General features: G+C 45.8%; 2 protein-coding genes and 1 non-coding gene across 3 annotated transcripts; 1 reads left to right on the plus strand and 2 right to left on the minus strand.

Moving 5' to 3' along the window:
• Nucleotides 1–3,141: 3,141 nt before the first annotated feature.
• LOC119406802 (protein piccolo) lies at nt 3,142–65,548 on the minus strand. The gene is made up of 9 exons (XM_037673536.1): nt 65,334–65,548; nt 64,405–64,483; nt 64,204–64,316; nt 44,653–47,303; nt 40,128–40,208; nt 18,315–19,523; nt 13,245–13,394; nt 10,918–11,021; nt 3,142–4,736 (listed from the first exon to the last, which is right to left on the minus strand). Exons 2-9 carry the CDS (start codon nt 64,471–64,473, stop codon nt 4,671–4,673), a joined length of 4,443 nt encoding a protein of 1,480 aa, XP_037529464.1. The 5' UTR covers nt 64,474–64,483; nt 65,334–65,548; the 3' UTR covers nt 3,142–4,670.
• Trnat-ugu (transfer RNA threonine (anticodon UGU)) lies at nt 54,261–54,332 on the minus strand. Its single transcript has one exon. It is a non-coding gene; the product is annotated as a tRNA-Thr (tRNA).
• A 445-nt stretch (nt 65,549–65,993) lies between the features above and the next one.
• On the plus strand, nt 65,994–121,004 carry LOC119372551 (protein NEDD1). Its single transcript, XM_037643033.2, has 14 exons — nt 65,994–66,227; nt 72,576–72,670; nt 73,856–73,969; nt 79,307–79,444; nt 80,560–80,789; nt 81,315–81,522; nt 83,575–83,677; nt 94,159–94,203; nt 96,557–96,627; nt 97,752–97,833; nt 103,478–103,588; nt 107,658–107,812; nt 117,439–117,624; nt 120,789–121,004. The coding sequence occupies exons 1-14, from the start codon at nt 66,104–66,106 to the stop codon at nt 120,873–120,875; spliced, it is 1,749 nt and encodes a 582-aa protein (XP_037498961.1). The 5' UTR covers nt 65,994–66,103; the 3' UTR covers nt 120,876–121,004.
• The last annotated feature ends 892 nt before the right edge of the window (nt 121,005–121,896 follow it).

Here is a 121,896-nt window from a genome sequence, read left to right on the forward strand (position 1 = left end):
ACTCCAAATGGTCTACTGGGAATTGAAATACACTCAAACCTCGATATAACGGAGACGGATATAACGAATTATCGGCTATAACGAAGTAAATGAAAAACTGTCCCGTCATAGATACAGTGTTATGAATGCATGTTTATAACGAATTTTTGGATATAACAAAGTTATTTTTGTATCAGATGTGACTTTGTTACTATAATGAGGTTATAGCAGAGCAGAGAATGTCGTCCTTTGTCTTTTTTGTCCTTAATGCAACAAATTCAACTACAAAAATCCCTCATGGCCCAATGCATAGATTCAGGATGTTAAAACCGGTAACAATTATCTCTTAGTCCCACCTAGTTTGAGATGTGCTTTTGCATTTTGCAGGTTCTATTCTGTTAATGTTTCAAAAGCAATACCATCTGCCTAAAGTATTTAGAACACTTTTATTTTAAGGTGGCATTCAATGCCACACATATTTGTTCAGTGCAAATACCAAAGTTCCTTCATGTTAACCTCACAGTGTATTCTGTATGCACCACCATTTCTGAAAATGATGATTTTCGTTGATGTTTTTCAAACTATAAGAAGCATGTAATGTGTTTCTAGACAATTGTTCAAATCAAAGAAGAACAATCTGTGAGGAGATTTTTTTTTCCTGCATGCCATGCTCACTAATGATGTGTTGCTTTGTACCGAACATTTCTGACAAACAATATCCCGAAATTGGGTCAATTGAACAGATGTTGGTAAAAATGAACAGAGAAACAAAAAACAAGACAAACAGACATACAGATACTGTGTAAGTTTCTGGAACACTTAAAGGGGTACTGACACAATATTTCGCGGCCGAGATAGCCTGCGGGATCAATTCCAGTGAACATGCGTATATCATCTGCAAAATATCTACAGCGAATATAGCTTGGAAGTTATTTTAAATGAATTTTGAAGTTTGTGTGAGCGATCGACATCCTCGCGCTACTGGCACCCTCAAAGGGGACCCTTAGGGATCCCCTGCTTCGCTCACGTGACCACGCTGCAACAAGTTATGATAACGTCATAGCCGCCATGTTTTATTGCCGCGCTCGCTCCAGCAGCCTACTTCTTGGCGGCTGCTCACAAACCGCGCGGAAGTGCGTCACAGTTCTGTGTACTGATGTGATCGAGTGTTGCACCCGCTAGGTGGTGATAGTCACACCCGCAGGCTTGTCGTTTTTGAAACCGAAACTGACACTGGTCGGTAATGAGGAGCCTGTAATTAATTATCTGTCGCGTGCTGCCGCAAACGACGTGCCGTCTTATGACTAACAGGCCCCCAGCAACACATTGCAGCAAAAAAACGTGAGGGCAAAATTTTTGTGTCAGTACCCCATTAATATGCAGCTACGCTTGACATACACTACAGGAAACTTGTTTGACTTAAGCATTGTAGGTGCATTCCTATAGGCTAAAAAAAAGGGGGGGTGAGCAAACGGCGCACTAGGTAAGAACACGTCACAATAAAGGCCTGCATTAACAAGCCAACCTTATCCTCATCTCTTGTTGTCCTTATTGTTTTTTGCGCCTTTAACATGCTTCTAAAACAAATATAAAGCCAGCATCCACAAACCAACCTCGGTTATCTTTTGCCCCGCTTACTGTTTTTATGCACAACATACGCTAAACGCACGAAAACAATAAGGGAAATGAGAGATAAGGTCAAGGTTGGTTTGTGACAATGGGCCTAAGTCTTCAATAATGCTCGCCGTAATCTTTTTCCAGTTTCTTAGAATGACAAAGTAGTTAGTGGTGAGGTATTACAGCTGTCGTGCTACCAGAACACCTTTACACAGCAAAGACCTGCCGAGACGTGCGCAATAAAAAGTCGAGATAGAAGAGATAGATGATTTATTTTGCAGCAGTAAAACATGTAATGAAATATAGGTGAAAACAGCACTTAATGCTAACACTATATGAGACATAAATCACTATGAAAATGAATAAGCACGCAGTGAAACATTCTAAAAAAATACAATGTTCCGTCTTAAAAATCGGCAAAAAGAAGTTTAAATAGAGTAAAACCCGTTTTGTTTCACATGACAAGGTGACGGCACAAAATTCATTGTTGACTTTAAAGGACTGTTCAGTCGTCACGAGTCTTTAAACCACGTACACCTTTCCAAGTTTTCAAGCCTCACATGAGAGCCAAATGATGTGACAGGTAGTATCCATCATATCGCTAGATGCATGCTCCAGTGAGGCTATCGGAACAGCTGTAGACAACGACCAACGTAATGCGGTATTTACACAATGTTCTTGTTTGTGATGATGTTATTGTGATGATATTGTTTGGTAAGCAGCACAAATTGCAACTACTTTCAATGCGATGCCCAAATGACCAAGAGTTGCCCAATGCACCAACAGGGAAGTGCTTGTTATCAATGAAAGCTACGTACAGAGACTGCAAAGAGTCCTTGCAGCAGCTTAAAGGACCCCTGACAGCGAAATTTTCGTTGGTGACTTTTTTGCTGTAATTTGTAGCTTTGTGTCTGGTAATCTCTAAATTAAATCGTAAATGCTCTAGTGTATCGTACAACTAATTCTAGCGTAGTTAATTGTGACCATTTTAGCATCACTTCAAAACGCCCGCCTAAAAACCACAAGAAACTGGCGCCCCATGCGGGGGAGCGTCAAAGACCACGTGCACTCAAGCTGTGGTGACGTTGACAGCGCCCGGTTTTCAAATCGGGGCCCCGCGCGCGCGCTGTAGAGATTGAAAGTATGTGGGTGCCTTGGTATGGGTTAAACCTGTTAAGCGCGTGTCCCCTCACGAAAACTACCTCGAGAGCAGCCCGACAACAGAGCCAAAGGGGTGCGGAACAATAGGCCTCGCCCGGTGCCAGTCGTCGTATTGTGCACGTGCGCCCCGCAAACCTTCTGTGACGTCCACAATACTTGCTTTACTCGTGGAACGTCACACGGGGCCTCTATCTACGTCATACCAGCATGTCGCAAGGTGCAGCCAACTCAAGTGAGCACTCACGCTTACTTTAAAACCAAATTAAGATATCTTAAAGGCAACGTTCGTCACTAATAATTGGTCAGATGTGCCCCTGTATACAGGAAAGTCAAACAACACAAAGATCTCGAGGTTTCAATTTTGGTGTCAGGGGTCCTTTAAGGCAATGAAATTGTGAGTACAATGAATGGGGACACACATATACACAAGCAATAAAAGAATGAAGTTCATTAAACAGCCACCTCTGGCTTCCTCGTACTACACAGTCGTAGTTAACGCATACGGCAAGTAGTGTACATTATGTAACATGTGATAGTTAATGAATGAGATGCAAGTGATACTGTTTTTAATATCTTACAAAGGGTTGCAAAAGCAAAGCCAACTTTCTTCCTTGTTTTTTTGCATAATAAACAACTAGGCAAAGGCTTGAAGAACGAGGTGAATGAATCGAAGGAAACATTTTTCTCAGACAGAACATGTCAAAGAGCATACAGGACATTATTTGTAGTTGTTGGCTGAAGCATGGCAATTGTGAGTTAAAGGAAAATGAAAGCGGAAGCAACTTGCCGCCAGTGGGGACTGAACCAACAACCTTTACGTTGCGCACGTTGTTGATTACCACTTTCCCATCTCCCTGTCCCCTTTGGTGCCTATCTCTGCATGAGTAATGTTGGCAGTTACAACTACGAGCCGTCACCGCTCGTATGCGTTTCAATGCCGCGTGTAGCTGCTAAAGATGCCTGCTTGTTCACATACACGCAAACTGCGTTTGCAAGAGTAGACGGCTCTACGTGATTGGCTACTGTTAGATCTCCACGGAGCCTGCTTCGAGGTGAAGACTGCAAACTTGCCATATTTTCTCGCGTATAACCCGCACGAAATATGCAGAAAATTTGGAACTGAAGTCGAAGTGAGAATTCTGCGCGAATTTTGGCGCACAAGTTGGCTTCGCGGTACGGTAGTAAACCAGACACTCGCTTGTCGATAACTGAAAAAATAATTAGATTCCACACTGGCAACAATAGGCGTAAAGCAATTGAAAGACAGGACAGACAAAAATAATTAAAACAGCTTCCGGCTTGTGATGAGCTCACGAAAGTACAACAGGAGTTAAATGCATACTAGGACTTGAACAGTGGGCTAGCGCCTTTTTACATGATAGTGTGGAATTTAAATAATTTGCCATGCAGCTGGTTTATTGTTATACCAAAAGCAAAATACACAAGGGCAAATGAAAAAAACTAAGCTCAGCAGCTTCAAAGCTCTTCTGGAGTAGTTAGAAGTTACTTTGCTAGAGTAAGTTAGTTTAAGATGTAACACGGAAGCTAGGAAAGGTCTAAAAAAAAGGAAACGAAAAAAACTGGTCATCTCTTTGCATAAATGCTGTTTTAGTTTGGCACAAGAGACAACATAATGGTGCCAACCAATGCAACAGGCTTTGCGAATAAGGGCACAAAGCACACAAAACGACTTTGACAACGCTGTTACTTTCTAAAAGCACTTCACAACTTGCCAGCTTCTTTCAGTAAAACAGAGCATAGTAAAACAAACCTGTGATGAACGTTAAAACACTGGTGATATATGAACAAAATATGCCAGTGCAGAACTCTTCTCAACTTCTATCGCACTGCTGTCGTCCTGTCTTTCTCTGGTGTGCCGACTCCTTCTGGGATATTCAGGGCCAACCAGGTATTCAGTCCAGGTTTTGCGTTTTCAACCAGGCGTGGTACTTGTTGAGCATATGGTCATTGGGCTTGACCTGGGAGAAGATTAACGGGACAGGCAAGCACAACAGGGCGAGTGATTAGAAGCAGTAAAATTACTGCAATTAAAATATAGTGCTGAACATTGTCCAATGAGGAATACTGTGTGATATTTAGAAAACATACACACAGAAAACATACATATATACAGTTGAAACTAGATTTGATGACTGCACTCGAATCATTTCCTTAAATCAAGAAATTCGTAAAGCCGAGAAATATTTTTCGTCCTACGAAATCTCAAATTGTAACGTAGCAACAACCGAGAGCTACTGCGGCATTTTATCTGCCACTAACACACGCCTGCGCGCGCTAAAAGTTCGCGAGGGTAGCCCCGACATGGAACCTCCAGTGTCCAGGCGATACAGGCGAGCTAGACTGTCACGTGAAGCTATGACAAGCTGCTGATATGCAAAGACGGGGAGAACGAATGCAGTGGTTGTGTGAGCAGCCAGAGCGAGAAAGTAGCAAGGAGACGATCAGTGCCACCATTCGCATAAACCATTAATAACGTAAGCAGCCCCCATGTTCCTGCGTGAGCATTTACAGGGACAACAAACCACCACTGCCGCTAGCATCATTTGGTACGTAAAAGTGTAACCAACTGTTAAGTCCATTGTTCCGTGAATGAGCACAGTGTGCAGCCTCGTTAAAATAAAACTAGGGCCATGACTAAGGCTGCTAGATGTATTAACACAATAGCGTTACAGCGCACGCCGAAAGAAAGGCCCATCTGTGTAAAAATTAGGAAGAAATCACTGCATCTTTACTTATTTATTTCCGGAAAGGTTTTGTCAAATCAAGTTCAGTGCAATGATAGCTTTGTTAATTCTAACTGAAAACAACATTGAACCATATGGGTGCCTGCTGGGGCACGGAAATCTTTGTTAAATCTGGAAATTCGTAAAATCGGTTTTCATTAGATCGAGTTCTAACTGTATACAACATCGAGAGAGCACTTCACTGTGAAAAAAAGCCGAGATCAGCTTTGCCTGTGGCCTGTGACAGTGTGCAGTCAGCTTTGTAAAGTGCTCGAAGAATGAAATGTATCGATTGAGGGCTAACATACTTTAGTTTCCATCACCTGCAGGTTGTCTCACAGTGGTGTGTGTAATATTACATTCTCATCAGAGCAATCATTACTAGGGGTGTGCGAATATTCGAAATTTCGAATATTTTTCGAATAGTGTTTGCTATTCGATTCAATTCGCACTGAAATTTTACTATTCGAACTATTCGAACTTCCCAAAGACAAATGCAGTCAACGTCCGGTTGAAAGTGACCCCTTCAGATTTTCAATATGCTTCACCTCATTACACTTTCGTATTGCGGCAAAGCTGCCTTTCAAGCTCCGTTACGGTCGAACTTGGCCAAAAGACGAAGTCTGGTTGAAAGTGGTCCCTAGATTTTCAATACTCTTCACCTCATCACACCCCCGTATTGCGGCAAAGCTGCCTTTCAAGCTCCGTTATGGTCGCACACTTAGGCAAGAGACAGTCAACGTCCGATTGGAAGTGGTCCCTAGATTTTTAATATGCTTCACCTCCTCACACCCTCGTATTGCGGCAAAGCTGCCTTTCAAGGTCCGTTACGGTCGAACTTAGCCAAGAGACAGTCAACGTCCGTTTGGAAGTGGTCCCTAGATTTTCAATATGCTTCACCTCATCACACCCGCGTATTGCGGCAAAGCTGCCTTTCAAGCTCCGCTACGGTCGCAAATGTAATAACTCAAGAAAACGCTAGTTCCAACATGGAGATGAAAGATGTGGCAGAGTTGGGGGCTCAATTAATGCTGTTTTGGATCTGAAATTTGGGCAGGAAGTCCGAAAAATCGGACGCCGAAGCTTTTTAGCATCCAAAATTTCAGATGTTCTTATATATCGACGTCTACAAGGCAGATTTGGAACTCCGGGCTTGAAGGGAGTACACCCTTGACCGCCACATCAGTTGGGCTTCCACAGAAGTTGAAAGATGAGGAGAGGCTGAGGAAATGGCATCTCTGCCTATCACGTGTAAAGTGTTGTCGGCAACACTTTGGTTGCACCAAATCATGTACATAAATACAATTCGGCCTCTACATTGCCTCACTCTTGATAAGAAAGACAACTATGAAATATGACCCCACCAGCGCTTCATCAACCTAGCGAAAAGAAACACTTTCATGTTGCGATCTCACAAGAACACTTAGGGATTCTCTGCAACTTTTTCTGTAATTTCACTTCGAATTATTCGAAAAATGTTTGAGAAATATTCGAAAATTATTCGAAATTATTCGATTCGATTCGCACTCAATCTTTTTTTATTCGAATTCGCTTCGCACCCAAAATTTTGCTATTCGCACAGCTCTAATCATTACCTTTAATGGCTGGATTTGAACTGACGCGATGTGGTATATTCTCAAGCAAAAGTGCGTACCAGTTGTTACAGTACCCGAAATCTAGATGTTGTGTTTGGTGCTGTGAACACTATATGTGCGATATACATACAGTACTCATGGATTGAAACAGGACAGTTCAGGGCTAAGTAATGCACATACTTTCGCTTCCACCGTCTTCAGTTCGGGCCATATCAGCATAATTTCTACTCAAACGCGTAGATCAGAGCAAACATTATCTTTAGAGACCAGATTCGGCGTGACATGACGTGGTTACCTCGAGCAAATGCGCACATACCAGTCGTTATACTGAAAAATTTGATGTCGTGTTTGAATCCGTGAGTAATGTACACATTCCATGCAATCACCTAACATATGTTACAATATGGAGCATTAGTTCCAATTAGACGTAACCAATAGAGAGCACAACAAGAAAAAGAGGTAGACTAACAACTGTAATCAAGAGTGGTGCAGTGCTTGCCGACAATACAGGAAGGAGGGCACACATACATAAAGATAATAGAGGTGGGGAAGGAAATATTAAAGAAAGAGGAGCGATTTGTGTCGCGGGAATCTAAGTCAAGACACGGCAAATAAAGTATGGCAGTAGCAATGAAGAAAGAAATACGAAAGCCGTGCCAATGAAGTACTAAAATAATATCAAAAAATGAAAAAAGAAAAACTTGATGTGGTAAGCAAAGATGATTTCTACTAGATGTGTAAGAAAAACGTAATGAGCCTCACTGCAACAAGATTCACACATCCATTGAAGTCTGTATGCTACAGGTCAAGACATGCATATCACCTGCTGGTACACCACAGGCTGTCAAACAAGAAGTACTGCACAAAAAGATGGTTGATCCCTCCTTCATAGGAATCGGAATAACACGAAAGTAAAGCGCGCCCTTACAGAAGTAACTGAATGTTTACAGAAGTAACTGAATTGATATAACAGAGCTTGCACAATGTATATTGATGTCTGGCAGTTATAGCACCGTTTACCGTGTACTTAGCTTTAGTTGCACGTTAAGGAACCCCAGGTGGTCGAAATTTCCGGAGCCCTCCACTACGGCATCCCTCATAATCACATTGTGGTTTTGGGACGTTAAACCCCTGATATTATTAAAGGGGTCATGAATCACTTTTCCAAATAATGATCTAATGACCTCAGTATCGGAGTTTACTGCCTCCCGAATCGATTGCCGCAAAAATTTCTCGAATCCGTCAAGAATGAGCAGAGTTACGGGGGTTTGGCGCACGCTCTCAGCGCTTTCTCTCTTTTCTCGTGCCAATGAGCGCACTGGAAGCTACACAGGGAGGGATGGCACGGGGGAAAGAAGTTACGTCAGTGCGCATCATGAAATGCGATCGCTCTCCCGCTGTGATTCGCGTGCGCGAGTGCGGCTACCGTGTACTGAGGAGTGCGGCGCCGGCAAGTGGCGGCAACCCGTAGCAAGAAGCGCATCTGATCCGAACGCCACTCTCGATTTACGTCGGCTATCGGCCAATAAGCATGCTATGTCTCTTGCGATGTAAACCGGCAGATCCGTGACATCAACGGGCAAACGCCCCGCCCACCGACGAGAGTGAGAACCGGCCTCTGTTTGAAAAGAGGGCGCCTGAGAAAACGGCAACTTTGCGCTCCGCTTGTGGCCTTTACGCGGCGCGCACGACTGTAATATTTGGCACAGCAGTTCATAGCCCTGTCAGCTTTCCGCAGGATTTGTTTTTTCAACAAGCCCAAGGGTTGCTTCGTGACCCCTTTAATATTATAGCACCGTTTAACGTGAATACACCCACTTTGATGATTGGTGGTACATCTCCATCCCGACAACTAACGTCCATGTTAAATGATTAAACAAACCCTTGTGGTAGCTGTAGTACTTAACGGTGAAAGCGTAATCAGAGAACGAGGTGTGATAGCCAGAAGAGCGTCGCATATTGGATGCAGAACTTGGTCGCCAACCCACGGCACATTAAAATGTGATTGAACACAATGGCCGGACTAGAGGGAAACGCAAAGAGCGTCGTGCTGCCCCGATAGCCCGGCCGCGATTTTTCTCGGGGCAAGCGCGTCAGCGGTAAACTCAGTGTTACAGTCAGGTGAGGAGGGTGCGTCGCAGAGCTATTTTTGGTTTAGATTAGCGTGGTGCTATGAGCGAGGCCGACACTTTTACGACGCTTGGGGGTAATGTCGCCACCTCGCGGTGTGTTAAGGCATTGACAAAATTGAACTTATATTGAAAACGCGCTGAATGGGACGGACGTGTAACGTGTTGCAGGTGCTAATCGTGGAGGCCTCGGTAATGACGAATTACTTTACTTTACCGCTCCCAGAGGGCAACACCACCCCACCGACCGGGAGAGTGGTAGATATAAAAGGTGTGTTTGTAAAGCCTCTAGAGTCTGTGACTGTGGCGCAATGGATAGCGTGCCCGGCATCTGTTGTTGCGGACCGAGCGGTCGTGGGTTCGATGCCCGTTGACGGAACTTTTTTTCTTTGCCATCTGATCGTGTAAATTTTTTCAACGTCATTTCCATGACGGTAATACGTCACTGAAGTCTTGGTGGACCCCAGCATAAAACACTTTCATGTAAAAAAATAGAAACTGCCGTCAACCACAATAGTGCCGCTTTAAGCTGAACAAGAAATAACTAAGGAGGGAACAGTCTGCAGAAGACGAAGAAGCTTCACATTTACAGGAGAATAATAACTGCAGCAGACCCAAAGCACCCTGTTGGAATCTACATAGAGCAAAGCTCCTTTCCTCCTTAGTCTTGCACCTAACGCTCAGATGCGCACGACATAGGGTGTCTTGTTCTTGTTCAAGTACTGCTGGCCCACATCCATCCCCTTTCTGTAACAGGGCATGATGTCCACAATCGTTTATGACTGAACTCGTCTCAGAGGCCTTCCTTATCTGGGCTTTAATCAGAAGTGAAATGTAAACTGGAATGAAGTTGACTGTAGACGGAAAGTGGGTTTCAATGCAGAAAAGAACATTTGGGCAACAACAATGCAACGGCAGTTGGAATGGAGGGAAGTGAGTGTGATTTCCTGCATGGAAACAGAATGGACATTTCTGTCCACTGAACTGTTGTGCTAATTCTGACGATATAACTTTGTCCATTGTACATGTACAGAAAAGGTTGCTGTGCAAAAACATACTAACATTGCGCAAGGGTGTAAAAGTGAGACAAGGACAGTTAGTGATAGTGCTGTTGTCATGTACTGTTGAGTCACTGGCAACTGCTGGTGCCATCAGTATATGACTGCCATTGAGGCCTTTTTATTGTAAGTTCTTTGAGCTCCTCCAAGCACTTCTCTGCGGCCTAACCCAGCCTAACCTAACCTAACCATCTTGTGAGTGACCGGCCTCATTACGTTTTACCTTTCACTCTGGCCAACGCAAATTACTGATAGTATCTGAGAATGATGGTATTTATTGTTTTTTCCCTTTTTCAAAAGTTGAGAGAGTTGGTTTATGATAGATGGTTGGTTCATGGTACCTAATATCCCAAGGCAACTAAGTCTATGAGAGACACAGTAGTACAGGGCTCCGGATAATTTCGACCACCTCGAGCTCTTTGATGTGTGCAACATCGCACAGTACACAGGCCTCGGGCATTTCGCGGTAGTTGTAATACAGCCGCCGTGGCCAAGATCAGAAGTCGAGCACTGTAAGCACCGCGGCTCTGTTACTTTTATAGTACAACAGACGTATAATGTTTTAAATAAAGGCCACAAGTGCATGCAAGGTGTTTTACTACACTAGGCCACAAAAGCTAGGCTACCGTTTTACCTTTCTCCATTCATCGATGCAGAAGATGCGGTATGAGTCGTTTCCATACTTGCCGATGCCATGAAGCTCATTCGGGTAGCGCCATTCCTTGGTGAGGTACTCCTCTGCAGGGAAACCGTGTCCTCGGGTTACAGTAACAGCCAGTTGCAAAATGTTTCAGGCATAAGGTGCGTGAGTGCCGACTTCCTAAAGAACCCGTGCTTTTCAACAAAGAATGTTCGTGAAAGGGCAAAAAACTGTTACCGCCCATTCTCAGAGCAAATGTACAGGAAAATCTGGATGAATTTCTCAAAATAAGCGCTTCCAAGTTAATGAAGAATCACTCCTGCTTTGGAATTTGAACCCAGGACTAACGCTTCTCTGAGTCTGTCTTTCTATCATCTGAGCTAACTAAAAGGCTAGCAGATTGCAAGGTGAGGGCGAATTGATAGTCAGCTCAAAGCGCACCGAAATTGAGGAGGTCATGCGAAACTTCCTCCATCTTGTGAGCTTCCTTGCAACAAAGAATGTTGCTTTTTTATGGAGAAATGCAAGCAGAGAGAGACATGATGTGCTTTATGGGAGCACAGCTTTATGGGAGCACAACTCTGATGGAGAGTTGCTCTCCGTGCAGATGGAGGTTTGAGGACACAGCCCAGATGGTATACCTCGGCTGCCCTTTCAAGACTTACAAAATGACAGTTAGAGACACAAATCCACTCCATAGATAGTTTAAACCTTTCAGGTTTGTCATCGACAGGTGCCTTCCTGCACCTGTAGCTCCAGTATCAAAGCAATTATGCTGTGCCTAAACCATGATATGATGATGAGGCATGACAGAGTGGGAGACTCCAGATCAATTTTAACCACCTGGTCTTGCTTAAAGTGCACCTACATTTAAGCACACGGGCATTCTTGCATTCTACCCCCATCAAAATGCAGCTACTGTAGCCAGGAATCGAAACAGCATCCTTGAGCAGAACCCCTTAGCTGCAACACTATCTTGACAGGTACTGAGAAAGTTTAATTATGCAAGTATGACATGTACACAAATACAATGACTATAAAACTAACAGGCCAATTTTATTAAATAATGTGCTTGTGGAATGGTAATTGCACCTTTTCTTGAAACCTCAGCAGCGAGCTAGAATGAGTGCAACACCATTCAACGAATATATTGTGATCTTGAAAGAAAAATTTGGAAGGACTTATTGAGATGTGAATTTAATACTTGGAAATCCAGCGCAAACATGACAGAGACACAAGATGAAAAGGACACTGGACGAGCGCTGTCTAACAACTGAAGTTTGTTAAAACAAGCCCGAACACATGAAAAACCAATATGATTGCATATCTGATCGTTCCGTTCGTTTGCTAGGTTGCGAGGTACACATGTTTAGCATAATTTCTTTCACGTGACCTAAAATTCTTGCGCACGCATGGTGTTGGTTTTTTGTGTGCTCTTTCTTGTTTCAATAAACTTCAGTCGTCGGACAGCGCTCGTCTTGTGCCCTTCTTGTCTTGTGTCTCCGTCACGTTCGCGCTGGTTTTCCAAGTATGCATCGTTTGCAACTTGCCCACCTCTCTACCTTAAAGAGTTTAATGTAAATTTCCCCTCCCCATTCCTTCTCAACTACTAATCAGTTAAAGTAATAATTGTTGGGTTTTAACGTCCCAAAACCAACTAATCAGTTAACCTCACGGGTCACTGATAACAACAGCACCTTGTCTACCACTCTTCTAAGGCAAAATGCTCAAGTGTCTAGTTGAACGGCCCCTTGAGCAAAACACGGCAGGAATATGAAGTGGCACAAAAACCCACGGGACCTAGGTCACTGATGTCGTCGTGTTATGATGTCACCAAAATGACGTTCCAGGTGGCAGAAATTTGTGACATCATTGTGACGGCACGTGATGATGTAATCACATGGCACTGTTGCTTGGTCAAAGGTAGCTGATCCTGGAGGACGTGCAGAGAGCTTCAGAGGTAGGGGGAGCAATGCAATCTACTGAAAACGTCAAGGTAACTTAATGCGTGCCTCTCAAACTGCTGCTCATTATGTCTCGCAAGAACTCTGGTCCATGCTTGCATAAATTAATGCATTACCAAGTGTGCTGCATGCTTTCGCCTTCAAGTGTTCAGAGTGTAACATGCTGCCAAACATGTTTTTTTTCTTTCCGCAGCAGGCTGATGGTAATTCTTCAAGGCTGGCAGTGTCCATAGACAGAGGTACCCATGGATGACTAGACAGTGATGACGAATGGGTGCAACGCAGTAACAGCCATAGTGAAAACTGATAAGGCTACGCGTGCATGGTATAACAAACGAATAGAGTGGGTGAACTAACCGGAGAACCTCTGTATGATATCTGCGCGCTTTCTGTGCAAACCAAGTGGCTGTAGCAGCTTGGCGATGTCCTCGCTGTCTGCGTCGACGACGGCGTGCGCGGTTGGGTAGAGATCAAGGAACTGCCACAGCACAGGAATGGCTGCCTTGCCTGCAATGTCAATGCGAGAATGTGTTGAGTGTACAAAAACAACGTTGTACAGAGAGCTACACCAACACAAAAAGCTCTGACGGTCAGCTCAGAACGTGTCACGTGGTATAATCGAAGCAATCAAAGGGTTACATGCACAGCGATAAACATGCGACACCAAAATGCACATTTCATGAAACAAACAGGTAAGCAAGCTCTTCAGTTATCAATAGCACTAATGGCCAGGGGCGTAGCCAGAATTTTTTTCGGGGGGGAGGTTCAACCATACTTGATGTATGTTCGTGCATCTGTTTGTATGTGTGCGTGTATATATATATACGCAAGCGAAATTGAAAATTTTCGTGTGGGGGGGGGGGGAGGGGTTGAACCTCCCACCCCTGGCTACGCCCCTGCTACTAACGTTCGGTATTCGAACCAGATCCGATTTAACGAAGTTTTTCCGTGAAGAAATGAATAAATATGCGGTGATTTCTTTCTATAATAATCACACAGGTGAGTTTATCTTCGGATGCGCACTCTAACACTCTCACGTTAAAATACCTTGCTGCTTTAGTCGCGATGGTAGTTTTATTTTGATGAGGCTGCACGTCGCACCCATGTCTGGATCAACTGACTCAACAGTCGGTAATGCTCTCACGTATCTGGCGGCGTGAAGGACGGCGGTGGTTGCTTTCGTTACTCAATGGTTTACGTCATAGATGGCACTGATCATCTCCTTGCAACTTTCTTGCTCAACCTGGCCTGCATCGCCTGGACATGGGAGGCTCCGAGTCCAGGCCGCCCTCAGGAGCTTTGCACATGTGCAGGCATGGGTTATCGCCAAATTCATTACCAGGGAGCATTAGGGTATAGTTACGTTACAATTTTAGATTTTGAAGGACCAAACACTATTTTTCTCAGTTTTGCAAACTTCCCTATTTAACAAATTATTTCAAGTGCATTCATCACTTCGTTTGATCGAGTTTCAACTGTACTAACATTTATTAGATCAATTACCCTTACTAAACAGTGGTGCATCTCAGCAAGCAGCAGATTTGTGAAATTCGTCTGACTAGGCCTTAGTCGTGCCAGTACATTATGTGGATCCCTTACTAACCATTGGCTACGTAGCTACGAGTTAAAACATATTTTACATATTTTCCAAGACATTAAAAAAACTGATTTTATTTCTGTTTGGCCACTGCTGATCATATTAGGTCTCAGCTTTCTTGGAAACCTCTGTTCCTTTGTTCCTTGTATGGCAGGATGTGATGCGTTTTTTACCTTTAAGAGCACAGCACCGGAAATTCTGGTAGCTGTCACACATATGAGAGGGTCACGTGACCTCAGCAGGAATGTCACGTAGGACCTTGTAGTGCTGCGCCACTCGTGGCCAGTCGGCCAGGGAAAAAAAAAGAGCGCCGTATGGCTCATTGTGGCAAAGCTAGTTAAAACATTCGGGTGCTTTTGGCTGGCTGGACGCCACAGCCACCACTCCGCTTCGGCCACTCGCCTCCTTCCTTGGCTGTCCGCCTTCGTCTCCTTAATAAACTAGCGACGACGGCATGTCCACGTCCCACGCCGTCACGTCGCAACATTTGGTGACCACGAACACAAGGACAAGCTAGCAGTGCTGCACTCCTGCCACCGAGCTCCGCAGCAATGTTCCAACCAGCTCATGCCTGGCAGCCGGAATTTGGGCTGCCACTGGCACCATTCTGGACCTCGTGCATCGAATTATGGTTCGAGGACTTCGAGGCTGTCTTGGAGCTCAACAACATCTGGCTCCAAGAATTAATGTCTGAGGTCCTTGAGTGCCACCAACCGCGTGACCTCAAGCGGCGGCTCACCTACTTCTCATGGAGTACCTGCTCTTACGACAAACTCAGAGATGCTGTGCTGAATTTTTAAGGCTTAGATTGGCACCCTCGACGACAGACCAATTGCATGGCACGTGACCATTCCCTATCTGCCTTGATGCTTTCAGCACCACGGCAGACCGTTTCCCTGAAGACAGCCACAGGCTACACAGGTGATGGAGACCATCCTCCCGCGTCAATCAACCCATCGACCGAGAGGCCCACAACCCCGGAGCCCACAGCTCATGCCTCCGATGTGCCAGTTCTGTCACCAGAGCCACTGACACCCCTATTCGTCACGGATTCGACGCCGCCTACTGCACCACACACCGTCGGATTTGCTGCAGAATCCTGTTTTGCTGCACTGGCTGTCCTGGGCGTTTCAGCAATCACAGACGAGCCAGCTGATCCGCTTGGTCAGTATTCGCCTTTTCCAACATCAGTGGAAGCTTGCGACATCGTCGACACCACGGAGCCAACACCTGCTCTCGCGTCGCATGCCACTGGATTTGTCAACACATTCGCATCTGCCACTGACACACTAGCTAACTGCCAACCTGATCACAACCTCTTCTCGAACGTCTCAAGTGACAGTCAAAGTTTGAAAGATGATCTGCCTGCAAGGATTTCATGTGATCTTTTCGAGGAACCAGGAAAAAGAGCCTCTTCCAACCCTGTTACCAGCTGACAACCCAGACACCACCCAGGATCGTGGACAGCCATTTGCCATTCCCATCCCAATCGTCTCTTCATTACCTCATGAGAGGCAGTACCAGGTCCGCACAGAGCGCATGACTCGTGGACGGTACAGCACTTCCTTCGTGCCACTGACAGACGCACTGTTGTCGGCGCTCCAGAAGACTCAACGTGCGACAGTTGGCATTGCGTCGCATACAGTGTTCGCATCACCAGCACCGTCAACGCACCTCTCTGTTTCACTCGATGCCATTAGCAACGTGCAGTCATCGTGGTCCTCGCCCACTGCACGGTTCACGATGCCGCCCGCCGGAACTGTCAGACTCCTTACGCCTTTCACCCTGACGACCAGGATTTCCCAATGGACATTCTATGAACGGCCACAAATGTACATCACGGTCCACTGTTAAAGGGAACACTCGAATGAGCAACTTTCATTTTGTTGGCCCCTTAACGGCTAGTGGATGTGGAAAGATTGTTCGTGCATGTTACTAGTCTATCCATAAGGGTTCCGAACTATCATTCACCAGTAGTGTTATGCAAATCTAAGCCACTATGCTTTCGTAGGAGAGCGAAATCCAGACATACCCGAAACGCAAGTGTTCCCTTTAATAGTGGACCCGTCTGTACATAGTTTTTACTTGTTCTTCCTTCCTCTTTGTATACATAAATTTTTTTAAATTGCATAACATGCTAGGGAGGGAGCTTATGTAGCACTGTGCCATTAGTGGGCAGTTGGCCATGGAAAAAGAAGAGCGTCACATGGCTGATGATGGCGCGAGCTAATTGGAACGTTCGGGTGATTTTGGTTAGCTGGACGCCACGGCCGCCGCTCAGCTTCGGCCACTCGCCTCTTTCCTCGGCCGTCTGCCTTTGTCTCCTCAATAAACTAGCAGCGACAGCACGACCACGTCGGATGCCTTCAACCTCACTGGTAGAGTGGCATGTCACTGTCACAAGGTTACTGGTCCTGGCAGTAGTGATGCTAGCAAAACAGGGTGAATTACAAAGTGGCACGTCGTAGGTAACTGACCTCCCAGTGGCATGGGCCAACTACTGACACTGGCAAAATAGTGACACTTATGCAACGGTGGTGTGATGTCATACCTGTAAGCACTACCAACTCAGTAGGCGGAATTTTCCGCCGCCACATCCAAGGCTCATGAGGCCGCAGTCCATCACGCTCAGAATGCTGCAAACGGAATCATGCCCATCTCCGCTGATATTTAGCAAATTCATGGACCAAATTAAGTCAGACTGCCCTAACTGCATGGAACAACATGCTCAGGCAAATGTTCAGCACTGCATGATGCCTCACTCAACTCGGAAGAGGCCTGGACTACACGACGTACAACTTCAGGCTGTCCAGAGGGCCCAAAACTCGGCAGCGGGGCTCACCTTGCCCATCCCCAACTGGGTGTAGCCCTCAGCCGACCCTCCCCCTTGAAGGGAATCGGCCCCTCAGGACATTAATAAAGTTCTTTCACTGACTTACTGACTGACTGATGACATACGTGACATTTCTGCTTAGGCTATGTGACTCTCGCATGTGACAGCGACTGGTAGTTCCACTGCTGTACTCTCTAGGGTATGGAAACATGCCAAGATATAACACTGTGCTGTCACTACAGTCTCCAGAAAATTTACATGACAGTGGGCTATCAATATTTTTCTGGAAGAAAGAGACATTCGTGGTGGTGGAACAAATAAATGGTGAAAATAACATCAGTGGCATTAACATACACCAGATAATGCAGTGTTTTGCAGGCTGTCTCAAGCAATCAGGAGCTGCACGCACAAATGCTAATCCTATGCAAATATCTCCTTAAACTGGCCAGAGACCTTCCTATAAAATTGTCAGCTAGCTGATTGGCCAGTTTATGAGTATCCTGCACTCACAAACCACTTTCATGTGCAAACACCATAGTGAGTTGTCAAACATATGATTGCCAGATTCGTGTTACAGCTTCTACAGAACTACAGCCTTAGCTGAGCACAGCAGTGGCATAGCCAGGGGGTGGCCCACCGAGCCTGTGCCTCCCCCCTCCCTCCTGTGGCGCTGCGCTCCTGTGGCGCTGTGTGCTGTGCTCCTGTGGCGTAGGCAGAAAAAAAAAATTCTGCCTACGCCACAGGAGCACAGCGTAGATTTTTGTTAGAAACACTACTCTAAAAGCTGAGAATCCAAATTCCAGCTGTGCAGTGGTACTCTCTGAAAGAACTATTTTGAGATGTTCCCACCCCGACTCGGGCGTCGCCTACGGTAGTGGCTGCTAAGGTGTCCCCCCAGGATCCCCCGGCGGTTTAAACTCCTCAGGACCTATGAATAAAGTTCTCGACTGACTGACTGAGCAGTTACAAGACGTACTCAATAACGTTTGCACCTTACCTGTAGTGCGATTGAGAAATATAGTTGCTATCAGGACTTTCCAGGGATCCTGGTAGAGCTCCTCTTGCACAAGGTTGTACGGTGAGCGTGGTGGCACCCAGGGCTTAGATCCAATCTTGATGCCCAGCGAATGGCCTGCTGCCTTGAAGTAGGGGCTCTTACTCAACTTTGCTTTTTTTCTCTCAAGGCATTCCTCGCTGGCTACAGCACCTTCACCCTGGGGTCCTTTGTCTTTGGGCTCTTCGCTTGAATGCCTTTTGACAGCTTCTTTTTTTCTTTTGTGTGTTGGCAATTTGGTGGATTTTACACACTTCCCAGAGCTGTGCAAATGCTCGTTGTTATTGGCTGAAAGGAGCGCGTTGCCGTGTGCACCACTTGTCACCGTATCTCCCAGGCTTGCCTGGTGGCCTACAGACAGGTTGCCTGCTTCTGCACGTGGCTCATCAATGTATCGTTCACACACAACAATGGCCCTCCTTGGATCTTGACATCCTGCCATGTCCGCTGTAAACCTGTTTATCACATCTTTATCATTACGAGATGTTGTTGTCGTGGTGGCCTCGGAATGTCCATACTCCTGCTTCACATTGCATGCTAGCCCTCCGCCTAATGACAGAGCACTGGCAGTTTTCACAGAGCCAAGATGTTCTTGTGTGTTGCCATCTAATGCACGCTCTTGGCGTTCGGCCTGCAGTGCTTCATAATCACTCCCAAAGGTCAAATGATTTTCAAGGACAACCTGATTCTGTTCATGAGCTGCATCGTTGAGGATGCCGTAAGATTTGAACCTCTCGCACAATTTTGAGAATACCGTCGACACCTGCAGTTTATCGCTTGATGAAGGCTTCGGGTCATCTGTTGTGGATTCTGCGTCCTCGTGTGACTCTTTTCCGTCACCTGCTTGCGGTGACTCATCGAAGTAATCGTGAGTTGTTTCTCTGAGAACGCCATAGGTCCTCAACCTCGTGCAGAGCTTCGAAAAAGCAGATGAATCTTGCACTCTGTCGGGCAACAATGGCTTCGAGCCATCTGCCAGTGATGACTTGCGTTTCATGCAAGACTTGACGGACTTCAGGGACTTTGTTCTTTCGCCGTTTGGACTTGCACGATCGGACTCTGCCGGTCTTTGGGCAACTTGCTGTGATGGCTTGTCGCGATGCCTTGCCTTTTGATGGACTGTGTGATCGTCGAACTCCGCCAAGAGCAAACCTTAACATAAGAGAAAATAAAAGTATCACTGCAAAACTTGTATGCTTCATATGCTGATCACAAAACACTCTGAGACCCGACATGTTATGAAAGACTTGATTAAAAGTACCACTCACATAATCTCACAGGCCTAAAACCTAGTCTCACCCACATGAAAAAACAAAAATACACTTCGATATTGCAGTAATATAACTGAAATTCCCTGTTAGTGCTACCCAAGCGTTAGCAAGCCAGGATGTTTCAAGTTTGAGAGGTGACTTCACTGATGCAGTAAGGTTTTAATGCTGACAATCCAAGAATCTTTCGACACTGGGAAGTAGATGAGTTGGTTGGCTTTCATTTCTTGCTTTAAAGCATTTTTTTATACACTTATGTCAAGTAAGATCGCAACATTAAACATTGCACCATCATTCAGTTGTAACCGACAGAAGAAATAAATCTTTCCTAAAAGATCACTGTACATATTGGACTCATCTGAGTTTACAAATTTTGATCTGGAGTGCAGACATTCTGCGTAAGAATGGTCTCTGAGTTCATTTATCAATATCTGCTTCTGTATTCTATTTGACATTTGGAAAAAGTTGTGGAACAACCTTCATGACACGTAGACAAAAATATTGTTTCCTTGCAAAAATGAGCTCAAGCAATAACTCGGCAATATTACGACATGGGGAAGCCGGTGACTCTAACAGGTAAAAAGATGTGTCAAAGTAAAAAATGAGAATAGAAGAGGAAATTGTAAGCCCGTTTCAAACAATCAATGGTCACACACAAAAAAAAAACATATGTTAGATTTCTACAGCACTTAGTTCCAGCAATTCATCTTTAATAGCACAACTGCACACAGGTAGCTTCTTCAAGACAAAACCTGCTCAAGCTAGTAACACTGCATTAAGTAATCCTAAAACACGAATGTGTCGGTCACTTTTAAAGTATTTCCCTTTGCTGAGGTAAAAACAGCAGCTACAGCAGTTCATAACTTGGTGAAACAATCAAGATGTAGCAAGAGGACTATGTGGATATCTGTTCTGTGTAGTGAAACCCAATTGCTTCTACAACCCGGTCCTATGACAGACCTGTACTGGACAAGCATAGTGATGGGCACAGTGCTGAAAGCAATGTAAAGGCTTTGAGATAGGAATCGGCATGTGACCTAAACTCTTCATGAAATGATTTGGGAACACAATATTGTACCAAAGATGCACAGCTGACTAGCAGCCAACAATCAGACCTGTGACAAAGATGTGAATGAATGCATTATGACAACATGGTTTCAGCAGATTGTCACTGGGCTCTGTCACATACACCTCAGGCGTCAGGGAATCCCACTTAAAGGTGCCCAGTACTCCTGCCAATCTGCCTAAGCTGTAAGCCCAGAGAAAACGTTTCCCTGGCGACTACACAGGGAATGCTATACAGTGAAAAGTGCACCACGTAGGGAATGTTGTGCTATGCTCCAACACACGGCTTATACATCACAAATATATTTCCCATGACTGCCTTAATGAATGGAATCTTATGCAGAATCTGCATTCTGTTTGGCAGCAAATGTTAGAGAACACCCAATTGGCAAGCATACTATATTGAGGTAAGAGGAATTAATACGAAGACGTAAGGCGAAGTTTCAGAGATGAAAGGAGACAACATTGCACTGTGGTGGCTGGTAGAGCCACTGTTTCAGCGTACTGCCATGCAGATCTGACCGTGAAGAATAAAGTACCTAAACTGTTAAAGATTATATTTATTGGGTGAAGTTGAGCCCAACAATGTGAGACGCCCACAGTGCAAAGATAGTGACGACCACGGTCATCAGCCATATAGAAACTGCCCCTCAGGTAAAATGCTTTCATATATGCATTACTGAACATTTCAGCGCTATTACTGGTTTTGCACAAGTTTTAGAATGCACTCAACTATTCACACTGGGCATGCAATCTGATTAGAACAACCAAACCGCTTGAGTTGATGCTGATACATTCAGGCAAGGCTTACATGCAGCGATAACAAGTGAGTTTTCGCCCGTCAAACTCAGTCACAATGGAAATCAAAAAGAGGATGCATGTAAATGCCACTTTTAGTAAAAGCAATATTTCAATGCTGCAAACAGAACGTGAAGGTGAAAATATGTGTGTAATAAATGTAATTATTGAAACAAGGCAGAAATGAAGTTCCACAGTCGATTACCGCAAATAGAAAGGTCTAGAATAGAATTGTCTATGCACTACATAGACAATATTGTGCTGTTTACGGCACTGCTGCAATTGTGTAATGCCATCGGGTACAACCACATAGTCAAGTGCAGCAAGATGGCAGAGCGTCTTGCACTGCCCAAAGTATCGCCGCAGAAGTTTCCCACTAAAACACACTGGCATACTGGTGGCCAGACCCAAACACAGTCACCAGGTTGGTATTCCACAGACTACTGTCGAAAGTCGTTAAGATGGATGTCGATCCTATGCTGCTTGATATGCAGGCAGGTGAGCTGTAAGGTTTCTTCAATGTGTTGCAGGTATGTGGCGACGTCAAGGTTTTCTTTTTCGGTGACGTTTGGTAGCATGGCACCAAGTCATTGCTACGTGCTTTGCGTGAACCAGCCTGAATCACGTAATCTGCATTGTTTTTTTGCACAGCTGAGTTGTAAGCAAAGGTTACGCATGGGAGGACAGTGTCCCACGTCTTGTGCTCAATGTCGTTGCACCTGGCTAACATGTTGGTCAAAGTCCTGTTTAGCGGTTTAGTAAGACGATTTGTCTGTTGGTACTGGTGGTTGTTCTCAGGTTACTTGCCTGGCTGCAGTGCAGTAAGCTCAGCTGTAAATATTGCCCCTCTGTCAATATTGAAAAGGGCCTTAAAAGGTCTATTCTGATCAGTTGAAATGGTCAGCAAAGTGGTACGACTACCTGCAAAAGCCCCACAGCCCTTCTCAACGGTTTCGTGCATCTCTGAGAGTCCCAAAATATCATGCGTGTAATGGGCGGCGTTGGCGTTCAGGCACGGCTAGTAGCACTTCTCTTGAATCCTTGCGAGCACATGGGAAAACCAGAAGAGCTCGGCTGTTGCGTTGTCATGTACGGCATGCAGAACCTCTGATGGCTGTGCTGATCGTAGAATGAGAAGATCCCGTATTTTCTCGCATATAACCTGCACCCCCCAACTACAACTAGGGGAATAGCCAAAGAAAGCTCCTCACGCATTACTGACGCATTTCAACCATGCAGGTAAATTTTACACTTCAACAGAAATGATGCTACTACGGTGAAATATTGCAAAAACAATATTTTCAGTAGGTTTCAGTCACCAGGGTCACTCCCCTGTCCTCATCTACTTTTACTTTCAGCCTTTCAGCCTGCCACCTTGCTTGCATTGCCTTGAAGCCACCTTGCACACCGAAATTCATGTATAACCAGCAGCCCCACTTTTGCACTGCATTTTCTATATTCTTTGTGGTTGCTGAGTGCTTTATCTGGCAGTAATGCACATTTTGTGGATAGCATTACAAATCGGATCTTAGGTCGATGACTGGACTGTGTTGGCTCAGGAAGTCCATACCGAGAGTGACTTCTTGCGAGCCTACCTGTAAGATCACGAAGGCTGCTGGGTAAGTAGGGTCATGAATAGTTGCTCTTGCCTTACAGGTACCAGTCGGCATTATTAAATGCCCTCCAGCTGAACGGATTTGTGGGCCTTCCCATGCAGTCTTCAGTTTCCTCATCTTGGCTGTGAAGGATCTGCTATTGATGGAATTTTTGGTGCCTGTGTCCACTAAAGGTGACTGCCTGGCCATCGAGAAATGTGTTGTAGTTAGTGGTTCATCTTACATTGTGGTTAGGTCATGGTGTTGGGTGACGCCTGCATTGTGCTGTCCAGCTGTTGTTACATCGTGCCATAAGGCCTTCTTCCAGCGGTCAAGTCTTATCGTTGAGGCTAAATCTGGCGGGAGGCATGTTCTTGGTGCTTTGTAGTGATTAATGTTTAAGTGTTGTCATCAGTGGTGGAGAGTCTTCGGTATTTTGATGAACAGCAACCACGCTCCCATTTGTTGCTGCTCAGTTTTTCTTGTGTGGGCTGACAGACCAGCCCCGAATTAGGACAACGTACAGCTGAAACTGCAGTGAGATATAGTGTCCTGGTGACATTGAGTGCAATGGATGTTGAGGTCTCCTTGTAGTCACTGCCAGGAAACTGGCGATGTCATGTGGTCTTTCAACATGCTGTGGAAGTGGGATGTTGACAGCGAAACCTGTCTCACAGTACTGGTAATGGCGACGTGTGTGGCCGGCTTCTCAAAAGTGGTAGCAGAGTGCGTGGTAGTCGAGCGCACACCATACATCTGTCTTCCTCGAGGCATCGTGTTGAATGATAGGTGAGCAGGACTGTGGTGGTGGTGGGTGGCAACAGAATTGTGGTAGTGAGGAATTGTGATGGGGGCATGGAGAGGGAAGTAGTGATGGAGAACTATCTATGGTACTATCGATAGTATCGACAGCTGAGTCACTATCGAACTATCGATGGTGTGAAAGAACTATCGATAGTGCTATCGACAGTAAATTCGATAGCACTATCGATATGCAGTCAACCGCGCGAACTCATTCAAGCATAAACTCGTATCCCCGAGTTCGTGGTATATAGTTGAGCAGGAGGAGCAGGTTGAAGGGCTAGAACATTGACAAGTTTGTGTTGTCTTACCTGAATGCTTGGCTGCATATGATAATTAGCTTAAAACTGTTCAGCTGCAGCGGAAGGGACGCCGTTACATGTGGCAGAACTGCGCGGCTTTAACTTTATATTGCTTTTTATGTTTTAGAATAAATTAAAAAATAACAAGAGCTAAGTTTGTTATTTGTAAGGTGTAACTGGTCGCTATTGAATATGAATTTATTGATCGACATATTCTGCCATTTTCACTCCGGAAATAATTTATTACTCTCGCCAAAAATTGCTCAACAATTGAGCGAACAGAGTATTGCTGATAGTACTGATAGTAAGCTATCGTAAATGTTTTGGCAATATCGCTGGCCAGCAATAGAATCGTTATGCACACCACTATCGATGGTACACTCTTAGAAAAAGGACATGGCTGATCCCTCCGTCATAGGAATCGGTATAACACGAAAGTGAAACATGTCTACACAGAAGTAGTACTTATCGTGTAGTGATATATGAGAGCTTGTACAATGTCTATTCGTGTTTTGCAGCTATAGTACCGATTGACATGGATGCACCCATGTTGACGCCTAGTTCGTAGAGGTTTTTAGCTTGAGCCGCAAACGCATGCGTCCCACTGGCCTCTGTCTCGCTCCACCAAGGCACGACGTTCGCCCGTCGAAATCGTGTCCTTTCTGGAACGTGTATTGGAGCAGTTTTGTTGGTCGGTGCTCTCGCAATCGAAGTAGTTGGCAGCGGAGAAATCCCGTTGGTGCATGTAAAAGCTGCACTACTCCAATGAGCCGGCGCACGCTGACACGAAGCGAAAGGCAAAGAACGTAACTGCGTCTAGGTAGCCTCGGCGACACCAGCGCGGCCAGTGTCCCTCGCTGTTATGGAGACGCTTTAACCATGACCTCCGATATCGCGCGCAATCTCGGAGTAAGCGCTAGTAAGCGTTGATCGTGACGCGTTACTTCTTTTCACCGCTCACAGACGGCGACACCACCCCGCTCCGCTCCGCCTGCCTACACCGCCAACAGAGAGCACCGTGCGAGAGAGAATGTGTGAAAGATATAAGGCGCGTTCGTGAAGTGTCCAGCATCTGCCAGGTAGCTTAGTTGGTTTAGTGTCGGGCGCTTACTGTTACGGCCGCAACGTCATGGGTTCGATTCCCAGCGGCGGATCTTTTAGGGGCGAAGCTCCTTATAGCGGCACCCGTTCGTCCCAGTCGTAGTAGTGTGTAACCAGTCTTAAAAACGGAGGGGGTGTGCACACATGAAGGCTCCCTAAAGACAATGCGCTGCGACAGTACGTGATGTGTATCGCCCTCTCCTCTCCTACGCTTCCCCCTCTTTCTCCTCTCCTACGGTCCCCCCCCCCCCTATCTTGCCTCACGGCGAAGCGGCGCCGACGCAGGCAGCGTCTTGATTGAAAAAACCGACCGCTCGCGCTGCACAACCGTTCACTGGCCATCCCGTATATATAGGCACTGGATTTTGACCTCCAAGGTAGTGCGTGTGTGCGATTTCTCCTGTGCGTGATTAAACAATGAAAATTCACAGCGTACATGTAAAATTAAAGTGAGCTGCAAGTCGTCATAACTCTCATCGAACCTTTAGTATAAACGCGCCCGATCTCACGTCGGTGATGATGTACTGGGCAGAATTCACGGAAGATTCACGGTTTACCGATGAACCTCCGCAGCTTCGCCCACTCATCATCATTCACTCCGTGGATATGCTGTGATTTTTTTCTTGGTTTTTTTCTTTCTCACGCGTTGGCGTCCATTTGGCGTCCATTTGGCGTCCACTTTCGTGTTAAAAAAAGGCAGGCATATTCATTAACAAAATACTAATAGTAAGATGCAGGTTAGTGAAGTTCACTACCTTGTCAGTAAATGAATTTTAGTAACTCGAATGGTTAGTCTGTTACTAGATTGTTAGTAACCGCACCAGCAACTTAGTTCCCGTACTAACTCTAGCGGACTGCAATTAGCCAAGTAGAGGTTTACGCCTATTTCATTTATATGTGCGTTTGCAATGCCATATCCCGTTGATTGTACCGCGAAAGCATGTATAAGGTGAAATTTTAAAAATGGCACGGCTTGTTGCACCAATTAACAACCGCTAATGTATTTAATTAATTACCATGGTAAGTATGCAAGATAACTGCGTAGATTGAGGCATGAACAGATTGTAAGCGAGAACACACACAAGCACACACAGAATATCAAGGCTTCTACGCATGCGCCATCTACTCTAATGGCAGCTTGACGGCTATTTATATACCTACTTCAGAATGCCACACACTGTACCGGTTAGCAGTTATAGAACTTAGAGAGATAAACGATTAGTTTTAACCAGTGTATTGTATCCTAGTGCTAGTACATATGTATGCCATAACATATCACGATACGATCATTCCAATCTTGAAAATTGAAGTTTTGCCTAAATTTTCCATAAAACTGTCACAATTACGGCATAATAAACTACGGCATCTACGAAGCATCTGGCAACGTAGGCATTTTAGTGGTATACTTAAAGACACTAAGAGAGGCTTCCCGGTTAGTAACGGCAAAATTTACCAGCTTTACTAGCTGCTGGGTAGTAAAGGGTTGTCGCGAAGGTTGCAAAATACGCTCGGCACTAGTAAATGCATGCATGTACTAAATGTTTTCTAACTTGTTTCTAAGAGTGCATTATCGCTAGTAATATTACTGATGGTACTATTGATTGCACTATCGATAGTTTATAAATATACTACTATTGATAATTTGTTTACACTATCGATAGTTTCAAATAAACTATCGATGCTATCGATAGTCAGTTTACCGATAGTTCTGCATCACTAGAGGGAAGGCAACGGCGAAGTGCAGCGGCATATCTCATGGTTCCAGCAGATGCTGCGGTGGCTCAGGAATTTCCAGCAACTACTGAATTTCCTTGCGGATGACTTCAGCTGCTGATGACACTTGAGGATGTGACGAGATAAACCCCTGCTGATGACGCTTGAGGATGTAACGAGATAAATCCCTCTTTTTTATACCGCCACACAGTTGCTATAAATTGTCTTCTGCAGATTGCTGGAACAGACTGTTTGAACTTCGGTGCTTTCTGAAATGAAGCGGTGACTGAATTGTTGGGTGTGCATTTGCAGTGTCTTCTCAACTATCATTACCCTAGTTAAAAATTTTCCTATAGTCATGGGTGGATTCGTTATCAGTCTGGTGAACAGGTCTTGCGTCACATCATGCATGAGAAAACAAACATTCATCTCCAGTGACATATGGGGGTTGGTGTGGAAAAGACGGGACACCTCTTCAGTAAAGATAGCAACATTTGGAACTTGATCTGCATTTGGAACTTGATCAGAACAATGGCCTACTCTCTTTGGACAACAGTAGCGAGCATCGATAAAGAGTTGCTCTGAATGGAAGATGTCCCACATTGTTAAAACTGACTCCCGATTCTCAAACCATGCCCTCACGGTATCCTTCAAAATGTATAGTTGACACAACTTGCCTGTTCTTGTCTGGTTGAGGTCCTCTAGAGGTTGAGGTCTTCTGGGAGCAACTCTAGAATCTCGAGGCTGGTTCTATGGTCCAGGGTGACAATGGCATTTTCGGCATGGCTCGTGCTTGGGTCATGGCTCTATAGTTGGGCATCTGCTAGACGAGTATGGAAGCACCTCTACCAGCTGTCACGCAGTTTACGTTGACGGAAACAATGTCTCGCAGATGCCACAGACGATCACACACAGACAAGTGAGCCCCTGTTGCTGTAACACGACACCATCATGCAGATGCAGGGTCAGTCAGCTCTGCTACCATCGGCAAGGAAGAGGGGCAAAGGTCCGGGCAGGCGGAGTTACTCAATTGACCTCTTCTGGCAGTTTTGACGGCACCAACTCGCTTGCGCGTCGCCTGATTTCATGGAGTGAAATGCCACTGTAATTTTTGCTGGGGCTGACACGCTACCCCTTGACCTCAGCATTTCGAAAGGAAATGTTCAAGGTGATCGAGTGAGATGTGTTCATGTTTGCCTGGGCGACCAGACACCATGTTAGCTAACTCAATTACTACGTGAATGTTTGCTCCGCCAACCTGTGTTGTTCTTCTTGACTCCCAAGCGCCTCCTTCCCAATGCCTCATCTTCTTTCTCCTTCTATCATTTGCCTCTAGATGTAGCTTTCCACAATGCTGATTTGACAGATGGGGCATGTACACTTGCATGCATGCCCTATCTAGCATACATGTATGTTTGCGTGACAGGAAGGGCACATACACTTTGTTAATGTCTAGATGGTGTAGCTTTGCGTGGACACACTCTGCAATGCCAATTTGACAGATGGGGCATGTACACTTGCACGTAAACGTGGCAGTCCCTTTAGGTATTGCTAAGAAGAGCACAGGCCAAAGCCTACAAGTGCCTCCTCCACAACACTTTGTCTCCTTTCTGCTTCTCGACCTTGTGCATTGCTTTGCACGGACACATTCCATGACACTGTTTTGACGGCTAGGGCAGGTATGCTTGTGCATATGAAGTGCCCGACACTATGGGCAACGGAAGTGCAATGCAGGTCTTCTGTTCCTCGTGGCCACAAACAGTCATGTGTCTCAACATCACCCACTCTTCTGTACAGTACAGTCCACTGTTAAAAGAAAGACTCGAATGAGCACCTTTCATATTGCTGGCCCCCAAACTGCAAGTCGACGTAGCAACATTGTTCGTGCACTAAATGAGTCTGTCGAAAGGAGTCAGAACTACCAACCACCAGTAGTCTTGTGCAAATCTATGCCACTATGCTTTTGCAAGAGAGTGAAATACGGTTGTGGCCCGACGCAAGTGTTTTCTTTAACAGTGGTTCGGTCTGTACATTCCACACCAGTGACATGAAAGCGAGATGCGCCTGAGAAACCCAGCAATGCTGCGTAACCATCCTACTTGTCCACTGCGACATGCTCAGCCTCAACAACCCAAGAATTTTTGCCTTGTTCACCCCGACACAGACACAACATGGACTTCCCTATGAACGCTACACATAATTGCGCTCATATGCCCAATATTTTTTTCCTCTTCACGTCATTCATTGTATATTATATGATTTCAAACACACTATGTGTAAGGGGGGAAGCCTCTATAGCGATATGACAATCTTGTGCAGTGAACCTCAGCTCGAGAGCACTAGAGACCAGTGGACCTGTGTGGTGGGCCTTTTGCTGGCTAATCAAAGATGTCAAACAGCCTCCCATATATTGCTCCATCCTTTTTTAACGGCCATCAAGGCACCCCGTAAAGTAGGAAGAATTGTGTGCTATTCAGCAAGATGCATGGCTAAAATTGTCTGCACATGCTTTTGCTCTGCAAGTTGTCCACTTCCGGCCCAAGCCTGCTGACTGTGGCTGTTTGTGCATGTGGTGGGATAATGAGGCATGTTCACTGCTACTAAGCTACTGGCACATTTCATGTTCCCTAGTAGTGCACAGTGATAGTTTAACATTCTACTGTTACACACTAGACAACAACAGCGCGATTCTCAAGCTCAACATATGTACATGTGAAGTATATGTCATTTTTTAGAGTTAATATTACATTTTGTAAAATAAGTATATACATTTATGCAACTTAAAGAGGCCTTGCAACACTTTTTGAACATGGTGAATGCTGCCGATTGGTAGTCGAGCCTCTTGCGAAAGCACGAGCCAAATGTTATAGCACCGCAAGCGGCAAGGAATTCACAATTATTTTTCAAAGAACACTCGAAATCGTGCACTCTTTCTCTCGGCAAATTCCGTGATAAATTAGTCCAACTACGTCATAGGCTGAGGGACACAGCCATTGGCTGATATAAGCATTCGTGTGCTGCATAGTTATGGTGGCATACCCACACGGTGCGCTATGATGCTAGGATTACACTCTATAGAATCACGCTATCGCGCGCATGATCACGCCGAAAGTGAAAAGAAAGAAATTAGCCAAGCTTGCACGAAGCCACGCAAGGCTTGAAACAGTGAAACTGGATGATTCTGAAGACTAATACAGCTGCTTTTAGGTTGTTTCTAGGCCTTAGCTAGGTGATGCAGGTTGTTTCTAGGCTGCTTCTAGGTCATTGCTAGGCTGTAGCTAGGGGACGTTATGTTGTTTCTACGTTTATTCTCAGCGCAGAGAGGTTCAAGTTAAACCACAGACCGTCACAGACATGACACGGATGTCCAAACTCCAGAGACAGAAACTCGCGCTGAAACCGAGCGTTCACACCTCTCATAGATCTAAGGGCACGCCGTTGTTGGCGTAGGCCTTCCATCACTTCGGCGTCTTCTCGCAGCCGCCGTTGCCTTTCCCGTTCCCCAGTATTCTCTCGTTGTACGTACTCGGGGTCTTTGGCTCGCCGCCGTCGCTCCGCAGCCATCTGTTGTAGGGCTAACTGTTGCCTTCTTCATTTTTAGTGGACCAGTGGTGAATAGTGGGATTCACTCAATTTCTGTGGCACATACCCATTTATGATGATGATTGTTTTTTGGTTCATCGGACATGATGCGCACCGATGCAGCTTTTTGCCCCTTTGTCATCACCCCCTGCCTCCATGTAGCTTTCAGTGTGTTAGTTGAGATGAAAGAAGATAAAAGAGAATGTGCGTAAAGCATGCAACCAATCCCAGTAACTCCGCTCATACTTTGCAGATTCGAAAAATTTTTGCGGCAATCGATTCGTGAGGAGATCAACTCTAATAGTACGGCCATGCGATGATCATTTGAAGGAGTGTGGTAGGGCCCTTTTAAAGACAAGACTTCATGTGAATACTGGAGGTATACGTCAGAGGAACTGTTATTCGATGTTCTATTGGGAAAGTACATTTTGGTCCTTGCGTCTCGTGGTCCTTGCAGAAGTAAATTTTTTTTCAAGAAAATTTCGCATGTTGTGCGACCACCTTATAACTTGAGCATAACTAAAATATTGTTAGTAGCCTCAATATTTGAAAAAAAAAAGAAAAACTTGCATCATGCGCAAATTGTGCAACTTATCCGAGGCTTTTCCATGTGGCTATATGAATATATTTGAGAGTAATATCTTGAATCTGGTTTGTGTTTTTGCACTCTACAGGGTTGCTACTTACCAGCAATGCGTAGAGATGGAGGGCCATTGTGGGGTCATTCAGTGAGATTGAGAAGCCTTTTGTGTTCTTAGCCTAACACTCAAACACAACTAAGTGATCAGACTAAATTTTTCAAAAACCTGTGCAATAGGCTGTTGGGGATAACAAAACATAGGGCTTCAAATCAATTCACCATCGCAGCTTTCTTGATGAGCTTCAGAAACATGGTATGTATGTGCTTGTGCATTCTGCCTTTGTCGATATGCATTGTGGTGATCGAGAACGCCTTCCCCCATATGGCATCTCTTCTCCCAGCTAGAGCGTTGTGACGGCCCTGCGTGGCTTGATTGTTGGGAACCACTGTTAAATGGCAGCATGGAGTCTATAGCCTAGATGCTGGGCCTTCTTGTCCGGTGCAAGCCATACTTCTTCGTCCCTGGCGTCAAAACATCCTGGGGACGCATGTCGTGCTAGCATTCGTCACTGTGTCACGCCCGTACTCATTGGCCGCCATTGACAACTCCCAGTCCCCCTCTCCACTTTGAGCTCGCTGCTCTCTAGTGTTTGGTCGCCGCGGGCAGATGCTTTCAGGCCTGCAACGAAAGGTTCACGCACTGCCTTGGCAGGCGACTTCGTTCGAGCGCTCAGTGGTCCCGTTTGTGTAATAGCCGTAGCGCTGCAAGCACGCGTGCTCTACCGGTCTTGCGGAGTTAGCCAGTGCGGTGCACAATCCCATGATTGTCGCACTGTGCTGCATCTTGGGTTAACAAACCCGTGTTTCTTGGCAACCTGCCTCGAGTAACTTTTCTGTGTTGTGTCGGAGAGTCGACGAACCCGGCCGTAGCGTCTTTGTGTGCTGTGGTAGTGGAGCGCCGTCGCGTCCCTTCCCGGTCATGCTAGAAGGGTAAGCTTTGTGCAAACCTATCTCCACAGCATCTACCGCAGCTAAAGGATAACTTTGTGCTCGGCGACAAAATGCGACAGCCAGCTGTAGTTAACTGTTCGTTTAGGCAGTGCAACCATGGCCCTTTCAGCACGTCGTCATAAACTTCAAAAAATGAACAAAGAAAATCCAGGCCCAATTTCTTAACCCTGCAGTACTAGGATTATCATTGACAAACCGGAATATTTCTCTGGTGTCATGGCGGAGGATACTACAATATATCCAGTCTGGTGAGTGGTACACCGACTGAAATTGTTGTTGGTCGGCATGGACCGGACCCATGCCTACAAGAGAAGCCAGGATCTGTGCGTAGCCCTTGAACTTGTTTGAACGGGGTAAAGGGTGCTTGAATTTAAACTTAAAGTACTTTATCATTGCATCTTTACAACGTTAATGCATCTAGTTTTTCTGTTTCACCAACCCATGTGTCAGCATTGCAACTAGACCATTACACTGCTCATTTCTGCTGCCACTGTGTATTACTTTCATTATGGCACTGCAGCCACCTTATCATGCAAACTATCTAAGAATGGAAGGGGGCTAATATGATAGCTTTGTTTGAAAAATAAAGTGTTCCACAATAAAAGAAACACCTTATATACCTGTTTGCTTAGAGGAAGCTTTGTCAAGAACCACGACAAATAACGTTAAACTAATTGCTCACAGGGAATCCTGACGATGAGAAGGAACCTTACAAAAGAATGCAAATACAGTGGAGAGCATACAGCAAGCATTCCCAAATTATGATCTGCACCTTACTGTTATCCTTAAGGAAAAAAAAAAAAAAAAAGAGTACAAGCACTGCTTTTTGGCAGTTATCACGTACGAAGCAGGAATTTGGACACTAATGAAATGTGAGCATAAAATAAGGACTGTGTAGTGAGTGATGAATGGACAAGGTTATGTGTAACATTAACAGAAAGGAGACAGAGGTGTGATATAGAAATGAGTGGTTGATATCCTAGTTGACATTAAGAGACTAATAACCGATATTTCGTTAGAGTGATGGAATAGGGCTTAAGGGAATGAGAGTGTAGCGAGGAGCATACAAAATTCGGTTGTGTAACGAAGTTAGAAAATTTGCAGGCACAACTTGGAATCGGCTTGCCCTAGACAGGCGTAAATGGAAATTGCTGGGAAAAGCTGTTGTTCTGGAGTGGACGAAAAAATAGGCTGACGATGAATCCACTGTTAGGTAACCTGGTCTTTACTTGGGGTACGTTTGGCTGGTCTCTATACCACACTACGATGGGACTGCAACGATGGAGAGCCTGCTTTTGGATTAAAGGTAGAGGAAGTGCAACCAACCCGAATGCACGGCCAACTGCCAGAGGAACTAATCGAAGTGGTCCCTGTCTTTTTTTTTTGCCCTTGTTTTCTTCCGCGCAGTTTACCCAGACCTAGGCCAGATTACCAGGCAGCCACAGCAAGATATATGTTGGCATTCCTTTTTGTAAATAAACAAGGCCGACAAAGGCATTGTTGCTGTAGACAACACGCTGCCAACGAAAGCTGCAGATGCCATGCGACCATAACTCTGCCAGATGTCAGTCACACTCCCAGGTCAAGCACTAAAGTGCCTCCGAGCATTTCGCGCTGGAGCGTAGTGTTCATGACAGAACCAGTAAAGTGTGTCCAAGCTACTCAATTTTGTCATGAAAAATGTACCGTTAGTATCCCTTCTAATGATGGTATTTCTGTTCTCTACACATAAAACAACAAATGCAATTTTTTCTCATGCAAGAAAAATGAATGGGAAATCTTTCATAAGGATCTTGATTCTTTGCATGCTAAACTCGATGTCATATCAAGTTGCAGATGCTTGTTTATTTGTGTGTGTTTGCAGAAACCTATCGAAAGAACAAACAATACAAAAAAAAGCATGAGTTTAAAATGAGCAGAACTTTAAACGATAGACTCGTTTAATTAATATCTGGGGTTTAATGTCCCAAAACCACGATATGATTATGACAGACGCCGTAGTGGAGGGCTCCGGAAATTTCGACCACCTGGGGTTCTTTAACGTGCACCTAAATCTAAGTACACGGGCCTCAACATTTTCGCCTACGATAGACTCGTGTACAAATACCAGTAATGTCAAGCACATTCCCCATGCAAGAATTTAAAATGTGGAAGCTTCCTTTGTAAAATGAGCCCCGCACAATGCTTTAAACTGTTTGCTTGGCATGGCTACCAAGTCTTCTGGCACGCTTGGCTCGTTGAAATCAAGTGCCCTAACCTTCAACCTTGGAGTGTGATTAAAGACCTGGCAGAGTTCTGGTCACGTCCTCTTGCTGCGGTTTCCGTTGGTGGCATGGCACAACGCGTGGCAGTGCCTCAGTGCCCGTGCGCTTCCTTTTTGGGCCTGCACTTGCTCTGATGAGTGGCAGCAGAATCGGCTTGCACGTGCCTTTTCTGGCTCTCATTAACAGTGGGCTCTGCATAATTGCAATCAAAATCAGAGCAATTTAGAAAGTGTAGGGGACACAATATCAGTGGCACTCTGGCTTTTGGTGTGCGAAACGTACCGTACTCGGCAATTAAAACTGAATATTTGGAGCGCATGACTGCAGGTAGCGAGGGTGAAGGTGAGGGCGAGGGGAACTGTGACGCACAGTGACTGCATCCGGTTAACAGTTGTTGACCGGATGCAGTTGGTGCCTGTGGAGCGTTGAAATCTTTTGTCACGCCCGCTTGCCGGCTTCAGCCGCTTCGCGAGGCGCGGCCTGCAAGCGCTATGTTTTGAAGCCATGGCAAACAGAACTTCGCCAGTGCCATCAAGAACCACGGACACAATGGCTATCGGATGCAGTCACCATGTGTCACGAATGCTCTCGCCCTCGCCATCCCCCTCGCCACCAGCACGCTCCGAGCATCCCGTTTCAATCGCCGAGCACTGTACAAGCCTTAAGCTCACTGAATCGCAAGATCCACTTTTCTTACAGCCTCAAAATGAGCCTTAGGGGTGGAAAACAGTATTGTGGCAAAGTGCTGACCTGATATAGAATGCCACTTAGATTGTAAAATGGGGATTAGCCAATGCAGCTTCAGCCAGAGTGTAGAACTGAGCCCAAACCGAAAAGAGTATCACATATCATATCTGTTTGGAACAAAGTGGTTAAAAATTTAACCCAACCTCAATGTGTTTGATTACTTCAAAATGATGTACGCTGCTGTAGCCTTGACTCAACAAGCACTGCACTCTACCCTAGATGCACCCATAAGATACCGTTCTATCATTAATTTCAACATTTGCACACTGGATGTAATCCTGCCATGTCACATCTGGTAAACATATACCAAATTACGTAAAAAGTTTTGTTGCCAAACGAACTCTACGAAATTTTCCATTTCATTTCAGTCTATATTAGATGGTCGTTTTTCCCTAACATTCCTAATTGAGCCGGATCGAAAATTTCGCTGTTCAAATATCCAGATTATTGGACTGTTTTAGCATAGCACGTTTAACTCAATCGGTGCGCGCAATGTGTCGAAGACTAAGTTTAGTGAGCCACACCAGTTCTGTTTTATTTTTCCGAACAGGAACAAAATTAAGTGCGTAGAACCTAAACTCTTTTCGGTCCGACACCCTGGTTTCAGCCATGTTTGAGCGTTACGTAAGTGCATTGCCAGTCGGAATGCTCGAAAATACATCCTCGCTAACTTCTACGTCAAGAATGTGGCTGTGAATGATCCTCGAAAAGAAAACGTGTGCATAGTTACCTCGTCTGATTTTTCCTCCCCTTCATCTTTTCCACGTTCTATCCGTGTAGCCGTTTCCCACTCGCGCAGATGCTATGCCAGGATACGAACCACCTCACTGTTAAATGAAAAGGCAGTGGTCTGTTCTTGACCTCTAAGCTCTACTGACAGTTATAAAGCAAAATACTTGCCTGCTGCACAGCTCGCTGTTTGCGCTCTGTGGAGGATGGCGAGGACGTTCATCAGATGTGTAATGCCTCTCCGCTTCCTTTCCCAAGCCCTCCCCAATAGTGTGCATGCGCTTCTGTACCATCTTTTCCTATTTGCACTTGCAAAAAAAGTTACAGCGACGTTTCACTCCATGAATGCGGAGGATGCGCAAACGAATGGGTGACATCCCCTTGCACATTGCCCGTAGAATGTCTCTTTATGCTAAGCACGATAGCTTTGTTGTCCTCAATGTTTCAAGGGAGTGCATGGAGCATAGTATCAGTTTTTACAGACATGTTCAACACCAACCCCGAAATGCCGTATTGACCACAATTGTAGATAAGCTGCCTAATTTGCATAAATGGTATCCGGGGGGGGGATATCAGCCACTCCACAACTAAGTTGAGCTTGGGCAAGTGAGGTGACTTGGAGCAGAAATACGTTTCCATTGGAAGTTGAGAAAGACTGGACCTGACCTTTCTGAAGAGAGCCCTGGCAGGTGCAGCAAATGCTGATGGTTGGTACGTCAGCCATGGGAAACTCTTGCTCCATCACGAGAACCCAGATCTTGTAGAGGGAAACGATGTCTTGCAGATGCCACAGACAAACACAGGGCAACGAGCCTCTGTCAATGTAATGCAACACCGCTGTGCAGATGCATGGTCAATCAGCCTCGCTACCACCATAGAGAAAGAAGGCGAAAGGTCTGGGTAGGCAGACATGCTCAGTTGACCTCCTCTGGCACCCGTTGCCTGTGTGTCGCCCCCGAGATCACGAAGTGTAATGTCCCTATGATTTTTGCTGGCAGTGGAGGCGAGATGAGGGCTGAATCGCTACCCCTCGACCCCAGCATTGTGAAAGAAAATGCTCGGGGCATTTGTGTAAGATGTATTAGTGTTGGCCTGTGCAACCAGACACCAGGCTAGTCAATATTAATTAGTGCGTGAATGTTTTCTCCACCTACACACATAGTTCTTGGCTCCAGCAGTACCCACTTTTTGGCTGGTTGGTGCATGTTTAGTGTCAATAGCAAACTTGGCACCAGTCCTGTCTCTGTGTTCCTTTGTGTTCCTGCATGGTCACGTTTTTGGTGTCAAGTTTACTATTGATACTAGTTCTTGGTTCACGGGCATTTCCTCCGCAACGCTTCGTCTTTCATCTCCACTTTGCCTCTACATGGCACTGCTTTGCATAAATGCACTTCACGACACCGATATCACAGATGGAGCACGTACACTTGTGCGTGATAACTTTTTGAAGTGTGGAGAGACAGCCAGATGTAGCAACGGCATTTCCTGTATCCTTGACCCTTCCCTGACAACTGCTTTCAGAAATGGCTGCCTTCTAACGCTCTTCTTGAGGTTTACTATACGTACACAAAAGCTTCAGCAGAACAGTAGCGAAGAGCTTGAAAACCAGTTTTGTGGTACCAGTCCATCCCATTCTTTCCATAAACTTTCCTCGAGCAACACCTGCCGTCTCATATTCACTGAAAAGACTTCTTGCTTCTTCTTCTCTCTCTGATAACAATCCTCCAAGATTGACATTCGATCAAAGGTGCTAGACGGCAAAAGAGGTTGCGACTACAGGATGGGTAGGACAGGCTAACGTATAATTTCTTGTTAGCTAGAATAACTAATGACTGTGTATGTGTGTGTGACCGTTCACTCCGGAATACCCTTTCTCTGTGTAAACGATCACCCAAATGGCTAGCATCTCACAGGCCGTCGTGTGACTCCGCAATGTCAAACGTGAGGCATAACAGAAGAAACTTTGAAAGCCACAGGTGAGAGCGAGAAATGCTTTTTGCGTTTTTTTGCAGTGAAACATATCTGACCTGCATGTTCAAGGCAGCACCGTCGATAGATCAGAATTGTGTTCTCAACATTTTTAAAAAGTGATTCATGAACGACGACAAAGCTTTATAAGCAAGACCTTGCATTCTTTGGCAGTACTTAGGTATTACTTTCGAGCTCTTAGTGGCGATTCACCATTTAGGCTGCGTTGCCTGCCGCTATTCACCATTGTTGCTGTGCACACTCATAGCTGAACTTTAGCGTGAATGCTGTAAAACGTGATGTGTGAAATCAATATTACACTTTAGTTGCTAAAAACGCTGCACAAATTGTTGTCTACGTGTGTGACGTTTACGAAAAGTAACATTTATTTTTTAGCCATCGATAGTTATTTGTCAGAGCAAGAAAACTGGAGATTTTATCCAGGTTGTGTTGCCGATTCATGCTAACCCTGTTTCCAGGCCACACTCCTTGAGCATGTTCTCAGTAGTCTGTAGTACCAGTGCCTTACCAACATTTGGTTGGCCCGATTGGGATAGCCCATATTGCAAACGTTTCCAAATGACTACATAGTTCTTATACACGGTGCAAGTAGACATTACTACGTTATTTTTCTTAGCGGCACATTATTTATGCCCTATGGTAATTTATTTGTCATTAGGTAGCACACAGTGTGACAACAAAAAAAAAGAAAGCAATTGCACTAAAATTTTAATGCGAGAGCATTGCTTGGCACATTGTGTAAGCCTGCTGTTACCAGAAAGCTGTAGCAGAAATACAGCGCAGAAATTGTCATATTTAGTTGGAAGAATACAGTCCATGGTGAGAATTCGAGCCTCTACTCAGACGCTACTGATACTGCTCTGTAGCTGAGCGGTGACGATGCCATTGTGGTTTGGCTCTGCGTGGTGGCTGATTCACTGGATGGCGCTGCGGCCACTCACTCTGCCTCATGTGTTGCTGGAATGCAACACGCTTCACTTACCACACTCAGCAACAATTACTGCTCTTACATTTACACATCATAACAATCATAGGTGCCTCCAGTTTTTACTCTGAAGAAACAGACTACATCGAAATGGGTAGCTGTGAGGACTGCCCATATAATGAGTGTCACATATATTAACAATAACAGCAAACACCATGATCAGTGTGCTCACAAAACTGAAGAAGCTAACATCTAGAAAAAGCACGTTTATTGGGCAGTTTAACTGCCCAATAAAGAGATTGCTTTTGTTTGTTTGCGAATGTGCAACATTCATTATGTGTGCAACACACACCTAACAGTCTTTCAAGTATCACCTGCTTTTTCTGCATAAAAATGTCGCACGAGAGATTGTCGCTAATTTAGTCCTCTTTCTTTTGTTATCACTCTGTGTGCTGACGAACAATAGTTTTCAACTTTCCATTCTTCAACAGTGATTGAATACTTTACACTGTGAGCTCCTCAGTCAAAACGCACTGTGGTCAAGGCATGTGCACATAGTTGGAATTCCAAGACAATGAGCAGTTCGGATGATGAGTCAGAAGAAATGCCACGAGATGCACTGATGCTTTTGTTTGATCTTGCAGAGCATAAGTAAGGGTTTCTGGAAAAATAAAACTGCTAGTCAAACAGAAATGCACGTCAAAGAGTGTGCAGATGGATATTTCAGAATGGCAAATTAACTTGGAGCAGCCGATAATCAGACATACGCCTATAGCACTGAAGAATCATGAAGACACTTACTTTTATTTATTGATCCTTTTAGAGTTTGTCGTTTATTTAAAATCTCTTACCAAGACTGCTGCTGATACAACGAAGAGCTCTTTCTTTGGTGAAATGCCTTTAGGGAATTGCCCAAGTGAAGTGTTGCCAAATAACAATGGAAGAGTATAATTATAATCTAATGAACTTGCATCTTGTCTCAGATGTTATGTACATGCAACTACAAACGTCTGCGCACTAGCGAAAACATTCGGGCACTGCTGCAGAAGTACTACTCCTGGCGAGACTCATTCCACCCAAAGCTTAATGGACAGCCCTTGCTAAAGGAATAACAAAGGCAAGTACTGAATCTATCTAGATTGTCAAACTGCCCTTCTAAGAATTCTGCATGACATTCTTTAATGTCCAAATCATCCTTCGCTATAAAATGGCAACTCAACAGCTTGCACAATTCCTCTGCAGTTTCAAGTCACCTGAAAATAATGAAGTCTGTTACTATGCCGCACCTTTGATCTCAGAGGCCATGCTCTGCCGGTTGCTACCGCTCGCTTTCAATTGGCGGCTCACAGACAGAGGGTGCCGCAACCCTACGAAAAGTTCCAACAGACCAATGTGAAAAGGTTGCACAGGCGACTTGTACGGCAAAAACTTGCATTAAATAATTTAGAAGAGTTTGGATTCGAGCTCGTTGGTACAGATCCATCATAAAAACACAGCGCTAATTTAAACATGGACGAGGCAGCGCCCGTCCTCGTATGCTGTTCCTTTGTCCATGTTTAAATTAGCGCTGCGTTTTTTATGTCGAATTAAATAGTCCTTTCTATTGTAATGCGCAATCCAACAGACCTTTCAGTTGTTGATGGAAGAAATTTCGATTACAGCAACATGTTACATCACTGAAGTATGTGCCATATTTTCAGTGCCGACACCAACACCGGTCTACATTTGCACCATTTTCTTTTATGAAACCTTGGAACTCTGTACAAGCGAAAATTTCGATATGTTGGGCCAGAGTGCTGCTTTATCTCCTTAATGTTTGCCTTCACAATCCCTTTAATGTTCACAAGAGACCAAAATTTATATTCTTAAAGGACTACTGACACAAAATTTTGAAGACGAGCTAACTTGTGAGAGAGATCTGTGTGAACACAAACGTACAAACTGTACAAAATTATGCACAAAATATTCACAGCAAATACACCTCGGAACATATTTAAAGCCAATTTTAAAGTGCCTGCCGCACCACTTAGTGCAAAGTGGAGCACCTTATGATATCGATCATTTTGGTTCTAAGGTAAACAATCAACAATCACCTAAGACATGAGCTTGCAATAGCCTTCATGCTGCTTGCATGTTCTCTATGCCGCAGTTGTCCATGCGGTGCTCACGTGCCCGTGTTTCTGCCCGTAACATTTTCGTGTGTCAAAAAACTGTATTTACAAAACTACCAACCTGGTCCCGCCTCTCAGCACTCACTAAAAATAAAACTGCAAATGAGCACTATAAAAATGTCTCCAAACAATTAACTGCCGAATGCTCGAGAAAAAGAGGTAATCGGGCGTGATACATAGGTCATAAGATACCTACTGCAACAGAAAAACAAGATGCAATACTTTTGTGTCAGCACTCCTTTAAAAGTAACTTTACCGGTACGTATGCATCCATCATGCATACCCAAGGCACACAGTGACATAGTGAAGGAGCACAGAACAGTTTTTTATGTTCTTGTTTGCCAGTGAAATGCTCACTTTGAGTCTAGAAGATCTGCTCCTCCAATGTCATTGCAAATTTCTTATGCCCAGCCCCATATTCAAGCGTTAAGCTTCCCAAAAATGACAACAACTGTTTGTGGACAGCATGATAATGAGTTCTTTATTGTACTGAACAATGATTTGTCATGAAATACTACAGTGGAATTATACGGAGAGGGATAAGCAGGGGGAAGCCAGTTGTAGCAATTTACAGTGGGGGTTTGCACGATTAGGGAAACACAAGAACTAAACGCAGAGCACTCATCCAGTTTGGGTATTTTTAATCAAACTCAGTCATCCACACACCCCCAGAAAGTTATTAATCATTTGACGATGAAACCTCCTAGAGAATAGCTGGTTGAGAATAACTTTCTCGTTTTCTGTTTTTTTTTTTTTTACAGTAGTAGCACCACCTTTCGCTCGATGCAAAATGTGGCACGATGCAAACTGAAACTATGCAGAAATGATACAGGCATTCTCAAAAAGCGTTGCACACATGCACGCACCCTGCAATGACCCATATCCCAAAACTGCGAGGACTGCAGTGTATGCCTGACGAGCTATTTTGTACGCGTTCTGTGACAGAACGGAACGAAACGCCACGAGAGGACGAGAGAGAGCTGCATGGAAGTGGTTGAGGCTCGTCTGGCGGTCAGACGTGAGAATAGCAACCGGAAAAGGCAGTGCCGTCATTCATTTTGGCAAAGGACAGGCGAGGACACCGTTCTGTCCGACAGAACGCATGCAGAACGGTCTCCAGACGACTTGGATTGGATCGAAACAGAAGCGCTGGGGCCGGAGAATCAAACTTGCCTGCTTTGTGTATGGCTTACTCCTATCCCGCACCGATAGTTTGCAAAAATAGCAACATAGCCCCCCCCCCCCACCTCCAACCGAATGATTCGTCTAATTGCGACACCACCTAGCATCGACTCAAGGCACGAGCGCAAATACATTGTTGAAGTCATCGCACTCTTCTAATTCAAGCTTTGAAAAACAATGCCTGCCAATACTGATGTTCAGCTATAATAATTCTATGTCTTCATGCATTGAAAACATTTCAATTCCCTCAGCTCACCTGTTCACTGTGTGCTCCCTCTCGTCCTCTCGTGACATTTCGTTCCGTTCTGTCACAGAACGCATACAAAATAGCTCCCCTATCGCACAAACTGCTATATCACAAGCTTTTTCATAGCATTTGCTACTGTGAGCATCGCACTTCTCACATTGGGTTTGTTTTCAAAGGAAAGCATGAACACGAAAGAAAATCATCACAGCGAAGTTGTTCTCCCAGAGATTTTTTTGTGTCCACCCTGTGTGTGTATAGTATGATCAAAAAGCCATTGGCAAAGGGGTTTCGCTTTTGACGGTGGCTAGTTGGGACAACTCGCACAGTGCTCACGTTTCGACAATGCGAGGCAATCCTGTGCAAATGCAGAAAACACTGCCAAACAAATGCGACGATGACACCTTTCCTCAAAAGCGAGAAGCATTTCGGTCGGCGTATATTTCTTTTTATTGGTGTACGTGTGCTCGTCTTGTAAACAGTGTTCAGCAGAAATGTCACAGTGCGTTTCACAGTGGTACTCCTGAGCAAGCGACTTTGCTGACACAATGAAAGCTGATGAGAGAAAGAGAGAGTAGCCAAGGCCGTCCAACATAAATGCCATAAATGTACAAAGTAAATTGTGAACTTGAATGGGGACATTTCTATAGGGGGAAATGCCGTGATATTTTCAAGGAAGAAAAAAAAGAAAAATATGAGACAATAAGCACTGACTTGATGAAAAAACAGCCATGCTATTATGTACAACTTTGTACAATGATCTCCTTTTTCCCCATGTTGCCTCGGGCCTTCTTCTCTCTCTCGTTTTGGTATTGTACGTGCGGAGATATATAAAAAAATTTATTGGGCTGAAATAGCGCGCAAGAGCACAATACTGCTTTCCGAAGTGTTGCACCAATTATACTAGCCAATAAGACACCGACTGTGGCGATAACTATTCCTCGGTGCCTAGGGTAAGTCAACAACGCAATACTAAAACTGCACTACATAAAGCCCTGTAGCCAGTTGCAGCGCAATCTTTTTAGCTTGCAAACACATGCTCACGGAAGGCATTCAAATGACAGCCAGAAACATATTGTCGTTGGAACTCCGTACAACCCCACTTCACTGAGGTGGAACAAAAAAATCGTGCACCTTTTCACAGAGTCGGTGCACAAGACAAGAATAAAACACGTATGTAGTCACTTAACTACTATTCGTAAAGTCAGTACGAGTGAGGAGCTACGATTAATAGAAAGTTTCACGACTTTCATGCCCCACCATTTTTCTGTAAGCGTCCAGAAGAGGTGAACACATTCCTGCAGCGTAACTGAAAAATCTAAAAAGACGGGCTGTTCAATTTGCCAGCATTCCATTGAAAACATTTTGTGCTCCACACAAGCAAATTAAACTTTTTTTTTTTTTAGCCAGGACCCACGAAAGTTGAAAGTTCCATTTCACGGTCGACATCAACTTCATCACAAAAGATGCAGTCTTGTTTGCATCAAACACATCATGGAACTGTAATAGTGGCTGTCAGGTCTCACTACATTTACACATCTTATGAAATAAAACCTTTTTAGCAGCAGATCATTCCCATTCCCCAAACTGCATGTGGCCCGTGAGTGAACACTGACAGCATAGTGAACACTGGTCATGAATTCACAATGTCTCATTAGCATACACGGAAGTCCATGGTTGGACCGCGTACAAAACTGCTATGGACAAATTAATGCAGCACCCGATGCTTTACACACCATGCATGATACAACCTCACAATGACAATTCAAAAATGCGTGTTACAGAAAAAAAAAAAACCCAGATTTTAAACAGAAAACAAACAACAGTCCCATCTCTCGCCAACCAAATCAACGTTTGTAAGCCTCAGTGCCGGTTGTTAGCCACCATTAAAACCTTGGCAAACAGTTCAGAAAAAAGAAAAAGAAACAAGAAATGAGCAATGGTCCCCCTCCCCCATTTATATCTGCTCACCATTTTGAGATTGGCACCTGACAAAGGTCACCAAATAGGCCCCCAGAAAACATGTATGCCTAGGGCCATCATTTCCTGTGCGTTCTAAGGGCAGAGTCACAGCAGAAGGAGGGAGTGGAGCTTTTTTTTTTTTTTGCTGCAACGTCTGTCTTCGATAAATACATGTTGAAGATCTCGGAGCGAAAGAGCCAAGGCAACACCGAAAAAAGTGCGAGGCATGTGCAGCCTTTCACACTGCTCAGCTTTGGCCCACAATAAGGGCTGCCGATTTATCCTCCTTCACTTCGTGCTGCACGGCGTTCTCGCCGACTCCCTTCTTGCGCCGCTGCCGGCGTCGCGGCGAGGGCAACTTGCCCGCCTCGTCAAGCTCGGCTTCGTTCTCAGACGTTAACGATCGACCCCTCTTGCGGGAAGGCGACGGTGTCTGCGGTTTCTCCATGCCATCCGCATCTTCGTCGTCGGGGATCTTGGTGTAACTGTGTTCGATCAGGTGTGGGCTCATCTCATACAGCCTCAGCTCTCGCTGCGTCATCTCCAACGTCGCAGCCTCGTCGACGGCCACGTCGTCCTCCTCATCCTCGTCCGGTACAGACGGAATGTCGATGGGCGGGGGCAGCGGAATTTCGTATGGATCCACCGGTTTCTCAGTCTTGCTCGCTAGTTTTGCGCGTGCGGCCTCTCTGATCTGCTTTTCACTAGGGAACTGTGACTCTGGTTCTGTGCCGGACAGTCTGTCGTCGCTTTTGCTGCTCTTTTCATCGTGCTTTGCATCCGGAGACTGCACCTTGGCGCCCCGCCTGGATTGTCGTTCAGAGTCGTGCTTTGCACCAGGAGACAGCGCCTTCTCAGTCTTGTTGCTCTTTCTTGGTTGTCGTTCGCCGTCACGCTTCGTGTCTGGCGACAGCGGCTTGTCTGCCTTGGCAGCTCTTCGGGACTGCCTCTCAGTGTCGTGCCTGGTGTCTGGAGAGAGTGCCTTCTCGGTGTCGACGTGCTTCCTCGACTGCCGCTCCGCTTGTCGCTTGCTTTTTTCCCGCACTGGCTTTGCTTCGGCTTCACCCTTTTCTGCAACCTTATCTTTTTCACGCTCTTTTTTACTTTTCTTAGGTGATGCTGGTATCTCAGGAGTATCGGCTGATTTGGGAACAGCCTCTTCTGATTCTAATGCCGTGTCCTGCTTATCCTTCTCCGCATCATTTTCAAGTGTTGCTTTGGGACTTCCTTCAGCATCCTTCTTTTGTTCACTGTCCTTTCTGGATCGCTTTGCTATTCGGTTAACAACATCTTCTTCTTTCAGCCTCTTCGTTCTTTGTTTCTCCTTAGGCTTCGCCTCTGACTTGCCCTCCGACTGAGACTTCGACTCGGCCTTGGGGCGGGTCGTGGCTTTAGATTGGACATGTGCTTCACCAAGAGGCTCGGACTTCGACAGGCCATCGGGTTCTGGCTGGGCTTTGCACTCGGCCTCAGGCTCTAGCTCGCCTTCGACCTTGGATGGAGCTTCAGACTCTGGCTGAACGTCAGGCTCAGGTTGATCTTCGAATTCGGGCTGCGCTTCTGGCTCAGCTTTGGAATCAGACTGGCTGCCAGACTGAGCCTGGGCTTCTGAGTCAGCCCCACCTTCAGAGTGCGCTTCAGGCTTATCTGCGGCTTCCAACTCCGGCTGCGGTACGGACACAGCCTTCACTTTGGACTTAGACTTGGGCTCAGCATCATTCTGACCTTCAGGCTTGGAAGGCATCTTGTCCTTCGTCTGAGCTTTGCCCTTCTGGTGACCTTTGACCTTGGGAGTCTGCACTTTTGCTTTTGGTTGGGATTCAGACTCGTGTTTGGTCTCAACCTTCGATTCCAGCTCTGCCTTGGTCTTAGAAGATTTGCCCTCCGCTTTCTTGATCTTCTTTCCCTCATGCTTTTCTTTTGCCTGCTCTTTCTTGGGCTCATCTGGTGGTGGAGGAACTTTGGTATCGGCTGCTTTGATGGCAGCCACATCATCTTCTAAACTGTCTTTCAACTCGGCCTTTTTCTTCTCCTCGGGTATTGCTTTTGGCTTCACTACCGGCTTTCGTTCCAGCCGGTCAAACTCCTTGAAGAGCATGTCCTCTACTTCCACTACTTTTCGCTTCCGTATCCGGCTTTCAGGCTTCTGTGGAGCTTCTTTTTTCACAGGCACCGCTTTATCGGGCTTCTTTGCCGGGGTCTCTTCCTTTTCCTTCTTCTTTTTCTTTTTTGTTGAGGCCTTGTCCACGGCATTTTCCTTGTTCTTCTTCGGGACAGGCTCGCTCTTGGGTGTGCTGTCTCCTCCTGAAACAGCGCCGGAATCCACTTCCGGCGTGCTGAGTCCCGTCTCTACCTGCTTCTTCTCGTCCGCTGCTTCCTGTGGCGCTTGATCATCGCCTTTGACCGGAATCGGGCTTTCCGAACCATCGTCAGTCCCGCCCCCCACATCCCCGCTATCAACCTTATTCTCAGAGTAGTTTTTCAATATTCGCTTTTTTGGGGAAGTGAAATTGAGTCTGACCATTAACTTACGACCAGTTCGAGGTGCTGGTGAAGACACTGGCTTGGCCCCGGAAGAAGACACCTTCTTTTCGGGGGCAGCCTTCTTCACCGACTGCGTCTTCTTTTCCACTGGCGTCTTTTTCTCGGCAGGCGGCTTAGTCTCAGACTTCGGCTTCTTGTTGGATTTCGGCTTCTTCTCGGGTGACACTTTCTTCTCCCGCTTGGCCGGAGTCGGTGTCACCGGCTTCCGTGCCGACGGTGGCGGAGGCAGCCCGGCCGACTTGGCCTTGGACTGCTCCCCCTTGACAGTGAAGTCAAAGTCCGACACGGTAAGCGTGCTGTTCACCTCCTCCAAATAGGCCGCCAACTCGTTCCGTGAGCGGAACTTCTTGCCCTGCGGGCTAATATGAAAAGGAAGCAACAAGCAGACAAACATTAGACAGTGCAGAAAAAGTGGCTCTCTACAGAACAGCTTTCACAGGTCCCACGAAAAACACATTGGTTACTCCCATTCGTTCCTGTGTGTCATTACAAAAAAGTAGGGACAAAAGCATATGAAGGGGCTCTACATCTTTGTTAGAACTGTTTGATGAACACAATGACGCCTTGAAAGCACTCAGAAAGTAATACAAAAAAATACAGCAACAACGACAACACACTGATAATTATGTCATGTAGTCGTGACGATAAAAGAGTTGGCCAGCTGGGATGTCAAAGGCGAAACCCTTTATCAGGCAAACTTGCGCCCAGAAAATGAAAAGTCAAACAACAAGCAATACACGCTGTACACCGATCCATGACGGAATGTGTTGTCTTTTATACATCAGTTATCCAATAAACTTGACAAGTTGCGTCCTGCGCATAATCTTAACCGAACAGTCTGAAACAATTATGAAGCTTCCCAAACATTGTTGCGCGGCCTGCGCTGAGCAGTGCTAACAGTTTCATTTGTGGGTGAAGCCCGATCAGATCAAAATAAAGAAATAGGGGTGCGTGGCAATTACAATACTCCATAATGTGACATTTGAGTGCAGCTGCTTAGGTGTATTGAGACTGCAATCTATAAGGCAAAGAATTGGACAGAGATGCAGAAACATTCAGGTTGCGACAATGATTTTCTGGCTCGCTGGCGTGAATTTTTACATATTCGTGTTGGCATCATTGAGCCTCTACTTGGGCAGCTTGCTTCGCAACAGCGGCAGACGAAGAACTTTCACCAATTGCATTGCACATTCTAAAAAGAATGCTGTGAGCAGCGTGGTTGGCATAGAAAATGTAGTCTGCAAACGGCCCCTGCCACTTAAGGGGCCCTGCAACACTTTTCAAACATAGTGAGAAAATGCTGCTGGTAGGAAGTTGAGGCTCCTGTGAACCTGTGAGCGAAATATGATAGCCCTATATATCGCAAAGAATTTACATTATACTGCAAGAACAGTTAGAAATCGTTCAGTCTTCTCAATGCGAATTTCGTGATAGACTGGCCTGTCTATGTCATTGGCGGAAAGACATGGCCATTTGCTGATTTGAGCATTCTTGTGCTGCATGGTTATTGTGGCTTTCACGGGGTACTGCCACACACCCGTGCCGCACACTAGAGTGTGTAGCCCTTTAGAATTACACTAGCTGAAAATGTGCTACCACATTCAAAGAAAAAGAAAAAGAGAGTGGTCAAGATCATGACGAGTGCTGATGTAGCTTCTTGCCCCTTTGTCATCTACCGCCCCTTTCCATAGCTTTCAGGGCGTTGATTGGGATGAAAGGAGAGAAAACGCTTAAGCATGAAACAAATTTCCATAACTTCGTGAGCACCTTACGGATTCGAAAACTTTTTTGCGGCAATCGATTCCGGAGGCAATTTTCAGAAAACGAGAAAGGTGTTTTGTACACCTCAAAGCCGCAAAGGCAAGAGAGGTTACGCTGTTGGTTCCTGCTTTTGTCTGAGGAGGTTAGCACCTTTGAATCTTATCCCTTGATGTATCCCTTCACTACCACCCAGAGGTCGAAATTTAGTTGTGGCGTTGCAGTTATGCACGAATCTACAGCAAATGCTAGCGGAGTTACATGTGTCTGCTCGTTTCGTGCTTTTCTTCACTACGCTGCATTCGTCGCCTCGTCTGTCCACCTCTCTGAGTGCCCTTCCTCAGCGTCCGAGGTGGCGTTGGGCAAAAACGCAAGGAGCAGGCGCATCTGCTAGCAGAAAACAGCTTCTTGTTCACCCACTGACAGCGTCTGCTGCTCGCGACGTCATCTAATCGGACAGGTGACGTCATGACGGCTGTCACAGATAGTGGAAAGGCATGGAGAGGAGCATGCGAGCGTCTGTTGGCAGTTTAGGGGCCCTTCAGAGTGAAACGCGACTGCGTAATCGGACCCCGTTTTCATCACCTTCTCATTTGCTTGCCATGCTTCGCTCCTCGGCGGACACGTCAACCGTGCTGTGAGGGTAGGAACATCTGTGTGCGCGACATTGGGCGTTCTAAATTCTCCTAGGGATCCTACTGCCAGTACAGCAGCAAAGTACCAACATGCGCCTGTAAGGTAATACATGCACCTACGTAGCTCCATTCTTCATTGATGCTGTAGCTGATGCTGATGATGAATTATGGCTAAGCCCTATGTAATTGGCTCGCACCTTTCAACCACCTATTCGTGATGCAATTCCCATGGTGCAATGCCTGGTGCAGTTCTACACTTCTGCCATGCAATACTATGTTTGTTATTGTGACTCCTCGTCTGACATTACAACCGTATAGGGTTCTTTTACAGCGGAGCTGTTAGAACCTAGCTATTACCGTATTTACTCGAATCTAAGCTAATGTTTTTTTTTTTAAAAAATGATGTGCGAAAGTGGGGGGGGGGGGGGTCTGCTTAGATTCTAGTAACATGATTTGACCGCAGCCGCCACCTACCTAAAGGCCTGGCCGCGCTAGCGGCATGGCGGCTCACCATGCGCCGATCTCAGGCTACGGTATTTAAATGGCTCTGCATGCGCGTCCGCGGCTCATTTTCGCGACATCCTACAGTAGCTGCATGGTGACGAGGTCGCTCAGGCTCGGCGGCAGAGTGGTGGTCCCCATGGCTACCCAGGCCAACCGCGTCGTCTGCTTCATACTGTCCATTGCATTGTTCCGAAATCTCGCACTCCCACATTCATGCAGCAAGGGTCGTTGAACCGGCGAGATTTCACGCCGGCAAAGGCAGGCAAAGGTGGATCGACTCACGTGATTATGGCGCCTGCGAATGCCACGCACTTTGACACCCTCCTGTCGTGCGATGTGGAGGTGGAAGAGGCGCGAGCGTGGAGTCGGTCAGTTTTCTGCCGATAAAATGGTGTTTTCTTTTTTTAATTCGGCCTGCATTCGAGGTAAGTTTTTTTTTTTTTTCTGGCTTTGCAAATTTTGGGGGTCGGCCTGCATTCGAGGGCGGCCTAGATTCGAGTAAATACGGGAGCTCCACTGCGTTGTGCTCAGCTTCGCCGAGCTGGGGGAGTGTGGATGCGAGGTGGAGAGGAGTGAGGCAGGTGGTACTAGTACAGCGGTGCTTACAGGGAAAGAAGGAGCGGCACGGCAGGCACACGTGGTGTGATGGGATTGCTCTCCAATAAAACCTGTGCGCTCGTTTCTGCGGACCTCTTTATCGCAATGGAAAAAGAAGAGACGGGGCACCTGCTTAGCCCTCTTTCTCGCAGTGGAAAAATAAGTGATGTGACGGTTGCTTAGCAATGGCTAAGACTACTGTCAGGACTCCCGAGGAAGAAGCCGCTCGACTGCAGAGCCGTCGAGAAGCTAATTGTGAGCGGATGCGGTGAAAGCAATCCGATCCTGAAGCATGAGCTAGGGATGCTGAAACCAAGCCCCGCAAAAGAGAAGATCCCAAGTTTAGATTGAGGGAAGCTGAGAGTTCGTGTAGGTGAAGAAATGAGGATCCGGAGGTTCGTGAACGTGGCCACTTGACCAGTGGAGCTGTGGGAAGCCCAGAAACAGTTAGAATAAGTGTGGTTTGGTACTACTTTACTGGGCTTCCCCCAGTCTTTGGTGTTTGCAATAGCAGAGCCACGCATAATCTTTTTTTCGACAAAGTTTCAAACACTAGCATTCCTATATGGTGGACCACTTAACTGCCACATTGAATTCCTGGGTTCAATTCCAGCTGTATGCTCTGTCACTACACCACTTTGTGTAAGCGTATAGACAATTTCAGTTTAAAGCAGCAGCACTATGTGCTTTGTCATGTTGCTTAATGAAAACAACTTATTTACAGCCTCCTTCTCTTTCATCCTGAAAGTGGTTTACTTTTTTAGTAGGATTTGCCTTCTGCGATGCATTGTGGCATCGCTGCACGGTGGCCGCGAGAAACAATCTGACAGGTGCCACTGCGGGCCTCGACTGCATTGCTCGATGGAGGCCAGACGCCCATCTTGCCAGAGGCCCTTGTGCTTAGAATTAGGTGGACGTGAAAGAACACCAGGTGGTCGAAATATCCGGAGCCCTCCACTGTGGCGTCTCTCATAATGATATCATGGTTTTGGGACGTTAATCCCCACAATTATTATATGTCTTATTGTAATTTTTGTTATGGTGTTCTAATGTTGGAGGGTTTCCCTTTGACAGCCGAAAAGTGAGCCTCTGTGCATTCATTGCTGAAACATATATAAATACGGTACATAATGGAAATGCAAGACGGAGGTAGACTGCCAGAAGAAAAGTGTCGACCCTTACTCTGAACCATGATGAAGATTCGTCATTGAACATGTATACTGCAGTAACTTTAGAAGGTGAAAACAGATGGGTGGAAGTTGATGAGGAAGTAAGAACCTGGGTGCACAAGTCGAAGGCAACACAAAATCAACAGAAGAGAGAAGGGTTTCACAGTGTACAACAGTTTGTGTGTGTGCTTAAAGGCTCCTCCATAGCTTGAACAGCAGCCCGCCTCGTAACGTTCCCATGAGTGCAAGTAGCACCTGTATATGTTTTAAGTATACCCCTGTTGCCTCAGACCCACTGCTTTTCTACAATTTCCTGTCTACGCTTCTTTTTCTGAGGGAGTAAATGATTGCAGACAGCCCACTGCTATTAATCAAAGGGATGTGCACATTTTTCACGGCAACCAGCAACCATGCACAAAAGCATTCGAAAACAGTGGACACCAATAATAAGTAGCCCCTGTGGACTAAATGATGAGACTTGTGTGCATGGCCTGCACACCTAAATAACGTGCAGGCTTGTGTGCATGGCCGTGTGTAATTGTCCTCAACCACTAATGGCTGTACATGCACAGTTTGGTGTCAAAAAAGGCTTATTAACTCTTTAGGGTGACTCAGTGAGATACAACCCAAGATTCTGAAAGAGCTGTTCACCTGTTTGGTTGCACACACTAAGTTTCTGTCTGGCCAGTGATTCACTGAGATAATTTTTCGAACTGGCTCATTGTTGGAGGAGTCGGAAGGAACTGAACTGTCCTGTAACCATGTCAATAGGCAGGGAGAGTCACTGACAGCGTCTCTGCCCGCCTTCCGACATGGTCACAGGACAGTTCTCCCGAGCAGAGGGACAGCCATGCGCAGGTGAGTATATTGCAGCAATGCCTAGAGCGATAAGTCATGGGCGTAAAAATGCTGATTATAAAGTGCACAAGTATGTTCCTGTAGTAGCATGCCAGTAAAATAAGACGAAGAGAGGTCACTGCAAAACTTTGCAGATGCAGCCAAGTTACTGAAACAAGAAATTAGTTGCACTCAAGTGTCTGGGGTGAGGGGAGAACTACACGAACTCTTTCCAGAATCATGGAAAGTAACCACACCGTAGGATCATGCGAAACCAGGATACCCCTCTACTTTTTGCAAAGATGAGGACATTGCTAAAGGAGATCTACACCTGCACAAACTCCGTGACAATGAATGGCAAGGGCTAGAAAATCATGTATTTCAACTTCAGCACCACGTTTATGGTACGCGAGAGCACCAATATGTATGCATGCAAGCGCAGCTGTTGCAGCAATCCTATTTTCAGCGTGATATTTTCGCTCAGCAGCCAATCGCACTGGTTGGCAGACTGGTTTTATTGGCACAAAAGCATGGCCACAATGGGAACTCGCTGTCATCGGGTCTCCCTGTGACATGGTCTGCTGACTAGTCGACCGAATATTAGCGTCGGTGTCATGCACATTGGTGTCGCATTGGCCTAATGTGCTGACTTTGCTGCAAGAAAGCACCCGTACATTCCGAACTGCATGTTGTTTGTTCCATGGACAACCTAAGCAGTACCATGGCCCACCTGGATGCAAGCACACACTTTCTCCAGCACAATCTTGCCCGTCAAAACTTTTCCGGCGCTTGCCACTAAGCTATGGCGCATGCGGACTCCAGTCATGCAAAGGTGGATTGAACCAGTGACAATGACAAAACGACGAACCAATGTAGATATGCATGCAAGTTGACATGAATGAGTGATCGGCCCAGTGGCAACTACGGTGAATACAAGGACATATGAGGAAATGAGAGCGCCTGCTGAAGCGATGATGCTTGAACACAATACTGCACGCCTGCCTCATTGTCTGCACGTTTCCAAACTCTTTGTTGGCCGTGAGCACTAATGAAGTGCCTCCAAAAAGAAAACAGCTGTCAAATTCATACCAAGCAATGTGGAAGCTCGCTGAAGAATGCATGGCCACTACTAACTCTATCATCTGCTGGTGGACATCTACTACCATCACGATTATGAAGGTACTTCTCTGCCAATTGCAATCGGACTTTGCACTTGACCCCAACAATGGACGTTCTACGTATATACACGTGGGAAGAAGGACCAACATTGAAGATCATAGCACTGGCACTATTCAACCACACCAGTGTGCCATCCCATACCAGACAGCCCTTCTGGGAATGTTGGACTTGAGAATACGCATTCAGCAAATGCATAGATAAGACTCTGGGACATAGCCTGGATCAAATGATTGGACAGGCTTGACAAGTGTGACAATTGTGAAACAGTAGTTAGTGCACCGTGCTTCGTAACTAGAGGACCAGAATTCTACTGTTCAAACATTATTGATGAGCTTAAATTTAGGCACACATTAAAGGACACCAGATGATCAAAATTTCCGGAGCCTTCAACCATGGCATCCCTCATAATCATAGCATGATTCTGGGACATAAAACCCCAACAATTATTATTATTAACCATTGCTGACATTTTACTATTTATCTGGTGCACATACACACAGTGCTGATATTAACCACACGTTTATATGCATTATTAATGAGAACTAACAGACAATAATGCCAAGGAAAGTAAACGGGATGTTATTTGTAGAAATTGGGATATAAATGTGAAGAAAGTAAAGTGGACGAAAAGATGACTTGCCGCCGGCAGGGACCGAACCTGCGACCTTCGAATAACACGTCCGATGCTCTACCACCGAGCTACGGCGGCGGTCATCCTCCCATCCACTTTATGGGGTATATATGTGCATTTAAACCTAGGAGTGTTAGTCAGCACCGATCGCAGCCATGACGGTGAGTGTGGAATACTCTTTTTGTGCCTGTTGGCGTCATGTAGCACGTCATCTTTTTACGAGCTGGCCGCTGACCAATAATCCCTCGCATACTACCTGAAGGCATCAAGTCTGCCAGAACGAGACCCTCACTATGAATGAAGGAAAGAACTAGCACTCCTAGGTTTAAATGCAAATATATACCCCATAAAGTGGACGGGAGGATGACCACCGCCGTAGCTCAGTGGTAGAGCGTCGGGCGCATTATTCGAAGGTTGCAGGTTCAGTCCCTGCCGACGGCAATTTACCTTTTCGTCTACTTTACTTTCTTCACATTTATATCCTAATTTCTACAAATAACATCCCCTATACTTTCTTTGGCATTATTGTCTGTTAGTTCTCATTAATATTGTGTCTAACAAAGAAAAACGAGTGTTTATATGCATGACACTCAAGGCCGGCACCAGAATTTCTTTTACTGAGAGGGCACCCATGACAAGTGATTACGTTCACCTCGGAGGCAAGGAGGCGGGGAACTTATGCATTGTGTTTTGACTATGTTAGCTCATAGGGGAATCAAGGGGGGGGGGGGGCTACAGCCCCCCCCCCTTGTGTCCCCTGATGGCACGGCCCCTGATGACCCTCACTACTCAAGCTTACATGACGTCACACTGGAAGCTGGATCGTCCACCCATATGGGAACATGTGATGTTTAGTAACTAAAGAAATGCTATTCACAATTAAAAAGTCCAGTTGGCTGCAGGAAAAGCCAATACGAGCATCAATGGACTGCTTACAAGTAAGCCAAGTCTTCGTTTGTGAGTTTTATGCTTTATTGACTAATGCTGTGTCTATTATCACGAAATTGAGCTATGAATGCTTCCATGTGACATGTAACTAAGGCTAGCATCATTATCAATTTTACCATCACTTCAACATGAGCGTCCAAAATCACGACAAAAACCAGCTCTGCACCATGGCGGTTGACCAGCCATGCGATCTGGCATGCTCAAACTGGTGACGTTGAGGAGCACAGCTGCTGAAATGGAGTCCTGCTTACAGAAAGGAATGACGCAGTACGGCAATTGTGGTGCTGCTGTATGAGGCAACAGGTGGCATATCCAAGCATGTGGCCCTCTCTAAATTTATATTTATCACAGGAACATGATATCTAGCATAAAGCAACATGCAACAAAAGCCACTAGCAGAGCCCCCAGTTTATTATCAAGGGCATGCGCCTCCGAAAAAAGGATGTCTAAATACGGGTACAAACATCTTATGGAAATATGAATAGAAAAAGTCACAGTTTCACTTGTGACTGTTAACGAAGTAAATGTCGCAACTTGGCGCAGCCCACCGAAACGCTGACATAAGAAAACTCAACTGCTGCAGCGAGCCAAGTGACTTTTCTGTTGCCTATCACTTCAACGCAAATTAAGCGGTAAGAACACAGCATGTTCAAAGGTATCAGCTGTCTGCTAATCCCTAATAATAATAATTGTCGGGGTTTAATTTTCCAAAACCACGATTTGATAATGAGGGACGCCGTAGTGGAGGGCTTCAGAAATTTCGACCACCTGGGGTTAACGAGCACCTAAATCTAAGTACACGGGCCTCAAGCGTTTTCGCCTCCTTCGAAAATGCAGCCGCCGCGGCTGGGATTCGATCCCGCGGCCTTCGGGTCAGCAGTCGAGCACCAAAACCACTAGACCACCGTGACGGGTGTCTGCTAATCCCTTTAAAGATAGCACGTGCGTGATCATGCTCAGCTGTCCAAAGTAAGCAGTTCCTGCCGGAGCCATGCGGCCCCTTCCTCTGGGCCCCCCATGGGCCTTTTGTGCGAAGGAAGATGGCCAGCATTTTTCCTCTTCACTTGAGCCACGACTGTTGGCTGCCCTCGCGTGTGAGTAATCTCAACGACCTTGCACTTTATACGAAACCTCCCGGCAACAGCAATGGCCAACGTGTGCATGGAGTGTCTGCATAACTGCCATCGCAATAAAAAGTTAGATTCTTTTGAGCTGTGGTGCTGGTGATGAGTTTCGAGAACCCGATAGACTGCCTAATGAAAAAATATCTTGGTCACATGAGTGGTAAACCTAGCGAGTTCTTTCGAAACAAAGGTAATGAAAGGTCTCTTATTTTAGTTACTTAGTGAGGTCTGCCAGTTCAATGGAGCAAAAATCAATGCTAGTCCAAGTGGAAGGCAAGAAAAAACCAGGCAGCCCATGCACAATGGGGTTAGGGTCACATGGCATCACCAGCAGCTCCACATTACTACACAAAAACAAGAATGCTACACGGATGAGCAGCACAACAAAGGAGTAAGAAAGGCCTTTACACTTTCCAGTTGTGCTCCATGCAAACATTCGGATCTATGATGTGGATAATACTCGCAGAACGGTCAAGACATCAGAGAAAGCTGGAGGAGCTTTTCAATGCAGCACGTCAATAACAATGCCAAGAGGTGCTGCCAACCGAGACGAGCAACGTCACTTACTGTAAAAACGTATTAAAGTACGTTCAAGGCAGTGATTGATGTTAACCGTCAATCAGAGGTACCTACATATGCATAAGAAAAGAAAAACAAAATCATCTATAGTCTGATACAACTCAAGTCCGGAGATGCCCCCTCAGACGACCAAAGCATGGCAGCCAATCGCCTCCGCGACAAAAGAATTAGTCCCGCTCATGCACACGGCAATGTTCTCTGAAAGCAGGGTCACCGGCTGCCCGGCTCACGACATCAGTCTGGAGTGCGCGCCCATTGGTGAAAGCTTGTGTGCATCCGCCTTTGATGAGGAAATGCTGCAGACTCCTAAAGTTGTATCCGACTGTAGCAATTTAAATTTTGGTGTTTGTGCAGAGGCGCAGGTTTCCCACTTGTCCGAAGGGGGAAGCGGGGTTGTGAACTGCGCGTGAAGGCGACGCACACCATTGTCGTTGTTGTGATCAAGACATGCAACTTTTTTTTTGCGAAGTCCATTTCAGCATGCTACCTGTCTAGAACAAAATGCAGCTACTAATGAGCGCTTTTAAGATATGCGGCCGTGAGGAGAATGAGGGGGTGGGGGACATGTTTCTGTGCTTCTGCAGATATTGAACACAAGGAACGTGTTCCTTGCTTAACTTTGTGGCTTCGGCCATCAGAGTAGCAGAAGAAAACACAAGCTTTGCTACTGCTGCCTTTCATCCTTTGCAGCACTGTGTTTCCTCGATTGTTACTCCCTCTATCCACTTTCCACTCTATGTTTCCGCTGTACTTTTCTCTGTTTTCTTCCTATCGCTCTCTTCGCTATCATTGACATTTAGCCTCCACTGCGCTCTGCGTTCACTCTATTTCATCCTCCCCTGTGCTAATCAGTTGTTAGGCTAGGCCAACAAGGACGACACTGAGCCCCCAAATGGCCACTTGAGAGTTGCACTCTTACTTACAATAAAGAGAGCGAGGGAGAGAAGCCTTCACACGAGTCTATACGGCATCTCGAACAATATTTCTTGTGCCTACAGCCCACCTTAAAAAGTCCCATAGTTATGCCTCTTGCTTCAACGTGTCTCCAAAACTGAGATAACGTGACCACCAACACTAAATGTGGGAAGACAGCACAGACGTGAACAACCAACCATCTCAGCTCACCCAGCCTTCTTTTTCTTCCTACCCCCACCACTAAAGTGCAGCCACCTCAAATGCCCATTAAACTGTCAGTCTTCGCTTTTTTTGTATCATGTCATGCCCTGATGTAATGAGCAGTGAGAAGACAAGGTTGACAACATTACCAACAGCATGCAGCTGGAGCCACTGTGCGCACCCGATATTGAGGCTGCAGTATTTAACTGATGTTTTCAGTCCTCGGCACTCAATCATAGCAGCATGCCAAATGATTTGAGCTTGCAGAGCAAGAAGAAAAATGATGCTACAGACTACTTATAAAAAGAACAATAGATTTCGATTAATTTCAATCGTCAGTCACAATGTTTCGAATTATTCGACCAAACTTTGTGGTCTGAACCGAATGCATGCATTTTAGATCAGGTTACTAGAAGATTGCGAGCAGCAGGCTGCAATTACCATAAAATTCCGAACATGCCCTCCCCCCCCTTCCCAGAACGCCACTTCCCTCTCCACACCTTACTCACGGACAGTGTCCAGGCAATACTGGCCTGCCACACCTAGTCCAAGAATCTAATCCAATCCTGCTTAGCAGCCCAATAATAAAAGGCACATGCGCCATTTGTCGTTTTTGTTTTGGTGGTGTCAGGTTGGTTATGCATACCTACACAGTGGCAAAGAAAATCCAACTCAATGAATGGCATGGAGAAAACGGGGAAAAATGTGCCTCCAACTGTTTGTTTTAATGGGATCGCATACAGTGATTATGGTTGTAGATGGCACTGTTCTTACCTACGCAGTTTTAACAGTCATCAAGGTCTTGGCTGAGTGTGCTGGTGTGTGCAGCTACGGTGGCTATGCAAGGGCGGCATGTTCGGACGATTGTTTTGCGGAGGTACTTTCACTTTTGCGAGGCATTCGGCTGTCTACGGGTCATGGCGGTTTTGCACTGCGCCAACCATGATTAGCACTGCGCTTTGGTAGTCACTCCAACTATGCAGGTACGTGCAGGTACGTGGAATCTCATGTCAAGACCTTCGGCTTGTTTGGCTTTGGCAGTCTCGGCAAGTTTCATGCGCACGAGAGCTTCTTTCTTGTATTTGCCAGGCCAAGAGAGACAAACATCTACGCAGTTGTATCTTTCTCTAGCTACTAAAAAGGAGAATGCTCTAGGTTCCCATTGTCCCTAGCTGATCTTGTGCGCATGCAGCTCACGTATGCAATGGTAAACACTGTGCTAGGGACGAGTAGGCTCGTTGGTGTGCGATGTTGCGACTTTAGGCTTATTAACCTTTCACATCACGCTCGAGCATTAGCATGCACGAAATGGCCGTGAAGGACCCTGAAGAACTTGTTCGCACTTGCTCATGCAGCCGTGCCTTTTTGATGCCTTGCCATGGCAGTCACAGATGCAGCATTGGGTCGTCCTGACGAGAACATGAGTGAATGCAGCAAAGTTACACGATGACTTCAAATGTACACGACGATGTTTTAAGCTCGAAGCACATGGAACCTGCATAGGAGTGCCCCATACACACAAAGGTGGCTGAGGAAGGCAATGCTCGTTTACACACTGCCCGGTCTGGCCAACCACAGGACAACAGTATCTAGTAGACGACTCCAGTGACACATTTCATATAAGGCCTGCTTCTTGGGTCTTTGGCTAGACTCAAGTGGACAGTATGTGTGGGCACAGTTCCAACGAGCTTTTGCATGGTGCAAAGCACAGAGTTTCCCAATATTAACTAGAGGGAGCTCTGGTGCTGCGATCATTCAGCCACCATGGGAATGATGGGTAGCACACGGATTTGCCTAGTCTTCGTGCTTGCGGGCTTCGAACGCACTTGCGGCTTTGTTTATTGTTGCGTTTTGGTTTTCTTTCGGATAAAAGAATGGATTGTTGTGAACTTCGTGACCCGATTTGAATTGTTGAGCTAAAACGTCAAGGTGGTGAAGTGGAACTGTTGAACGTTTGCTGATCTTTGCCTTGCGACAAAGCGGCTGCAGGCGACACGTAGCCAAACGGAGCCGAAAGGACGAAGCTTAGACAAATCCGCGTACTACCCATCGTTGCCATGCTGGCTGAAGTGCCATATGTTGCAGCTCCCATAGACACTAGCGCCAGAGTTCCCTCTAGTAAATATTGTAGGAAACTCTATGGTGCAAGGAACACACCCCACAACTGCTTGACACTTTCTTAGGCTTGTGGGAAACACTGAAAACGAGGCAGCATTTCAGTCCTTGCCAAACTGTGCGCTTGATCTTCCCTTTCCTTTGGCCTGGCTTTCTTGAATTTCTTGAACAGTGTCTTGGCAACAACAGTGGGCGTCCTTTCCTCCACTTCAGTGGAGTGTCAAAAGCTGGCACACTGTTGGAACATTTACGGGGTTAGCATTCATCTGGTTTTCCTGTTCCTTCTTCTGTCCTTGTTCACTGCGCTACATGTTCAAGTATGGGTTTACGGAGTGTCTGTTTTTACCGAAGTTTTCTTTTTTTTGTCCGTCCCACACATTTCATTGTAAGAAGGGTTTGCTGTACTTTACTTATACAGCAGATACCACAGTTTGGGATGACTGCTGTGGACCTTACTAAAGACCACCACGGGACGGAGACCTCTCTTCTGCCAATCTTCAATCAGTCCATCTGACATGCACCGGACGACCCCATCTTATGCCTTTAAGTTTCAAAATTCAGTCACCCAACCTAATCACCAACTGTCCTTGATGGACTTAGCTTGGCATTTGCGTTACTGTATCATTCTTGTATTCTAATACATCACGAGTCATCAGCTGTATGCACAGATATTGCTTCCTAACTCCGCTTCTTCCACATCAGCATACGTCCACTTGATTTGTACAGCACTTCACAAGCTAGTGCACGCTAGACTGGAGCCAGTTGTCGCTCACACAGAATAGACAATGACACCAACTGCACAAACTGTGCAGTACTTCTTGGGCAATTGCCACCCCGTCGAATAAGGAGGTGCCGTACCTCCTCGTACTAATCCAGAAGGTGTTGGCAAACTTAACGGACTTGTGAGAACCGTGTTCAGCAATACCAGTAAACGGTGCCTCCATTCTCTTCACTGTTGTTGTTCCTTTACACTTAAGTGCAACACAGAATGCATGATGTGAATTAAGAGAATCTAGAAGATTGGTAACCTAAAATAGATCACTAATTCGAGTTACCGTCTTCTTGCCTTTAGTATATTAACCCTTTGAGAGTTTACGCCGTACATGTGCGTCTTACATGTGCGCCGTACATGTACATGTGCGTACATGTGCGCCTGTATGTTTAAAACGTGCACCTTTCTCGATCTTTCTCTTGCTTGGCATGTGCTGCCACACTTCGAGAATACGTGGAATTCTTTTCTATCGCCGATGCCTCTCCGTTACTTTTTTATGCTCTACTACAGCGGTGCGTCAGCTAGTTTCGGTGTCGTCCTTCGGCCGGTTCTCGCTTATTGCACCCGCAAAACTGGTGGCTTTCTGGTTTACAATGTTTCAAAAGGTGACGGATTTGTTACTATCTCGTTTATTGCTCCCCGGTAAGCGATTACGCCTGTTTCCGCGCAGGTGCTGACTGACACAAACGATGCCACTGTGGTTGCGTTTCCTGTACTGGGAACTCACAAAAACCGCTTCCGTTTCGTTGGCGATAAGATGAACGATTATTATAGGTTTCGGACTTGTTTTTCCTTTCCTGACGTGCTCGCAACCACACAATTTTCTTCAGTGCGCTCACCCGCGCAGTTTGCTTGCGCTATGGAAGTGCGTGCCAGCCTCTCAGCTGCAAAAGCGAGTCTAGCAGCGATTCCTCTGAATCGCCGCTCGACTGGCGAATCAGAATCTGATTCAGTAATTGTCAGACAATCATACGAGGCGTTACTTACGAGTTAGGATTCAGATGTTGATGAGCGAGCGACATCTCAAAAGCGTGCGCGGCAAGACGATGCTGACTGGATAAAAGGTGGCTTTTCTCCCTCCATGTTTCCACTTGACACCACTTTGTGCACTTATTTTTGTATGTCTATGAACTACACAGACGTTTATTGCAACGCATAATTTTTTAACAGTCGTAAAGGTTTTTTATAAAAACAATTTATCTTGCTGTTACTCATGAAAAAACCATGTGCATGTAACAACACAAAAGATTTTTTTATCACTTTACAGTCACCCAAAAATATTTCAATGTTTTTGTTAAATAGATTCATCCGAATAATTTAACTCAGCAATAAAAAAAAATACACATTTTTGGGACGCATTTCGCGAAAAAAGTCAACCCTGAAAGAGTTAATGGGGAGGTAAAGAGACAGCATTGATGCCCCTGCCACATAAAAACCAAGGAAGATATCCACAGTGTTGTCTAAGAATATAGCATTTTTTAGTTGCAACCTTGCAGCCTGGGGGCACATTCACAGGTACATGCTGACCTAGACAATCGTGATCAGGCATGCATCCATGGGGCTTTTCAATCGAACTGCCCAAACCTATGAAGCAAGAAAGATTTAAGTGTTGAAACTCTGCTATTTGCAGGGACCAGATAGTGTCTTGCTCCCATTAAGCTCCATCGTGCTAGCAGCCTCTGGCAGCCAATAAGGAAATTGCCATCGTTTCGGTTGCCAAGGAAACCGGTCGGTCACGTGTGTTGCTCCTGTTTGCCTGCGGACGCGGAGTGTGGTTGTGGAGCGCATTTGGCTGCATGTGTTTCTCGCTCCAAGGCTGCGGGCTTGACAAGTTCTACTGACCCCATGGCCCTCTAAAAGCCGTCAACAAGAACTGTTGCTGTTTGACTTAAACCCACAAAAAAGAATAATATCAATAAAAAATAAATAATGTGCCCAGCGAGACGAACGCTTGGTTGGTTGTTATGCCGAGTTATGCTGCTTCTTCCTGCTTTGAGATCTGGTGTGAATGCAGCCTTGCAGAGAAGCCATGTAAGCTGTCTAATACAGTAAAAACTCGACCGAATGAAACCAGATTTTACGAATTTCTCAATGTAACGAAGAAATTTCCATTCTTCGGCAGGTACCCACAGGTTTCAACGTCGTCATCAACTTCAATTACCAAAGCTTTCTCGGAAATAACTGAGCAAGATGCAGTGATTTCTTGCCAATTTTTACACAGAAGGCTTTTCTTCGGACATGCACTATAATGCTATCGCATTAAAATATCTAGCCACCCTAGTCACGACACTAGTTCTATTTTGACAAGGCCGCAGTCGGTAGCACTTTCACATATCAAATGGCGCAGGGCGGTAGTGGTTTGTTTTCCCTGCAAATACTCCCACCGGAACAGAGTGGCTGCTTTCGTTATTTAATGGTTTATGTGACAGATGGCCCTGATCGCCTCCTTCAATCTTTCTTGCTTCATCTGCTTGCAAATTAACTGCATTCGTTCTCACTGTGTTTGAATGTCGGCAGCTTGTCGTAGATTCACGTAACCGTACCTCGCCTGCATTGCCCGAACATGGGAGAAATTCATGCTCGGGCTGGCTGCCCTCACTAACTTTTCCCATGCGCAGGCGTGTATTAGTGGCAAATAAAATGCCACGGTAGCTTTTTGGCGATGCTACGTTACAATTTTAGATTTCGAAGGACCGAAAAATTCGTTCCTTGATTTTATGAACTTCCTGATTTAATGAAATAATTCGAGTTCAAACTCAATTTAACAAAGTAACTGGAGCGATCACTTCGTTAAATTGAGTTTCAACTGTACCAAATGAGAAAAGTGGCATGCTTCCACAATTAATGACCACTGCACAATGGAAACAAATTATGTTGCACACTAAAATTACGAAGACACATAAATAATGTCACTCGATGAAATATTAAAGACTGCTGTCAAGAACTGCACTGCAAAATGCGTTTAGTGCTACCACACTATTTGCGTAGCTCCCAAAACATTGCCCGCTTAGTAGTTTATACCGTGAGCCTTTTGAGAATGGATATGTCGAGTTGTAATTGTTTGTTTCTGGGTTTTTTTTTTTTGCTTGCCAGCAACTATGCCACAGTTAAGAAAGCAGTGGTCATGAATATTGGATGCCACGAGCCTATGCAACGACCTTGTACGTGCCTGGCGCAAACCTCAGCGTCCATCCTCGTGCAATTCCGGCACTAATTCTCTCTAGAGCTGCGGCCGACTGTGTAACCTCGAAATCATGTGGCTTATGGAGCGGCAAGTGCTCCTTCCGCGACTCACTTGTATATGTAGACGTCGAACTTGCCCGCCGAGCGCCCACTCTGCCGCTGACAGACCTTGCGGTACCAGCCCTCGGGAAGGTTCGGGTCGTCGAACATGGCCGGGCTGTCCAGCTGCTCGAGAGAGAGCGAAACCGAGAGTGCCATTAGTTCGGCACACGAGGCAGGCTGCCACTGGCAGCCGGCAAGATGGCACACTCACCTCGGTCGTGAAAACAGGTGCCGTGGTAGTCATGGCCTCTGGCCCATCCGTGCCTTCACCGCCTGCCATGACTCAGGTTCTACGTGGTAAGATAGGACGGCAACGTCAGCCCGGTAACTGCAAAGGCAGGCTTGCTCGAAGTACAAACGCGCATTACACAAGCACCTTGGCAAAACTTATGTAACACCAAACACGACCAAATCTCCGTCGACAACAAGGTGATGCATTGGTTCCCGCGCCATATGCACATGGCCTTATAGTACGTCGATAGTAAAGCGTTAGTAGCCGCGATTTTGCGAGAATCTAAGCCCGTCTAACATGCGAAGTCATGCATGGAACGAGCAGAATACCGTGCGTAACCAAAACTTTGACCACATGCTGTACCCCGGTCACTAGGGGGCTTAAATTACGCGAGAACGAATGCGTGGAAGAGTTCCGTTCCAATGTGCGTCGCGATTTATAGCGGCGTCGAAGATCGAATTTCACGGCAGCCTAGCGCGGCCCGCGAGCCACATAGAGAAGCCGCGTCAGCGAGATAACTTCGATAAAAAGACGAGTCGGTGGTGGTGGTTTGTGCAAGGGCCGCGTACGAGAAGTGTTGTTTGGTTACATGCACTGACGACGCGGTGAGAAACGAAACGCGCGCGGAATAGTCCGCCGCTCGCATGTCGCGGGCTTTTGCGTCGAGGCCATTTGGCGCGTCGCAGCTTGTGTGCTCAGTCGCGCGCGCACAGACATCACTCTTCGCGTCCGCACTCGGTGACTTCTTTCTTTTCGTCCCGAGGTGGGAGACGGGCGCAAGATTTTCGGGCCACGCACGACAACGACAAAGAAACGACGACTAGGGGGGGAGAGTTGGTTGCGCGCGCTTGGTCAGAGAAGAGACACAACGGACGTAGCGCCGCCAACCGAATCGCTCGTCCACTTACGGTGAGGCTTTGCTCGCTGCGTTCCCAGGTGAACAACGATGGCGCGTTGTTTCTCCTCTCGTGGCTCCGATCTGCGCGAAAGCGTCGATACGTTGACGCGGAACTCAAAAATTTTTTCGGACTCCGACGATGTCAACACATTTCCATTGTGGGAAACGAAGCCAGTTTGGACGCCAAAACTAACGGGCGCCAGTTGCGCATTCGCGTTGCTGAGCGAAAAAGGAGGGGCTAGCATTGCCGCGACGTCTGTTTTCTTGGAACCCTCACTACGCGTCACTAGTAACAATATGCTTATTTTAGCAAAACTTCGTTTGAAAGCGTTCTAACAAAAAAGCTGTTCAATTTTCGTTTCTAAAAATGTTGGTTTATGTACGTTAGTATGTTGAGTATGTAACCATATTTTTTTTTTTTTAGATGTACTGAACGTCGTTGCTCTTCTTGCGCGTAGCAAAGGAGTTCAAAGTTTCTAATGCTTTCAAGTTTCTTACAAGGCTTTGTACCCGTATAATAAACTGCCTAAAAAAGCAAAATGGTGCGCACGATTGCTTTTTTTGTACAGATTTGTCGCGAGGCAGGAAGAAAAAAAACTTGAGAAGTGCCACCGCGCATGAATACAGATGCGTAGGCGCGCGTAGTTTGTGCATGACGGCAGCAGCGACAACGAACAAAAACGCGCGAATGTACGGTTCGTTCTACATTTGACACCTCGCAGTGAACAGCTCGGCTTAGTAAGACCAGTAAGACCACGCCGCCTTTTTAGTTCTGTCACCATGTTCGCCACTGCCGGTGAAGACGTCCAGCTGTGGTGCTCTTCGTCGCTGCAGTCGCGCCTGCGTTTCGACGTTGACGAGTCGCGGGTTCGGACGGTTACGTGCGTCTCCTGGTCAGCTGACGGTTCGTATATTCGCTCATTCTTTTTGGAAACTTCCTCTTGCGACGCGTCGAGTTTGTGAGTGAAGTTTCGAACAAGAGCCGCTTCTGGGATGCTTTCGCTTTAGCCTCGACTAACTTTCGGTTTAAAGTGGGGGGGGGGGGGGGGGGTGAGTTGAAAGGGTTCACTTCACTGAGCGTAACGTAGGCGTTCACAAGAGTCAACGGTCGTACCGTATTGACGGAGCCAATAGCTGCTTGAAAAACCAGGAGGGACTCAATCTCCATGCAGTGTTTCTATACAAAATACTTTTTATAAAGTGTTACAAGTGCTACGACTGCTGTGGTCAGTTTCATTCCTAGCCGCCGCGGTGTGGTTTCGGTGTTCGGCTACTGACCCGAAAGACGTGGGTTCAGCCTCGTTTGTGAAGGGCTCATCTCGATAGAGCCGAAACGCTAGAGACCCATGTTCTGTGCAATGCCAGTGCGCGTTGAAGTACAGGTTTTGTACAGGTACAGGCCAGTTAGCCAAATTACTCAGAGCCCTTCATTACGGCTCCCCTCATAGCCAGAGTCGCCTTGATGCTTTTTTAAACCCCCATAAATCAACCTACCAACCAGTTTCATTTCTTGTAGCGGAAATAGGAAATGTGTACTGCAATTGGAATTGCGAGAAAGTCCCGTTAATATGTCAAAGTTTAGAAGACATGCGCCAGAAAATGATGCTGGGGAGCAAATATACTGTTATGCATACTTCTCTGCTCATTATGGTCATTGAATCGAACGTCTAGTGGGTATGCCAAGGTTACCCAAAAGAAATGAAGCTGAAAATCTGAGCTATGAAACACCTACGTGCAGTGGTGTAAATCATGGGGGGGGGGGGGGGGGGGGGTCCTGACCCCCCTTGTATTCAGGCTGTGGGGGACACCCCTTGCAGGTGTCCCCCTTTGAAATATCATATTTGAATTGCTTGACAGTTAAGCACAGTGCACTCTGCTTAAATTCAACTCTGAAACCCTACTAATAAGTAGAAAAGAAGTACATGAGGGAAAGCTGTTTCAAAAGGGTTTTCTGAAAGGCCCCGCCACGGTGGTCGAGTGGTTATGGCGCCCCACATGAAGGGCGCGGTATCGAATCCTGGCTGCATTTCTGATGGAGGCGAAAATGCTTGAGCCTCGAGTACATGGATTTAGGTGCACGTTAAAGGTGGTCGAAATTTCCGGAGACCTCCTCTACGGCGTCCCTCATAATTATATCGTGGTTTTGAGGCGTTAAATGCCAGATATTATATTATGAATTGCTACAGGTGACTTCTGATGTGCTGAAAATGTTCATTATGCTGCCCTTTGAAGCGCAAAGCAAACAATGCCCGATCATCTACCGTTATTTATTTATGTAGACGATGGGCTAGAAGCCACCGACAATGAAGTATGAATACGATTTCTCGAATACAATTGTGTTATAAAAAATAAGTGGTGAATATAAACACACTTTACAAGGACGATTCCCACGTTAAATCGTGGGATGCTAACAGTATACATGGTTGGAGCTGAAGGTAAGTAAAGGCATTTCCTTTACGTGTTAAAACTAAAAAGTGTTAGGATTTTCAGTCGATGGTTTAACCCGAATGACATGTCAGCTACATATATGCTAGAGCCTATACGTATACGAGTTACACATAGACACTAATTTTGCCAGCTATTGGCTGCTCAGGCCCATGCTCCGGTCTTTCTTAATTGATTTGAAAGCACTATTTCGGATTTTATATGTAATAATGGAATTAATTATAATTAAACATTAATTTAAAAATGCATATTTATGAAAAACAAGATGGCCACCATGGCATCAATTTGAGTGTTCCCTCTTGAGATTTTTCTGGATTTACGCCACTGCCTACGTGGATGGCCTTGTGCTTGCTCAAGTTACGGGTGGTTTGGCAGACAAAGCAAAAAAAAAACTTTAGCCAGTGTGCGTGGCATCTTGGATACATTAGACTGTGAAGGAAGCTGTTTAATCAATGCATAACTCGGAACAGTAGCGCAAAAAATCACACAGACGACGACTGAGCAAGACGGGACACAGCGCTAAATTAACTCGGTGTTTATTGCAGGTGACATATATGCACGGTGTATATATGCACATGACACCGCATGAAAAGAAAAAAAAATACAATTTTGAGAGGAGCTAACCAGAAGTTACATTTAACAAAGTTTTATGCCGCCGTAGCTCAGTGGTAGAGCATCGGACGCGTTATTCAAAGGTCGCAGGTTCAGTCCCTGCCAGTGGCAAGTTATCTTTTCGTCCACTTTACTTTCGTCATAATTAGTCAGTTCTAATTAATGTTGTGTCTAGTAAAGAAAAAAACAAGCCGTTACAATTCCTCTTCTTTCGTTCATTCAACAAAATTTAGCATTTTACAGGCTCTCACGGCAACCTATTCAGCGTGCTTTAGTCCAAGTTAGATCCGATAAGAAATGAACGCCAAGCTATTTATACTTGCTTACCTGCAATAGCTATATGGTATCTAATGTACAAGTAAACAGGTACGAATTGTGTTTGCATGTGAGTGAGGCGTATTGACACTTGCTAGGGTTCAGAGCCACCCAAGACAGCAGTGCGTTATACAGTCCAAATTGCATTGCAGGTACTCGTGGTCAGTGGAAGGCCTAATGCACTGATAAACCACACAGTCGTCCGCATACAGATGTATTTTGCATAATACATCCTCGGCAATGTTATTAATATACGTGAGAAACAGCGAGGAGGAAATGCCGCAGACTTCATAAACTTGTACCAGACTATAGCATGCTGCATGCCTCAAAACATGCTTTTTTATCTGTTCTCATCGGAGAATTTCTCTTTCTCCCTTTCTTTGCAAAGCTGCTGGATTTTTGTATTGGTGAGTGACTTCAGTGATCTCTAATCCTAACTGTTTATTCGTTATGAGCACTACGAAGCCACCTGAAGATTTGAACTTGCCACGCTTGTTTAATGACTCGCTGTTTCTGAGCATGTCATTTATTTGCTGTGCTCTCGTGAAGAGCAACAAGCAAAAATGCTAGTTTTAAATTCATATTTAAGATTTAGTTCGATGCAATAACTGCAGTTATTCTCATTAATTTAGATATAGTGTAGATTTAGGTCATTTTAAGGTAGTCCTTGTAGCCAACAATAATTTAAAGCCTCTATCTTCATCCGCTTAGCACTGCAGGTTGTTCATTATGAATTACCACTCACTCGCCCAAGTCTCCCTTCTTGCTAAAAACCCCGACTGGAGGTGTGTTTGAGGTGAAACAATGAAATTGAGAAATTTGCATGCATAATAACATAGAATCGACTTGCGCACGGTACGGTGGGTTGGAGAGTAAATGCTCTTGCTGTGACGAAGCTGGGGAGCAAAGAAAGTTGCTGGAGCCAGCGTTCTGACAACTGGACAATTTATTGGGGCTCGGATCATATTTTTTGGCTTGTAAAGCCCCAGAATTTAATAATTTTACGATTCCTTTTTTTTTTAACGATTGAAACGTGCTCTTGTAAGCTGTTTCTGCAATGTAGCACAGATGTCCGCAAAAGGCGGACGTGTGACAATTTACACCGCGTACAACACTTGCGGGTTTCACTGCCTGTTCAAGTGAATTTTTCCAGTACAGAAAATCTGCAGGACAGATTCTGCAGCTTGTCCGTGAGCGTGTGCATAGCACTGTAAGCTTGCTGGCTTCACTGTTCTGTTGCTGAAGGTTATGCCTTTGACTTCTCAAATGCTGCTCTTTAATGGCCTGGCTTGGTGAGAAGAATCTGTGTTTATTATGGGCCCATATTAGAGTGCGAACATAAGCTTGTGCACATGATCTTGTGGTAGTCACTCTCGTGAATACTTGCATTCAGTTCTCAGTGTAAATGCAGACACTGACACTACTCATATTTAGCACCTCAGGATACAGTTGGCTCAATATGGCATCTCCCCACAGAAAGAAATAAAGTTGTAATAAACACAGTGTTGTGGCAAAAAACTTGGTGGACTTATGTCCTGTTCTGTGCATTTGCTTCCACTTGGCAGGTATGCCATCCTTGTATAACTGTTATCATGCCTCAACTTCAGGAAAACATGTTTTGGTGGACAGAGATCATGCACAGGGGCTGTTACCGCTTTTAGGGTAGTTAATATCCCAGTGCATGTTAACTTCATTGTTTTGGAATGAGTTTTCCAACTCCAAAGATCTATTTTTTCTTTTTTAAGTTTTGGTTTTGGGCACACAGTTGTCTAAAAGTCTTTGGACCGTCACTTAGTGAATAATTCATGTAGAAATCAAGTAAAAAGAGTGATGGATAAGTTTGTCAAGGAACTCTTTCTTTTGAAATGTGCAAAGAAAAAATATATGAATTCAGAATACTCTGTTGCAGCTATATTGAACACGTAATGCACAGTGTTATGTGCACTTGTTTCAGATTCAGTGAGAAAATTTTATACAAATTGCACGTTTACATGGCATTAAAGGGACACTGCAGAGAACGATTTTTATCGTTAAAGTAAATTACCATTTCGCAATACCGAAAGCACGACTCTTGCAGCGAGAACTCTCTTGGTAAACTAGAAAACAGACAAAAATAAAGTGAAGATTGTGACACCGCCTTGGAATTCCCGCACCAGCTTGCCCTGACATGAGATTTTGAGTTTGCTAGGGCCTAATTAATTGTTCGTCACTAAAAATGATGCATTGCATTCTGATGGACACTCTTAATGTAAGGAAGTTTCAGTAAATTTCACTCAACCAGTGTATCCGAAAACACACAAAAAAAATGTTGGAATTCGTGATTTTACACTGACTAAAATTTATGTGCTGAAGTTTCAGCATGACGTTCAAACATGAAACTTCATACTTCATTTCCTCCTCTAATAATTAATCTGATGGAAAATAATTGTAATGGAGTTTCGAAACAATAATTTATGTCTGATGTAATGTTTCCCTTTAAAGGGGTACTGGCACAAAATTTCGCTGCCGAGATAGCCTGCTGGATTGATTCCAGTGTACGTGCGTGTACCATCTGCAAAATATCGACAGCGAACAAAGAAGGTATTTTATATGAATTTTGAAGTTTGCGAGCGCGATCCAGCATTATAGGCCGCGCCTGGTGCATTGACACCCTCGGAGGTGACCCGAGGTGACCCCCCTACTTCCCCTACGTAACCGTTGCAGCCGGTACAAGTTATGACGTCGCAGCCGCCATTTTTGTTTTGACGCGCTTCCCGACGAATCGCTCCTCGCCAGCGGGTCAAACCTGAAATGATTCGCCACGTCGAAAATTCCTTCCATCCCCGCCGCAAGAAAATCGTCTCCATCAGACAACGATGAGCCCGGCGACGACAGACCGCGCGGAAATGCGTCACTGTTATGTGTGCTCATGTGACCGAGCGTTTCACTCGCTAGGTGGTGATAGTTGCACCCGGCGGCTTGTCGTTTTTGGAGCTCTGTCAAACCGAAACTGAGGCTGTGTCTGTAATGAGGAGCTTGTAATTATTTATCTGTCGCGCGCTGCAGCAAACGATGTGCCGTGTTATGACTAACAGGCCCCCAACGACACATTGCAGCAAAAAAACGCGGGGCGAAAATTTTTGTCAGGACTCCTTTAATGTCTTCTTCAACAAAGCTTGCTTTTGGTGTTCCACCTTATGTTGACCACAGGAAAACACACACACCGCTAGAATTGCTTCTGAAGAAAGGTTCTTATTAATATTTAGTATGTGCATTATGACAAGAATAAACATTTCCTTGAGGTATTTTTTTTTTCCCCTGATGTGCCACTCCAAAGAATATTTTTGCCTTATTCTTATTCATGAAGTGCTTGTCTACAGAAATGTTTGCTGCAACGGAACTGCAGCTTGTGAAAGCCAGCTTTTTGTTTCATATTTGTGCTAGTCTCTTGCAATACTTGTTTTCACCGATGTGTCAGTGTTCTAGTTGCCCTGTGTGCATTTCCTATTGCCCTGATAATGACTTAGCACTGCCAATAAATTATATGAATTGGCATGTTAGCAAAGGTAAGAACATCATAGCAGAATTTGTTTTGTAGAAACAACAAATTTCTACCTGTGGCAAAGTGACTTGCCACAGGTAGGAGCTGTTCAATTTGTTTATTGCTATACTTCAGTCACATTTCTTTGCTAGCTCCAAAATGGGGTGAGATGCTTCAAGCTGAGATGATTTTATTTGTTCACTGCTCACATCGTTGTCTTCATGCTAGCATCAAAAATCTGAACAAAAAAAAAATGAAGGCAAAGAAAACAACCTGTGCATAATTTGGTAGTGCCGTTGGATTTTATTTTTTGTTGAGTGATGGTCGTTGAAGAAATTGTGTTGGGGATATTTTTCACAGGACAACGGCTGGCCTCGGTCTCTCAGTTCTGCAACTTTGTCAACATCACAGATTTCACAAAAACGGAGCACAGACATGCGCGGACAAAAGTCGAGGTGAGCATGCCCAAGTAGCAGCACAAATGTGGTTGTCACGGCCTTCTGCACGAATGGGCAAGCTTGTTTGGTGGGTGTAAAAAAAAAAGAAAAAAAATAGTCGGTGCCTGTTTACTGGCCGTTTAAGCCAGGCAGCAGTCATTTTTGTCAAAAAGAGCGAAATGTTCATCAGTGTACTACAAATACCATTTGAATTCAACCAAATAACATGTACATATTTTCGCCAAGAATTGGATTCATTTGTTTTGAAAATTCCCTGGCACACAGTTGACAGAACTGTCCAGAGCACAAGTTGCTAAAAAAGTTCATCACAATAACTGGACAGTCACTTCGCTGTTCTTTTACGGGCTCCGTACTGAATCACGCAAATGTGTTAACATTACTCGTGTTCACACTGATTCTCACTCATACTTGCCAACACACACTTGTGTTCATGGTCACTTCCATTTAGATTAACACTGACTTTCACTTGTATTCATGTTTATGGACATTCACCCGTGTTTGCGTTTGTGTCCACCTAAACTCTGAAACTCTCTAATGTTATCACTCGTTTGAAACTTGAGTGGAGTGAGCTTGAGTTGGTGTACTCGTGAGGGTGTGTGCCTACATGTAGTAGTTAAAGAACTCTTTACCACTCTGACCTCCTATATTCACTATATTACAACAGACATTTAACACTTCAAGACGCTTTGTACGCATTTGTGTCGCAACTTGTTTTTCTCAATTGTGTTGGCTAGTGGCTAAGAGCAAAATACGCTGAGGTTTGGATGAATTGAAGCTCCTGCATAATAAATGTCTTCATTTAACTTTGCTGAACGCACTACCACGTTCGACAAGTCGTTCAACGTGCCGCTTTCCATGAGCCATGTCGAAAGCATATTTCTTTGCTCGAAGAATATAACCGAAAACAAAATTACATTATATTTCCAGTCTGTGATTTTGTTCTAGGTGTACAAAACAACAAATGAATGACTTCAGGATAGATACTTAAAATCTAATTAGGAATAATTACTATAGAACACACAAATCAACATATAATGTTGTTGCAGTAGGATATCGTGTGCCTTGAACTAATGTTGTGCAAACTTCACATATTCACAGGTCTCTCCTAAAAGGGCTAAGTGTTTCTTCTTCGGTGCCTTTCTAATTACTCAGTCTTCATCTATGGCATGTTTCCTCTCATAGGGTCCCTGCTACTGTTGTGCATTCAGCCACAATGACAGTAGCAGCCTGTGTGTCGGTCTGATTGATGGCACTGTGCAGCTGCTTAGAAATGGAAAGGTATACTACTCGTACAAGGTACGTACTACTGCGAAATGCTTAGTCTGTAGAGCATGCTGTCGTGATTATTGCCAAGGGGTTGTGACGTTGAGGAAGGCAGCAGTCGGTGTATCCAAGCTGAAACTCTTTATTTGGCCGAACTTGTGGCCAGGAAACTGAGTCAAACTACAGCAAGCAATGCACACTGTACACTGATAGCGGCGAACAGAGCATCAGCCGTCGATAATCTGATCTGCGGCTAGGCGCACCGGCACTTATACATGTGGCATCGAACATTCAAGTCTTAGCGCTAGTTCCAGAACAAACTCAACTGTTTGCGTTTGCGCACTCAAGCCTATCAGAAGATTCTAAAATAACCTGGAAGCTTCCTAGACACACGGGCGTGATTTGCGAAAGACAGTAGCTATACGTGTAACAGATGGGTTACATGGAAATACAAAAAGGCGTGCACGCGGCAATATGCGAGCCAAATGCTACTCTCTCCCACGCAGCAGGAGAGCCACAATCATGCATAACAGGATAGGATGACTGCATCGGGAAAATGATGCTTGAATCGGTTACTATAATTCACGGTCTTCTAACTTCCACCAGAATCTAATCACGCGTTCTGGCCTGTTGTTGGTCACTTTAAGTGCTTTTGAATACTGCGAGTTGGGGAAAGTCGGGGTCAATGTCAACATTTTGCTACACCTCGCTATATTGGACCTACCTTCATAGATCTTGGGCTGGCTAGAAGTTTACTTGCATTTGAGGGTCATCGCAAAGGCCTCTCTGCACTCGTGTCGGACCAGCAGGCACATCTTGTATGTTGGAACACCTGTGATAGATGCACCCAAACATCTGTTCCTCTACACAATAAGAGACGTACAGATTTTTCCTGTGTACCCACCACAGCCACTTAGTGGCTGAAGTGTTGCACCGCTAAGCTCGAAGGTGGCGGCTCGATTTCCATGCATGACGACTGCATTTCACAATAGGCTTGAAATGCAGAAATGTCAGTGTCCTTCGATTTCGGTGCACAGTGAAGAAACCACCCAGGTAATGAAAAGTTTTTGGAGTTCTCAGTGACGACATGCGTCATAATTGTATCGTGGTTTTAGTCCGTAAAACCCTAAAACGTTGCTCTAAAATAAAAAATTACGTCTCATTCTCTGAAAGTATACCTGTGCAATAATCATTATACAGTAGTACCCCGCTGATACGTTTTTGAAGGGACCGTAGGAAATAAACGTAAGAGACGGGGAAACGTAAGAGCCGAAAAACAGGAAGAACGGCAAAATATTTAGTGGTACAGAATTTTATTCAGGGTGTCTACCGACCGGGAAAACCGGGAATTCTCAGGGATTTTGGGTAGTCTGGAAATTCTCAGGGAAATTGTGCTCCCATCAGGGAAAATCCACAGTAACTTTATTGAAAGGCAACGAAAGTCGCGGTAGCGCTGGCTCGATATTTTGTGACCGCATTTTTCAAATCGAACGGCCGCTGCGGCTGCGGGGAAGTGGCGCACCTCGATGCTGTCATCGCCTTCGGAGCGGTGGAGTGGGAGAGAATCAGGCTAATGCGCGGCATGCGGGAACCATGAACCACGACACATCGTATCGCGCAATGTTGTCAGGGTGTTCTGTGACTACGCGGCGTAGTTCTGTATTCTTTCTCGCGCGTGCTGTGCGTTAGCGCCCGATATGGTGTTTTTGTTATCGCCGCGTGTCAAGTCACAAGCATGATTAGTTGTAGAAGCGGTAGCAGTAGATGTAACGAGCTTGAGTTTTCTTGCAAGCGATCGCGATCGTTCAGGAAACGGATGTCTTCGACAAGGCTGGTATCTGGCAAGCCATCCCGATCGGCGAGAAAAAAGACGACGCTTGTTGGCTGTTATCGGAGAGCTCACTCGCTCGGATCCCGAGCTTCAAAGGTGCTATTTAGGACTCCGTGAAGAATAGAATAAATTTTCAGGCAAGAGCTAGCGTAACTCACAGCAAGTGAAAGCTTTTTTTTTTCTTTTTTCCCTGATGAGGGCACATGCTGAAACAAGTTTTAGGCAGTCGACCGATGTTTTAGGGGGCTGCAGCTCGCAATTACCAGCCACACCACGTGGATGTTTGCTACAAAGCCGAATTACAAAACTTTTCAGAGCCAAGGCATAGCGGCGACCGAAATTCGCGACACCAGCACGGGTCCCATTGGCTCGATTCGGCGCGCGATGTCGGAAAACAGTAACGTTTCCACCATAATCGGATGTGCCGTAATTCAGGCTGTTGCCATGCTTTCATGAGATCCTAGCCCGCAGATGTATTGCTCTTTTTTTTGCGATAGCAATTGTATAGACACTCCGACGCGAATTTTATGCCTTCGTCATGATCTTCCTTATCAAGTCCAAATCGCGATTACATCACCCCGCGCGTTGTATGCTCCATGCGCGAGTGAAAGCGCACGAGCGCTGCCGACGAACGGGGCTTAAGCAGAGATGAAACGAGCCGACCGTCTCATTCGCGCGATGAGCACATGGAGATAGGAGCCAGCGCGTTGGGAAGGTTGGGGGGGGGGGGGCTGCGTGAGTCCGACAGGAAGTGCGTACTTTGTACCAGCGGGCGTGGTCGCGTGCGCAGCGGTATCTTTAGTGGGGATCAGCAGACGGCTCATACCTTTGCAGGTGTTGTGCTCTAATTGCAAAACTTCCGTTGAAGCCATAGCAATGGCGGATCCAAGGGGGGGGGCGTAGCGGCGATTCCCCCCCCCCCCCTTAAGCCAGCCCCCGCCCCCTCCCTTCAGTGCCTGTCATCCACCTCCTTTGTCAGGCTGCCTGTTGAGTTTGCCCCCTTTCTCAGGTTGCTTTGCCTGCCACTGCCCAAAAGGGGTAGAGACTCTTGTCCCTGCTCTCTACCTCTCTCATCGCTCTACTTTTTCCTGCTTCCCTATGCACATTTACAACGAAGGCTTCTTACGCACCGCCATAATCCCGTCTGGGCTGTTGTAAATATGCGTGACCCACTAAAATGCATTGCTGAGCGGGGGCTTCAGCCTTTGGACCCCCCCCATTAGGTACCTGAATCCGCCCCTGAGCCATAGATAGGGCACTTCTCTCAGTGCAGCGGCTGCGTTTTCTGAAGGAGCGAGCTGGCAGCCTATATTCATATAAAATTCCTATTTGTTGCTATCGGGTTTACTGTTTTGCTCTCGCGGTGAAACTGTAACTATTTTTTTCTAACGTGGGATGGTTTTCGATGTTTTGCGTTCGTGGAGAGCAAATGGTTCGGCTGGGCAACATCGTAGCAAAGGCGTTGCATTGCTCTGGGCAACGCGCAAGGATTTGACAACCCGCAGCAGCAGAACAAGCGCAATACCACAATGCATTAAACCGGCATTTGTTTCGTATATACATGTGACACTCGGCAAGGCATTTAACTGTGATTGCTGCACTTCAGGCTCAACAAAATTGATTTTTTTTTTTCACGCAAAAATAAAAAGTTTTTTCATGTTGCCATATTAGTTGAGCATTTTTGTGGCATTTTCAGTTTAAGATTAATCCTTCAGTAACTATGCCTTGCATGAAAGGTCGAAGTTCAGTTTAACGAAGTTTCGATATAACGAAGTGAGTTGCCGCCTTTACCAACTTCGATATATTGAGGTTCAACTGTTCTATGTAATATTTAAATGGGATTAAGTCGTTTTTATTTTCTAACGTGCGTATTAGAGAGTGACATCACCGAGCGATATGGTCTCTACCCATCTTGACATAAAACAAAGTTCTGCTTCAGTCAGGGAATTTTAGCAAAAACACTCAAGGAAAACCTGGAAAACTCGGGGAATTTAGAAAAGTCAACTCGGTAGACACCCTGTTTATTTCAATTCTTACGAGCAGCACGAAAATTGGCGTGCTCAGCCGCGATCTAGTCGATGGATAGAAACGCGGAGCTTAGGACGGCCTCATCCACAGAAATGTAATCAACGTATGTGATTTTTTAAACACCAACAGCTGTAGGCATGAAAGAACTAAGCACACGCAATCGCGATCGGCGCGGCGAGTCCGACCGCGAACTGCATGCACGACCACGCGAGCTCCAACCAGCTCAAACTCCTCCTGTTCTCCGACAAATAACGATGATGATGAGTCTACGCCAACGCGATGGCAGAAGTGAATGCCAATCTCGAAGGCCTTGCTTTCTCAAGCAATTACGTCATACACGCCATGTTTGTGCAATACAAATCTCAGAGGCTATGCTTTTGTCAATAGTAAATGCCAATCTCGAAGGCCTTGCTTTCGCGAGCAGTTATGTCATAGACGCCATCTTTGCAATTTAAATCTCGAAGGCCATGCTTTTGTTTGCATCAATTGAAAGATTCTCTTGCTTGCGCCTCTCATGCGGCTAATATTACGGTCAAACGAGGCCAAACTGCGTGAAAATGCACCATGGCCGCTCTCTTTGGTAGTCACTCGGTCGGCTCCGAGCGCACTTCGCGACGTATCATACGGGAACGGTCCTACAGTTACGACGTAACAGCGGGGTTCCCAATACATTGTATACTATGGGAGCTATGCCGGGACCGGCGGAAAACGACGTAACAGCCGGGAAAACGCAGCAGTGAGGAACGTAACAGTGGGGTTCTACTGTATTTCCTTTTCGTTAAACAGGGACATGACAATTTTTTACAAACAATTTTATACCTTGCTTCTATTTCCAAAGTCTCTTTAATGTAAAAATTATAAGAAATGGAGTTTTTGAAATTGAGATCAGAAAAAAAAGACTGGGTAATTATTGTTGTATATCAAGAACGCAGGATCAGAGGGTGGAAGAGAAACTTTATTAAGCTGCTCGTAGTTACAGAGCCTCTAGCAGACTGCTCCGATGGAGCTGGGTGCTCGAGGAGGAGGAGGGCCATTACATCGCTCTCTGCTTACAATACATGGCGAGAGCAGTGTCCCAGGGAAATGTGACTACATGTCCCGAGTTCACGGCGGCTGCAATAGTACATAGTTCACAGCCGCGCACAGATGTAAACACGAAGAGGCCATGTGTTCTCTCGCAATACACTCACGTTGTTAAACACGCACACTTTGCGTTGCTTATATGTGTGTGGCTTTTTAGTTCCCAACAATTATAATGATGTATGTTTATGCTAACCTAAAATACTAACTGTTGTATACAAGTTAGATGTTTTCATTATGTGCTGTATGCTAAGCTAACACGTTAAATTATTGTATAACCGTGTCTTGCCTTTAAATTTATGTATATTATAGTTGCATGGATTCTGCTAAGGATCCAAATGCTTGTAACGTGTTTCTCTTTGTGCATATTAATAAAGTTCATTTCAAACTTTGTTAAATTTTAATAATGAAATTGTGTCTGTAACCCGCAGCCACACAAGGAAAAGGTGACGTGCGTGTCGTACAACGAGAATGACAGCTTTGTGGCAAGCGGTGCGTATGACGGCAGCGTGGCCCTCCTCTCTGTGGACACAAGGACCTCAAGGAATCTCAGTGCACCAACCGGAAAGGTAGGAGTGGGCATTATTCGGAGAACAAATGCTGCTTTGTAGCTCGTAGTTTGTAGAGGTTCGTGGCTTCGGGCAGCATAAACCGGAAGGAGGCATAAGGAACAGGCACTTTGTTGTATACTCGTGTCTTCAGTTCCGTGTGTTTCGGTGATTATTGTGCCGAGTGTAGCCATGGCTACCTCTCAAATCGCACCCCCTTGCTCTAATAACTGTGCTAATTATAGTTGCCCTACAATGCTTCTTGAACGTGGTCATAAGACGCTGCCGATCAGTAGTAGAGGCTCCTGTTAAGGGGACATTAAAGTGAAACAGCGTCCACACAAAACACTCGCATCAGTTTCTCCCCTGCTGGTGAACACCCCTTTGGGGTGTTCACCAGCAGGGGAGAAATTGACCCTACGCGATTAGCCCCGGCCATTACGAGGCATCCCTCCCTTCTGGTCTTTTAGCGGTGTGGGTATCTGCTCCTGTGCTGCCCTTCTCAGGCACGCCAAAAAGAAAGAGACCCAGGAGTGCGTTGATTCGGCAGTGGGCACATGACTCGCCATGCTAGGCAATAAAAGGAGAGACCGTGTTCTGCGAGCCGTGTGGGTAAAGGGACAATTGCATGGCTATGCTGAACCATTGGCGCTTTTGTGCCATCATAAACATAATTTCTGGCTTTCCTGTCGTACATACAGGTCGGGCACATCTTTGTTTGAAATTATATGAATTTATGTAAAAATTTATTTTGCCTATATTTACGATTTTGGAGGCCTAAAACGGTGTTTTACCTGCCTATTTTTGGTGCCTAAAACAAACTTTTTTAGTGCCTAAAAATCCGGCCTCTAGTGATCAGCTTTCTCTGCGCAGAACTAGAAAAAGTACTGAACACGGCGAGAAAAGATGCATACCGAACACATCAGAACAACGTTTGTGCTAATGTGTTCTGTATGTCTCTTTACTTGAAGTGTCCAGCACTTGCAGTTTTCTGCAAAGAAAGTTGATCATGTTTAACCAACTGGCGCATTGTCGGGCTTTTCTTAAGCTCACAATAGTGAATGACCAACCAGCGCTAATGCTCACCCTTGTGGAGCGTTGTCTCGAGTCAAAGCACTGGTTTGCTTTTCCGCCAGGCCGTGGTTGGTCTGCAGTGGTCAAGCCACAGTAAGTTCAAGCTGGTAACCACTTCGATGGACGGCTACCTGTGCATCTGGGACAGCAGCACAAGGTGCCTGAAGAGCAAGCATGCCGTGCATCCCGTGCGAGGTTCCAGCTGCCTGTCGCTGTCGCCCATCAACGAGTCGCTGGCAGTCACAGCCGGTCACGACAGCTGCCTAGTCCTCTTCGACATGCTCACCACCACGTATGTGTTCCATTGCAGTCCTCTTTCTCGTCTGTAATGTTATTACAGTGAAGCAGTTTATGGCTACGCTCTGGAGACAAAATTTGTGTGCATCCGCGTCCACATCCGCGTAGCCACTAACGAATTAACGGAATGATCTAAAACAATCGCGAAGCTTCTAGAACATGGCGACACTGTCGGCGCCGAGCGTTAACAGTCCTTGCGGGTGAAACCCGAACACATCAAAATAAAGCAATAAACACTTGTGGCAGTATGGTCTATCGTGAACTAACTATTTTGATAAATCAAGCTAATTTATGCTCACTCATCTTGTAATGTGTGGAGTACTATTGCAAGGACACCAGACATGCATGAACAATGTAGCACTTCATTGCTATTGTCTCCTTCTGTTTTTCTGTGGTTTGATGATTAGTACTTGGCACCTCACAGGACTAATGGTGAACCTCAATGCTACATTGTAGCCACGTTTTAGCAGGTCCGGTACTAAAACATCTACCTGACAGTTTGACGTGCTGCGTTTTGCAGCAAGCAGGCAAGCGTGGCCACACCGGAGACCCTGGAGTCGGTGGCCTTCCTGCCTGACGGGCAACGCGTGCTGGCTGGAGGCACGTCTGGTCGTGTTTACTTGTACGACCTACGCAACACCCGACAGACTCCACCCAGCGTGTTCAATGCCCACTCCAAACCAGTCGCGGCTGTAGCCACCATGCGAAGCCAGGAGGTGGAGGCACAGGTAAGGATGTTGAATTGGAGCTGTGCGAGTGTATCGCACATCTTTTTACTAGCACAAGCACCGTTTCATTGGGCACCATGGAGTAGATGGTGATACAGACGAACCCGCATACAGTGAACTCCCGTTAAGACGAACTCGGTTAAGACAAATTCTCACTTATACCGAACAACACGGGACCATTTGTTTGGTTTCCGAACTACTCAATGCAAAAAATTGGCAGATCCCAGGTACCATGGGAGTCGGTGTTATGCGAAGCACGCGGCGGTAAGGTGACTGTGGGGTAATCTTTTTTTACTGAGCCGAACGTTACAAAATGACGCTAGAGATTCGTATAAATTTTATACGCACACATATATGTTGAAGAGCCGCATATGTGTTACATAACCAGTTGTTTACAGTTGGGTAACGCTGCCAACCGCAACGTGGGTATTATACCAACACCAGAAGTGGTAAGCTGATATGTAGTGCTTATACATATCCCTTATGATGGAGAGCACGCACGTTTCACGAACCCGTGTGCATGTGTGGAAGACGTTCTTGACAGTTCTTGAACAAGGTCATCAGCCCCGTGATCAGTGAACACCAGCAGCTGGTCATGACTTGTTATCGGATCAGGTCGTGATCGCGGTGACGAGGGTCCATGTGTAGTGAAGTATGAGGTATATACAGTGATTCCACTCCTGCGCCAACTGCGCCAAAGTGCGCCAAATTTTATTTACTGCGCCATCCTGATAATATCGACGAAAATTGCGCCAAACTGCGCCAAAGTCTCGGGCTTGGGGGCGTCTATCACCGGCAATCGCACGGCCGGCGCGTCAGAACATGTGCAGCTTGATCTTGGGGCTGCCAAAGTCGCAACCATGGACCAAGAATTATTCCGCTGAATAAATAGCGCTCGCGCGTGCGTCCCGAATAAGCCACGATGCCATGCACGGTGCCAACGGAGCTTCTGTTCTGCAAGTCGGCTCGACAGCAAAACGCGCTCTCCGCAGAGGCTCGTGACGTCTAGGCCTCTCGGTAGCGAGAAAGTGCGACGGCAATTCATCGGCGGGCGTCGTCTGTTCTAGAAACGCTGCTGATAGCTCGTTTCAAGCGTCGCACGGCACGTAATGTTCAGTAATAACTACATGTGTGCTGCTAAAATGCCTGTCACTTCTGTTTCCGGACATCGCGGAATGAAATCTGGGATCGCTAGCAGTAGAAATGTAACAATATCGAATTTTCCTTGCTTTGCGTTTATGGAAGAGCACGCGAACGGTGGAAACGCGTTCACACTTTTCCTCGGATATACTTTATCCACGGATCTTCATTCGGAAGAGCTTTTTCGTAATTCCTTCCGCCAGCACGTCCGAGTTTGTAATCACTCTGCGGTAAATACCCCCTAAAAGGCCCTGCCCTTTCAAGCTCACGTGCTAGGGTTCCAATTGGAATTTTTTGCTTGCTTTTTTAAAATGTCATCTCATTAATAAAAGCATATATCCTGGTCGGAGCAGCCGCAAATACGCAGCTGTCAGTAGCGGGCCCGTCGCTGACGGCCCACAGTGAAGCGGCTACCCCATGTTACACGTCTGCCCCTCGCTTTCGGGGGTCAATAGCTGACGGGTAAAAAAACTCAGTTTCGCTTAAGGGCGAAGCAATGAATGCGATACCAACAAATTGTATTGTTAAACGAAGTAAGAAGGCTAGCAGCTAACTCTTTTGGATTCGATCTCGCGTAACTCAACAAAACACTGGTTTAAGGGAATATGGCCGCTGCAGGAACCGAAGCGTTTTCTTGCTCTGAGTTCTCTAAACACGAAGTAAGCGTTGAGAGCACAGCAAGTTTACGAGCCGTCTCCTGATGCCTGATGCGCCATTAAACAGTGAATATTCTTGCTGGGACCAGAGAACACATCCAAATTATCCAATTTATCGAATTAACGAGGGCAAAATTAATGAGCTTTTTACTGTACCTACAATAGGGAGAAAAGGACATTTGTCAGTGCATTACTTTAGCCTGTCACCGACAGCTGGTGTCGCACACCAAAAAAAGAAAGTGGTGTTTGCATGCAGATGATGGCATTTGTGAAGGCCTGTGCAAGCGAAGCGGCCACCACCACCACTCGTCAGCCTCAGCACGAACTGTGTCTTCCCGTCCGGTTTTCCTTTGGCTCTGGTGAGTGTGGCATGCTGTGTCGTTGTCACGTTTTGCAAAGACCGAATTCTGCTCTTGGAAATTTTTCACTTGTGGGTTTCCGACCCTGCGATTGGAAGTCTTGAGTCTGAAAAAGGTGCAGCAAAATCTTGATTCATATTTCACAGAACCAGAAAAAAAGTCTGTTAACCGAATGTCGAATTGCAGAGGGTTTTAAGAAAGTGGTAAACAATTGCGTACTACATCGCACACTTTTATTTAATGAAGGATTCGAAAATCTTGTTCTTATTTTGCATAAAAGCTGTGTACAAGCTGCAATTTATCTTGCGTCATCCTTTACAATGTGGCCACAGCGAAAAATCGAAATCTTCATCCAAGGCATGCTTCTTCGCCTGCACCTTAACCATCATTGCCACCACATGCACGTTTTTTTGTTGTCCCCCCTCCAAGGAACTTTAGTAGTCAAGAAACTTAAGTAGGTTTATGTAATGTGGTGTTCTGTTTCTGCTTTCATCCAGTCATGGGCACGTTACCAATAAAAAGTAACAGTGTTACAGTTACAGTTACCTAAGCGAAAAAAGTAACTCTGTTACAGTTACAGTTACAGAGTTTCCAAAAGTAACCTGTTACAGTAACAGTTACTGTGAAAAAGTAACGTCGTTACTTTCACGTTACTGTATACAATAAGTAATAGATCACAAAACAAATGATAGAATTTGATTAATGAAATATACGAAGGCAGGCGAGCAGTCAAAATTGCACGTGGTAAAACCCTAGACGAAGGAAACCTATAAAAAGGGGCCCAACACAAGCAATCCTTGTGTACACCTCAGTCTGTCGCATCAGCAAACGCCCTTGGATACTATAGAACTGGAGAGCGTGGTTGATGAAGGACGGCAGTATCCTACGACGTTTATTAACGATTCCCAGAAATGCATGCGAAGAGGAACAGAGAGTGCGCCACGAGTGAAGACGACGTCCATTGCGTCTATTCCTTATGTTCAATGTGTATCGTACCCTATTCGGAGAGCTCTGCGTCCGCTGGGCATACAAACCGTTTTTAAGCCCCGTTATACCTTGAGGCATGTGTTCGCGCGAAACCCAAAGACCATACACCTGCGGACGATCAGAGCCAATCAGAGCGGTGTCATCTGAAAGTACAATGTGGGGATTGCGACGCGACTTACATCGAAACGAGGCAGGAAAAACGGGATGTTGCTAAAGCAGCCCATGCAACGCGTTCTGTGATGGGGTTTCCTGAACACTGCTGGACAACAGCGCATAGTTTTGACCTAAACAATGGGACGACGCTGGCTCGTGAACGAAGGTAGGGGGGAAGAACACTCCTGGAATTATGGTTCATACGCCGCGACGCGTTGGCTTGCAACAACCTGAGGATGCCACCTGCATAGGAGGCAAAACGTCTATGTCATAATATTAATAACTGTTGTGTTATGTCGGAGTAAACCGTTTACAATCAGTTCCAAAGAGGTTTTAAAAAATTACTTTGTTAGTTCACGGTATTGCTGGCTCTCAGCCCTTTCGCGGGCTGCAACTTTCTAGCCGCCTATCAAACAGGGTTAGCTCGGAGCCACGGACGAAGAAGACTATAAACTAGGCGTCATAATGCTCCACCGGTACACCAAGAACAGAGCTACAAGCTCAAGTGACAAAAATGATATATATTCCGAGAACAAAAAAAAAAGCGGACGTGAACTTAGCAAGCTGTTCAGTTGCAACATGATTCATTTACGATATCTAGTTTACAAGTCAACTTGAAGTTGCGTTAAAGACCAACCTCTGACTTCCACCTTCTGCAGAGAAGATAATCCTCTTTGCAACCTCCTCTCCTAAACGGCGAGGGGAGCCCTATTGTAGAAAGTTGAAAGGTGTATACAGCATATGGCAAAGAGTGAAGTTCGAATAAGTGGAAAGCGTTTAACGTCGGCCTTTAACGAGTGTTGCAGCTGGATAATTTTTTATAACAGAAGTAACTGTAATGGCATTTCCCGTTACAGTTACCGTGTAAAAAAGTAACAGTGTTACAGTTACAAGTTCCTCTAACACAAAAGTAACTAGTTACAGTTACAAGTTACTGAAAAAAGTAACTAGTTACCGGTAACGCGTTACTAGTAACTAGTTACTGCCTAAGACTGCTCTCGTCCATTTGATGCTCGTTGCCTGTTACTTCAGTTTTTGGCTAAACACCTCCAGCCAAGGAAAAAAGTTCGAAGACTTGTTATTTTTTGTTTTGTCCATGGGGTGATAGCTGTCCATACAGTGGACCTCATTAAGCTGTGTCTGGTGGGACTCGAAGTACATGCCAACTGGTACTATGGTACACCCCAAAGTCTCCAGTATGCATTTGCCTGCCTGTGTGATACCTCAAAAGTAGGCTTGTGCGAATTTTCGAGCACTTCGAATATTCGAACGAATAATACAGTATTCGAATTCGCTTTGATTCGAACTTAAATTATTGAAAATTTCGAAGTATTCGAAATGAACGAATAGGTGTATATTAATCCGCCTATAACCCCCCTGCAAAGATGGTTTCACTGCGGTGGAGGGGTGCTATACCGTGAATACACCTTTCCAGGAAAAATCCGCATTGTCTGCTTTAGGGATGGTCGATTAAAATTTTTAATCGATTAATCGTTAATCGTTCGTCGATTTAGCCTTTCATCGATTAATTGGTTTTGATGTGATGTTTTAATCGATTAAACGATTAATCGACATTTTTGATGGGCGCTTTAAAAAGGATATGTCATTGTTTGAGAGGCATTGTTTGTTTGATCTCGACCCAAGTCTTTCTATCAGACGTGCTAGAGATCAAACGTGCGCATTTGCGCCTTCGTGAAAATTCGCACTTTTGCCCAATGGACACAGATGGCCCGTCGCCTTTGGGTCTATCATCCATGGACGATTCGGTAGCACGTCGGATTTCCTCGAAGCCTGCCTACTCGAGCGCACCGAAATCGGAGGCGTTTTGGGCGACCACACTGGTCAAAAAGAGGCACCGGAAACATGCAGCGTGGCCGAAGGTGGGGTAGTCCCCCGAAAGGTAAAAAAGAGACAAGGAAGAAGAGGAAGTAAATATGACGCTCGCGCTCGTAGGGACGGCATGTTTTCTCCGTTTGTCCGTTAGATATGGTGGAAGTCCTCGTTAATACCATAATTGCAAACTGACGTGATCTCTTCCTTGAGGTCACCCATGCGAGATTGCTCAGCAACATACAGCAGACCATCGGTACAGGCATCTGCGGAACTTGAAAAACAGGCAGAGACGAGCGATACGGTGGCGTAATGAAAGGATAGCAAGGTTAGCGCGAGTTTTAAGTTTGGTTACGCTTGACTGGTATGAATAATCTAAACAGATGAATCTTGCTGCCCGGTTTTTCACAGTTTCAAGTGTTTTAATGTTGTTAGTTTCGTGAGGGTCCCAAACAGTGCATGCGTATTCAAGTTTGGACCTGATTAGTGTCTGATATGCGAGTAGTTTCACAGGGGTAGGAGCTAGATGAAGGTTTCGACGTAGACAGCCAAGAGCGCGGTTAGCTTCGTTAGTGACGTGTGTTATGTGAAGAGAACATGTTAGGTCAGAAGACAAATGAACACCTAAATACTTGTATTAAGTTGCAGATGAAATTTCCGTGTTGTTAATTAGGTATCTTGTAGCTGGGTAGTACTGTCGGCAAAGAAGAGACTAGTGATGTTTTGTTAATGTTTAGGGACATTAAAGGGACTGTCTACCGTCCTTCATCGTTTTTCTGTTTTGTACCGCAATCGAAAGCATACAGCCTGAAGTGTCCAACCCTGCAGCGGTTTCTCTGGAAAGTGAGTAGAAAATTTTAAAACAACTTTTTTATCTCCGTTTGGTCTTCTTCCATTGGCGTGAAACATGCCCACAACACTGGTTGGTGGACGCGATGACGATTGTAGTGCCGGAAAAATTAAAACCGAAAGCACATGTGATTTCTGTAGGATTACATTATCTTCGCTGAACACTAATGTAATGAATGTAACAGTCGTTTTCAGCGCGCTAGCGGTTAAGGGGAGACACTGGTCTCGAAACGAAAAGTTTTATTATTGGAGATATTGTAATGAAATTGGGTGTGTATATGTATTTCTTCCTCCTGTTTTCAAAAATATAATTAGTTTTCATGTACTTCAATTAGTTATCAAATTGTGAGAGCATAAGTGAAATCTAATTAGGTAATTTCTTACAGGTCATTAAGACACTTTCCCTCAGTATTTTTAGGTTCTGTTTAAGATGCAGCTGTAGCCAAAGACCTGCCATGTGGAGCTATGCTATTTATATTGTCACTGAGATATATCATCATATAAGAACTTTCAATTGTATTGACATTGTGTAATCTTGAAATGCAATTAGCTCGCATTATTGTTCACAAAATTTCATATGTTCATCTTAGCCACAAAAAAATAGCATAGCTCCACAGTCCTATTTCTTACGAATTCAACGGTATAAAATTTATCAAAATTACCTTACAAAAACATAATGAAAAGATCCGTAAGGCTGGTCAAGTTGGCAAAAAATGTGAAGCTGAGAAAATCGCGTTTGAAGATTGACACGCACTGTATAAATTTCTAAAAGGAACCTTTAACCATAAATTTTATTCACATGTTCCCCATCTGTTTCCCTTCAAAACAAAACAGAAAGTGTCTTGTTCCACCCAAGGAATCATATCTAAAAAAATTTTCCAATGTGCAAAGCATGATCAAAACCCCACCATGACAAGCGGCTGGGGGGTTCTGGAAAAGCCATGGGGTATGAGGCTCAAGCGACTGGCTGCTCATGTCTTTTCAGTCTTTAGGAAGAACCTTCTAGATGTTAGGCAGCATGTTACCCTGGGTAATAGGTTGCTATGCTTGAGAGAATACCTTCAAAGTAGTCCAGGACTGTAATCTTCAGTTGCACCCGTTTTGTGTCTCCTTGCAAGAGTCTTTTTTGTGTTGGTGCTCTTCAGATGAGTTGCATTTGCCTTGCGTAAACGCAGAGAGTCTTTTTCTAGGCTGTGGTCCCAGGGCACAGCCGAGACAAAAGTTTGAGTAAACAACATGGTCAATTACAAGGCCAGTGTAGAGCTCAATGATGCAGCCCACACCTATGTGTGAGCTCCGACCTCGCGTCATCCATGAGCCGTCGAACACAACATCGATGTTCCCTATGGGGTTCAGGAAGTCTGTATACAGCTCTTTTATTACTGCCACACTAGCAGCTTCACTTTCAGTCGCTGTGTTTTCGCAGGCTTTCACTAAACTTTTTAGGTGTCCCTGAAACGTCTTGTGGTGCAAGCCTCGGTGCGAAAGGTTCATACACGCACAAAAGTCCGAAAGGGCAGCAACACCTTTGCCTATCATCTGTATCCCCTTCATGGCCCTCATGAATTGACTTCGAAGGGAGTGATGGTGGCAGTTCCGCTCACTCTCGGAGAAGAAAATTGCTTCTTCTCGAAATCACAACTGCTGCAAGAAAAAATAAGCTTTACCGCAAGGCCGTACTCCTTGTCCGTTGCCTTCCTCACGCTGAGACTTTTTGCGTCGCATTTGTCGCACTTCGCTTGTGCAAAAAAGTTATTCAAAACTTTCATATCGACGAGCAAAAAATCGGTCCCGGCGTCACCGGTCTGGCACTCCGCGCTTACTCCAAGAAGGTCGAACTTGCGCTGGGTAGCCGACTTTCCAGACAGAACGGTCTTCGTTTGCGCCGATCTCTCAACTCGCTGCGCCTGCTCCGCCGTTGAGTAGTACGCGGCATCAACCCGAAGTGTTTCGCTAGTCGAACTTGGTCCCACGGTGTCGTCAGTTGAAGTTCCCGGCAGGTCCAAAGGGTCCGGCCGCGACTCCAACTCCGCTGCCGACGGTGCACTTGTAGCCGGCGCCTTCTTGTTCCAAGCCCGTTTTTTACGGCTTCCAAAAGCTCGTTGCGTCGATGGTTTCAGACGAGAGTCTCCAGGCATCTCGATCGCGTGGAAAAACTACCGGCACAAAGTAGAGACACGGTCCGTCGAGAAACACGCACGATCGCAAAAGCAGGCGCACACAAACGGACAGCCACGGCGGAGAACCAAACACAAAGAAAAAAAAAATGACGTGTCGGTCGCGCCAGCCAATGGGAGACTCGGAAAGGCGCGCTTGAAAAGCGCGCCGCGTGAGAGCCAATCAGTGGCCTGGAAACGACCTTCAGAAAACCCGCGACGGCGGCCGTTCTGCTTGAGCGACGCCATTTTGAGATGGCGCAAAATGTGCACAAAGAAAACAGCTTCAAATCTAGCCCAAGGTGGCGGCGCTCGGCCCGCTGCAACGCTCATGGCGCGCGCGGGAAGTTCGAACAAATTTCGTCCTTTTGGGGACATTTTAGTGCTGCCGGGGTGCTTTGAAAGCCGATTTTATCGCGTTTCTCGACCGAATTTAGCGTTAGCAATTTGAGAGTAGGTGCTCAGAAGTACAAACGCCTCGAAAATAAGCTTTGCGAAAAATCGATTTTTTGACCATTTTTGACCGTTCCAAGACCCGCGTCTCCCCTTAAATGAAGCCTTATTATACGATTACAGAACACTTCTTTTGCTCTAATCGCCGTCTAGGCATATTTTTAGCACTGCTGCTGCAATCTAAGCCAAGTTGATTCATCAAAAGGAGACTATAAATGCACGCCTTCACAGCGCAACACATGTGAGACATCCTAACAGCAATACAGCGGAACGGTACGACCCGCGCGGAGGGCCACATGGAGTAGCGCATGAGTTGAAGCAGACGACATCGAAGACGGCGGCGCAAGCAGCGCTACCGGGCGCCTTTTTAGACGCGTGAGGGAGAAAAAGGCAACAAATTTCTCTCTGACGCAACCGAAAGCTGCCTCAAGTGCGTAAAATACAATTTTAAGTTATACATGTTTGTTTTTAAGCAAAATGAGTCTACCTGCGAGGATTTCCTGTCCTACCAGTAGACTGAACCATATCGCCGCTTGGGTGATGCTAGCGGTCATTCTTTCACGATTTTCAACATCAACTTAAAAATATAATTCTATTTTGATGGGACAAAAGCATACTCGTTGCCGCCGATGTGACGAACGATCTTCTCATTCTGACCACTATCAGAAAAAATTTTCCGAGTGGTAGACAGTCCCTTTAACCATTTCTTACACCATATTTCGATTTTATGAAGGTCGGATTGAAGTTCATGGGCATCTGATGCGTTGTTAATTTGGCGATAAATGACACAATCATCTAGGAAAAGTCTGGAGGGCTCCGGAAATTTTGACCATCTGGTGTTCTTTAACGTGCACTGACATCGCACAGTACACGGGCCTCTACCATTTCGCATCCATCAAAATGCTACCGTCGCGGCCGGGTTCGAATCCGCGACCACCTTCATCACACACTGCAGTCGTCGTTTTCGAATCTTCTGTGAACAACGTCTACACCGCGCTCCTCTTGCAATCGCTTTCCATTACGACGTGACAAAGGAAATAGTATACACACCAAATTGTAATAATAAGGCGAGCAAGCAAGCACCGCGTGTACTTTGCCGACGGTTAACCAGCACACGACAAAGAGGAGGTGAATGTAGTAGGCTGTGAGCTGAGAAGTGCATTTCTGCCTCGCCGGGGAGAGGCCGCCTCCTGTCCGCGCTCGAAACATTGGGCAGGGCTTGGAGGTGGCCGCCGTAGTCGATGGAGATCAGGGCGAATTCATTCCTGCCTCTATGAGATAGGGCCGCCGCCGGCTTTGGGCTCGTTTTGCTAGCGTACAAATATGCATTGTAGTGAAAAAGAGTGGGCGCGCTCGACTTCTGAGTCTCGGCATCACTCGCCTCGCATTCATGCGCACCGGTCAAGGAGCGGTGCTGGGGGAGGGGGGTGCCATTATCGATTAACCGAAGAGTTTTAATTGATCAATTTGATTAATTGAAAGGCGGAAATCGATGAAGAATAATCGATTAACGGTGCTCCTTTAATCGATTAATCGTTAATCTATTTCACCATCCCTAGTCTGCTTGTAACCTCCTGTAAAGGTGGTTTCGCTGCTGTAGAGGGGTGCTATACCATGCAGACACCTTTTGAGGAAAAATTCATACTGCCGCGAAGCCCCATTTCAAGGTTAAATGAACATACATATTACCCTCACATGGATTAATTGTTTTTTAAGTTTAAAAACTTGTTGTACCAGCTTATATGCTCCAAGTATAGTAAATTTTAAAATGTAACATATTTTACGGGTTATTATTTGCATTCTACCGAAAGCCAAATCCTGTTACTATTAAAAGTTGCTTCCACTTCCTTTGAACCAAAAAGAATATTTGCACATGCCTTGTTACAATTTAAAAAAAACGTTGTGCAGGTTGGTTGCGTCATGACAAATATGCTCATTTTTCTTTATAATACGTGATATATATTATTCGAATTCGATTCGAAATTATTAGACCAAAATCACTATTCGCTTCGAATTCGCTTTGAACCTAAAAGTTACTATTCGCACACGCCTACTCAAAACGTGTTTGTTTTGAGATAAATTTTGTATTTTGCGACATCAGGGTGCAAGGTATCGGTCACTTTTGTTTAGTGACCTCGCCACAATTGCAGCTTCGAAGCCTTTCACATGGAAGCTTCTTTCCCTTTTTTTTTTAAAGCACGCAACATTTCCAGCTCTTCCACGGTTGTGGGATAGCACATGGTGGCAGTACCCAGTACTTTGAAACTATTGGCATCTTCGGCGAAGCCGCACTGGCACTGTGGTTCCCGAGCTGCACTGGCTCGGGAACCACCGAGGCCCTACTACCGTAAAATCCCGAGCCGCACTGGCTCGGGATTTTACGGTAGTAGGGCCTCGGTACAATTAATCGCAAGCACTGAGACTACCCATGACAAGAAAAAACATTTCATTGGATTACAAAATGGAATACAATGGAATTTTTGCATTTTGGTCTGATTCATGTGAGAAAGAACTTGATGTTATGGAGCACGTCCCGCTTTCACTGGGTTGTGCTTCGCTAAGGCCTGCTGCTCTGCAATGCCAGCTGTTGTAGCATTTGCCATGCCCACACTGCCCGTCGGAAGACCGTTCTTGGAGGTGGCCGGTTTGAATTGCACTTACAGTATGTAGACAACTAAAATGTCACTTTCTTTGAAGCTAAGCATTTTCTTTGCACGAACAAGTACTAAGAGGTTTCTGGAACACTATTTCAACAATCCACGTCAGCTTGATATACGCCTTTAGTGTCCATTTACAAGCGTGCATTGCGCTTACCATGTGTTCATGTATACTGCCGAACTGATAGTCATTACATGGTTGGGTTGTTGGCACTAAGTTGTTCAGGTAACAAAACATCACAAGCTAGATGGGGAGGCAAAAGAGCAGACAACAAAAAAAAAAAGAGATGTTCTCCGAGAATCCGTGCCACATGACAACATTGAAAGACAAGACTTTCCGTGGTGTGCTTTTTAAAGGTCTGACCCACCACCAAAAAGAAACTAGTTAAGGAGGGCACTCTCGGTGGTGAACTTGAATAAAGACTTACTGTTTTTGTACCTATGCAAATACAGTATTTCCATTATTATCCATATTTTGAATCTGTGAGCAAGCCGATACCATGTTCACTGGTGACTGCCTTTCAGCCATTCAATAAGTAAATAAGCATTTGATGCCACTTCAAGCCACAGACAAAAAAGCAGGGTAGTCGCGTCATGATAGGTTGGACCGCATACGTAGTTAAATTAGGGTCCAAGGTATGCAGGCGTACACGGGCTTGTAAACGTGGCTGAATTTCTCATGTCCAACGTGAGATGAGCTAGCCCTGGCAAGGGGGCAAGAAGATGGGTCCGATTGTCAGTGAGAGTTGTGACCTTGAGCACTTTTTCTTCAAATGCGTGGCTTACTCTGCGTGATTGCGTGCGGACACGTGATGGCATCCCGTGGCTGCAACTATGCAGCTCACGATACTCAAATCAGCCAATGGCCGTGGACCTTCGGTTTATGGCACGGTCATTTGGGTTAATGGCATCGTTTGTTAAGAGAAGAGCGAACAATTTCTAGCTGACTTTGATATTTAATTGTAAATTCCAGGCCGCATGCTGGGATACGTTTGGCTCGCGTGGTCTCGGGAACCTCAACTACCGATCGGCAGCGTTTTCTGACCCTGCTGAGAAAGTGTTGCAGGGCCCCTTTAACACTGAATTTCAGGCTGACCCTGACTGCTACTGCATCGCTGCACATAGGCATTATGAGAATAACATGGACTTTGTTGGTCATCATTCCCTTCTTCCATCCCTCATTTTATGCTTCGTAATTTCTCAACCACACACTTCTTTCTATGTGGCCTTTGGGAAGCGATGTTTGCGGCTATGTGCTTACAAATGTTCACATTAACATGCTAGGGTTTCCTAAGCATTGCTTGTGGCTTTATGTGCAAAAGTTCATATTGTGCAGTTTTAGTTGGACCGTAATCAATGGTTGCGCCCTTACACAGCTCTCCCTTCACTCTTTCAGATGTAGAAGCTGCCGGAGATCTTGCAATGGCTTCAACACCTTGCAGTGAGTTGTCGCTCCAGCTTACTGTTTACCTACTTTTATAATTCGGTGGCTACAGTAGCTTGTACAGTACTTGCTGACCTGAAACGACAAGGAAACTCTTCATCATGATTGCATCTGTCACCACGGCCATTCAAGCACATGGCAGTAGCTGGCGATAGTCGTGTTGATGCGCTTTCATCCCAGTTCTTTGGCCAGCAATGCGAGGGGTGCCTGTGACCTTCTGAAAAGCTTCATACAGTTCATTTGTGGTTGCCGTGCTATTGCGCAGTGTTTATGTATGTAACCACAAGCACGGTCTAGCTGCGTCATTGCAGTCTTTTCCGTGCCATTCCCTTGTTTTTTTCCTCTTGAAAAGTTTAATGGCATAATGTTTCATTCGCTCGGTCATGTGGTGCTAGTCTGTCTGTACTATGTTGTTGCATTACCATCTTGATAATACAGTCAACTGCCGATTTTTCGAACGCCCGATTTCCCGGACATGCTCGAAAATTCGGACGCTTTCGCGGCACCGTCACCAGCCCCATAGACGTCAATGTAATAGAACATCCGAAGTTTCGGACGCTGAAACTCTTCCGCGTCCGATTTTTCAGACTTTCTGCCCAAATTGCAGGTCTGAAAGGCGTTATTTGAAGCCCCTGCCACTGCCGCGTCTATCACCTCGTAGGTTCGAACCAGCGCTTTTCGCGAGTCAATCTGTTTGCGACCGTAGCAGAGTCCGAAAGTCAGCTTTGCTGCAATACCGAAGTGTTATGGGGTGAAGCAGACCAGAAATTCAAAGGGGCCGCTACCACGGCGCCGTGCGGCGATGTCTTTACGGATAAGCAGTGGAAATGTGCAGAGGCGTGATGGCGGCAGCTGGAAATCGCACCAGCACGGCTTCATCGCTGTCAACCCTTACGATAAGCATCTTCAGTCAACTGCTCGGTAGTGCATGTGGCCAAGCGCAGTTGCAGGCATACTGCACACGTTTAACCCTTTGCGGTCCAAAACCTTTACCCACTTTCCGGCTCTAGCGGTCCGAAACTATTTCGCCAGTTTCTGGCGCCGCGAATAAAAACACAAGCTGTGGAAGAGAAACGCACAGGATATTTATTTTTGCTCCTGCATTCTGCAGGCAACTCTTTTAGTGATATTTGGGCAACGTATGATACCGCTCAAAGCATTCCCCTGTGTGCAGGCCAGGGTTATTACTGCAGGTTTCCACCGCCGCCGTCGTCGTCTTCGTCACTCACTTCTGTCGAATCACTGTCATCACTGTCTGGTGGAGGCACGTAATTCTCTTCCTCACTAAAGTCATCCTCGCTTTCGCTAAAAGCACCGCCGTAAAACGCACGTGGTGAAAACGTGGCCATGCTTCTCAGCGAACCGCGCTCGCGAGTGGGTACGCTCTAGGCCACGTGCTGATCATAGTGCTGCACCCTAGTGTCAAAAAAGTAAAACCTCAACAAACAAAGCTCACTTATTCCTCAAGAGATGGCCCTTCATGTATACAAAAAATGCGCGCGACTCGCGGTGAGAAAACAGCAAAATTTAAACCACGAACACCCTTGTCGGGCGGGGCCCGACAGCGGACCGCTACGGCCGTGTTGCGTTGTCGGGCGCTGCCCGACAACGGACCGCAAAGGGTTAATAGGTGAGAACCCCAACGCGTCGCACCGCCATTCTTGAAGGCAACGCACAGACGCGTTGCCTTCACGGACGAAACCAGCTCGCCATTGCCGCGCCTGTGTGCAGTCAGGAACAAAGTGTGCATCACGAACCCTTTCGTGATAAATGCGTGCGTACGATACAGCAACAGTGCAGTGACGACGTCGGCTTAGTTGGCGATGTGCTGCACACAACTAGATACAATCGGCTTCACACGGCAGCAAAGGCTGCGTATTGGCGGAGACTCGGCGATGTGTGTACGCATCGTTTACATGCGCACACGCATCGGGGAAAGCCGGACGAGTCGTCCACTCTTCTGCCACAGTCTTTGTTTTCCGCGTCATCGTTTCCAAACGCTTCATGCGAGAGAACCGTAATCTATTCCGCGCTTTGCTGGTATCAGCGGCGCTCATTACGAGATGCATTCTTGCAAGTTAAGCGCGGTTCGCTGTTAAGCGCGGTTCGCGGCAGGCACCGAATGTATTTGCGAGAGCCTGGGCGCGCACCAAAATGCCTGATAATTGTACTGGGAGGCATTAAAGCTATTTCGGACATGCCTGTGGCAATTTGACCGCTTGAGCAGAATAAAAGTGCATGAATTCGTTTTTTCGGACGATTTCGCAGTCTTTAGGGAGTCCGAAAAATCGGACGTTGACTGTATAGCCACAGTTTTCTTTTTTTTTCTTTTCATTTTTAACATATGCAGCTTTCAAGCTTCCGGTGATCACCAAGGATTTGGTTGGCACAGGTCAGTCTGAGTCTGACGAAGTATTCAAGGTGAGTGGACTGTGCAGTTATTTGACCCCTAATTGCACACTCGCACTACCCCCGTGTGACATTTAACGAAGGTGTGTTACGCCACGATGTTAGCAAAGTAATAGATAAGTTCGAAAAGAGAACAGACCATCAGTAACCTTTTGTACACTATTAGTGCTGTGATAAACAGGTGCATGTGTATGATGTTTTCAAAAGAAAGTAATGGAGATTTTCTGGCTCTGAACTTGCTAATAGTGAAAGTAACAGGCTTACACAATGAAACATGGTATAGTAAGCAAGGACTTTGCTGTGAGAAATTGTACACATTTCTTCAAACCCAAAAGAATTTGGCTGCACATCAAGCTACCCCGGACATTTGTGCATATTTCAGTTCTCTCGAAAAGAAGGGGGCACTTCCTCAAAAGGGGCACTTGCTCGGGATTGTATGGTACCTTTGCAGCCTGATGGTCGCCATCCATCATTGCATTGATACGACAGCGGTTTTCTTCGTGGACATTGTGACAAAATCTAGTTTTGTTTGGACTGTGCGTGTTGGCCACGTGTGCCTTCGAAACATCATCGTCGTCCACGATTGGAAGAATGATGAGCAAAAATTGCTCATCCTGAAGATAACCTTTTTTTTTTTCATTGTTTTTTATGGGCGGCTGACTGGGAATAAGAAATCTTTCCTTGTGGTGGAAATTTCGTTATAGTGGTGTTTCTGTAGTGGAATTGGAACTTAATGGTAAATTGATGGGCCTGGGTAGCAACCTTATTGGTGAAGTACTTATGTAGTAAGCTTGTGCTTTGTGTTGCACAATTTTAAACATACTTAATAGCATACCAACATCTCTGAGCAGTAACCTAAGTGAACGCCATTTTTTGTCGGGTAACACCTTGCATGTGCTATTGTTTCTTCTATTGCCTGGCTCAGTCGTATAGTATATGCAAGTATATGAAAGTACACTATATACACATTATAGCATGTTCATGTTATAATGACATAAACAGTCACGAGTAGTAACCTTACTGTTGCAATAACTTGCATTTGTAGTAAGCTTGTGCCTTGTGTGTTGCATTATTGTTTCTTTCATCCATGTCTCTTATGTGCAACATTATACACAAGTACATTTTCTTTGTCTCAGGAGGCACATGAATCTAACATTCTGGATGCATCGTGGACTTCTTCAGGGACCTCCGCTTCCGTTCATGGGCGTCGATCTTTTCGTAAGTGTAGTCGACTTCAATTGATTCTCTCTCGGTGGAACTGACATCAGTATTGCCAGGTTGAACGAAGTCCCGATACACGCTGCTGAATCCAATATGCACTCCCTTTTTATAAGTGGAAAGCTGGAAGATGCAAATAAAATCGCAGTGCGTAATGCTAAATTAAGGCCAGGTTAATAAGTACTTCAAATGTCCGATAAGCCTTTGGACGACGCAAAGTGCCTCAGAGCGGTCTCGTATCAAGGATTAATGGACTAGGAAGCAAAAAGAAAATAGGCTTACCACGGAAATGAATACGGCAGGAACTGCCCACTTTGAGCGGGTGGGAGTGGATGCACGTGCCCTATCTTCACAGCAATTGGAATACAGCTCATACCTGTGTATCTGTAGTGTTAGCACCGCTCAGCACAAATAGTCTTCCTGCTTTCCGGTAAGCTCGGAGACCAGTTGACCACAGATCATGACCTCGCTGCAAACGCAATAAGCATCGGAAATATGCTGAGGCGTGGTGGCAGCCACTGATAAATATTTTACAGACAGCCCTATCACGCTAAGTATCTTCGGCTACCTGCCTGGTAGCGCGTGTAGCATAGCGTTGCTGTAACCTTACTGTTCACACTGTTGGTACAGACTCACACATGCCCTGTGCTGCCATTTGCTGTCTCCTGCTTCTGCAAGACTCCCAAGTACACCGTGGAGTTTCGTAGTGAGAGTCTCTTGCAGAAAAAGCAGCTTGGCATCATCTTGCTGGCCCGACACGTTAGTCCAAACCCACAATAACAGAATCGTGTAATAAGGAAATTCTTGTGACAGCGAAATACTTTCGTGTCCCTGGCGAACGGCCATAGGATTCAATGCATCTCTCATCGCTTAACAATGAATTGTTGCCAAACTGGAATCCTGCAATGGGATGTTCGCCCACGCGTTATAGGCTCGTGCAAGGTTGGAACACTCCAAAATGCACTCAAATGCATTCACTTCACGCCTAAATTGCATAAAATACCATCACATTACGCTTGCTTGAGTGCTGCAATCTTTCTTTACGAAGTATGCTCTGTGCTAAAAGCAGTTGCAGCGCCTGAAGTGTTCATTCACCATGTTGATTGTAAACTGCTTCTTTTTATGCCAGGCCCCACCGCCATTCACACTAGTGGCATGGCGACACTCTGTTCGCTGTTCTCAGGCTGTTGCGCGCAAGCGATTTTGCTCGCGCACGTTGAGTTTCTCTTGCTGTTCAAACAATGGGTACAGGACCTATTTTCGCGACATTCTAAAGCAGCTGCACAGTGATATGGCCAATCGCTGGCGGAGGTGGTTTCCATGGTTCAAGCCACAGGGAGCCTACGACGAACCCATGAGATGTGTTGAATGTTTTCGGCACATTTTTGGATGTTCTTCGGGCAGTGCAATTACGATGTCGCAATGGAATACTTGCTGCGTTGTGACGGTCTGTGTGTTTACTACATGGCAACAGTTGACAAGGCAAGCTAACTGAATTCTGGCATCAAATTTTCCTATTTGTACTGTGTCATCCTGCGATAACGAAATTGTCGCAATAGTGAATTCTTTCAGTTTCCTCGCCGATTTCGTCATTGCGGGGTCCAGCTGTGCTTGCTAGCACCCACGCACGGTCAGGGGTGGCTCTGATGCAAAAAAGCCTCATGGCACAGACGTTCCTATGGCCAGCCTGCGCATATATACCGTATTTATTCGAAAATAGGTCGGGCACGAATATAGGTCGACGCCTACTTATAGCACTCTACGAGAAATAAAAAAAAATATTCGAAAATAGGTCGACCCATGTTTTTTAGAAACAGGAAAATTGAAACATAGCACACCTTTATTTACAATTAACTTAGCGCCCTAGTCGCTGCCGGGAGTGTCATGTTCGTCAGATGTGCAAGGAAGGTTGTCTGATTCTTCGCAGGCATCCTCGGCATCCCAAATGACGTCGACTTCGCTGCCATCGATTGCGTTGGAAATGCAGCACTTTTTAAAGCCAGTCACGATAATTTCCGCTGGCAAGTCTTTCCGCGCGTCCTTCACCCACGTCGCACCTTCATTGAGGGAAGCCCTTCTCGCGGCGTCCCGTCGGTGTCATTGCAGCATCCTCCTTCAAGCCACTCTTTGTAACTCTTCGTCACCCAGTCCTTAATGTAGCCGGGACGTCATACCGCTAGGTCTGTTGGCCTTCTGCAGGGTCTCCTTGACGCCCGGAGCCTCAGTTCTTTTTCAAGAGCGTCATGCCTGCCAGTTGCTGGGCCGCGAAAAGCACGACACTATCCGTTGCACGCGAACAGTCGGTCCCGCTGCTTGCGCCAACCCCTAATCAACTTTTACGTCGAACTCACGCTGAGCGGCACAATTGCTGGAATTCTGGGCAAAAAGTATCACTTGACGCTTGAAATCAGCTGTGTAGCTCTACCGACGTGACACCGTCGCAACCGCGCATAGTGCCAGTGCGGCTGCGCGTCGGCAGGCAGCACGGCTAGGGGGCTAGGGACTTCACGGCCTACCTAGGGAAATCACGGGTTCCAGCGCAAACATGGCGGAGCGGCTGCATTTCACGGGGGCTTTGAAAAGGCGGTGTGCAGCTATTGCACAAATAACATTTTTTTTTCTTAGTTACTTAGTCTGAAAAGGCGAACGGGTACGGTTTTTATACCAGATTTTATGGTATATAATGTGCGTATGTAGCAGGAACTGTTTGAAGAACAGCAGGCGCGGCAGTTGAACGCCATAGGTGCGGTGCTTTTGGTCGCTTTGATCGCGAATATAGGTCGAGATTCTTTGGTCACGAATATAGGTCGATAGCTGATTATGGGCAACATTTTTGGGAAAAAAAGGTCGACCTATATTCGAATAAATACGGTAGTAATGCAAGCATCCCAGCACAGTGAATTCAGAATTTTTTCATGTTTTCATAAAAAGAACGAGAATGTGCTGTACTGAGTACCTGAGGCAACGTTTGCTACACGACATCGCATGTATTTCTTTTTTGGTAACAGCCGTGCTTGTTTGTAGACTCAACTTTGTGCTCGACACTTAGTGCGTAGTTCTGTCGCATGGCTATGGTGCTTTGACCACTTCAGAGAAATAAATGTTACATTGGTTTTTTTATCGACTACCAGATTTTTTCGCTCAATTTCCCAGGTGATGCCTAGGCCTCCGAAAAATTGTCAAATTCTTTGCATAATTGCAATAAATTGCACGTCAAACGGTTCACCTTGTTACGTAACATCAGGTCCAATTGTTTGCAGCTTGCCAAGTCTTTCTTGGGCTATTTTTCTTGCGTTTCAGTGTTGTGGTGCAAAGCATTTGTAATGAGTGGAGTGAGCAGGCTTTCATGCCTCTCTCCCATAACAGCAGCACTTGTAAAAGGGTTTTCAAAGTACACTAAAAGCTCATTAATTTGAACTCGAAGAAGACTATTTTTCTAATTAAGAGTAGTTTGAATTAGCGGACGGGCGCTAGAATGAATGGACATCGCGCCACACTGCACAGGCTGAACCAAAAGAAGCCACCTCTGGACTCGTTATCGCGAATTAGGCGCTACTACAAGTTTGTGGCAGGTGATTAAGTTCATGGAGCTCTAACAGTGAACAGAATTTCAGTCAGTGATACATCAGAAACAAGCGCAGACATGCATTCATCTGAGCAGTCAGCCTTACTGTCGAAATGATGCTATTTATGCTTCAAAACACTTTTATTTACGTGGCAGAGTTAATGCAATCAAAATTAAATCGGCAATTTGTATATGCTTGAGTTTCTTCTGTCGCGACTCCATCAGCACAGTTTGCAGCTTGCCCAAGAGCTCCAGCGCAGCGTCTGAATTCTCTTCTGCTGTAAAAAAAAAAGCTCCTGTTTTGTTGTTTTGCATCTCTAGTAAATTTTAGGGATGGGCGAATATTCGGGCGTTTTGAATACTCGAACGAATATTACAGTATTCGAATTCGCTTCAATATGAATTTTGATTGTTCGAAATTTCAAAGTATTCGACATGAACAAATATATGTATACATTTGGCCGCGCATAACCCCCTGTAAAGGTGGTTTCACTGCAACGTCTGGTTGCTGTGCCGTGATACAACCCATTCAGGGGAAATCTGCACTGCCGCGAAGCCACACCTCAAGGTTAAATGTACATATTTTTTTAAGTTTAAAACGTGTTATATGGGCTTATATGCGCTTAGTAATTTTTAAACTGTAACGTATTACACCACTTATAACTTGCACCCTACTGCTATTCAAATCTTGATACTATTCAAGGCTGCTTCCACTTCATTTCAAACCAAAAAAGTGACATCCACTCACACCTAGTTCCAGTCCTAAAAAATATTGTGCAAGGGTCATGACAAAAATGCTCATTTTTCTTAATAATATGTGGTAAATACCATTCGAACTATTCTCTTCGAACCTCAAATTCACTATTCGCCCATCCCTAGTAAATTTGGTTTGGTTTTCCAACACATTGTATCACTCTGGGCTGACTTCTGCGAGGAGAGATGGAAACCAGGGGCTCCCAGTTTGGATTAACCATTGTGGATACGACGCGTTCGAATTATCGGGAATTTTCCCCCATATAAATACACAGGGCTATGCGGTGGACCAGGTCAACAGTTCGAATTAACGAGCTTTTACTGTACGTTTCTTTTAGTCTTCAAGGCCAGGCACATAGCACTGTTGTACACTGTGTCACTGCTTGCACATAGGAGCAACAAAAAGTGAAACAGCTGCTTGTGACTGATCGCAGTCGCCAGGTATGCCATCGAGTGGAGTTAGCTTTTCATTTAAAACCCATTTCAAGATGGTTATTTTATGTCGCATCCTAATAAAATGTTCAGAATATGAACCTGAAAAACAAAGGCACCGTATCTCTGTTGAGGCCACATTTCAGTGGAGGCAGAATGCTAGAGGCCCATGTGCTTAGATTTAGGTGGCACTTTAAAGTACCCCAAGTGGTCGAAAGTTCCGGAGCCCTCATTATCATAACATCATTTGGGACATAAAACCCCAACAATTATAATCTAAAAGAAAATAAATTTTCTAAAGCATGCAGAAAACACATTCCATATCATCAGGAATGTTCATAAATACAGATAGGTTTTTTTTTTTTTTTTAGTAATATCTGTTTTAAAGTACATAAAGGATACTGAAGGAAAGAAGATGGATTTTTAAGTGCTCGTTTTTCTTTCTTAGACACAATATCAATGAGAACTAACAGACAATAATGCCAAGGAAAGTATAGGAGATGTTACTTGTAATAATTGGAATATAAATGTGAAGAAAGTAAAGTGGACGAAAAGATAACTTGCCGCCGGCAGGTATATCTTGCCGGCAGGGCGGCAAGTTATCTTTTCGTCCAGTTTACTTTCTTCACATTTATATTCCAATTATTACAAATAAAGGATACTGGCATTTTGCGAGCTGTTCACACAAGAATTGTGTCGCATCCTCTCAATAGAGGACGTTTCTCCAACAGCGAGGTATCTTTATATGAGTGCCTCCGGGCCCTTCCTGCCGTGCAAATGTGTCCTGGTGGGGCAGTAATGCCTAGCATCGCAGACACGAATTAGTATACTACAATGTGATGGCATTGTGCGATTTCTTTCTTTTTTTTTTTTTTTTTTTTTCGTTTATGACAGGTCTCAGCGACTTCATGCCGGTGTTGAATGACTCGGCTATGGGCCCTGAAAGTCGTGCCTCTCTGTCAAACGTCTCGGAGGAAGCGAGTGTTGAAGACCGGAGCCAAAGAGGTCAGTGCTTGCAGCTAGGCTGCTTCGTGTGACATTAGGTGCTTCTTTCCTTCGGGAATGCTTCATAAAATTCTCGCTGGCAGTTGCGATACAATTAGGCATGGGCAAATATTCGAGCGCTTCATATTCTAAGGAATATTATGTTATTCATATTTGCTTCTACACGAACTTAAGTTATTTGAAATTTCAAAGTATTCGAAATAAACTAATAAATGTGTATTTGACCGCATGTAATCCCCACTGGAAAGACGGTTTCACTGCAGCGTGCAGCTGCTGCGCCGTGAAACCACCTGCACTGCCACGAAGCGACACTTCAAAGTTAAAATGTACATATTACCTGCACCTCAATTATTTTCTAAAGTTTAAATATCCATCCCGACGACGTAACGTCCATGAACATGGTTAAGCCTTTGTGGTAGGTGTAGTAGTTAACATACACCTGGACGCAGCATATAGTGAATCCCACGCAAACGTGGCTTCAATAAACCCATAATAAACGCTAACTCGACATGCACTCTCTCAAAGCGCCTTCATTTGACGAGAGAAATGGCAAGGTGTGCACTCCCTAGTAGTCGGTGCCAGTGCACTTGAAGCTGTAGGTAGCGGAGAAACACAGTCCATTTGGAAGCGGCCCTACTCTGGCAAGGAGGCACGCGAAAAACGAATCGCATAACTGCGTTGTCACCGAATTGAATCACCGTGAACGCCGCATTTCAATGACCATAGTTTTCTACAATAATGCTGTGAAAGCCTCCGCCGCGCTGAGGCTACCGAAACGCTCAGTCGGTGCTCATTATTCTCGTGGTGCATTACTCGTGGCATTGGCTCTAGCAACACACCATTGGTAGTGTTGCACAGGCCGTTCCATTCGCACGGGGAGAGCATAATCGGAGAAAGCGGTGTGACAGCCAGAAGAGCGTCGGTTACTGGACGCTAATCCTTCTCTACTGAGCTTAGGCTAAGGTTGCCATCCCGCAGAATGTTAAGGAGTCAACAGAAAGATCACACCACGGCCAGGGTAGAAAGGCGACGTGAAACGCGACTCGTGTCACATCTCCCCTCTAGTCTGGCCGTGATTTCTCGCGGTTCAAGTGAGGAATGCAGTGTGACAGCCAGGCTAGCGTTGCTGAGCTTTTTTTTCCAGTGATTCCACTCCTGCGCCAACTGCGCCAAAGTGCGCCAAATTGTATTTACTGCGCCAACCTGATAATATCGACGAAAATTGCGCCAAACTGCGCCAAAGTCTCGGGTTTGGGGGCGTCTATCACCGGCAATCGCACGGCCGGCGCGTCATGTGCAGCTTGATCTTGGGGCTGCCAAAGTCGCAACCATTGACCAAGAATTATTCCGCTGAATAAATAGCGCTCGCCCGTGCGTCCCGAATAAGCCACGATGCCATGCGCGGTGCCGACGCAGCTTCTGTTCTGAAAGTCGGCTCGACAGCCAAACGCGCTCTCCGCAGAGGCTCGTGACGTCTAGGCCTCTCGGTAGCGAGAAAGTGCGACGGCGATTCATCGGCGGACGTCGTCTGTTCTAGAAACGCTGCTGATAGCTCGTTTCAAGCGTCGCACGGCATGTAAGGAAAGCAATGTTTAGTATTAACTACATGTGTGCTGCTAAAATGTCTGTCACTTCTGTTTCCGGACATCGCGGAATGAAATCTGGGATCGCTAGCAGTATATATATGGAACAATATCGAATTTTCCTTGCTTCGCGTTTATGGAAGAGCACGCGAACGGTGGACTTGCGTTCACGCTTTTCCTCGGATATACTTTATCGATTGACCTTCATTCAGAAGAGCTTTTTCGTAATTGCTTATACCAGCACGTCAGAGTTTAATCACTCTGCGGTAAATACCCCCTAAAAGGCCCTGCCCTTTCGAGCTCACGTGCTAGGGTTCCAATTCAAATTTTTTGCTTGCTTTTTAAAAATGTCATCTCATTAATAAAAGCATATATCCTGGTCGGAGCAGCCGCAAATGCGCAGCTGTCAGTAGCGGGCCCGTCGCTGACGGCCCACAGTGAAGTGGCTACCAGATGTTACACGGCCGCCCCTTGCTTTCGGGGGTCAATAGGTGACGGGTAAAAAAAACTCAGTTTCGCTTAAGGGCGAAGCAATGATTGCGATACCAACAAATTGTATTGTTAAACGAAGTAAGGCTAGCAGCTAACTCTTTTGGATTCGATCTCGCGTAACTCAACAAAACACTGGTTTAAGGGAATATGGCCGCTCCAGGAACCGATGCGTTTTCTTGCTCTGAGTTCTCTAAACACGAAGTAAGCGTTGAGAGCACAGCAAGTTTACGAGCCGTCTCCTGATGCCTCGAGATGGCGCGCGCGCAAGCGACTGCGCCCTTCGAACGATGCGGTCGTCACCCCCCCCCCCCCACCCCCCCGCTCCTCTGGCGTCCTTTCATGCTCCTTACGAAAGACGGGCGGGGCGTTTCCTCTCTGTTTGATGAGCAATCGACGGCAGGCGCGCACGCGGGAAGATGTTATCTCATTCGCTGTCCGTGCGACGGAGACAGACGGCCGGCTAGCTTAATCTCCGCTTCAGCCGCGATCGTCGCCAGCGGTCGCAAGCTTTTACCCGCGGCTAGAATGCGTGTGGTGATGTTATTAATTTGGTCTTTATACAGAAAATGACGGCAATGGCGACGGCAAAAATCCGCGGAGAGCGTCCATATTGTAGCGGGGTTGCAGCTATGACTGTGGGGATAATTGTTATCACAATAAACATTTAAAAAAGTTGAGGAGCCATTTCACTCTCTGAAGTGGATGATAAGCGAAGCTGTTTCGCGCATGGCAAGGAGGCGATATGGTGGAGGACAGTTTGGTATGTAAGGCCAGGTTGTTAACGTTCAATACGCAATATTAATGCGAAAGCATCAGATGCTTTATCAAACACGAAAATTGACCGTCGGCGGCGTCAGTCGATTGATGCAAAAAATAATCATGTGATGGCGTCATCATCACGTCATAGATCGTCAAAACTTGTGACGTCGTCATGGCGTCATATATCGTGATGTCACGTGATGACGCCATCACGACATTGTCGCTTTACACTGCTTCCGTAATCGGTGCGCCGATCATGGAGCTAGCGCAAAACCAGGTGAGGTGCAGATAGCTTGCAGAGAAGGAGGGGGAGGATCAACCCGTCGATCGAGAAGAAAAAGAACCTGGCCTTCGCCTTGGAGTTTTCTTAGGGGAATGCATTAGGGACAGTGTGGCTCTTTGGCATTGAGGCACTGCTGTACATCACGGCGTTTGTCTACAATGTCTGCTGATAACCACATAGGTGTATTTAGAGTGTTATTTCATAAAGTGCAATTTTATTGATCTGGTATTCTGTTTATTTGCTAGTGTCGAAAATAATCGCTGAAGAGGTTAATTCAGAACACTCAACTGCATGAGCCCTTATTTTTTCATTAGCGAGTGAAGTATTTAGGAGGAGTATGGAGTTCTCCTGAGATGATTTTTTCCATGAGATTTGCAATGAATCGAAATATTTCTAGCCTTCACAAGAGCCCCATAGTAATATTCCGGTGCTTGAATGTTATTGCAATATGCTTCTGTAGTGCACTCCAGGATGTGAAATTCGCTGCTCCAGAGTGCTCCCAGATGCAAAAATATCTGCTCCAAAGTGCTCCAAGATGAAAATATTGCTGCTCCAAAGTGCTCCAAAACGGAAATTTTGCTGCTCCAAAAATTGCTCCAAATCAGAAGTCCTCGGTAGCATCACTGTTTTTCTTTTTTTTTTTAATATGGATAAATGGTATGAGCGAGGCTTGGGCTAAAGCTGCCACCTCGCAGAGTAAGGCATTGACAAAATTACACTTCTTTTGGAAACATGCTAAATGGGACTGCCTTGGCAACGATGCAATGGTGCGTTGCCGGAGCTGATCACGGAGGCCATGCATTACTTCACTCTACCGCTCCGAGACAGCGATGCCACCCCGCAAACCAAGAGCACTGTGAAAATGCGAGAGACAAAAGGAGCGTTCGTAAAGCCTCCTGCATTTGTAACTGTGGTGCAGTGGTTAGAGTATACTTGCTGCCTTGCTTTGCAGAGTCACTTCGGGAGTCTCTCCACATAAATGGAACTGAGTGCTCAGTGCAGAATGGTCTTGCAAGCATCAAAGATGCTTCAGCATTGAGCAACTCTGTGCCATCAGCAACAATAAAACTCTCTGAAGACCAACAGATTGAGGGAGGAGCTGCGATGGTGAGTAGTTCTCGTGATTTTTTCAGTTTCACTGCTTAACGCCGAGCTCGGGCAGTTTACCTAAAGCCCCTATACCTTCGGAAAAGTACAGCTTTCTCTTGATCTACGCCGCTTCCTCCTCTCCACGCCTCTGATAGGGTGGCTGCGGTCAGGTGGTAGCGCGCGCCCTCTCTTTCCCGGTATTTTGTTTCCTTCGCCTCTCGGCGCCATGTTGAACGCTCCAACGTGCCATGTGCTGCGTGTTGGCCCCATGTGAAGTGCACGAAGTGTGAAGTGCACGTGTGCGTCTCGCTCGTTTTGTCGCGATGCCGGGTTGCTGTGCGTTTGGCTGCCATAACTGTGACACCCAAGGGAAAAAGTTTTCCGCCATTCCTCACGGAAAAGAGAATGCAGGTCGTCGCGAAGTCTGGCTCCACAGAATAGGTTGAGCAAACTTCGAGCCGAGATCGGCGCGGCTTTGTGAGGTATGTGCTCGTGCGTTTTTACTCTTGACAGGCGTCTTGCTTTACCACGTGACATGTGTGGTGTATTACTTACTTAATGTCACGCGAAATTTTGTGTAATTTGTCATGCACCAAGACAGTCACTTGCTCGAGCAAGTGACGGTCTTGAACACCAGATGGTCGAAATTTCCAGAGCGTTCAACTACGGCGTACCTCATAATCATATCGCGGTTTTGGCACGTAAAACCTCACATACAGTAAAACCTCGTTAATTCGAAGGCCTCGGGACCGAGAAAAATATCCCAATTAAGCGGGATTCCCAATTGTCCGAAACAACGCGAAATCAAAGAAATCAGCCAGAAAACGTGATGTACGGAAGTCACACCTTTATTGTGGCAAGTCAGCCTACTTGGAGAAAAATTCCTCCATGCGTGACTGACGCGTTCGGTAGTTCCCAGCACTGAAAGTCATATTTTCCAGCCTGTCAATGAGGCGCAGCATCTCAGCCTCGCCGCCGTTGCACTCGACGAAGCTGCGCACAACACTCAAGGCATCGATGACATCCGCCAAAGGGGGTGCTCGGGAGGGCTCGTCATCGCTGTCAACATTAGAGGCCGAATCGGTCGATCTCGCAGCTATCTCGCTGTCGATGTCAGCGTAACACGTCTGCACTGTGCACTCGACATTTGCGTACTCTGAGAATCCGATTGGAGTGCACTCCTCGTCCGCGTGCAAAGCCTCATATCGAGCGCAGAGAGTCTCCCCTTCTTCATCAAACGGGCAAGTGATAGCGGTGACAGCAAACTCAGCGGAGGTTGCCTCTTCTTTCACAAAACCGGCGTGCTCAAAACACCGTCGAATAACGGTGGCCTCCACCTGCCTCCATGCGTGAACAATGAGGCAAATACCACCGAGGAGGTCAATGTTATACTCCTTTCCGTTGTCATAGCAAAGGAGCATTCGCTTCAACAGATTGTAGCGATATATTTTCCTGGTATGGTGTATGACGCCCTGGTCCATCGGCTGCGATAGCGACGTCGTGTTCGGGGGTAGAAAGACCAGCCTGATTGCCTGCAGGTTCTGAATGTCGCCGTGAGCTGGGCAATTATCGACGACGAACAAAACGCTGCGCCCTGCGGCCGCAAACTTGCGGTCAAGGTGCCGCACGTATTCTTCAAAGAGTGCAGCCGTCATCCAAGCTTTCTTGTTGTTTTTATAGATCAGGTCATCCTTGGATGGCAGTCGTGCATTTTTGAAACAACGAGGCTTTTCTGTCTTCCCAATAACAAGCAGTGGCAGCTTGTGCTCACCGCACATGCTTGCACCAAACAAAACAGTGATTCTTTGTTCTGTTTCCGCCCCTAATGTCTGCCTCCTTCAAAGCGAACGTCTTCGTAGGCAACATTTTGTAGAACAGAGCAGCTTCATCAAGGTTGTAAACATCTGCTGCTTCGTACTTGGCGAGTAGTGGAGCCAAGGTGTGCTGCTTCCAGCCGTCGACAACAGACTGATCCGCGCTGCCACTCTCGCCACAAACAGTCACGAATGTCTGGTTGTTGCGCTCCTTAAATCGGCAAAACCATCCATTGCTGCATTTAAACTCAGAATGTCCAAGTTGCAGCGCCAGCTGGTTGGCCTTCTCACGCAATATGGTCCCATTCACAGGAAGGTGTGCTGCGTTGGCTTTCTGCAGCCAGTCGATCAGAGCTGCTTCAACGTCGGCGTACGTAGGCGGGCGTACTCGTGTACGCTTTGACGAGTGCGTCTTGCTGTAAGCATCGAGAATTTTCTCCTTATTCTTGATGATGTTGCACAGCGTTGACAGAGGCACGTGGTGCTTTTCGGCGAGAGCCGTTTTCGACGCCGTCGACTTGCTGGCCTCTTCAATTAAGCACACCTTTTCGTGCAGGGCCAAGCTCTTGTACTTCGGCATCTTCCTTCCAAGCACACCTCAATCAACTAATTCACAGGGAAGACACTCAAGCGGAGACAGGAGACAAATGGAGCAGTCGCACCGAATCGCACAATGCTCGCCAGCCGACATCCAAATGGCACAAAGACTCCACAAAACATTCACTTCGCTAGAGTGGCTAACATCGCTGTTGAGATGATGATGATCATGATCGCAACCGCACGCATCGCCGCCTGGCAATTGCTAAAACATGGCGTCTACGACGTATTTCCGGTAAAAAAAAACATGGCCTTCGAGATCCGTACATCAAAAAAAAATGAATGTTTTAGTTACAGCCTCCGAGATTCGCAACACCCTTTGCATATCTTGGAAGTCGCGGCCAAGTGTGCCAATTAACCGGGAAGTTGCAGACTGGCCGCACCAATTATCCGGTTAAATTTACATGTAAAAATTTGGGACCGCGCAAATAATACAAATTATCCGGGATTCCCAATTAACCGAGTACAAATTACCGAGGTTTTACTGTATTAACTCTGAAAGAACGAGCGTCGTGCACTGCAGCACTAGGTTGTGTTCCACACATTCTACTAACCTTTCACTGTGATGTGCGGATGGAAGGGTGAAGACAGAGCGAACGTCAGAATGAAAGTGCGATAGCAAAAAAAAAGAACCTAGCGCACAGAATTTATCGAGAGCCGTGCATTTATGTGCAGCTCCTCCATCATATTGTCGAATTTGGCGAACAACTTCTGGGTGACAGTCAGAACTTTCTGCAAATTCGGAACATGAGCCGGGCTTTAGTTCAGCGGACCGCGGCTCATCGGCCGGCGTGTCATCATGAATTATCGCGTGGGTTAATGTCGTTGGTTTTAGCCTACTGGTTTTAAATCTTCATTTATTGGTTTACTAACTTCAGGTACTGTCAGTTAACATACAAGCGTCATGTATACGACAATGCGTGCAAGCTGCTCCGCACAGGCCATACGTCCCAGAACGGCGTTTTGCGAGCACACGTCATTGGGCAAGCAAAGAAGATAAATAATGATACATGTGGTTTTACGAGCCAAAACCACGATATGATTACGAGGCACACCGTAGTGTAGGGCTCCGGAAATTTTGACCATCTGGTGTTCTTTAACGTGCACTGACATCCCACAGTACACGGGGCCTCTTGCATTTCACCTCTATCGAATTCCGACCGCCGCGGCCGGGACCGAACACGCGACCTTCGGATCAGCAGGCGAGCGCCGAAACCGCTACATCACCGCGGCGGGCTGGCCGAGGAGAAGTGCCCTTCATGGGAATTGCAGTCATTGCTGCAGTTATATATGACAGAGGTAGTTTATACGCACGGGAACTATTCCTTCCCAAACGGCGTGGCTTGACATCACAGCTGTCATTTAAATATTTCTTACCGATGCAATAAATAGCGCGTCGTGTTTACAAAATTTTATGTCAACCTTTTTTTAAGTAAACCCAGTTACCGATATTCGCGCCAGATACACAGGGAAACCGTACGCTCCGAAAAGAACCGTAAACGACGTGCAATTTGCTGCAAATTCTACATGGCTTGCAGCAGCTCTTCTAGCGCGCTGTAAGGGAATTGGATGGTGCACACACCCACACCAACTGAGAAAATGAACGCAGAAATAGAGAATCATTACACAGCCGTATGCGAGATATGGCACGCTAAAGTGGCTAAAGTGGCAGCGCCAGCGCGCAACCGGCCTGAAAGCTTCACGCGTCCACCTGGCGCGTTCGAGGAGGCGCTGCCGTCGCACGCGAAAGACGCGCAGGAGAGGAGGAGGCGGCGGAGGAGAGAGCAGATGGCGGTACTTTTACGAAGTATAGGGACTTTTAAGTTTACCAAGTGTAGTCCGTCTCAGTGAAATTCGTTTACTACATTTTCTTGCAAGCTTCAGTGATTTATGCATGATAGGCTTCAGAGATGCTCAGTTTCATTACAAATGAGTTCTTTTTCTATGGATTACCTTGGACTGCCCACTTGGCTTACCAAAATTATTTGCCACGTTGTGTGCGACGTCTCTACTTGCACATGCAAGGAGTTGCGGGAGTGAATAGCAGACAGCATATGCAGCCGGCAGTGTCAAAGTGCGATCGTTGTGAGCCAGTGCGTGGCACTAAACATTGCCCTCACTGGAATTCGCAAGCTGTGTGTGTGATGAAGTGATTGGTGCTGGGGATGTTGCATTGTTGGCTGCATGTACTTCAGCACTTGCCAGCCACACATGCAATTTGAGCAAAGACACAGCGCTTGTGCATCTGCTACCAGCAAACTTGACGTCAAGTGTAAACTGAATAAAACTGCCCTTTGTCAGTTTTGAGCATACAGATTTTAAGCAACCATTCTTGTTTTGGACAATGGGAGCACAAGAAGCAAAAAGCAGCTGCAAGATGTGCTGTCATCACTGGGACATTTCCATCCTCAAAGGCTGAAGGTTGCAGGCACTACCCGAAATTGACAGTAACTATGGGCATGGTAACTGCATACATACAATTGAGGACGATATAGTAAGCCATGTAAAGAAACGATGGGTGTAACCTTATGGGACAAGACGGCAGAGTGGGTTAGGGAAAAAACGGGTGTTAAAGGGGCCCTGCAGCACTTTTCGAAGTAGCCATGGAATGGCTTCACTAATGGAGCTTTGCCTCATGAATCGACCACCGCAAAAATTTTTAGAATCCGTTCAGTAAAAGCGGGGTTGGAAAGATTTGTTGCACACTGTAATTGCTGTTGCTCTTCTCTCGTCCCGACGAAAGCGCTGGAAGCTAAGCAGGGAGGGATGGCACAGGGGAAGAGGGTACGTCATGCGCGCCTCGTGACCTTGAGCACTTCTTTTTTTTTCTTTGAGCATGCGGCGTACTTTCAGTGCGACCGCGCGCGCAGGCAAGTGGCAGCCTCTCGCGACGACCGCAGCAACTACTAAGCGCGCGATGTCCAACTAAGACAACGGCGTAGAACTTGAGTAAATAGCATCATTTGTTGAGAGAAGAGGAAGCGATTTTTAGCTGACTGGGAATTTATTGTAAATTTCAGGCCGCGTGCTGCGCTATGTTTGGCTCGGGTGTTCTCGGGAGCCTCGACTACCGAACAGCAGCGCTTGCTGACCATGCTGAAAAACTGTTGCAGGGCCCTTTTAAGGACATCTTAGTCGAAATCAAGGGCATGTAGCACATAAGCGAGATAACCACTGGTGATTAAGAGTAACAGACTGGATTCCAAGAGAAGGCGAGCATGCAAGGGGGAGACAGAAAGTTAGGGGGGTAGATGAGATTAAGAAGTTTGCGGGTATAACGTGCCAGAAAAAAGCACAGGACCGGGTTGATTGGTGGAACATAGGAGAAGCCTTTGCCCTGCAGTGGACATAGTCTCGTTGATGATGCTGATGACATATAGAGCTATTCATGGTTACGGTAACGCTGACTCCAGAGATGCGCTGTTTGCCTCTTACCACAAGCGGTGGTCCCTGTGATATACCAGCATAAACAACTGCCCTGTTTAGCAGCAATCAGTGTCGGTATACTTGCAGTGGTCATTTTGTGAGAATACTACATGGTCTAGAAATGAGCATTGATATGTGCGAATGCATGACTTAGCATGATATGTGCAAAGTCATAACCTGTCTTGTTTATTGAACAGTCTGTGTGTAAAAACGGTGCATACTAGGAACGGTTACTTGTTTGGTGTTTCCGATGTCTGATCGCCAAAATCAGCTCGAAGATGTAATGGTGTTCACATGGGCAAAATCTGCTTGTTTTGCCATCTTGTGGCATACTTGATGTCACTGAGGCACGACTTGCATTCAATATCAAGCAAATGGTGAGTTGTCACTGCACCTGCTGATGTAAACAAATCCACCTGCCACTTCTTTGGGCGGACACCAGCGCTGTTCCGGGGAATTAAAATCTGCGGTTAGGGCCGACTTTGTTCACATTGCTGTATGTGATGCACTGGTTATTGGCATTCTCGGCAACTGGCTCGTGCGGCAGAGCCACATGATAGAACGAAACCCAACTGAGCAGTACTTTTTTTTGCTTTATTGCTTATTTGAAATAACTTCTGAATTAGCTTAGCATTTCTACTCTGTTTGAATTACCTACAGAAAATGAACTGGTGTAATTTGCATAATTATAGATTTAGCATTGTCATCAATGCCTGTGATCTTGTTGAAATCAGTAGAAAAGGTCCCAAAATGCTCACCCGGAGGACGTCGCATTTAACTGATCTTTTTGTCTTAAAAGTAAGCTGCGATCATTAGTTCAGCATTGCACACAAAATGAGATTGAATAATGTTCTCTGCCTCTAATGACATAAAATTTCAACTTTTCCAACAAAAGTAACAAGGCATTGTATCGGACAAGGTGAACTGCTTCGGGGAAGTCTACAAATGAGAGTACCATTTTCTGATTTTGAAAGTTGTACGATACAAACTACTCTCGATCAAGAAGAGAAAGCTCAGTGAATGTTACCACTCGCTTCTTTTTCCTTTTCATGTAACCAACCCATTACACGTGTAACCACCGCCTTGCACGTGCAGTGTTGGAATGTTTCTGACGAGACTGACGATGTGTTCTGACGAGACTGAGCTCATAACGCGAACAGTAGGGTTTATTCCGCAACTAATGCGGACTCCGCCGATAAGCCTGGAATCTTCGTTGTCACATGTATAAAGGCCAACGCGTCTTAGCGCTGATCAGATTATTGATGACTGATGACTGTTCTTGCCACTTTTGCTGCACTTAATGTCACTTCTTTTACTGGGCACAAGTCCCCCCAACGAAGTGTCTACCGTATTTACTCGAATCTAACGCGCGCCTTTTTTTCGGTAAAAAGAGTCCAAAAATTGCATGCGCGTTAGAATCGAGTACCGAAAAAAAAAAAAAAGAAACTCGGTATCATATTCCCATCGGCATTTCAAGATGGCCGCCTCCTACGCACCTCGGCCATTTTTGCCATTAAAGACAAAAAGAGAAATCTCCAACCAGAAGGTTTATTTTAAGAAACCCGACGTTTCAAAGCCTGACCGGCTTCTACTTCAGGGGTGAGATGGCCCGAGGTGCACGGCGCTTATATGCGCTTTCTTGCCGACAGTTGCCGCAAGCCTTGACAATAGAGGGGGGGCAAGGTCCCCGTGGTGCGGTTGATGTTTTCCACTGTATTCTGTATGTGCCACGACTCGAGGAGAAGCCACAAGCCCAACCAGGCAAACTTCTGCCGAATGTTTACCTTTAATTTCTGCCATTGTTTCAGTTCGTAGGGGTGCTGAGCAGTTCGTCGTCCCGTTCTGCGTTCGCATCGACGGCATGGAAGTGCCGACTCCAAATGCTCTACGAGTGCACCGCGATGCCGCATTTAAAGTAAAAGTTATTACATGTGCAGAGAAAGACGGAAATCGGGCTGCATCGCGGTCGTTCGGAGTTCCCGAAACGTGCGTGCGAGACTGGCGCAAACAGAAGCAGATTTTTTACGGCAAAGCTTCACGAAAAGGTTTCAGTGGACCAAAGCAGGGCCGGTTTCCCGAAATCGAAGAGCGCTTACAGCGACAAGGAGTTGTCCGACAGCGACGAGGACTGATCCATTACGCGACTCATATCGCCACCGTAGTGGTGACAGTTTAGTTTAGCGGCAAGGCCCGCTGTTTGACTTAGTGACTTTGTGTTTTATTTTTTGAAACTTTAGTTCTTTAAAACCCAAATACAGTTGAAACCCGCAATAACGAAATCGGCGGGGAAAGCACAGAATTTCGCTCTTGCGGGAATTTCGTTGGCGCGAGAATGCGGCAGAAAAGACATGTAATTTACAAAAAACACATTTTATTTCCAAAAGTCACTAAGTTTGTCTTTTGCGGGCCTTACCATGCAGCAATTTCATGCCTCTCGATCGGTACTCTCGTTTGCAACGGCACAAAGTTCGCCCCATGCACTGGTCAGTGACGGGGGCACTGCGCTGTCACCAGTACCGTCATCAAGTGCCCCTACAGGCGAACCTTCTTCCGGCTCCGCTGGATCAGCGGGGATCAGCGCAGAATCGTGGACAGCGAGCTGCACGCAACGCCGAATTCTTCGGCGATGTCCATTTTTTCCCTGCCCTTTTCCACCTCACTGATGATTGCAGCCTTATCTTCCAGCGTGATGAACTTTCGCTTTTTCGTTGGAGGCGGCATCTTCACAGGCAGCGAAATCGGACGAAGCAATCGCAACACACAGCTCACGTTGCACCAAACGACCAAGGAAACGCTCCACAAATGGCTCCACACATGCGACCATGTGCGCGCAAAGCCGACAAAGCCATGGCACAGAGCCAAGCCAACGAACGAAACTCCATGAGGAATGCGGATTTGGCTACGTAGTCCGCGATAACGAGCAGGCGTGCAATCGCGGAACGATGCTATTCCCGATTCCAATGCCATATTCTATGCTATTCTTATCATCCACCACTTGCGGCTGGCTGATCGCGTTAACGCGGACGGACCGTCGTTCTGACCAATGGCCAAGCGCGAAAAGCACGAAAAGCATTGGAATAAAAAATAGAATCGTTCCACCATAGCACCCCAGGTGTTTCGGCAAGCCATCATCATCATTGTTTCCAGCTTTGTTTTTTTGTTAACAACGATGGCGGCTGCTTCTTAAGTGCGCTGTGGCGATAGTTTTGAACAATTTAAGTGTAGCATGAATGCATTTCAGCAGTTTTCGAATGTAGTTAACGTTGCGAGAGCAGAATATTTGCGCACTCCTGTTTCAAAAATTTCGTTAATGAGGGACTGCGGTATGAATATCTTTCGTAGTCGCGAGTTACGAAATGCATTGACTCCTATGGGCGTTATCCGGTGCTCCGAAAATATTTCGTTGCGGCGAGAATTTCGTTCCCTCAAGATTTCGTTATCGCGGGTTTCGACTGTACTTGTTCTTCGGAATGTGCAAAGATTGACTCCTACGGACTTTTTTTTTGTTCTTTTCTCTCACGAAAAATGGGTGCGCGTTACAATCGATGTCTCACTTTTTTTTTTTAAGTCGCGGAAAACGAGTGCGCGTTACAATCGAGGGCGCAGTAGAATCGAGTAAATACAGTAATCTTTACTAGCTGCGGTTTCCTTCCTTCACCGTCACAACCACGTGACAGTATTATGTTACGGAAATCGTATTGAGCGGAATGCATCGCACCATATTACTACTCTAACCGAAGGGGGTGCAGTCTCTCCTTGCAGCTGTCCACGAAGGGTCTTCCTCCTTTTACCCGTTCATCTTCGCAGGATGTGGAGAGGCATGCGGAGGATTCTGCACTGGCAGAACGCCTGTGCCGCATCGAAGGCATGCTGTCGGACCAGGCACACAGCCTCGATGCGCACAAACGCTGCGCAGACGACCGCCTGCGGCGCATAGATAACCACTTGCTCCATGTCCACATGCAGATGACTGTGATGCAGCACTCCTTCATGGTACTTATTCACTTCTTGTGCACAGTCTGTGGAAAGTGCAAGCGCTATGTGTGTTTTAGTGGCCACACTGTAGTGATCTTCGTACGGCTTGTCCGATACAGGTACATAGTGAAACCCGGACATATCAACTTATTCGTTGTATCGAACAGTTGATATCCCATGCAGAAATATGGCACTGTGCTCTGTGTATATAGAATTCTGTACTCCACTCCTCCTAACTGGCACGTGATGTCTTGCATTTTCAAAATTATCCTTTGGCATTTTCTGTGAAATGGGGCTCATACTATCAAAAGCAGCAAGATGCGAGTCTCTAATATGGATGGCTTGTGCATCGGGGATTTCATTTGCAGCTTGTAACGACTGATTTGCTATGGTAAGTTTTGCCTCAATGCAGCTATGCAGTACGGTGAAGAATGCTCTTAGCTGAAACGACGAATTGGCGTGCACTGAAGCATTCAACCTGTTGATCAACTTTATCGGAAAAAGGACTGCCACGCTTCAAGTTCAGAGTGCCTTTTGGTACACTGTGTGTCTGCCACAAGAAGGCAATGCCGAAAGGTGAATTGATGCCTTTGATGCAGCCTATGAGAAATGGGTGAATCCTCTGATTTTCACTATTCCAAGAGACCATCGAAGTTTTTAGAAAAGCTTCAGATGGGCATGTATTGCAGTCTAAAATATAAATACCATATTCAACTCTTTCACTGTCGGGTGTTTCTGGCCGTAACGCACCCCCAATATCTGCTTCATTTCGGGAATATCAGGGAATCTTGAAACGCAGCAAAATAGTACATTGTGAAGTCAAGGTAACAGATAAGGATCGAAAGGGGATACAACCTCGTTTGCTAGTGATAGTAGCGGGCGAGGCAGTGATTGAGTTGCGTTTCGGTCTTATTAGAGAGGCTACGGCAGGTGCCCCTGAACTTGACTCGCTGTGGCCGACTCTCCAACAGAACAAAAAAAAAACTGCCAACCTGACCTTCGTAGCCGCAATCGCACGCATGCTGCATGGTTGACTCAGTTTGCTTAACCTTTGTGGGCACCTTCAGACCTTCTTGGCAAACAGCATTGAGTCACACTGTCCAAAAAAAAAAAAAGATATCAATACAAAGCTCGCAGATTTCTATGCATACGTCACTTCAACTACTGTTTCCTGTCTAATTGTGTGAAACTGTATAGGGTGCAGTTTTATTGTTTGACAAGCTGGCTGGCAAAGGTACTACAGTCGTACCCGCATATATCGAACTCTCTAAAAAAAAAAAAGTGGAATTAGTTTGGTATATCTCCGATACTTTCCTCGGCTTTCTTGTCTGTTAGTTCTAATTAATGTTGTGTCTAGCAAAGAAAAACCAGTCTTTAAAACTTCCCCTTCTTTCGTTCATTCATATCGATGTCTCGTTCTGGCAGACTGGATGACTTCGGGTAGTATGCCAGAGATTATTGGTCAGCTGCCAGCTCATAAAAAGATAACATGCTTTGTGATGCCAGCAAGCAGAAAAAGCTAACCCTCCGAAGTTTAGTGCACATATATACCTCATAAAGTCAAGAAAATTTTCGTCCACTTTACTTTCTTCACGTTTACATCATAATTACTACGTCCCCTATGCTTTCATTGGCTTTCTCATCTGTTAGTTGTAATTCGATATATATAGTGTAATTCGATTTAAAAATTACCATATTTTCAGTGCGAATTTCAAAGCACAAGTTGTCTTCACAGCGCCGCTTAATAATAGCGCAAGGAAGGCGGCTTATGGCAATACATAGGGCAAACTCGGCGCAGCCACCGCGCCGAGTTTGCCCGGCGTGGCGGGAGCCGGGTACGAACATCGCACTGCCCGATGTTCGACATATCAAATGTTCCGGCTATTCTTGCGCAATGTAGCTGTAAATTTTCCTATGCACTGACGTTAAAGCATTATCATGTTTGAAAATAGTTAGATATAAATGATAATTTGATTTACCAGACTTTGATATAGTCAGGTTAGACTGTATTGCATCTCCAGCTGCTGGCTTCAGAGCTGTTGTTGTGGATATGTTGCATTGCATCTCCATGTGCCCCGGGCTGTACGTTGTTCAAATGCTTATGGAGAGAGCCCCCTTCCTTCTCCTTGTAAAATGGCAGATCGATAAGAGGTAGGGTGCCAGTGTCACGTGCACCTACATGAACGTACCAACGCTTCATTGTCAGCCTGTTGGAGATCCCTCTGCTTGCATTTCGCACACACATTGAAAAAAAAAAAACTGGAGCTCTCGCCCTATCGGAAATATGGGGGCAATCAAAGCTTGGCGTGAGAGTGCTTGATGTACCACATTTCTTTCTTTGTCACATTGCACAATGCTCCCTACCAACTGTTTCCTTCCTCCATGCCGGGAATTGGACTTTCGTGCACATGCTTAGCAGCACAACACATCGGTTGCTACAGGCAACGACAACGGTCGTCCATTCATATCCAAACCACAGTGAACAAACTCCAATCTCGAAGGCTTTACTTTCACGAGTGCTGAAAAAAAGTTTAAACCAATTGCGTCATAGGCGCCATCTTTGCAATATGAATTTAAAGCTATGCTTTCATTCGTGATAACTGCAAGGATGTTCTGTGTGTCGCTTGCACCACTCGGGCAAATCTTATGGTCAACCAAGTCAAGCTGCGTGAAAATTCAACATGGCCACTCTCTTGCATGGTCACTCGCCCAGCGCTATAGTGTACAAGAATAACCTATAGCCGGCTCAGAGCGCACATCGCAATGTATCATGTGGGACCAGTCCCGCAGTTGCGACGTAACAGCGGGGTTTTCAATACGTTGGATCCTAAGGGAGCTACACCGGGACCGGCAGACGACGTAACAGCGGGGTTCTACAGTACACATGTGACCAGCGCACCTTTCTGGGCCTTATTTGTGTATCATGCATTTCTGTACACTCGCGGGCGCTTTTTTGCAGTCACACCTACAGCTCTAATTTGTGAAGCATAAAAGCTTTGCTTAAAAATAGTGGTTCTAAATGTTTGCTTCCAACATTGATGACAGTTAATGTAAGTGATGTTAATTCCAACTGAAATATACTTTTGCACACATAAGCTAAATCATGTTGTTAAATTAGAACTGATCAACTGCTGAGTGCAGTCCAATCAACCTTCTCTTATCAGCCTTCCTCTCTGTTGCAGAAGGACATCCAAGCCATGCTCCAGCAAGTGTTTGATGAAGTGGCAACACTGCGAGCGGAGATAGCAGAGCTGCGTGGTGACTCTTAGTGCACACGGTGCTTTTTACTGTAAATAATGTATTTGTTAAACAATTTTGTTTTAACTGTAATAAAGATATCCAGGTGTTTTATATTTTTATACAGCTAGCACATTAATAAAAGTGGACTCTTTAGCAAACTTCAATTGTTTCATGATTCCGCATGCTTTGGATGCAGCTTGTCGGCCAGTGCGCCGAAAAGTTCATAGTAAATCGAGCGAGAATAAAATTTGGGGTGGTCATCTCAAAGTTAAGTGTAAGTGGCTGAAGTCACTAGGTTCGCCTGGCTCGTGCGTGTGTGTGTGTCAACATCGCATTTACGCGCATATAACCGGTGCCAATAATTGACAAGTGAAGTTGAGGGTCGGGTAATACGTGAAACTAAAATACAGCTTTGCCGTGCTGCACAGTGATGCATGCGTCATCACCAGCCATCATTGCAATGTTTTTGGCTGGCTTATCGTCGAAAGCAAAGAGAAGGTAGTTATACTGTTTAGTTGAGCCCATTCCAAAGGTTAGATGCTGCTGTGTGTCTGGGAGGATCAGATAACAGGCACCTGTTATCTCTCTGGCTTGTGACAATGTCTAGAAGGGTAGAACAAAATGTAGGTGTTTCGCTTAATTAAGGTTGCCTGACAATGAAATGCCAATTTGCCCGATGATAATTTCTCGGGGACAACCGCGGCTTGGAATTTTTAGAGGAAAGACTTAATTCTCACTTGTTTTCGTTGTGTATGTATTAGATTGGCCTCCCTCACTCCATGTGTGTACTTTTGTATATATATAATATACAGTCGAACCCACTTATAACGATCTATTGGTTATAACGACCATATTTGTGTGCACTTACGATTTTCCTATGCTAACCATTGAAACTGCGTCCAGATATAGCGAGAATTTTTCAAAGCCTTCTACTTTTACAGCGAACACTTCAAAGACACAGTCGCGGTAAAAATATGGCGCATATGAAGCGAAAAAAAGTTAAAACATGCCTTCTAAAGCGTGACAGGAGCGCGCGCTCGCGCGTGCCGC

Source organism: Rhipicephalus sanguineus, chromosome 10 (genome assembly GCF_013339695.2).
Source record: "Rhipicephalus sanguineus isolate Rsan-2018 chromosome 10, BIME_Rsan_1.4, whole genome shotgun sequence".
Classification (NCBI taxonomy): Eukaryota; Metazoa; Arthropoda; class Arachnida; order Ixodida; family Ixodidae; genus Rhipicephalus; species Rhipicephalus sanguineus.

Bases quoted from the DNA above. Each gene is read 5' to 3' on its own strand.
- LOC119406802 (XM_037673536.1), bottom strand. From the start codon at position 64,473: ATGGCAGGCGGTGAAGGCACGGATGGGCCAGAGGCCATGACTACCACG. The intron at 19,524-40,127 runs GTGCGGCATAGT...TCTTATGTTAAG, and splicing joins CATGGCCTCTGAGATCAAAG to GTTTGCTCTTGGCGGAGTTC. The intron at 13,395-18,314 runs GTAAGGTGCAAA...TTGACATTGCAG, and splicing joins ATTTCTCAATCGCACTACAG to GCAAGGCAGCCATTCCTGTG.
- LOC119372551 (XM_037643033.2), top strand. From the start codon at position 66,104: ATGTTCGCCACTGCCGGTGAAGACGTCCAGCTGTGGTGCTCTTCGTCG. The intron at 83,678-94,158 runs GTGAGTGTGGCA...TCACTCTTTCAG, and splicing joins CCGGTTTTCCTTTGGCTCTG to ATGTAGAAGCTGCCGGAGAT. The intron at 97,834-103,477 runs GTAAGTGTAGTC...CGTTTATGACAG, and splicing joins TCATGGGCGTCGATCTTTTC to GTCTCAGCGACTTCATGCCG.